Source organism: Haliotis asinina, chromosome 7 (genome assembly GCF_037392515.1).
Source record: "Haliotis asinina isolate JCU_RB_2024 chromosome 7, JCU_Hal_asi_v2, whole genome shotgun sequence".
Taxonomy (NCBI): domain Eukaryota; kingdom Metazoa; phylum Mollusca; class Gastropoda; order Lepetellida; family Haliotidae; genus Haliotis; species Haliotis asinina.
In genome coordinates, this window is record NC_090286.1 from 5,252,582 (window position 1) to 5,383,275 (window position 130,694).

General features: G+C 38.0%; 4 protein-coding genes and 1 non-coding gene across 8 annotated transcripts; 1 reads left to right on the forward strand and 4 right to left on the reverse strand.

Moving 5' to 3' along the window:
- Positions 1-24,703: 24,703 nt before the first annotated feature.
- On the reverse strand, positions 24,704-50,160 carry LOC137291287 (NPC intracellular cholesterol transporter 1-like). Of its 4 annotated transcripts, XR_010957253.1 has the most exons (21): positions 49,764-50,160; positions 44,393-44,639; positions 44,037-44,107; positions 43,676-43,804; positions 43,416-43,542; positions 43,152-43,249; positions 42,367-42,487; positions 41,293-41,416; positions 40,304-40,476; positions 39,348-39,596; positions 38,350-38,527; positions 36,720-36,851; positions 35,838-35,858; positions 34,386-34,507; positions 34,004-34,183; positions 32,925-33,050; positions 32,342-32,486; positions 31,357-31,478; positions 30,705-30,884; positions 24,820-27,775; positions 24,704-24,786 (listed from the first exon to the last, which is right to left on the reverse strand). XR_010957253.1 is itself a non-coding variant. In XM_067822588.1 (20 exons), exons 1-20 carry the CDS (start codon positions 49,901-49,903, stop codon positions 27,755-27,757), a joined length of 2,706 nt encoding a protein of 901 aa, XP_067678689.1. In that variant the 5' UTR covers positions 49,904-50,160; the 3' UTR covers positions 24,741-27,754. The 4 variants fall into 4 exon arrangements, 2 of the variants coding, with proteins under 2 accessions (XP_067678689.1, XP_067678688.1); XM_067822588.1 differs by having other exon boundaries at positions 24,741-27,775; XM_067822587.1 differs by lacking the exons at positions 24,704-24,786; positions 24,820-27,775 and having other exon boundaries at positions 30,180-30,884.
- Positions 50,161-54,917: 4,757 nt separating this feature from the next.
- LOC137291207 (P-selectin glycoprotein ligand 1-like) lies at positions 54,918-59,020 on the reverse strand. Its single transcript, XM_067822495.1, has 2 exons — positions 58,933-59,020; positions 54,918-55,471 (listed from the first exon to the last, which is right to left on the reverse strand). The coding sequence occupies exons 1-2, from the start codon at positions 59,018-59,020 to the stop codon at positions 54,918-54,920; spliced, it is 642 nt and encodes a 213-aa protein (XP_067678596.1).
- A 1,112-nt stretch (positions 59,021-60,132) lies between these two features.
- LOC137291872 (transportin-1-like) lies at positions 60,133-97,545 on the reverse strand. The gene is made up of 22 exons (XM_067823415.1): positions 97,099-97,545; positions 95,992-96,067; positions 94,659-94,915; positions 81,445-81,578; positions 80,642-80,723; positions 77,621-77,743; positions 76,743-76,922; positions 76,151-76,255; positions 75,759-75,819; positions 74,500-74,825; positions 73,562-73,711; positions 72,692-72,766; positions 71,630-71,716; positions 71,206-71,313; positions 69,520-69,675; positions 69,038-69,125; positions 68,223-68,321; positions 67,537-67,632; positions 65,080-65,155; positions 64,102-64,276; positions 62,970-63,093; positions 60,133-62,451 (listed from the first exon to the last, which is right to left on the reverse strand). Exons 1-21 carry the CDS (start codon positions 97,195-97,197, stop codon positions 62,986-62,988), a joined length of 2,661 nt encoding a protein of 886 aa, XP_067679516.1. The 5' UTR covers positions 97,198-97,545; the 3' UTR covers positions 60,133-62,451; positions 62,970-62,985.
- LOC137292395 (small nucleolar RNA SNORD41) lies at positions 68,400-68,468 on the reverse strand. The gene has a single exon (XR_010957443.1). It is a non-coding gene; the product is annotated as a small nucleolar RNA SNORD41 (small nucleolar RNA).
- Positions 97,546-97,754: 209 nt separating the features above from the next.
- On the forward strand, positions 97,755-112,097 carry LOC137291613 (F-box/WD repeat-containing protein 9-like). Its single transcript, XM_067823005.1, has 9 exons — positions 97,755-97,933; positions 101,288-101,545; positions 102,471-102,610; positions 102,930-103,058; positions 104,068-104,180; positions 105,023-105,257; positions 105,787-105,900; positions 107,665-107,823; positions 108,192-112,097. Exons 1-9 carry the CDS (start codon positions 97,909-97,911, stop codon positions 108,267-108,269), a joined length of 1,251 nt encoding a protein of 416 aa, XP_067679106.1. The 5' UTR covers positions 97,755-97,908; the 3' UTR covers positions 108,270-112,097.
- Positions 112,098-130,694: the final 18,597 nt, after the last annotated feature.

Sequence of the window (130,694 nt, forward strand, 5' to 3'; positions counted from 1 at the left end):
CCATGTACTGTTCATCCATGTATTGTTCATCCATGTACTGTTCATCCATGTATTGTTCATCCATGTACTGTTCATCCATGTATTGTTCATCCATGTACTGTTCGTCCATGTACTGTTCATCCATGTATTGTTCATCCATGTACTGTTCATCCATGTACTGTTCATCCTCTCAAATACAGGAAGGACGAGAAGTTCATCCAAGTACTGTTCATCCATGTATTGTTCATCCATGTATTGTTCATCCATGTACTGTTCATCCATGTATTGTTCATCCATGTACTGTTCATCCATGTACTGTTCATCCATGTACTGTTCATCTATGTACTGTTCATCCATGTATTGTTCATCCATGTACTGTTCATCCATGCATTGTTCATCCATGTACTGTTCATCCATGTACTGTTCATCCATGTACTGTTCATCTATGTACTGTTCATCCATGTATTGTTCATCCATGTACTGTTCATCCATGCATTGTTCATCCATGTATTGTCCATCCATGTACTGTTCATCCATGTACTGTTCATCTATGTACTGTTCATCCATGTATTGTTCATCCATGTATTGTTGATCCTCCCAAATACAGGAAGGTCGAGAAGTTTATTAACAGCAACTGACAAAGTTGACTCATTTTTAATGGAGCTGATAGCTATGGTCAAATAATTGCCACATTTTTGGTATTGAACTCTTAGGAAATGTCATAAGTATCAACAACCAATCACATTGTCAAAGCTTTATGTAGCCGTCTGCAAGGAGATCCCTGACCCTCCTCCTCAGTGACTATATCTGACGTATGTTATTCTTGATGGAGGGCTTGTTCCAATACATCAAGATTTTGTAACTGGAGGATTTCTCTCTCATATTCGAGATGCATAATGTCCCAAACTTGTTCTGTGGGATTGAAATCTGGACTCCTGGCGGGCAATGGTTGAGTTGCACCCGCTCACCAACGAGATGACCAACGGCATGATGTGGCATGGCATTGTCGTCCATGAAGACTGACCTTGTGCTCAGAGGATGGAAATAGACATGATGCACAACAACTGTGTCAAGGATGTCAGTGATGTGTCACGTCAGATGTGTCACGTCTGATGTGTCACGTCTGATGTGTCACGTCAGATGTGTCACGTCAGATGTGTCACGTCTGATGTGTCACGTCTGATGTGTCACGTCTGATGTGTCACGTCTGATGTGTCACGTCAGATGTGTCACGTCTGATGTGTCACGTCAGATGTGTCACGTCTGATGTGTCACGTCAGATGTGTCACGTCAGATGTGTCACGTCAGATGTGTCACGTCAGATGTGTCACGTCAGATGTGTCACGTCTGATGTGTCACGTCTGATGTGTCACGTCAGATGTGTCACGTCTGATGTGTCACGTCAGATGTGTCACGTCAGATGTGTCACGTCAGATGTGTCACGTCAGATGTGTCACGTCTGATGTGTCACGTCTGATGTGTCACGTCAGATGTGTCATGGATGTGTATTAGCAGTATCATGCGCAGTATTAGCAGTATCATGCGCCAAACACGAGCTTGACCACTGGTCAGGAATAGAAGAATTCGACATTCGTCCAACCAGTGAACCTTTCTCCATAACCTCAAAATACAATGACATCGTGCTTGACGTTCGTTTGATAGGCGTTGGGGATGATAATTATCTAATCTTGCAATAACCCCACATGGCATGCCCGCATTCCACACACCAATAACCTGCCATCTTTGAGCGGTTGTCAGCTGAGGAGGTCACACATTTGCTTATCAACAATAAAATCAGTTGCTCGAAGTAATCGAGCTGTAAGAACAGATTACTAGAATTTGATATTTGATTAACCAATGACACATGTATTTCACGTTATTTTTACCTGTGATCGTAACCCGTGCATGTCTAGAAGCAATGTATGATTAAAATAATCAAACAAACAAATTAAAATGGTTATATAGGGGTTAAACAACATAGGCGTTGCGAATTATTTTTCCATGTGTATATTTAAAGAAAAACCGACGTCCAAATTTTTAACATGTCACCCAAGCTAATCCTAATAGTTGAGACTCCGTTATTTAATTGGGTGTAAGTGAGTTAACTGATCGTGTTATTTGACTGTTGTTTTTATACCCACGTGTCCAGGTATTCTGAATTCTACTCCTTGTGCAGTTGTCCCACTCGCAGATTTCAAATGAATGTCGTCTACGAGCATGTTTTGTATTTCCTGTGCCAAATATTTGGGAGTATGTGGTAACGTTTAAGTTTTGACAAATGGCCTGACCCTCTGAAGAGCGATATGTGGACTGGTCACCTCACCTGCTGTAACAAATGTCCAGTGTATATAACAAGTAATACTTCCCCCAAAGTTTCATGCACACAAAGATTGAAAAAAAAAATCAAACAAAAAATTGAATTTGAATGCTGCAAATTTCAGGCGAAAGCTTTGAGGTCTTAACAGTCCATGTGCTATTTCTTAAAAATTTATTATCTAACTTCCTTTGAAAAATAAGAAAGTCTGCAATTGTTTACGGTAAAAGAATGGTTTGTGAGGTATTTCTAAGACTTGACTGTAATTTTTAAGTTCGGGGAGAGATGACGTCCAGTGTATACGTTATAACTTCTCATCGGTTTTAAGGAGTCACATCAGACATATATTCTATATAATCATTAAGATCGGGCATCACTTTGCCTAAAATATAGTTTGGGACAGTTACTGAATAACTGGTAATCTGTAATTGGTTGTTCATGGATACACTTGGACATATGACCTGACACTATGACTAAGAGTTAGTGTATTATTTCAAACCGTTGTCACGACACCTGTCCAATCGTAGATAATAACGGGAACTACTGTCAAAATTACTTCACATGGGAATTTCACATTTATGGTCTAGTAGACGTATTATCGGGAGTGTCCCAGACACTTCATATGAACATACATCGCGCGCATTGCGACTATTTCAATCACTCAAAACATAAGGGCTGTAGAAGGGGAACGCCGTCTCATATGAATAGCAAACATTAGCCCTCGCCTACTATCCACTTCCGCTCCCGACATGAACAATTTCCGCGACGAATACAACGATAGAGTTCTTGCTTATTTCACATCGCTAAAATTGGCCATTCAGGTGGACAGGCTTTTAGGGAGTCATGTGACATTCTCCATTTCGGGCGACGAGACGTGCCTGCCGCACGCTTTGAATTGGTGAATTATAGCAGATCAGAATTAAAGACGTTCAGTTTATCTGATAAGGCTGTCTTCATTAGATCATTTCTGGGTAATTATAGACGACGTATGTTGTAGACGTATGTCTAGGATACGTCAGTAGACGGCAAAACTCGCGTGTATTGGTACATATTTGCGTAGAACTAGACTTGCACAAGTCTCTGATATATACAAAATGACAGACATGTCTCTTTAAAGAATAGAATTACAATACATCTATGGGCTTAGCGCAGCCTTAGATGAAGGCTAACGTACAATCTGTAATACCACTACGGCCTGAGGAGCCTGACTGTTTTTTTCAGCATATCTTGGGGTTGGGCGGAGGCTGAAATATTTAGGTCGCACAATGGTAGCATAATGGTAGCATCTATATAGCGTCTATTGGAGAAGGGCGCAGTGAGGGTTCTATCGAGGTATCACAGCTGAAGTTAAAAGCAACTCACAGCGGTGAACGCGTCCAGGTCTGTCAATCACATAAGGACAGTTTTGTACAGAGGCTCAGATAATGCCCACATGCTATAAGAAGCCGCTAGTGATGATGAGGTGATATTGACGATCAGACAATGAGTATCAGGGTGACATTTAGGATAGTGTCGTTACCGCGAAGAAGAGGATGTGTAGCAATGGCCACGTGCCTCCATCTTAAACGTAATGACTTTTGTTGTAATGGGAGTTAACTTCGGGTTTACATTCTTTGACGACACACGGATACATATGTGAAAGGTTAAATGAAAGACGTAAGGAAATGTGAAATGTGCAATTATAAGAAAGATCACTGGACCGTCTGGTCCACAGTTGATTATCCACATAATCCTGTCATGCAGCTGCGATATTTTTGAGTGCGGCGTTAAACAACAAACAAGCAAACAAATATGATTTGAGTAAATAGTATCCACGCAGCTATGACATAAACTATTTGCTTGTGCACACGCCACACATCCTCTATTATCTCCAATAAACATCCTGGACCTAGATTTTCGAAGCTCTGTTAGAGTTAAATAGTCGCAAGCACAAACTTACGACAGTCGTAGCGCTCTGGGCCCCGTTTCACAAAACTCTCGTAAGCCTAAGATCTCGTAACTTTTCTCGTAGCATTTGCACCTCCTATGTTACAGTATGCCAGGTACAAATGCTACGAGAAACGTTACGAAATCTTAGGCTTACGAGAGTTTTGTGAAACAGGCCCCTGGTCCAAGATTTTCGAAGCTGGCTTGGCGCTACGATAGTTGTCTGAGCCATAGATCAACATTAACTTACGATTATCGTAGATCTAAGGGAGCTTCGAAAATCTAGGCCATAGCATTCTGGTATATCTAAGGGAGGTAACTCTGCAAAGTGGCATGTGTCTACATTTACCACTGGAATACTCGTGTCCGTTCAACTATTTCTCATTCAGTACAAAACAGACTTCGTCAGAACTGTTGTCAATCCCAGATCACAAATAACACCCAATTCTGTCTATCCCCATAAAGAAATATCCTCGTTATCAACGCGGCCATTTTCACAAGCCCGAGGGGGTCATCTTGACCTGGAGCAGTTTAATGTGTTGTTCTCATGACAATTATCTGTCATATCAATTACTGGAATACAAAACCATGAAACAGATTCCAGAGGCCGAGGGTGGAACTACTTCAATTGCTCCCTGTATAGTTATACGAGCTTTATCTTGATGTTAACATCAGAGAGGCTAATTCCTGGTATCACGTGGCCAGCGTTACAATGGCGTCAGAGAGTTGCGTGTCATGAGACATATCTGCGTATGATAACTTGTATTGCCCTTCTAGAAGAGAGTCGAGATCTTTAATAACTGTGTGATATTTACCATCTACAGCTGGAACTGACGATAATGTAACTGAGTGTAAATCGATGGAGAACTTGCCAAGGAAATGCGCAGAGAGTGCACCGAGGAATCTCATCTGAAAGGAAGGAAACATGTTGTTTATGGTATAAATCGTGGCAGGTTTCTCGAGATCTAACGACTGTACACTTGGATCATTCATAAGCCCGATGTGGTGGTTTGGTGGTGCGGGGTTTCACTTGTCACACGGGAAGTCCGGGTTCGATAATTCACTTTGTAAGTGTGAAACCTGTCTCCAGCGTCCCAAACTGTGATATACATTGTGGCGAATGCATCCTAAAATCTGGCTTGTCGGCACGCATTCGCTGACACATTCACCCTCAAACTCACCCACATTTGTAGATCCGATGACCAGCTACTTATTACAGGGAGATCTAGGCAGGTGGGGGTGGGGGTTTGAAGGGGTGGATGCGTGCGTGCGTGCGTGCGTTCTGTTGGGTGAGTGAATTTAGATTTGTGCCCTTTGTAGCAATATTCCAGCAATATCATGGCGGGGGACACAAGAAATGGGCTTCACACATTAATCCCTTTGGAGACTCAAACCCAGGTCTTCGAGCGAACGCTTAATCACTTGGCTACCTCCACCGTCCCAGCGATTCTGATACAATCTCCCGGGCACATCATCTGTCTGACTGTACATGTTCGCTTCCCGTCCCGATGACGTTGTTGCTTGCTCATGCTTTCAGCAACTGGCATTCTGTTCACATTCTATTTGCAGGCCGTGACGAAATCCGGAATGTTGTAAATGTCACATTACATACCGTTCCGTGTAGTATTTCACCAGAGTAATCATTCACTCTCCCCAAGAGAGTTCACAATTTGGTGACCTTCACTTCATCAGCAGCATCACAACATACACCATCACAACAACGATGCCTGCATGCAAGCATCACAAATTATATCGCGCCGAGAATATTATCCTCGTGGAGTTCATGCCCTATGTCACGATATCGTGCCCCAAACACCGTTCGAGAGAATATTTTTTGTCGTTTATAACAACACGCGATAAGGCTGGTTTATTTGTCCTGTAATTTAAATGTCGTTACTTTCAGGCAGACTGACGTGTACCTGTCAGGAAGGAATGAAAGTCTGTGTGTCTGGAATTAAACATGGGAGTTTTATTTCATATGGACACGAAACATCTATGTTAAATCTCCTGGGGAATTTCCCCAATCTTCCGTCTGATCAAACGTGGGGTATCACGTTATATTCGCTCTATTATGAAGTTTTCCTTTGCGAAAACATCATTAATTATGCAGAGCATTAGATTTCCATTCTATCACGATAATAAGCCAATAAGAAATTGTTTTCAGTATTCGATGGTAGCGAACAGAATGGACATACAATATCTGGATAATCGAGCGTGGGCTGAATTATAACATCTATACACATGGAAAAAAGTATCGCAACACCCCATGCGTTCTATAGCATCACTATGTAACCATCAACCATAGCAAAGCAACAAATCCTACCCTCAATGAAACTTATGACCTGGATAATCTGCCTCATGATTAAATAGCAAATACATGATGGCAAATATAACGGCACTAGAACCTGCACCGAAAGGTCGCTCTCACTGCAAGAAAGAAGTTGTTCATCCATGTATTGTTCATCCATGCACTGCTCATCCATGTACTGTTCATCCATGTACTGTTCATCCATGTATTGTGCATCCATGTACTGTTCATCCATGTATTGTTCATCCATGTATTGTTCATCCATGTACTGTTCATCCAAGTACTGTTCATCCATCTATTGTTCATCCATGTACTGTTCATCCATGTATTGTTCATCCATGTACTGTTCATCCATGTATTGTTCATCCATGTACTGTTCATCCATGTACTGTTCATCCATGTATTGTTCATCCATGTATTGTTCATCCATGTACTGTTCATCCATGTACTGTTCATCCATGTACTGTTCATCCATGTATTGTTCATCCATGTACTGTTCATCCATGTACTGTTCATCCATGTATTGTTCATCCATGTACTGTTCATCCATGTACTGTTCATCCATGTACTGTTCATCCATGTATTGTTCATCCATGTACTGTTCATCCATGTATTGTTCATCCATGTACTGTTCATCCATGTATTGTTCATCCATGTACTGTTCATCCATGTACTGTTCATCCATGTACTGTTCATCCATGTATTGTTCATCCATGTACTGTTCATCCATGTATTGTTCATCCATGTACTGTTCATCCATGTATTGTTCATCCATGTACTGTTCGTCCATGTACTGTTCATCCATGTATTGTTCATCCATGTACTGTTCATCCATGTACTGTTCATCCTCTCAAATACAGGAAGGACGAGAAGTTCATCCAAGTACTGTTCATCCATGTATTGTTCATCCATGTATTGTTCATCCATGTACTGTTCATCCATGTATTGTTCATCCATGTACTGTTCATCCATGTACTGTTCATCCATGTACTGTTCATCTATGTACTGTTCATCCATGTATTGTTCATCCATGTACTGTTCATCCATGCATTGTTCATCCATGTACTGTTCATCCATGTATTGTTCATCCATGTACTGTTCATCCATGTATTGTTCATCCATGTACTGTTCATCCATGCATTGTTCATCCATGTATTGTCCATCCATGTACTGTTCATCCATGTACTGTTCATCTATGTACTGTTCATCCATGTATTGTTCATCCATGTATTGTTGATCCTCCCAAATACAGGAAGGTCGAGAAGTTTATTAACAGCAACTGACAAAGTTGACTCATTTTTAATGGAGCTGATAGCTATGGTCAAATAATTGCCACATTTTTGGTATTGAACTCTTAGGAAATGTCATAAGTATCAACAACCAATCACATTGTCAAAGCTTTATGTAGCCGTCTGCAAGGAGATCCCTGACCCTCCTCCTCAGTGACTATATCTGACGTATGTTATTCTTGATGGAGGGCTTGTTCCAATACATCAAGATTTTGTAACTGGAGGATTTCTCTCTCATATTCGAGATGCATAATGTCCCAAACTTGTTCTGTGGGATTGAAATCTGGACTCCTGGCGGGCAATGGTTGAGTTGCACCCGCTCACCAACGAGATGACCAACGGCATGATGTGGCATGGCATTGTCGTCCATGAAGACTGACCTTGTGCTCAGAGGATGGAAATAGACATGATGCACAACAACTGTGTCAAGGATGTCAGTGATGTGTCACGTCAGATGTGTCACGTCTGATGTGTCACGTCTGATGTGTCACGTCAGATGTGTCACGTCAGATGTGTCACGTCTGATGTGTCACGTCTGATGTGTCACGTCTGATGTGTCACGTCTGATGTGTCACGTCAGATGTGTCACGTCTGATGTGTCACGTCAGATGTGTCACGTCTGATGTGTCACGTCAGATGTGTCACGTCAGATGTGTCACGTCTGATGTGTCACGTCAGATGTGTCACGTCAGATGTGTCACGTCTGATGTGTCACGTCTGATGTGTCACGTCAGATGTGTCACGTCTGATGTGTCACGTCAGATGTGTCACGTCAGATGTGTCACGTCAGATGTGTCACGTCAGATGTGTCACGTCTGATGTGTCACGTCTGATGTGTCACGTCAGATGTGTCATGGATGTGTATTAGCAGTATCATGCGCAGTATTAGCAGTATCATGCGCCAAACACGAGCTTGACCACTGGTCAGGAATAGAAGAATTCGACATTCGTCCAACCAGTGAACCTTTCTCCATAACCTCAAAATACAATGACATCGTGCTTGACGTTCGTTTGATAGGCGTTGGGGATGATAATTATCTAATCTTGCAATAACCCCACATGGCATGCCCGCATTCCACACACCAATAACCTGCCATCTTTGAGCGGTTGTCAGCTGAGGAGGTCACACATTTGCTTATCAACAATAAAATCAGTTGCTCGAAGTAATCGAGCTGTAAGAACAGATTACTAGAATTTGATATTTGATTAACCAATGACACATGTATTTCACGTTATTTTTACCTGTGATCGTAACCCGTGCATGTCTAGAAGCAATGTATGATTAAAATAATCAAACAAACAAATTAAAATGGTTATATAGGGGGTTAAACAACATAGGCGTTGCGAATTATTTTTCCATGTGTATATTTAAAGAAAAACCGACGTCCAAATTTTTAACATGTCACCCAAGCTAATCCTAATAGTTGAGACTCCGTTATTTAATTGGGTGTAAGTGAGTTAACTGATCGTGTTATTTGACTGTTGTTTTTATACCCACGTGTCCAGGTATTCTGAATTCTACTCCTTGTGCAGTTGTCCCACTCGCAGATTTCAAATGAATGTCGTCTACGAGCATGTTTTGTATTTCCTGTGCCAAATATTTGGGAGTATGTGGTAACGTTTAAGTTTTGACAAATGGCCTGACACTCTGAAGAGCGATATGTGGACTGGTCACCTCACCTGCTGTAACAAATGTCCAGTGTATATAACAAGTAATACTTCCCCCAAAGTTTCATGCACACAAAGATTGAAAAAAAAAATCAAACAAAAAATTGAATTTGAATGCTGCAAATTTCAGGCGAAAGCTTTGAGGTCTTAACAGTCCATGTGCTATTTCTTAAAAATTTATTATCTAACTTCCTTTGAAAAATAAGAAAGTCTGCAATTGTTTACGGTAAAAGAATGGTTTGTGAGGTATTTCTAAGACTTGACTGTAATTTTTAAGTTCGGGGAGAGATGACGTCCAGTGTATACGTTATAACTTCTCATCGGTTTTAAGGAGTCACATCAGACATATATTCTATATAATCATTAAGATCGGGCATCACTTTGCCTAAAATATAGTTTGGGACAGTTACTGAATAACTGGTAATCTGTAATTGGTTGTTCATGGATACACTTGGACATATGACCTGACACTATGACTAAGAGTTAGTGTATTATTTCAAACCGTTGTCACGACACCTGTCCAATCGTAGATAATAACGGGAACTACTGTCAAAATTACTTCACATGGGAATTTCACATTTATGGTCTAGTAGACGTATTATCGGGAGTGTCCCAGACACTTCATATGAACATACATCGCGCGCATTGCGACTATTTCAATCACTCAAAACATAAGGGCTGTAGAAGGGGAACGCCGTCTCATATGAATAGCAAACATTAGCCCTCGCCTACTATCCACTTCCGCTCCCGACATGAACAATTTCCGCGACGAATACAACGATAGAGTTCTTGCTTATTTCACATCGCTAAAATTGGCCATTCAGGTGGACAGGCTTTTAGGGAGTCATGTGACATTCTCCATTTCGGGCGACGAGACGTGCCTGCCGCACGCTTTGAATTGGTGAATTATAGCAGATCAGAATTAAAGACGTTCAGTTTATCTGATAAGGCTGTCTTCATTAGATCATTTCTGGGTAATTATAGACGACGTATGTTGTAGACGTATGTCTAGGATACGTCAGTAGACGGCAAAACTCGCGTGTATTGGTACATATTTGCGTAGAACTAGACTTGCACAAGTCTCTGATATATACAAAATGACAGACATGTCTCTTTAAAGAATAGAATTACAATACATCTATGGGCTTAGCGCAGCCTTAGATGAAGGCTAACGTACAATCTGTAATACCACTACGGCCTGAGGAGCCTGACTGTTTTTTTCAGCATATCTTGGGGTTGGGCGGAGGCTGAAATATTTAGGTCGCACAAGTACACAAATTCAAGAGATTTATATCAACAGATACAGACCAATGAAACCATTATTTCAAGACTGGATTTGACAAAGACATACACACGTTATCAAGACATTTGCGAACACACGTTAGTATCTGAAAAGAGTTGTCGAAACACTGCCAACATGCATCAGGTCCAGACAATAACTTCGATACACAGGTAATATATCACCAATGAAAGACCTTTTGTTGTTGTGTACTTCGGTTTCAGGTTGCATCAACTCTCTGTGACCCGGGATTTACCATGATTAGGGGGGAATAAAGACCACTGGAATAGTGAGTGCGTTTTGCTTTACGCCACACACAGCAATATTCCACCTATATGGACTAAATCTGACTAAAATAATCCAGCCTGGACTAAACAATCCAGTGATCAACCGCATAAACATCGATATCACTCATCGATCCACATGTGTCAACCAAGTCAACGAGAGCCTGACCACCCAATCCCACTTCCCACAGAGGTTACTCCTGTCACATCTTCCTATGTAACTTCTGTTCTAATACGGCCCTTTCATGGTGCGAGTGTTCAAGACTCGTGATTGGAGGTATTCAGATTTAGTTGTGCAATCAGAGACGTTGTTTCAAGAGTGATCGTTCGCAAGATCTCAGTAATTTCCGAATGCATCGGGAAAACGTGTCACTGTCAGTTTTCGTTTCTACAAACACATCCTGGCGATTGATCCCTGCGTTCTCTAGTACCAGTTTCATTCGGAACTACTCGTTTCTTTCCGTGACCTGTAAGAAGACGCCATTCGGCTTGCCGGAATGACACGAGTAGTTACGAATGTTGCTAGTTTCTGATTTCCAGTTAAACATGAAATACCGAATCTTTCCTTCGCATGTTGATGAACCGGGAAATATGGCCGTATTAGAACTGAGGTTACGTAGGAGGGTATGACAGGAGTAACCTCCGAGGGAAGAGACGGGACATGCATGGTATCTTTACGCAACACCACCAAGAACAGGTTGAACACGTGACATCACCAAGAACAGCGATCTCTAACAGTTCTGTTCTTACACACTACGCACGTTTCATCCATTCGGCATAGCAACCGGAATCCAATTATTGTGATTTTAAGGATTAACAGTCTTAGACCAGCATTTGCTGATTGGTGATTAGACTGAGACACAATAGTACAACTAAAATTCAGTTTAAAACAGCCTCATTCATTCAGCAGTTCGCCTGGTAGAAAACGGAGATTATCCATACCATATCTTGATACGTAATGGCTGGCGGTAGGGAGATGCGTGCAAACCTTGATTGCAAACACCTGGTGTCATCAAGTGTGATCCATTAGTACACGGTTTCATTTTTCCCTTCACGTGCAAAGGAGTTTGTTTCGGTCGATAAATGAAAGTGTAATCTATAACTGATTATCCTCTTTGGTTGGCGTCTTCTCTAAAGTTATATGCCCTATGTATATGTGTGTGTGTGTGTTTTGTCACAAGTGACAACTCACACCATCAAGTTTCAGGTTCGAATCTCCAGGAACGTACATCTTTCAGACTTATTTTCCTCTACTGTTTTCGGACTGTGTGCTCGAACACAGGCAAACTGTAGCGCAAATAGGGTTGCGCAAATGAGAGAAAAATGACTGTATCCCGTCTTCTTGCGTATCGGGAGACCGGTCATTTTTCTCTCGGTTGCGTACCCTATTTGCGCTACAGGTTGCCTGTGATTCGAACGGTCAAGTGAACTGAATTCATGATCGATTCATCCCCATCAATGGTAAAACACCAGTCCATGAGTTCGCATTTACCTATAAGCGTGTTTGTGAATGCGATTGTGGTATCTCGAGCTGTGGCCAAATGGTGTTATCAGTCTGTGTCAGTTCATCGCCTCAAATGAAGTTATCAGCTTCCTTTCAATTAGGATACTGGACAGGCCTTTATCATCTCCCCTGATTGATCCCCCTCACCTCCCGCTGCCACGAAAATTGGGGTGACGAGACCAGAGAATGAACGCTCAGCGTTTTATTTCTGACATTCAAATTGCCAATTTATACCAGTGTTAAACCATTGTGTTCCGCCGCAGGTCATGTTGTGAATCACAGAGCTCTGTCATCTGACGTTCACCAGCATGTGACGCAACAGAGCGTAGGAAGACAGTTTGACTTTTACATTTGATAAATAAATCCGATAGACGGACTCCTATGGTAAAATCAAATACAAAGTTATGTGTATATATCTCCAGCCATAGAGAAATGATAATACCGTGCACGCCAAGCTTCTATATGACTCAGAAATATATTTTGGGTGTTTTAGCCAGGCATCGTGTTCGTATGTTCGGCAGCTCAGGGGATTCGAAGACTCATTTTACGGTTCCAATTAGCGTCTTTTCTGTCCATTGGCATTGCCCATACGTCCACTGATATTGTCAAGAGGCAGGGGGTAACAGGTAAGGAACAGGATGAAAGCGCTCTAGTAGCGTGGGTAAAGAGATAGCACAAGACTGGGGCAATAAGGATTCAATAAATTTACTCCCTAATTACCATCTTGTCATTAATTATAACATCTTGTGTCATCACCAGGTGATATTACCATCTTGTCACTAACATCTTGTGTCATCACTAGGTGACACTGCCACCTTGTCATTAGTTATAACATCTTGTGTCATCACTAGGTGATATTATCATCTTGTCACTAACATCTTGTGTCATCACTAGGTGATATTACCATCTTGTCACTAACATCTTGTGTCATCACTTGGTGATATTACAATCTTGTCACTAACATCTTGTGTCATCACCAGGTGATATTACAATCTTGTCACTAACATCTTGTGTCATCACCAGGTGATATTACAATCTTGTCACTAACATCCTGTGTCATCACTTGGTGATATTACCATTTTGTCACTAACATCTTGTGCCATCACTTGGTGATATTACCATCTTGTCACTAACATCTTGTGTCATCACTTGGTGATATTACAATCTTGTCACTAACATCTTGTGTCATCACTTGGTGATATTACAATCTTGTCACTAACATCTTGTGTCATCACCAGGTGATATTACCTTCTTGTCACTAACATCCTGTGTCATCATCAGGTGATATTACCATCTTGTCACTAACATCTTGTGCCATCACTGGGTGATATTACCATCTTGTCACTAACATCTTGTGTCATCACCAGGTGATATTACCTTCTTGTCACTAACAACTTGTGTCATCACTAGGTGACACTGCCACCTTGTCATTAGTTATAACATCTTGTGTCATCACTAGGTGATGTTACCATCTTGTCATTAATTATAACATCTTGTGTCATCACCAGGTGATATTACCATCTTGTCACTAACATCTTGTGTCATCACTAGGTGATATTACCATCTTGTCACTAACACCTTGTGTCATCACTATGTGATATTACCATCTTGTCACTAATATCTTGTAACATCAATGCCTCCTATCAATGAGTGCATCTAATCAAACAGTGCCTCGAGATCGGCTCTGCCAATGCCTCCTATCAATTAATGCATTTAATCAATCAATCCCTCTGATCTGTTAATGCCTCCTATCAATTAATGGTTTCAGTCAGCTAATACACCTAGTCTATTTATGACTGATTCAATATTGAATAATGCCTCTGTTTTAACAGCGCCAGTGGCCAACCCACTTATAAAAAGACGTAAAACCATTTTCACGGTGTTTCATGGTGTACGATCAGTTCAGGAATCCTCCCTCCTCTTCGCACACTTTCATCTGTTCTGGGTGATGTCACATGTTCAACCTGTTCTAGCTGACGTCACGTGGTCAACCTGTTCTTGGTGATGACACGAGTTCAACCCGGTCTCGATGATATCACGTGATCAACCTGATCCTGGCGATATGCTTGTCGTAAGAGACGACTAACGGGGTCGGGTTGTCATGCTCGCTGACTCGGTTGACACATGTCATCGTAGGTCGAAGCTCATGCTCTTGATCACCGGATTGTCTGGTTCAGACTCGATTATTCACAGACGGCCGTCATATACCTAGACTAAAACCGAGTGTGACGTTAAACAACCAAACCAAATCCTTGTGGATCCCATTTGTTCAATCTTTTCGTGTAAAAATTGGGAACATTTTCATATATGTGTGAGTTAAGCCAATGACTAATGTAAAGCTGATGATATTGTCATGGCTGACATAGATTCTGGGAAACATGCTAACGGTTCAGTCAGAGTCTTATCGTACGTGAAATCTCTCCGGTTGAACGCAGAGAGATCTCATGTGCACATGAAACGGGCATGCATTATACACGAGAAGGGCCTGTGAGTCCCGGTGGAGTCGTGAGATGACAGCGGTACCGCTAATGGCTGGAGCTTCCTGTTTTCGTCATAAAGGTCTTAACTTTCGACCACATGCCTTTGACCTTCACACCAGGGCTTTCCCACAAATCGTTAAAATCCCTAATCTGACGGATTAACGAAGTGATGGGAGTGACCCATTCCACGGAATATACAGTACATGGTTAAAGACTGCAAGCAGCGTCTTTCTCAGTCTCAGGAATGCTTTAGCTTATCTCAGTAATGGTCGTGAAAGTCATCAGTTTCCGTGGTAACGAGATGGTCAAGTTGTCAGAGAGCTGGCCTGGTGTCAGGGTGGGAGAGTTTGATTAAGTGTGTTTAGCACTAGTTATTAGCTCTACTCATTCCTATAACAACCTGCAAAAGGCAGTCGTCATAGGACGCATTAAAACATCCTGTAAACATACACTGGATCAGGGTCGTTTTTTGCTCTGATTTCATGAAGAAATGGGTGAGTGAGTGAGTTTAGTTTTACGCCGTACACAGCAATATTCCAGGTATATGGCGGCGGTCTGTTAAAAATCAAGCCCTATGTGTGTATAACAGAAAAAAATCAGACATTTCCTCATGTTTTTTTCCTTTTTAAGCTACATAGCGATGGGTGTTTTACAATAAACAAACCCACACAAATTTATTGTTTAAACAGAACTTCAGCTGTGTTACCTGACAAGCCTTCAAGCAAGGTTTAAACTCAACACGAGTGTATGTTTATGCATCTGGTCTGTACTTCAAACACTATAAGCGTATGTTAATGGTATGTTATCTGTAAAGAAAAACAAATGTCTGAGTAAGCAGACTATGGCTGGTGAGATATACATGTCGTCAGCTTTACAAACGGCGTTGGCGGGATGTCATTCACTTTCACCATGGCTCTCCACATTTGCAGTGGTTTGTTTCTCTCCCTGGCTTGACGTTTGCATGCATTCACAAGAATTGCAACTGACATCCAAACCACAGAATTACACTGTTGTTTCGTTATCTTTGTCACGAATGTTCCAAAAGAAATAGATCTGAGATAGCCAGTTAGGTTCGGGGTTCATTTCCCTTGATAAATCCATGAAGGTTACCTCGGGCGTTCTTTGTCGCATGGCTTCGGTGTTTCAGAATGCCAGAGTATTATCTTGGGTTTTTTAACAAATAAAACTTCTGGAATGACCAACTGTCCTCGCAAGTTACATTTATTCAAGAGGGATATGTTGAATGTTTCTCTGGGAGCAGGAAGCCTTTCAACTCACATCCCCCAAATCACATCCCGAAAGTGAAATCTTTCCGTTTCCCCAGAATGGAACAGAAAAACCTGAGTAAAATTGGGTATTCTGCCAGAGTAGCTATGAAATTAATTACACTTGACCTCCGCTATATCTGCGACACACGCCATGTTTTGGACTTGCAGTTTCTATTGATCACGGAGGGCCAGTCTTTCCTATCATAAATTCTCCCTACTTTCAGAACCTCGTGTCATTACTTAGAGGGCGCCGACTGTCTCAGTTTATCAAGCGGACGTGCACAGAAAGTGAAAGTTGTACAAGTGAGTACTTTGATAATCACAAGCAAATTGCAGAGTGGAATAAATAAATCGTTTTCAGATTTAGTTTCTTGGTGTACGTCGTGATTGTGGATAGGTCTGTTATCATCTTTGACAATCCAGAGTATAATGCATGTATCTCCAGTCTGGTAAGATAAATTAAATGGTGAAATCATTTATTGGCTGATCGAGGATCGAGTGAGTTATGTATAGTGTCATCTAGTCAGCGATTTATTGTAATACAAAGAAAAAGAAAAAGAAAACGGGCGCCTTTTATTGTACGGACATGTTGAGAGAGGGAGGGGCAGGTAGAGAGAGGTGTAGGGTGGGGTGGAGGGGAGACAGGGGAGACAGAGTGGCGAGAAAGGGAAAGAGGTAGTTAGAGAGCGAGGAGAGAGAGGGAAAGGAGAAAGACGAGGAAGGATCGGAGAGGGGGTCTTGATTGAGACACACGCACAGAGAGAGAGAGAGAGAAAGAGAAAGAAAAAAGAGAGAGTATTCGTTGTATTCTGTGGGTGCGCCAGTAAAACACTTGCTGTATCATTATTAACTTCTTGCACTTAATCCTGCATCTCGCATTATTGTCTCTCTTCCATGCCTTGCAGTCTGTTGTGACACATACACTACTTAGACAACCGTCGCAGATACCATTCAGACAACTCACAGCTGGTCTGTCCACAATAGGCAATGATTTCAACACAACTTTAAAGGTGTACATTGAAATGAACAACATCGGGACCCTAAAATAATATACATATACCATAGGCGGCTGACGTCATGGCTTTTCTGGAACCATGAGCTGGTTTGAAAGACTGACTGTGCACAGGTGGACCTTGATTAATGTTGCACTGCTCATCACACGATACAGACGGGAATGTGAATAACGTGCGCAACATTACTAAACACAATAAGGCCTCATAAATGGGGTAATTGTTTGTGCGGCTTGCTCTCTGGGTTGCCGATATAATTATGAACACCACAGTTTAAGGAGTTGTTACAATGAACTCCTTCCCTATATCATTAGTTGACGACGCGCGAATGTTCTCCGCCATTTTGAATTCGCCTTTTCATATGCATAAGTTATGAGTGAGTGAGTTTAGCTTCACGCCGCACTCAGCAATATTCCACCTATATCGCGGCAATCTGTAAATAATCGAGTCTGGACCAGACAATCCAGTGATCAACAGCACGAGCATCGATCTGCGCAATTGGGAACCGATGGCATGCGGCAACCAAATCAGCGAGCCTGACCAGCTAATTCCGTTAGTCACCTCAAGCATGGTCTGCTCACTGCCAATTCTAACCTGCATCTTAATTTTATAAAGATGAACATTGAGGAAAGAACTTGCAAGGTGACGGTGTTTGTGAAGGTAACTTCGATCGTTGTTCGAGTCGAAAACGAGCAACAAACGGCATTTAAGTTTGCCTAACGACGGTGTTTACCTTTCCTCGAATAAATGATGAGTCATCTCCAATTATAACCTCCTTGAGTGTAGACTTACGTCTGTGGGATCTTGCTGTAGGTCATCGAGTACACCAGCGTCTTCATCAGCCATCTTGTTTTCACTGTAGCGGCAATTACCATTACTACTTCAAAGGTTCCACGAAGCGGCCCCCGCCGGCCGAGCATGTTCCTATGATAGATTCGTGTGATGTCCCCACACTGCCCCTGGATCTACCACGCCCTAAGTTGCTCAATAGTCCAATATTACAGATCATACCAAGCCTTTGAAGAATAGCCAGACACCATATGACATTCAAATAATATATCAAGAAAACAAATCAAGACATTTAATTGAATAAAGAATATTCATGACTTGGCTTTTTACTCAGATGAGTTGACTAGCCTCTGTGTGCGTTTGCCTCAGATATGGCAAGATGGGGCAGGCTACAATCAATTTTGTCCCTACTGATCAACAGAAAGAGATTACAATACAAGTGGATGTTGAATATGGAAAATATTCTTGCCAGATACGTTTTAATGTATTCATGAACGAGGGGTTTTTAAAACTATTTTACACAATGGACGTGAAAACACATTGTATTCCAAGAACAGAACATCAAGCAGACGATACCAGATGTAAACAAAATAAGAAGGAGATAACTAAGACACGATCACTTATTGATAAAAATAAACAATTAAAAATATTTAATTGAAAATAATAGTAATTCCCGGGACATCGAAATTAAATTCTAATTATTCACAAACCTAATGTTTCGTCTGGTTGACATTTTTTGTCACACACTGCTTGAATGGGGTTATAATGATAATTAAAACTATAGAGAAGGCAACAGAAATGTCACTTGCGCTCCATTAGTTCGGCATCATGACGTCACTACCGGTACATAGCATTTAGTCATACATCACCTGTTTCAAATACCCAAACGTATCTCATAATGATCTTTAGAATACGTGTATAATAAAATCTAATACATTGTATTTCTAAATTACTTCTAAACACGCATCACCATACTGTCAAACTTAGCTCTGATATCTGTTTAAGAGTATGGTCACATTTTTTCGAGAGGCTTTCAGCAAGTATAAAGCTTTATGGGCATCGGATAGACCGGAGCACACACAAGGTGGACACTCTGGCAATATTATTAGTTGTTCATTAGTCACGAGGGGACATGGGTTGATGTGCCCTCGATGTTTGTTTATATTCTCTGAGCTCGAAACATCGAGGGTACATTACCCCATGGGCCCCCTGTGACGAGTGAACAACATATTTATCTTACTGAACACCTCGATGTTAATTGTGAACTGTTTGGAGTATGGGTATCGGATCATACACTTCAAACGATTCAAATCTTGCTGTGTCTTAGTAAAGTCGCCGCGGTGTAATTCTCATGCTAAATCACAGGGACTACATTTGAACGTCTTGTCAAAATTTACTTATTGGAATCAGGGATACTCTACAACTCTATATAAGCTCCCTGTTGGAATGCAAGGCAAATCTTAACATATAGGTAGACTTGGCAGACGTCACAAGAAAAACAGATTTAAAGCGATCTCCAATCCATCGATTTGCATTCGCAAAACATCGGTACTTTTCGTGCATCATGAATGATTAAATGTTGTTAGAGGTAAAAAAAAAAAGTACTACCATGAAGAACCGAATAAGTTGTCACTGGCAGCGGGGTGCATTGAAATGTATCTCGCTTTAACTGGGGTACATTGAACATAATAGAAGAGTGCTTAGCCAATCAGAAAACGGTATTTATGTGTGAGGTAAGATAAATGCTATTGTATTAGGTCTACTAGTCGATTGTTTTGCCTATTCCCTGGATGCTTCCGAGTGTTCTGGACGTCCTCGGGCAACAAATAAACACTGGCCTTTTTACGCACATTAGTGGTGAGAGTTTCGCCAAGACCTGTTGTCACTATTTTCAGTGATCTCTTGATATCTTTTTGCCGCCATTCAATCTTTTACGCCATTGAAATCTGTTACAGAGAATAAACAAGAATGGACTATTTTCTGGTTGGTGCTGTAAATTTGCAACACCTGGTTACCCAGCCATCTGCAACAGTTGCTTGAAATTTAGCATGATTCACCTACAATTTCAAAATCATGAACACTTCCGTAATCTATATAGCAATTTTGAGAAACAACAAACAATCCACCCCCACCCCCACCCCCAAGAAAAAAGAAAAAAAAAAACCAAAAGCAAACAAACCAAAAACCAACCTAAAAACACCCAAAAACAAACACTTGTACACATGACTTTGAATAATGTGGATTTATAGGTGTTTAATAAAACTTCAAATCGCCATTACTTCCACCAGGCCCAACTGTGAGTGAGTTTAATTTTATGCCAGACTCAGCAATATTCCCGTCTGGACCAGACACTTCAGTGATAAACAACATGAACATCAATAGCAATTTGGATACGATGACATGTGCCAAACAAGTCAGCAAGGGTGAGCATCAATAGCTATTTGGATACGATGACATGTGCCAAACAAGTCAGCGAGGGTGAGCATCAATAGCAATTTGGATACGATGACAAGTGCCAAACAAGTCAGCGAGGGTGAGCATCAATAGCAATTTGGATACGATGACATGTGTCAAACAAGTCAGCGAGGGTGAGCATCAATAGCAATTTGGATACGATGACATGTGTCAAACAAGTCAGCAAGGGTGAGCATCAACAGCAATTTGGATACGTTGACATGTGTCAAACAGGTCAGCGAGGGTGAGCACCAACAGCAATTTGGATACGATGACATGTGTCAACCAAGTCAGCAAGGGTGAGCATCAATAGCAATTTGGATACGATGACATGTGCCAAACAAGTCAGCAAGGGTGAGCATCAATAGCTATTTGGATACCATGACATGTGTCAAACAAGTCAGCAAGGGTGAGCATCAACAGCAATTTGGATACGTTGACATGTGTCAAACAGGTCAGCGAGGGTGAGCACCAACAGCAATTTGGATACGATGACATGTGTCAACCAAGTCAGCAAGGGTGAGCATCAATAGCAATTTGGATACGATGACATGTGCCAAACAAGTCAGCAAGGGTGAGCATCAATAGCTATTTGGATACCATGACATGTGTCAAACAAGTCAGCAAGGGTGAGCATCAACAGCAATTTGGATACGTTGACATGTGTCAAACAGGTCAGCGAGGGTGAGCACCAACAGCAATTTGGATACGATGACATGTGTCAACCAAGTCAGCAAGGGTGAGCATCAATAGCAATTTGGATACGATGACATGTGCCAAACAAGTCAGCAAGGGTGAGCATCAATAGCTATTTGGATACGATGACATGTGCCAAACAAGTCAGCAAGGGTGAGCATCAATAGCAATTTGGATACGATGACATGTGCCAAACAAGTCAGCGAGGGTGAGCATCAATAGCTATTTGGATACGATGACATGTGCCAAACAAGTCAGCAAGGGTGAGCATCAATAGCAATTTGGATACGATGACATGTGCCAAACAAGTCAGCAAGGGTGAGCATCAATAGCAATTTGGATACGATGACATGTGTCAAACAAGTCAGCGAGGGTGAGCACCTGATCCTGTTAGTTGCCTCTTACGACAAACATGAACTGCTGAAGGGCATTTCTAACCCTGATCTTCACAGGTATCCAAGGTGATAGAGACTAAAGTGAGTACAGATCTTGCTATTTAATGTTCAAAATAGAAGCAAGATGAAAACAAAACACTTGTAACACCAATCACTACAGAAGAGAGACTATAACTTAACAGTGTTTATTCAGTTTGATTGGTCACTGTCCACTATTTTTCCACAATACTGCAATATCACAGACATGACAAATGATGTACTGTTACATCACCTGTTCACGCCATTCATTTCATTTTCCAGCACCATTTCTGAAAATACCTTAAATAAAGATTCTCAGTCAACCATTTCAGGTCATAACCACAAATTCTTTCAGATCTGTGCTCCTCTGGGGTCAGACATTGTATGACTTTGACCATTTTCCCACACATTTTGTTGATTTCAACCTGTTATTTATAACTGAATTTAAACAACAAATCTTTATTTGTATATAATACCTGGAGCCAGTCAGAGGTCAGTGTTGGTCATTATTTTGTGACCTTTGACCTTCGTGATAATTATCAAATAGTTTCTGATTATTGCACTTGAGACATACTCACCAGTCACATGTCTACAGATCATCCTTTCAGCAAACATCAGCCAAGTGATCTTGACCTATTTGACCACTAATGGTGATCAAACCGATTTTATTTGTCTTCAGCCAGATACAGTTTAAGTAATCTTAGTCTCAGTGTATTTCGTTACACTCCACCACTGAGTCTAACAAAACGTAGTAGAAGGTCGCGTCAGGTAACCTTTGAGCGACCAATGACCATCCAATCAAATGCAAGATGGTTAAGTAGATTTAACCAATCAGACATCGGCTACTGTTTAGGGATTGGAGGGACTTTCAAAATATTCAGGTCACTGGCACAGAACTGTCCACAAACATGTCCGCATATAACACAGTTATTTGACCTGCAGTATATACGCTTTGGGGTTTCTGTTGACATTGTTACCATTAGCTAATATTTCCGCAAGATGACATCCTTGAATACTGCCAAAAACACTACTTTCAGCGACTGTTTACTCACCCTAGTCATGGTTGTACGTATGCAGTGTGCATCACCTGGAGGCGAGCGTATGGTAAATAGCATTTGGAATCATTTGGGTACAAACCTTTTCGAGACAAAAAGTTCAAAAGGTATGTGCGAATGTGCACTTTCGCAATTTGGTAAGCTGTGTTCTAATCTCAAAGGTTATCTGACGCGACCTCCCATAAGGTTTTGTTAGACTCAGTAGTGGAGTGTGACGAAAAGTACTGAGGATAAGTTTACTTAGACTGCAGCCAGATACTTTTCAAAAGTGATCAAATACAACATCTTGTCAGTGTCATTATGTGGACACTACAACCATAAAAGTGGAATGAACATGCCACATCACACCATATAACTCGGCTGGATGCTGACCAGATGAGGTAATCATATTATGATCGTACAGAAAACATAATTATCTCCAAACATAGAAACATATGGATTTAGTGAGCTATGACATAGAGCACACAATAACACACACAGAAATATATAAATAAATCAACCAAGTCAATGCAGCATAAGTAATGCTTATAAAACATCAGTATTAATTAGTACAGCAATAAATATGTTGTCAATATAGAGAACCGATTTATGTATGTTGTAAGTAAATAATCAGCATAGAGAATATACTGATGTACAATATCAGTAAATTATCTATAGAGAGAATAAACTGATATACATTATCAGTAAAGTATCAATAGTGAGAAAAGACTGATGTACATTATCAGTAAAGTGTGAACATAGAGAATAGATCAATCTACATTATCAGTAAAGTGTCAATACAGACAAAACACTTATGTACATTATCAATCAACTGTCAATATTGAGAATATTTTATTTACATTATCAGTGAAGTGTCAATATTGTGAATTGATTGATGCATAACCCTTCATGAAGTTTCAGTCAGTGAATTCATGAACTCTAAACATAAAAAAATATACATTCAACATAATTTATCATGTTTATACAAAAAGTAAATTTTTGAATCACATATGCAATGAAATATATTTTAACAAAACAATCAATTAAATACATGTGCATACAATATCAATACGATTTCACCCACTCAGAGAGATTTGAACCTTTTCACACAAAACGTTGGTCAGGTGTACCAGTAAAGGTTGAAACTGAGGTAAACATGTCCTGGAACTCTCCCTGTAAGGGAGGAAGTACAACGTTACTGTATTTGGTTCATTGTTGTACTGATCAGCACAATTAATAGATATTTGCTCATTTAAAAAAAAAACACAAAAAACACACTCTTTTGACATGAGGTATTATCAATATCTATTTCATGTTATTTCTGAACTTCAAACTGTCCATCAAAGACTTAATATCTAAACAACTGTGAAGATTTGGCCAGGAATTGAGTATTTCTTGATGACATTCCTGACTCCTGACCTTGAAGGTCAGACATGAAGGTCAGAGGAGTTGAAAGGTTGATGACGTCAAGCATGGTGACAATTTCACAATCATATCCAAACATCTTTCACTGAATGCTGCATGTAGCCAAGGTCCGTCTGCTCTCATCTTAAGGTCAAATGTAGCATGTCTGTTTGTGAACTATGTACAAAATCTGGTCTGTTAATTTGTCCTTGCCTGTCTTTGTGAGGTAGATTTCTGGTGGTTCCAGGCAAATCTTGCATAGCTGACACCCCTCCACCATTGAAGACTGCTCCTGATTATCTCCAGCACAACTGATGAGGCCAAAGGCAGACTCATCCAGACACTCTTCCTCTCCTGTGGACTGATCCAGACAGCCTATCACTGCAGTGAACTCATCTAGACACCCCTTTACTGCAGTGACTCCACCTGACACCCAATCACTACAGTGGAATCATCCAGACACCCCTTCACTAAGGTAAACTCATGCATTCATGAAAGACATTTCTCAATCTGTGTAGCATGGTGCCACAGTGTTGTGAAGCAGTTGACTGCACTGGTGTGGTTGTCCACGCTGCCTCCTATCATGAAACTTGTCATGATATTGAGAGAGGTGATATCTGCCTGGTAATGGAGGCGAATAGTCTGGCCATGGTATGTACACATTCCTTGTCATGTGCATTGTACTCCCTGGACGTCGGAAGGTGGGGAGTCTCTCAACACCCATCTGTTGAAACATAAATAAAAACATATAAGACCTTGGTCCCCAAAGCAAATGTTATCACCATCTTTGTTTTGGTATTGCTGTTGGTTAGTATAAATATGAACATCCTCCACCAGAGATAATTATATGACAAATATTTATTTTCATGTGAAAAATGAAACAATTATGAAGAAAAGTATTTAATTCTTAACAAAAGCTTTATTCAGTTTTACTAGACATGATGCTTCATCATCATCTTAGCTGTTATTGATAAAATGTTTTTAATATCCTACAAATACTTTTTACTATCTCGTAACCATGTTAACTCACACTAGCTACTGAAGTCTACAAAGACCCAAGAGTCCTGCAAGAGACAGACAAGCTTGTGTTAGCATGCAGAGGATTAGTACAGACACAAGCCATGCTGATATTTCAGTAAGAACTGGTTACATTTACGCTCTGTTGTACAAACATCATGATGATGATGATGATGATGATGATGTTTTGTTGTTGAAAAGTTGACAATGTGCAATGTGACATTTTTTTGCAACTTTACCTTGAAGCACGAACTATTCCGGACATATGACAGCTGCCAGAAAAAAGAATCGAGTCCGGACTAGACAAACCAAATGTTCATAATATGAGCAATGAACCAGGCCACCACAGGCTGCTGGAGACCAATTATAGTTACTACAGGCTTAGGTAACATTGTCCCAAGTAATGCTAGCATTATAAGACCTATACTACATGCACAGGTAAAAATAAACCTCTGCCAGCCAAGCCACTGAAGATATTTGTTTACTCTGAGGAATATCAACTGTTATCAGAAGACTCTATGGAAAACTGCACTGTTTCAGAAATTCTAGAAACATATGTATTCATGAAATATTCAATTATTTTTGTAAAAATCAGTAAATTGCAACTGCCATGGACTCCACTAGCATATGTAGTCATTTTCTTCATTCATTTGCATTGTGTCAAAGAGTCTACTCCAGCCATGTTTTCAGTGAATGCACAAAGAAAATGAAGATGGCATTAACAGACATTTGACATGTGCTGGATAAGTTGTTGAAAAAGAGAAACAACTAGACACCTAGGTAACACCACAACAATTAAGGAGAAGCAACCAGGTATCACCACACCACAAGGAAGGCATGTAGGTCATTAATTAATTAATTATATATCTTAACTGTTTTAGGTGAGACTTTATCATGAAGTCAGCTGAACAGTCATATTCTGTCTGCAAATGTTGATTTCATTTCCAATGTCTTGTGCATAGGTAAAGAATGAATCAAAAACATGGCTCTGCTGTAGAAAACACCTCAGCACTAGGATCTATGTAAGCTGTTTTAACCATGGGAGTTCAGGTCAACTTGATCATCTTAGTGCAAAGTTTGCATAGTATAAAAATACTCAGGACTAGGCCTGTGGGTATTAAGGCTGCCATCATGATGAGTTGAGTAAATCTACAGTGATGTAGGCTATAGAAATGCAGCACTTGTGGAATGGATGACTGTGAAAAGTAATCACGATCAAGGCCAAAGAGTAATTGTCACTCAGTGAAATGGATGCCCTAGAATACCAACCCACACGTGTACTAACAAAAACAAGGACAAAAACATCACCATGCACTAGTCATAAAGAGTGCTCATGGGAGAAAAAGCAGGATGTGTTGGACAATACAAAAACATGTGATAACATCATCACATCTGTGTGAGATGTTAAATATTGTAGGAAACATGCACACTGCACACGACACACGACCTTGACCTTGCTAGTTCACATCCTGTTGAAGCAGGAGCAGGAAGAAAGCAATACATAGAGAGCAGCTCAAAACTTCAAGGCTGGATAACAAATATGTCTTAATTTTTAAGACATATCCAATCCATTCCAAGTTTAAACATTGTGAAATGTTAACATCAAAGAGGATCCTGCTGAGCAATGATTCATAAATGTTGTGATATGACTGAGGATTGGTTCTTTCACTCAGTTGTTTCAATGAAATTATCAAAGTGATGCAATTCATTGTCATAGCAAAATTGTGACAAATACAACAGTTTTTTATCAACTTGATCAGAAATTCCCCCAAAACGTTGTTGATTTGAGTCTCAATGAAGACTTGTCACACCATCGCCAGTTAGATTTTTATTGGACATCAAGCATTTGACCTGCTGCCTTGGAGGTTAGACAAGCAATAAGTAAGTGAGTCAGTTTGGTCTCATGCTCAGTGTTCCAGCTTAATAACAGGAACTGGTAACCCTGACAGCCAGATAAAGCAGTGGCTGATAGCACAAACAACAATCCAGGATGTCTGATGAGACGAGATATAATCTAATCACACAGACACCACCCAATCCACACATGGCTACCACCCTGTCCTTGCCTAGCTAGTTCCCTTGACCAGTATTGAATATGGAGGGACTAAAGTAAGTGTCCTAGATTATTGTCTTCCGATGTGAGGGAAAAAAATAACTCAACATATGTTACAACTATAAAGATCTTGTACGAGGTGACCTCCGTTCAATCCATTCTAATTTTAGCTACCCCCAAACTTGCCTTATACACTTAATATACAGTATGCATTTGCTTAAGAAAAAAGTTCAAAACTTTCAAGGTTTATTCCAAAAGTGTTCTCCTCAAGACTAGTAATAAACAGTTCAGACTGGTGTCTTCCTACAGGAGTATTTGAAAATAGGACTCCCCAGAAATAAGTTGCCGACTTTCAGTGTTAATGCCAAAACGTTTTCCCTATAATATATATTTCAGACTTCTGATGTCTGAGTATTTGAAAACATGATACACCTAACTCATACCTTTGAATCGTGATTTCAAGGTCAAATAACAAATGCAGATAAGTGTTGGGAGTAAATTTGAAAATCAATCAGTTTTCATTTTGACTTTCTGATTTCTGCAAAGCCATGGATGGAAGGTTGGGGGTGACATGAAACAAACAACTTACACCGGTTCAAGAAGAGGCTAAAAACAGAAATATAAGTGAGAGTATTAATAGTTTCATTTCATTGTTGTGTGCAGCTTAACAACACACTCAGCAATATTCCAGCTAGGTCTGTAAATAATCAAGACCGGACCAGATAATCCAGTGATATTATGATCAATGATTATGGAATTGGGTGAGTGAGATTATTCAATGCCACTTTTAGTGATAAACCATCAATATCCCTTTGGGGACACCTCAAATGGGCTTCACACATTGTACCCATGTGGGGAATCGATCCCGGGCCTTTGGCGTGAGGAGTGAACGCTTTAGCCACTGGGATACCCTTCCACCCTATGCATTTTGGGAAAAATGTTGAAATGCATCAACCAAGTCAGCTAATCCTGACAGTCTCCTCTTGTGACAAACATGGGTTGTTGGTGAACAATTCTAGCCTGCATCTTCATAGGGAATATTTCACGGACACCTCTGCTGTTAGCTGATTATACTGACAATAATCTAACTGTTTCCAATCATCATATAATATGTCAAACAAGAGTCATCAGAGGATGACATATCCCCCTGGCCCCCACATATTTGGAAGGTCAAATCATTTGAAGGTTACTTGATGTTTTTTTAGACTAAGTTTGAATCCTTTCCATGGAAATCATGAAAAATATAAATGCCATAAAAATATAAACAGCAAAAGGCACCACTTCAAGATCTGCCTCATATATCTGCCAAGATCTGTAGAAAGATATCAAATGGTTTTCCAGTTGCGCTCTGGAAACGAAACCCATCCCTCCAAGTTGAGACTAAGTCTGAAACGTTTCCATGGAAACCGAGAAAATAATAAATCACAAAAACCTGTACATAGCAAAAGGCACAACTTTGGGGTCTGCCACACATATCTAACAAGTTTTAATGACAGATATTAAAGAAGTTTTTGAGTTTTGAGTCCGAAACGTTTCCATGGAAACCGAGAAAATAAGAAATTACAAAAAACCTGTACGTAGCAAAAGGCACCACTTTAGGTTCTGATATATATCTACCAAGTTTTGCTCAAAGATATTGAATGGCTTTTGAGTTCTACTCCGGAAATGAAGCCCACCCCACCATTAGACTAACACCAAAATGTTCCATTGAAAAACAAAAAAAATATATATGCCAAAAATCTGTAAATAGCGAAAGACACAGCCATAGTCTGAGATTACTATATCTATCAAGTTTTGTCTAAAAATATTGAACGGTTTTGGAGTTATGCTCTGGAAACAACCTGATTACGGATGGATGGACGGACGGACAGGTGAGGTGTCGACTATATCCCCCCCCGCATTACATGCCGTGGGGATGAACCCCCCACAAAAAAAGGTGGCACTGAATGAGAGGTTGAAATGCTGCACATCGAAAATTGTGGGTCATCACATGAATGAACTTCTACAGAACATCTGCTGAAAGAGAATGTTATTGATTAAGATTCAGATCCACTGTGGACACTATGGTAGAATCATGCTTGAATGTTTTATGAGACACTAAATATGGATGTGCAACTTTTTATCTTTACACACGTTTCTTGGCTAATGCTTGCCCCTTCATCAGGGGAATTACAGTCAATACTTACAGAGGTATGTATATAAATACACACACTGAAGAGCAAAAGAATTGCAAGTTTCGAAAAAATGCACTCCTGTTTATGTCTTCTATTTAAAAGAAATCAGCTACTCCACCAGGCATTGGCATTGAGAAGGAGTGAGTGAGTGAGTGAGTTAGTTTAGTTTTACGCTGCACTCAGCACTATTCCCGCTATATGGCAGCTGTCTGTAAATACATGAGTCTGGACCAGACAATCCAGTGATCAACAACATGTGCATCGATCTGCACAATTGGGAACACATGACATGTGTCAACCAATTCAGCAAGCCTGACCACTCGATCCCGTTAGTAGCCTCTTATGACAAGCATAGTCGCCTTTTGTGGCAAGCATGGGTTGCTGAAGGCCTATTCTACCACGGGACCTTCACTGGTGGCATTGAGAAGGAAGGCACCCTGGTATCAGGTAGGGTTTAGACCGTTTACGCTGGATGGCCTCCATTAATTTCTGTTTACGACAATTGCTAGTGTTGATCGCTAAGATTTGTGTGTGTTGCTGGTTATTTGTTTTGGTGGTGTGTTGTTTAATACTCTAATCAGCAATATTCCAGATACCGGTATATGGCAGCAGTCTGAAAATAACCGAGGGTGAACCAAACAATCCAATGATCAACAGCATGAGCATCGACATACACAACTGAGATACGATGATGTGGCAACCAAGTCAGCAAGCCTGACCACCTGATCATGTCAGTTGCCACTTAAAACACGCATGAGTTGCCGAAGAGACCAGTTCTAGTTGTATCTTAATGGGCTGGCAGACGACGTTGAAAAAGACTGGAATTTGAATTTCTTTTCAATTTTTGCATCAATTTTCGTCTTATGCCTCATTAGAATGATCTTTTCAATGTCTTGGTTTTGATTTCTATAAAGCCATAAAGCTTAGCCTCACATCTTAACATGATGAATGGTTCCTTGTGCAATAGGCTATGAAATGCATTTCAATACAATATACCATCATTTCTTTCACAATTTACCACAGTTTTTATTTACTATTTACCACATTTTTTATTGCAATTTACTGCAGTGTATTACATTTTACTGCATTAATACAAGTAATGTCACAACTGGGACACCAGAAATGGGCTTCACACTTTGTACCAATCAGAGGCATCTAACCAAGGTTGTCAGTGTAACAAGTGGATGCTACGACCCTTAGGCTACACCCCCATTACAGTTCCTTAGATGATACAGTCCTACTTGGATAACTGTGGTATTTCTAGAGCAAATACATGCACCAATATTGCAAACAGTTTTAAAATATCTACAATACCTAAAATAATAGTTCACTTCTGTTGCAAGGATGACTAAACCTCCTACCTGAACATGACCATTGGGACTATTAGTTGTGGAGTTCTCGTCCTTCACTACTGTGATGTGATTGGTCGATTCATCTGTTTTATAGCTGGACTCGTAAGGCTGTGGACCAACCCAGCTTAGGATAACAGGGAGGTAGGCCAATCCATGGAACAGCCCGAATATCACAACAGTCATGAACACCTGGCCAACATACATCACCATGCATCACCTCATGCTGCATTCAAGCTCGACAGAAATGAATATGAAAACTATCCTGAATAATAACATCAATATTTTGTTGAAGACCATGTCACAAGATGTTAACCTCTCCAGATCCAAATCTTATATATTGCAAATATGAAAAACATTCTTGCATGATTTAAAAGTATTTTATATCTTTAAAAGTCCAAGAGAGTGATATATTTCCAAAATTACCCAATGAAAATTCACCAGCCAGTTGGGCCAGTGACTGTGAAGATTAACTGACCTGACTGGATTTTTACCAGCCACTGACTAGCAGGCTAGGGGCTGTTTTGAACACTGAGCATGAAAATGAGCATAAACACGTTTGTCATGCAAAGAGTTTAACAGACTGTTGAAACTGTGTCTGGGTCTATGACAGAGGTACCGCAAGGAACCTTGGGTAGGAGAGTTGATAAGAAGCTGCCATTACCCGGAAGAACAGGGCAAATCCATAACTAGAGCTGTTTGCCAAGAGGACGAAGGCCAGGAAGGTACTGAAGCCACCGTTGAATACCGCGGGACCGATTGTCTTCAGTGTCAGTATTGACCGATCTGAATCAAAATTTAACATGTAAACATGTAAATTTGTATGACAAAATTGATATTTTATACATATCTTGACTCATGCCATATTGCTCATCTCCCTTTCCTGTTGAATGGGTAAGTGAAAACTTGAATCTCTTTCAGTGTCCTGAAGCGAACATATAATCACTCACTCTGGAGTTACCTCCCTTATTCCAGTCAAAAAAGATCCACCTGACCAAAGGCATGTCTGTCCTCACTCTCAATCGCCCAAGTGGGTAGTTCTTCAGGGTCCCTTTGAAGGGAGATAGCAATATAGCAACATAGCTTGAATCATGATAAGGAAATACATACATCATTCCCCTGAATGACAAGTTATCACCACTTGCGAAAGAATCTAGCCAGTCTTGTAGTTTGGCCAAAAGACCTCCATGACAACTGCCTGCACCGATATCTCAAAGCTAAATTTTTACTCCGAACCGAAGTTGATCCTCCATGCTTGTTAAATCCCAATGGACACATGGAATAGCCAGTCAGTTAGTAAATGGCTACACAGAGTATCAAATGACAGTTCTAATGCTGATCTTCTCAATACCCTTTTTAAAAAAAAACCTATCATGCATGAATGATGTTATGCAATATTTCAGCAATATCATGGGGTGGGACATCTGACACAGGCTTTACATGATACCATATGGAGAACTGAACATTCAACATGATGAGCAGACTCTTTAACCAGTAGACCTCCTCACCACTCATTAAGAATTATCTTGTCTTTGAATGTTCCACGGATTTTTGAAGTGACATGATCATATTTTCACATATTACATTGTCTTGGTGTGATGGGACCTGAATTTTAATGGCCCGTAAAGCTCACTGCCTGTGTGACTCACAGTTCCGGTCTCCATGCACTGTCATGAAGGTATGACCTATATGTGCAGAGTAGTCAACAGCGATGCCCACGGACAGGATGAGGAGGACGCTGCTGGCAGTGTCGATTGTCACACCCCACAACTCCAGTGCTCCAGCAACATCAATCTGCGACATCAACAACGGAATAGGAAATATTCGCCATCTTGCAATATAGCAGGAATATAAGACCATAAAACAGGAATAACGCAAAATTGTAGAAATGTGTTATCCGAAATATCGAATCCCTGGCATGTAATAATTAAGAGTCACTGAATGTATACGACTTGTTACATAATTGTTGCTACATGTGTCTGTAATATAAAATCAATCCCAAAATACTCTTGAAGCAGAAATGACAAAATGATTAGAACTCGTTTGATCAGGGCCTCTTTATCACTCATCAAAACCATGGAGAGTCATATGACTTCATATTGACTGCTCTGAGAGTTGCCAAGACATCCCGTGCATATTACCAAAAGTTAAATAAATGTCTTTCATTTCCTCTAACAGATCTGACAGATGTAGTGTGGAGCTTATTGCATGCCTTGACAATTCATGACTCACCAGAGTGAAAACAACACAGGAGAAGACAAGCACTGATGTCCAGATGTTTGCAATTAACAACAGCGTCACCAACAGCACACAGCCACCGGCCAGACCCAGGTTCCGGTACAGCTCCGACAACAGCACCTACATGTCAATAACCCAAACTGCTCTGACATAACAGAACACCTACAGCTCTGTTACAACAGAACACCTATAGCTTTGTCACAACAGAACATCTACAGCTCTGTCACAACAGAATGTCCAGAACATTACTTGCAAAGAGTACTTGGATGGTGTGACAATAACACAATAACACCCAAAATTAAGAGCAAGTCAGTTGAGTTTAGAGAGACAAAAAGAGGACTGTATATCTCGTAAACTGGTTCCAAAAATGCTGATATTATATGTGTAAGTCGCAGATTTATGAATATGATTTTCTGTCTGATAGCCAAGATTATTGGTTTTATCAAAGATGTTGTCATTTAAACCTTATTACTTCAACAAGCTTTTCCTCCTTTCACATACCTGACATACTGCAACTGACATACTGTAACTGTCATACTGTAACTGTCATACTGTAACTGACATACTGTAACTGACATATTGCAACTGACATACCATAACTGACACACTGTAACTGACACACTATAACTGACATACTGCAACTGACACACTGCAACTGACACACACACTATAACTGACATACTGTAACTGACATACTTGACATACTGTAACTGACATACTGCAACTGACATACTATAACTGACGTACTGCAACTGACATACTATAACTGACATACTGTAACTGACATACTGCAACTGACATACTATAACTGACATACTATAACTGACATACTGTAAATGACATACTATAACTGACATACTGTAAATGACATACTATAACTGTCATACTGCAACTGACATACTGTAATTGACATACTATAACTGTCATACTACAACTGACATACTGTACTTGACATACTGTAACTGACATACTGCAACTGACATACTATAACTGACATACTGTAATTGACATACTATAACTGACATACTGCAACTGACATACTGTAATTGACATACTGTAACTGACGTACAAACCTTGTTAGTCTCGTATGTCAGGTAACTCTGAGAGTAGGCAAACGCCTGATATTTGGGCAGATCTTCATCCGAGTATTGTGGGAAGCGGATGTCATCGATTATGCGTCGTAAATCTTCCATCGCTGCTATTTCATCTGCTGAGTCTGGCTGTAAGGTGTGCCGCAGTGTCATGTAGGAGGCCTGGAACAGGAACATGACACACAGGAACATTACAAACAAGGACATGACATTCAGGAAAATGAGTGAGTGAGGGAGTTCAGCTACAAGGGCAGATTTAACTCTATGCTGCTTTTAGTAATATTCTTTGATGTTCAGGAAGCACGATGTTTAGGAATGTGACAGACATGGCCATGACATACATTTATAACAATTTTCAGCTCACCTCTATACTTATTGGTGGCAGTGTTGAATTCATCTTGACATATCTGGCAAGCTGGATTCCTGGGCCTGTCAGGAATGTGTACATTGAGTTGTAGAACTCCGCCTCAGATGTCGGGACTATACCTGTAACACCATTGAAAGAGACATCACAGCTTACTGGGACCTTCTTGTAGATAGTAATAGACAGGAAGTAGACAGTGAATACAAAATGCCTTTTAAACAGTGATCAAATGCAAAAACTGTTTTATTGGAGATAAATAGATTCTAGTACTTTGGGGTGCTTCAAAGGTTGTCTGTTATGACAGAATTTACACAATAAGGTCCATGAGCTGGATAATATGCATTGTAACCCAGAAATCTATACTAACCCCTTAGGCAGATTCATCCAAAACTTATCACCTTAGTGTAGCAGAAAATGCACATGTGTTATGTTCAGGGCAAGCGAGAAGTTGTGTTGCAAACACCACTTAGAAGACTATAGAAGTAATATCACAGAGTGCACTCTAAATGTAGGGAAAGTCTCCAACCCATGAGCAAGGGCATGGTCTTGACAAACCTGTGGTCAACCCACATTCACAGGTTCCTGACATACCCAAGGGACACAACTCTGTTGTGTTGCCCAAGGTGCTGGCATGCAGATGAGATGTTGCAACTTTAAAGTTTGTCTACATAGTTTTGAAAGCAAGTTACTGTGACATATATGCAAAATTAACATGAAGACAAGCTGCAGGCAACTAAAGATGACAGCTGTTAATGTTTCAAATATTACCATACATAGCAAAGAAAAATCAAAACAACATGCATTTGACAGAAAAAAATGTTCAAACAAGTCAACTTCAAACCAGACTCTTGTAATAAGAACTTGTTATGCAAACATGCACCATAAAATTGTATTCCTCTGAACAAATCAGAAAACAAGGCAGTCAACTTGTAGTCTCATGCTGGCTCAGCCAATGTTTGATTGTTTGCTGTTGAATGATGTTTAATGACACACTCAGCACTATTCTGGCTATATGGCAACAGTCTGTATTTAACTGAGGAAAAAGTAATTGAGAAAATCTAGTGATCAATCTACACAACTGGGACATGATGACATGTGTCAACCAAGTCATTGGTCACAGAAAACCAAGTCTAACCCTGATCCACACAGGTCAAGTCAATGCTTGAATGCAAATTAAAAATTGAACAATAGCTTTGGAGCTGACCACAGTGCAGTAAAACCTCATTGACCTCTCTGGTTCTCTCAAACAAGCCGATCAGTTTTCACTTTTAACCACTATCGAAAAGAATTTCACAGACACAAAAAGAAACTAAGACTGAACCACATAACACTCAGTGGCTTACAAGAAGGAAGTCTGTGGTGCTAAATGCTGTCATGGCATGCAAGGTTAGTACAGAATATACTGACAGATATGAAGAGATTAGAATATACACAATCTCATTGTACACTTACTAGTAGTAGTACCGCCAGTATCTGTAAGCAGGTTAAGACAACAATAAAGAGCTGCAATGTCACGTTATCACTGTGTTATCTTCAGTATGGTAAGACAATGTAAGGCATGACTATAAACCTGTAAACTTACTTCCATAAACTGTAATAAAACTGAAGAAAGTATTTAATGAAAGAAATACAATTGATGAGAAAAATGTTCAAATTGTCCTACTATTCATGAAAATTACATGTAATGACATTAGAATGTTTATCGGATAAATTGCAACAGAAATGTAAAGGGTCTTGAATACTGTTATCTTCATGTTTATTTACGAAACACCCTGACAGGCACAGGTGGTCTTTACTAATGACCTTATGGACTGCAAGACACCTTCAGCTATCAGTGCACATTTGTACAAAGCAATCACAGCACTCAGGTCATATTAAATCTGGGTTAATTGAAGCACTTTTTTGCAAGCAGATCCAGATTGATATCTATGTCATATAAACGTTTTGAGTCCTTAAGTTTTAAATAAAAAAGAATTGAATCATCTTGCCTTGGGAAAATAAACCAGTGAATGATGGCATGAAAACAAAGTGTCACTTAACACAGTGAAAGAATCTGTTACAAGCTGGGAATCGTTTCTGCTCTGCAATCCTCCACATTACTGTTCTTTGTTTTTACCAAATGAGAAGTGAGTCAGTTGGATTTTACTACACTTTAACAAAATTCCAGAAACATCATGACAAGATACACCAGAAATGGGCTTCACACAACATACATGGATGTGACTGGAGAAAAAATGGATACAATTTTATGCCGTGGAGAATCAAATCAGAGTGATGATTGAACTGACTAAACATTAGGCTTACCAAATGCCCTTTATGAACGTATGTACCCACCATTTCTTCTCCTCCAGTCCTGGAAGACTTGGAACCAGCTGGTGACCGTGCCATTCTGGGTGTATTGACTCTCGCTCACGAACTTGTACGCAGCATCAAGAGACTGAGAGTGTTCGTAGTAGTTGAATCCTCCTGGAAAACCACCAGCACCACCACCACCATCATCATCATCACTATATGATTGTTTGAGAATATATATACGAGGGTTGGCTGAAAAGTTCTAAGCCTCACTGTGAAAAAAAGTTACATAGTCCACGTTTGTAATTTATTTTTCTACATAGTCCCCTTCCAAGTTCACACACTTTTGCCAGCGATGCAGCAAGGCCTGAATCCCCGTCAGGAAGAAATCTTCTTCAGCTACCCTAAAAGAATCAGTCACAGCGGAAATGACGTCATCATTACTTGCAAAATGGCGACCGGCGAGTTCCTTTTTCATTTTGGGGAACAGGTGGAAGTCAGAAGGAGCCAAATCAGGTGAATAAGGAGGATGGTCAATGAGTTCAAAGCCACAATCGCGGATTGTTGACATGGCCACCACCGATTTGTGAACAGGCGCATTGTCTTGGTGGAAGAGGACACCTTTAGCGATCATCCCTCGTCGTTTGGCTTTGATTGCTTCTCGCAACTGGTTCAGTAGATCAGCATAGTATCTGCCGTTGATAGTTTGACCTTTTTCAAAATAATCAATGAGCAGAATACCCCTGGAATCCCAAAAGACTGATGCCATCACCATTCCAGCTGAAGGAACAGACTTGGCTTTCTTCGGAGCTGGTGAATCAGGATGCTTCCACTGTTTTGACTGTAGTTTTGTTTCTGGTTGAAAGTGATGTATCCAGGTCTCATCCATGGTTACAAATCGTGCCACAAAATCATCGGGATCTGCTTCAAAACGACGCAAATTATCAAGGGACATCTGGAACCTGACACGTTTCTGTTCTGCTGTCAAGAGCTTTAGCACCCATCTTGCAGAAACTTTCGTCATTCCTAATTCGTTGGTGATAATATGCTCAACCCTCTCATGAGAGATGCCCACTACACTAGCAATATGTCGAGTAGTCAATCGTCGATCATCCATCAACATATCGAGCACTTGCGTCTTGTTTTCTGGAGTGGTTGCTGTTGAAGGCCTTCCTGAGCGTGGGTCATCATCAAGGCTTTGTCTGCCACGCTTAAATTCTGCAGCCCACTTCTTTACCGTGGAAAATGAAGGAGCATCATCCCCTAGAGTGGAGACCATGTCAGCATGTATCTGTGTTGGGGACATCCCTTTCTTTTGCAAGTACTTGATGACTGCCCTGTATTCAGTTTTGTCCATTTCTGATGATTTCAGAGGGTAGGTTTACCAAAAGAGCTGTAGTTGAGATAAAAGTATTAGTACGTTTGTAGTTCTTGTGTCTATGATTCACTAAATGATTGTCCTCATTGGTGGCAAACACCTGTCTCCACCTGGTGGGGAAAAGCCACTCAGACTGAGAACTTTTCAGCCAACCCTCGTACATCCCCAGATGTATCCAGCAAACTTTTTTCTTACTGAGCCTCATTAACAAATCAATTAAAGTCAGTAATAAAACTAACTTTTTTTCCACAAAGCACACCTCAAGAAGGACAATATTTGATACCATGCACTTACCAAAGTATACAGCTGTGTCTATTCCTTCATCAGGGAAATATCTTTCTTTGGCCTTGACAAAAGCATAAGCATAGGAATCGCTTGGAATGTAGTTGACGAGGTCGAAGTCTTGTCTCAGGAGTATGAACCTCCACATGAACACACCTAGGAGGCCGAGAGTCGTCACAATCACTAGGATCTGAAATGTGATGGAAATACGGCACTTGTTTAATGCCAATGGCACAAGCACCACTATTCTACCTAATGAGAGTCATTCAGATAATCCTGCATAAAATTAATGTGAAAAATACATTTTCTATTAACAAATAACAGATTATAGCTGAAATAAACAGGAGTTTCTAGTTACATCAGGATGAAACATGTTCATAAGTACTGTGTCCAGTGTGCTCAACTGCTTGACAACAGCAGTAGTGTACATAACATTTTTTTTAGACGGTTTTAAATTAGCAGCATTAGAGTTATCTGCCCCTTCTACACAAAACTATGGCAGGCTGCTGGTATACTCATTTGACAAATTTCAGGATGAAAGAGTTTCCAACAGGTTGCCTGAAAACCATGGGTCTCAATGTAATTTACTGAATCTTCATTGTACATTCTTCGACATTCATTGATTTCCTAAATTAGTTCTTTGCATTTCAATTAAAAAACACCTCATAACAGGATAAAATAGAAGGTATATGAGGTACAGTGGTTTTGTTACTGCAAGATTTTTCTCTGGATATTTTGCAAACCAGGTGGGTTAAACTGCCATGGAATCATGTGTTGTGTCATGCATCATGATGTCATAACATTCCGGAATGACATGTCTGTGAAACTTCAGTGAGACCTCAATGAGACTTCATGAACAGAACTCCATTAGGGAAAGTAGCTTGTGGATTCTGTACTTCACAATGTCCATAAACACTGGGTGTATTGAGATGAAGAAAAGCATCTTCACTTCACAGACTTCATACCTGCAGGTGTTGCATTTGATAATGAAGTTAATAAGGCATTCTCACTTTCACAGGTAGTTTCATCAGCGCTCTGCCGTAGTACTTCTCCATGAATTTGGGCATGAAGGATGTCTGGCTGCAGTTGTTGGGTGTGTAGTCCTTGTGTTTGTAGCAGCAGATACAAGCATTCCGATGTGATTCTCGGCGCTTTTGGTCCAGTGATAAACACGCAACAAAAAACGTTGACTGCAGAACGTAGAGAGCCAGGATGCCCAATGCTGCATAGATACAGAAGGCACTGAGCGCTGGGATGACCTGAGGAACAATACAGCAGTTGTCAGATATTAGTTGTCTAATATGTGCAGACATTATAGTTCTCTCATACATCTCCTTGAAAACTTCCCTAAGTGGTTACCTACAAACTGTGATCCCAACATCATTTCTTTGCACAAAATCCTGTGAAGTATCTGGGGGTCAAAACCTTCAAGTACAATACTTCTCCTTCGTTTTTTTACAAAGATTAACTTCTTTGAGTGGTATCTAGAGGTTGGTGTGATGAACCATGGGGAAAGTTCTCTGTATTATAATGTAAGCAATGCTTCAGTGTAGATCCTTCATAACAGTGTTAGCATTTACACCAGAATGTTTCTTGTACTAATAATACAGAGGTTGTATATCCATAGAACTTTCCCCATTGTCCTTTACAAATATTATTTTCGTGTAAATTCCAAATAAGATCTCAGAAAACAGCAAACTTCACTATCAAAAAGCTGAAGAGTTGATTTGAAAGATAAATATTTAGATTATTGGTAATAATATTTTGAACAATACTTTGGTCTTCAGATTTCATCTATCCATGATGCATTAGATATGGATATAGTAATGAGCCTAATTGTGTTTGTATGTCATAATGTGCTTGTGTGGGTTTACATGTGTCTGCATAGTGTGTATGTAGCTGCTCGTACTTGTCCAGACTAACGTTTGGTTATAGTTCTAACAAACATACTCCAAGGCCAACTTACAGTTGATGCACCAATGCCGAATGCTACGATGTCTGTGATTGATGTGACAGTGACAGACACGCCAGCGTGCTTCATCATCACCGCAACTCTCTGTGGCAAGGGAAGTAACTGCTCCTCCGGTGTGAGATTCTTCCAAGCCTCCACGATGACGAACATGTCATCCACACCTATACCTGTGGGTGTCAGTCAAACATTCTTCATCTGCACAGATCATTTCGTGATAGAGCTTATGTGTCACAAATACCATTTCTGAAATATAACCTGACCATGTAAATCTGTGACACAATCTGCACATACACACATCTCCATGATGCAGCCTTAACATTTTGAACGGAAAGGGAAATTGTCATTTACAGGAACACATTCTATTCAAGTTATATTCAGCAAAATAGCTGCTAGCGTGTGGCAAGTAGTCTTCTAGAGTGCCAATAATTTTGGGAACAACCTATCCTGCTTGTCTTGTAAGGCTGTTTGTAACATATAAAGTTAAAAAATTCAACACAACTACAGTGAGAACAAGGATAAAAACAGTATCAGTGTTTAAAAAGTAAGTGAGTAAGTATAGTTTTATGCAAGTTTTAGCAATTTTTCTAAAATACTACTGCAAGTGACCCCTGAAATGAACCTCACATGAGGTGGGGAAACTGAACCCAGACCTTTTGCATGACCACTAAATGCTTTAACCGCTAGGCTACTTCACTGACCAGTGTAAAAAACAGCAACTGTAACAAAATGTTGGCTCAGCTTTCATAAATTTTGGTCCCACAACTGTAGATTTATTAAATGGAAGTGGTGGGGTAGCCTTGTGGTAAAAGTGTCTGTTCATCATGCTGAAGACCCAGGTTCAATTCCTCACATGGGTGCAATGTGTGAAGCTCATTTCTGATGTCCACTGCCATGAAGTTGCTGGAATATTGCTAACAGTGGCATAAAACTACACTCACATTAAATGTCTATACAACACATAACACTCACGAACAAGCACATACCAAGCAGAAGAAATGGCATGATCGACTGTATAGGGCCATATATCACATCAAAGACTGTAGCTATTCCATAGGCAAATAGTATTGCTAAACCGACACTGAACAAGCCAATGAGAGAGAGGTATATCTGAAACAATGGCAAGGCATCTTTACTATTGTAATAATGAAGACTTAGGGAAACATGTGAGATATGAACAGCGTTCAAAATACCTGCCTGCCCTGACCGGGATGGGTTAATGCAACACTGACCATATTCTCAAGATTCACCTGCCTGAAAGGTCGGGTTAAAATTTAGACATGTATACGAAGATATTCAGCATATTTCAGGATAATAACTCATTATTAATTCACATACAAATCTGAAATAATTAGTTATTTCTTTTCTTGCACTGGCATCAGTTTTTTTCAATACTTTACATGTTTACAATTAGCATTATTTGTGGGCAGGTAAGTTTTGGTCAAGGCTGGCAAGTTTTACATCTAACCAGCTTTTTGGAAGTTTCATACCTTGTATTAAATAATCAGAAATTACTTCTTTACCAAATCTGTAAGCTAGCTTTAATGATACAGTGGAAACAAAGATTTCTTTAAATGGCACTTAGATGTTGGTACATTGAACAAGGGGCATAATTCTATGGACTGACAACTTCTCTATCACAATGTCTGTGATGTTTTAGTGTAGCCATCAACATTATTATCAGGCAAGTTAGCACATTAACAGTGTCATCGGCACCAAAACACAACATTTATGACAACAAGAGGTCAATGTCTAGCCATAGAATTATCTCCCTTGTCAAGATATGTTTATCCTCTGAAGGGTTGCAAATGTTGAGGTCAATGTCTAGCCATAGAATTATTTCCCTTGTCAAGATATGTTTATCTTCTGAAGGGTTGCAGATGTTTACCACAATGTGTATGGTCCAGCAAGGCAAACCAAGATTCAAACCAAGGATAAGTGACTTTTGTTAAGACAAGGAGATGTAACATTAAACAGTATACCTTTGACAACTGACAACTATGCAACTCATGAGGGCCTTTGTGAAAAAAGTGAACAGATTTACAAAGTGCAAGACAAACCCTTTGCTCCACCATGTTGAACTTGCCAAGAGACAGCATGACGAACACAAAGACAATGCTGAATCCAGCAGACAGAAGTGTTGTGTCCTTATTAATGGCGCCGTAACCTTCATCGTCAAAACTACAACATAAATGGTTGCATACACTACCCTTCAATGGACCTAAAACCCTAATATTTTGACCATGCACCATTACACACTGATCAGTTTTCGGATACAAATCATGAACTGAAAATCTAAAATGAACGACAAAGTCATTAATATGGCCCAAATGCAAAATACTCTCCATGAACATGTCTACGATTATGTCAAATGTTTTGGCATGTATATAGCAAAGTGGAAGGTAAGTCCTGAAAGGTTTTCAAGTTCTGTAAAGGCCTAATTCAGCTAAAGCAAAACTTGTTGCCATGGAAATGCCAAAAATATTTTATTCAGAATTCCCAAACTACCAAACGGCACAAGCACACAACCACATCTGTCTGTGTGCCAGGTTTGGTGAAGAAATATTGAATGGTTTTAAAGTTCCATTCCTAAAGAAAGAAATGTGTGTGGACACATGCACAGAGTCCATTTTAAACCCCCTGCAAAACCCACTGTTGGGAATAATTTGCTTGATGATACACCAGGTATAATTACTGGTAGCATATACAAACCCATTTCACAATGTGTGAAGCATTCACATACACCCATTTGATTATGTGTCAGGTGTATCATTACCAGTGAAGTGTACACTACACCCTGCACTGGTATTTGTGAGAAGGATACAGACCCAGTTTATATCGTTACCTGCGAGAAGCGTAGACATACACCTCTAGGGTCTGCACAATGCCCTGACGAGCCAGGTTGATCACCTCCAACTCCCATGCCTTCACTGCCTCTAGGATCTGCAATGTAGAGTCACAGTGAAGGTGCATCACAGAATTACATCTCCCATCCCTGATGACCCAAACACCCAAACAAACACAACCCATCTGCTCGAACATGCATGCCGCCCAAACATTCAGGCACACACATGCCACCTCCATACTCCCAGTCTCATCCTACGTTTACCTCATCATCCTTCCTGAGGACCCAGGTGATCTGAGTGGCAGTGGCATCCTCAATGTCCCCTCCCTGTCCTCTATGTACGGTCCCTCCGAGCATGTTGGACACATCAAAATCTGTGCCATACACTGGGCTGAAACAGTGTTACAGCATCTGTGTACAATATTCAAGGATGTTTCCTAAAACTTAAGGTAAAATATACACTGGTAACAGAATGTTTTTTTCACCATTACTCAAGAACTTTTGACAAAAGACTGAAAATGTACCTTTTCTTGATGTTATTGATGGTCTGTAGGATCTGGCCTCGAGTCAGAGAACGGATGACAGTTTCATTGTATGACCAAATTTCCAATAAGCTTGTCACACGGCAGTGGTAGCCAGCTGCTGTTCGAACACTGAAATTGTCATCATTGGCAAACCATGTGTAAAACCTTTAAGGATAAAATATTAAAATCTTGTCAACATGTTTTATTCCTGCACATTAAATAATTTTTGCATTTATTTTCCATTACTAAGAGCATGTAAACTTCCTGGAAAATAATAATAGAAACACATGTCTCATGTTTATTTCTATCTGTCAGCAAAAATCTGTAAAATCACAAATGAGTTTTGACCAATGAAACACACCTGTAGCAGACATCTTGGTACCGCTTCCCTTCAACACTGATGTTGTTACATTTGCTATAGAAATCCAGCAGCTGAAATGAAAGTTGGTAGTCAACAGACATGTGAAATCAAAAAGATGGTATCAGTTAAAAGTTCCAATTGTCAGCAAAAAGACAAGGCAATATTTAAATGGTTATCAGCTAAAAATAGCCAAGCACAAGAAACCAAAACTTCACCATACTGTTATATAGCCATGATTAAATGATGCTTTTACTATCTAAGATTTCCATGCTTAAAATAATCTTATTAAATTCAGATCTTGTATTATAAAATTCCAACCCCTAAAAACTCAATTCCATGAATCAACAGGTACTTACAGCATTAAGGAATGGCTGTGTGAGCACATCTTTTCCTGTGACTATCATCGTCACATAGCGAGTTTCAGACGGAAAGTGTTTGTCCACCCATTTCTTCTCATTGACGATACGTGAACTCTGAGGTACCCACAATGCAACTTGTTCCTCCGTTTGTCTGAATGTTTTCAGCCCGAGACCACACAATCCGCATGTTGTGAGACAGAAGACAATCGTAATCCAGGGATGTTCGCCCACAAACAGACCGACCCTAGAATAAACACAACATAGTATATGATTCATACATAATGGCTATTGGTGGGAATATTCAAATTTCCATCACATCCACAAACCCATTTTCATCAATATTTGATGAACTCAAGGTAGAGTTTTTACTAGAGATGTCACGATGCATCGATAATGTATATCACAATACCCATGTCACATTTTGATACGTATCATGATTCCTAATTTTTGCGGCATAATTGTATCAATTTACTTACATTTGAACAATAATATTTCATATTTTATAATCGACCAAGAAAAGATTAGCATGTGGTCAATATTATTCTCATCTTTGTGTGTGAAAAATCATTTACAATTCTCATAACATCTAAAAACATGATACAACCGGAAATGTAAATGATATGTAAACATATTTAAACCAATCATGTCAAAACTAAATACTGTATCAATGCAGTTTTGAATGTATTAATATTAATATTTAGAAAAAGAATCCATGCTCCATTTGTTCCAATGAGTATTTTTGGGAGTAAACCTTTTAAGGAAAGTACAGATTCTGGCACACTAGTAAACTTGAGTGCCATCAGAGTGAGGGTTGCAACCCATGGATGGGACCTCACCTTAAGTACTAGAATCTATACCTTATTTTCTATGTGTAGTCAAAAATATATTATATGTTACATTTGACCACTTTCTAACTGGTAACCTGTATAAAAAATAATTTAAATATTGCACACAAAATGGAACCAAAATCTTGTGCTTCTTAATAACCTACACATGTACTAAAAGTACATTACATACCCCTGGTCCAAAAAGCATTAAAAAACCTTTGACTACTTTGGGTGTCATCATTACTTGGAACATGTATGTAGTGTCAGTTGCTTTGGTTGAGAGGTGTCTGACGAGAATATCACAGTGAGAGGAAATGCATATTGAAATAAGCTGGGAGTATTGTCTAAGTGAAGATGTTAACGGTGCTAGATAGGCAGGGACAGGAGCTAACTTTCAGCTGTGTGGACTAAATCAAATACATCACAACCCTGGGTTAAAAAAACACAAAACTTTTCACTTGAAGATATGCTTAAGTTCAATATATTACCAGTGTCAGCTATTTCCTGAATGTCGGACATTTTCCAAAATACTATTTGGGAATGATGGATGTGTAAAAAGAAACTAGCTAGGAGAAAAACATTTGAGGTGAGGTGAGGTGAGGTGAGGTGAGGTGAGGTGAGGTGAGGTGAGGTGAGGTGAGGTGAGGTGAGGTGAGGTGAGGTGAGGTGAAGGGAGGTGAGGTGAGGTGAGGTGATGTGAGGTGAAGGGAGGTAAGGTGAAGGGAGGTGAGGTGAAGGGAGGGGAGGGAAGGAGCAAGCAAGCATGGTTTAATGACTCTTTTAGCAATATTCCAGCAATATGATGGCAGTGTAAACCAGAAATGTGCTTTACACATGGTACCCATGTGGGGAATCGAACCCCCAGCTTTGGTGTGGCAAGCAAACACTTTCATTAGCCGGCTACCCAACAGCCTTACAGAAGGTAAAGAAGCTCACAATAACAATACAACAGTACATGCCCCCAACTGTTATCACTGGTGACAGTCACTTGTTGATAATACAACACAACTGTCAGTCTGGTCAGACGCATACATTATTTCCTCCTCCACCACAGCGTGGTATCTGATCTGGGACAATGTTTCCTGGTGTGGCTCAAGCTGTCCCCCCTCCAATGCCAGCAACTGTCATCACCAGCCTGATAACACTCTCCAACGTGTGGTACTACCGTAATTCAAATAATCAGATAACACACAGTAGTTCTCAGGTAGTGGCGGTCACTTGTGCCTCTGCACAATGTTCAATCAAGGTTGAGTGAGTGAGTGAGTGAGTGAGTGAGTGAGTGAGTGAGTGAGTGAGTGAGTGAGTGAGTGAGTTTTAAATTCACCATAGACGTGTTTAAAGTATATAAAGCCTGTCAATGAAGGACAGTAAAAACAACTAGAGCATTGCAGATATGAATATAAAACTAGTATGTAAATATGTAACAGATTAACCTAGGAGACAATACAATATACAGTGGCCTTGGAAACAGGGCCAGTAAAAGTACTCTAGTCACAAAAAAACAGCACCAAAATGCAATGAATATTTTTACCATTGTGAATATATAACATTATTTAGCTCCTATGAATATGCATGTTGTATGAATAAGAAATGGATTCAAATGGAGTTTAGTTTCATTGCGTTGATGTGAGCCATTGGGTTCAGTTTATTCAGTCAATTCCTCTGTCCATAACACACCACCAGGGTACAGTCTACTAAACACCATCTGGGTACAGTGCATAACACACCACCAGGGTACAGTCTATTAAACACCACCAGGGTACAGTCTATTAAACACCACCAGGGTACAGTCTATTAAACAACATCTGGGTACAGTCTATAACACACCACCAGGGTACAGTCTATTAAACACCACCAGGGTACAGCCTATTAAACATCATCTGGGTACAGTGCATAACACACCACCAGGGTACAGTGTATAACACACCACCAGGGTACAGTCTATTAAACACCACCAGGGTACAGTCTATTAAACAACATCTGGGTACAGTCTATAACACACCACCAGGGTACAGTCTATTAAACACCATCAGGGTACAGTCTATTAAACAACATCTGGGTACAGTCTATAACAAACCACCAGGGTACAGTCTATAACACACCACCAGGGTACAGTCTATTAAACACCACCAGGGTACAGTCTATTAAACACCACCACGGTACAGTCTATTAAACACCACCACGGTACAGTCTATTAAACACCATTTGAGTAACAGTCCATAACACACCACCAGGGCACTGTCTTTTAAACACCACCAGGATACAGTCTATTAAACACCACCAGGGTACAGTCTATTAAACAACATCTGGGTACAGTCTATAACACACCACCAGGGTACAGTCTATTAAACACCATTTGAGTAACAGTCCATAACACACCACCAGGGTACAGTCTTTTAAACACCACCTGGATACAGTCTATAACACGCCATTTAGGTACAGTCTATAACGCACCATCTGGGTACAGTCTATAACACACTATCTGGGTATAGTTGATAAAACACCACCAAGGTACAGTTTATAACACATCATCTGGGTACAGTCTATAACACACCACCAGGGTACAGTCTATTAAACACCACCAGGGTACAGTTTATAACACACCATCTGGGTACACACCACCAGGGTACAGTTTGTAACACATCATCTGGGTACAGTCTATAACAAACCACCAGGGTACACTCCATAAAACATCATCTGGGTACAGTCTATAACACACCACCAATCATACAGTCTATAACACACCACCTGGATACAGTCTATAACACACCACCAGGGTACAGTCTATACAACCACCAGGGTACAGTCTATAGCACATCATCTGGGTACAGTTTATAACACATCATCTGGGTACAGTCTATAACACACCACCAGGGTACAGTCTATAGCACACCACAAGGGTATGGTATATAGAACACAATCTGGGTACAATCTATTACACACCATCTGGGTATAGTCTACAACACACCATCTTGGTACAGTCTGTAAACACACCATCTGAGTACAGTTGATAAAACACCATCTTGGTATAGTTGATAAAATACCATCTGTTCAATATTCTCACTCCTATCTTATTCTCTAGTATTATTAAACATTATGCATGTTTGTTTATCACAGAATCGAAACAAAAAGATCTGTAGCAAGGAGAACAAAAAAACAGGAGGATGTTGTCAGTTTATAACCCATCTGCACCCAACAAGCTGTCAACACAGCCATGTGGGCCACACGTTGTACATTCCAGCTGATAAGGTGAAGATGAATCCACTCTCAGAGATTACACTATCGTCCCTTGTCACTGTGTCCACACATGCTGGTTGTCTGGACACAGAGCCCATCTCAGCTGTTCATGATACAGCAAGCATGTGCTAGTTTCAGCTATAAATTCAAGTAGATTCCTGACCATTGTTTCATTCTTGTTGATTTGTTAAAAACTATTTCTGAATTACAAATCAACCTCATTTTATAATAATAGTGCTTATGATGCCTTTCCTACACATATAACAGTATGAATAATAATAACAATCATTATTTGACATTTGTATTTATACTTCATATTGCAACTGGGTACGTCTGAAATCTTTATACCTAGCGTAATCTGTTTGTTACCATTACAGAAAAACTGTAATATGCTGCATGCATTATATTTTCAGCAAATCAATCGGTTCAGCATGACATCAATGACCTCATGTTGGTGTAGCTTTTTATGAAGTTAGTTCCCATAACACAAGCTATATATTTGGGACCTGTTTTGAAACATTTTATGACCTTTATATCTTGAAAACATAAGTTTTGCATTAGAAAAGACTTAATTCTGAAAAGAATGCTTATGTATATTCATGTTTATTGTGTTTCTTTCACGTAAAAAAATAATATAACAGAAGTGGCCTGGAATCATTGAAGCGTTCGTGCATCAGTGTCACCAACAGTCTGTCCCAAGGCATAACACTTGCCTCTTAAACAGCTTTTCACATGTACACAAGAAACCTGTGCCTGAAGTTAGAATGAAATCTCAACAGTTACTCATGATTGGCCCTGATGCCTACACAAAAGAAAGTATCACCATGTTATGGTACCATTTTCACTTAAAGTCAAGATGTAATTGGTGCCTGTGTCAAACCAGGGACCATATATGGTCTCTGGTCAAACTCAGATGTGAGTGAGTGAGTGAGTGAGTGAGTGAGTGAGTGAGTGAGTGAGTGAGTGAGTGAGTGAGTGAGTGAGTGAGTGAGTGAGTGAGTGAGTGAGAGGGTGGGTGGGTGGGTGGGTGAGTGAGTGAGTGAGTGAGTGGGTGAGAGAGTGAGTGAGTGAGTGAGTGAGTGAGTGAGTGTACCAAACATGTATGACCTGAGTAAGGTGCTTGATTGGACAGGAGTATTGACACAAGAATGGCCTCTGCTAGTTAGGCTAAACTTAGATGGATGCTCTCCCATTAAAACAAACAAGGCAAAGAAGCAGGAACTGAAAGCTAGAGTAACCCTGTAAACTGCATTGCTGTAATATAAGTTTGTGGAAGTCAAAGTTCAAGAAAGTTTCTCACTCACCTGTAAAATGCAGATTCCAGGGCCCAAATGATACCATTACTAGCCCGTTTTAAGCATGATGGTTTCTTCTGAGGAGTCGGCGTCCTTGATGGAGTATCATCAATGGTGAAACGAGCTGGAGATCGAGCAGTATCCGCCATATCTTCGCAGGAAGAAAATACACCCAGTGACTTTGTTTGATTTCAGGAATCAATGACAGCTAAGCCTAATGATTTTAATAACCTCTTGCTCGCACTGGGAAAGGTCAGGCTGTCATTATCACTATCGTGTATGAATGAATTAATGATGAAATAGTGATTGCACTTCTTGAGACTATCCAGATGACAGCCATTGCCGACTGTGTCAGGTAACACACTGCCTTCCCAACTCAGTCATCACTGAACGGTGAACCGACAGATAATCATTTCTTCGTACACCTCTCAGTAGTTCCAAGGGAGATGACTCTTCTACACAACCAGTCTTTGCATACCACTAATATTTTAGAAATCCTGTTCCCCGGCGTTCAACCGCCGGCCTGTGGGCCCGGTGCCGGTTGTTATTGTATAACATCACCCACGATCCATCATGTTGCGATAACTTACAGTTTCACTTCGACTCTTTCGCGTAGGAATGTAAACACCAGTTTAACAAATAAAACCTCCTTCGTGTGCCAAAGGCCACAAGCTTCGCTTGATTTTGTAGAGATAAGATAAGATAAAATAAGACAGGATGTAACTTTATTATCCTGAAGGAATTCATTTTATAGAAAACGGCCTCATAGTGAATATATACAAAATTAACAAAAATATAGGCCCCTACATAATAATTACAAGCACAAATAAATGCCGATGATAATTAATACAAAGGTACAGAGGTTATATTAGTGGTTGTCGCATGGCTATTCCCACACATTTGATGAATGAACATAACATAAACATGAAAATAATCAAATGTTCCTCGGGTACATTTTTTTCGAAAGTGACAAGGGCGTTAGGACCTTTTTTCAATTTTTGATAGAAAAGAGTGACGAGTGAGGAACACATTTTTATTATTTTCTCTCAGAAGTACAACTTGGAAAGTTTAACACGTGGTTATGAGTTGTAGATTCAGTCACACTCATTCTAATAGTGGGCAAATAGGTGATCGGGAAGCGGCTTAGACAAAACAATTTTTTTTTAATTGACGAAAAAAAAATGTTACGTGCACAAATACAAGTGACGCGCCGATGCTCGAGAAACATTTCACTTTTTTACTTATCCTAATCTAAAGCAGCGTCCAGATGGAAGTGCTTCAAACTGGTGGGGTAAAGTATATTTTAGTTGCCTTTTTGACAATGTGGCGCTGATAAATAAAGGATAAAGGGAACATACTCGAAAGACACTCAAGTAATTTTGCTGGCAGAATTAACCATTTTGAAAAGTTTGTTTTTGTTGCGAGCAGACAGGCCACCATACCAACATAAAAAATGTTGGTCACCACTCTTTGTATGAAGGTTTGATAAAAAACGGCCATTATGGTTTTGTCAATACAAACGTTTTTAAGCAGCCAAGAAAATATAGTCGCTGTTGGCCTTTTTTTTTGTAAATGTGATCGACGTGTTTTGAAAAAGAACGTTTTGAATCCAAATTAACATTGACATATTTGCAGTGGTCCATCCTTTCAATTTCTAAATTATCAATTACAAGAACTCGAATGGTTTCCTTTTCTCTCCACCATTTCCTAGTTTTCTTTACATTCAGAAAAAAATGTCTTTACACCAAGATAAAAATATTTTGACGCCTTGATGGAAATTATTTTCAGAGTCAGAAATTAAGCCAGTAACAGCGGTGTCAACTGCGAATTTCACAGTAAACACGTCATTTAATGACAAGTAACAGTCAAAATGAAGAGTAAGGGTGAAAGAGCACAGCCCTGTGGAGCTCCTGTAGAGGTTGAGAGAAAAGACACTGACATACTGAGTTCTACCTACCTTGAACTCTTTAACCCATTTGATGATGTTGCTATTTACACCTAGATTAAGCAGTTCACTCATCAACTGGTGTGATTGGAAGCTTAAGGTATTGAAGGCGAAAAAATTGATACAGAGGATTCTTACATAGTTGTTACAAGTCGCCAAATGAGAGTAAATAATTTGCATTTGGGTTAACGTTGCGTCCTCCGTCCCACACCCGGGTCTATATGCAAACTGTAAAGATCTAGCAAATGACTGACATTATCAATTAACATTTTGTGATAATCCGTTCAAACGACTTCATCGCTATCGATGAGAAAAGCAAACTGGGCGATAGTCATTACTTACGGCGCGATTATTCCTTTTCCAGGAAGAGGAATGATACTGGAAGTTTTCCAGAGGGTGCAGATTACAGCTGAACTAACCAAGCATCAAGAGCATTTCGAAATATGACACATAGTTGCTCTCCACATTCTTTCAAAACAATATCAGTAAGTTGTAGGATTTGTTTCTTTGAGTTGTTTAAATGACAACAAAACATCACTTTTCGATGTTACTAAGTCATCAGATGAGGTCAAAGGTGAATGTGTGTTATCATTATCGTTGGTAAAATCATGATAGTCAGAATTGGCATAAAACGAATTCAATTCATTAGCAAAGACAAGATTATCTTGAACATCAATGCAAAGTTTGAAACTGTGTACAATATAGTCTATTTTGTTTTTATTGGTTTGACTTAGACAAAGTGGACCTGCAGACTTCATCCAGGGCCTGTAGATTTTAAAGCTTGCAGGTAGCAGCAGGCCTGGTGCCCACTGTTAAATTAGGTTGTAGTATTGCAAACACCGCTTCCCCTGGAATGTCATTGTTCGGAAATACTGAGGTGATGCGACCTTTGGTTATGAATACAATGGAACATTTGCCTATTTTACGTTAATATCGGCGGCCATTTTGTAAACAGAAAAAGATACACAAAATAGACAGCAGATCTGCTCTCCTGTCATTTAAACGGGAAATTGTTCATCATATTTCCGGGAGAGTGATAATATACTTTCACACTGGCGAATGTACGGTTATTAAAATTTTAAAAACAAATTTACAGTGAGTGAATATGGTGTTTCACCAGCTTAAGCAATATTTAAGACGGCAGAAATAAATCGAACATCATTTTTCATTGGCAGTGGGCGTTGTGGATCAATTTTCGAACACGTTTCAAACGATCTTAGTGAGTGAGTTGAGTTTCACGCCGTTCTCAGCAATATTCCTATATGTTATACGGCGGTGTAAATACGGTGTAAATAATAGAGTCTGGACCAGATAATCCAGTGATCAACACCATGAGCATCGATCTGCGCATTTGGCAACCGATCCATCTGAGATCACGTCTAAGATAAACAGAATATTAACCCCAGCCTATATAAATGGTCTATATTACCTCTTTTGATTTTAACCTTTTATTCAACATTTTTCAAAAACTTTCTGAAGAAGATATAGATGATCCGTGTAATGTAAACACTGGGGAGATAAATAACTCTTTAGAAACAAAGGGGAATTATTTAAAGAAGTCAAACCTTAAGGAACTATTTTGTGCGTTTATGCTATGGACGGAGAATCTTTTTCAAGGATGTCAATTGCGGTTTTTCGACAATATAATCTTATCAGGTCTCATTTTAAGACGAGCGAGTGATTTACGCCGCCCTCAGCACAATTCCAGTAATTACGCCACTCAATGCATGGGTTTCAGACAACGGGGAATCCAACCTGGATCTTCTTTTTCTTGACGAGCAAACGACTGAACCATTAGTCTACCACTACGCCCTTCTCTTGGGATAAGAGGTGGGATTTCTGTTTCATCGCACTTAGCAAAAAAAAAATATATAATATGTTTTAGAGCAAAAGTATAACAAGTGAAATCATCGACATTTTGCTTTCCTGTAACAAGTCATTGTCCAACGAGGACATCTTTGGAAATATATCCTTTCTTCAACGTGAAGATAGGTGATAGAGTAGGTCTTCAGTAACCCTTGCTTGCCACAAATGGCGACTATGCTTGTCGTAAGAGGCGACTAACGGGATCGGGAGGTCAGGTTAGGTGACATGGTTGACACGTCATCGGTTCCCAGTTAAGTAGATCGATGCTTATGCTGTTGATCACTTGATTGTCTGGTCCAGACTCGATTGTTTACAGACCACTGCCATATACACCCCCTGGAACCACTGTCCTGCAGAGCAGTGAGGGGGTGACTGTCCGCCTGCATTTGCAGTGATCGCGTGCTTGTTTTGGTGGTGAATGTATTATCGGTGTTAAAAATCTGGTCACCATTTGTGACACATGAACAGTATGGTTGAAATATTAGCATTTCACGAATGGACTGGATGTGTTTTTTATAAATAGAAAGTGTCAAGTTGCTAGGTTAAACATGAAAGAAGCAATCGCCGATTATTGGCAGAACATATCTTTTCACGTAGACAAATACTAAGTATATTTCCTAATGGTTTGATTTTGCAGCATTTCTATGAGCCGATATTGTTAATGATACATATATGTGACGTCTTGAATGCATAATATTCATTTTATCTATCTAAATGGGATCGTGAAGTGATCGGGGTCCAATGACTGTACGCCCACTGTGCATGCTTGCAGTGATCGTATTTTTTCTTGCAGTGGTCGGTGTCATACAATCTTTTCAAACATGCGCATGGACCATGCAGAAGTGAAGATGACTGAAATACATTGTTTGAATCTTAGCTTTACTGGCATAGAATCAGAAATTGAAGTCCCAACTATTGTGCGAGAAAGGATTCAGACAGCACAGCACAGGTTAATGAAAACATAACGGCACAGCTCAAGTTAATGAAAAAATTACAAGTGCTTCACGAACACCTGGCTTTCTCATTCTGTGCACTCCTCCCTCGTAACAAACAGTGAAATGTGTGAGTATTTTAATGATAGATTGTTAAACAACTTTTATCAGTTTTAGGACAAAAAATCCTCACATGTTGGCAATCCTCATTCATTCTGCTCGGTCTGAAACTGACTGAAAATATACTTTGTTGCATCGGAAAACATACTTATTTCATATTTTCGATAAATTTTAAGAAAAAGTGTACAGAAATTTCCAACCACTGCAAATTCCGAATTTCCGATCACTGAATTATGTGTTCACTGTACTCCCGCGATCACTTCACTGAATATCAGGTTTACATTTTGCAAAATAACTTCTTCAGTTTTGATCTAAATGACTTCCTCTTTTCACCGAGGGTACTACTGGTGATACATGTTCCTCAGAGGGTACTACTGGTGATACCTGTTCCTCAGAGGGTACTACTGGTGATACCTGTTCCTCAGAGGGTACTGCTGGTGATACCTGTTCCTCAGAGGGTACTGCTGGTGATACCTGTTCCTCAGAGGGTACTGCTGGTGATACCTGTTCCTCAGAGGGTACTGCTGGTGATACCTGTTCCTCAGAGGGTACTGCTGGTGATACCTGTTCCTCAGAGGGTACTACTGGTGATACCTGTTCCTCAGAGGGTACTACTGGTGATACCTGTTCCTCAGAGGGTACTACTGGTGATACCTGTTCCTCAGAGGGTACTACTGGTGATACCTGTTCCTCAGAGGGTACTACTGGTGATACCTGTTCCTCAGAGGGTACTACTGGTGATACCTGTTCCTCAGAGGGTACTGCTGGTGATACCTGTTCCTCAGAGGGTACTGCTGGCGATACCTGTTCCTCAGAGGGTACTACTGGCGATACCTGTTCCTCAGAGGGTACTACTGGTGATACCTATTAACTCTGTTTGTCATTCATAGGAAAAATGGAAAAATATTTGAAATAAAATCAGTATTTGTCTACTTGAAAAGACATGATCTGCCGATAATCGACGATTGCTTTCTTCATGTTTAACCTAGAAACTTGAAAATTTCTATATATCACCATCAGGACCTGTGCATTCGTGAAACGTTAATATTTAAACGATATTGTTCGTGTTTCGCAAATGGCGAATAGATTTTTAACACCGATCTCACATTCGCCACCAAAACATCGCTGCAAATGCAGGCGGACAGTCACCCCATCACTGCACCTCTGCAGGACAGTGGTTCAAGGGGGTGATATAGCTGGGAGATTGCTGAGAGCGACGTAAAACTAAAGTCACTCTTGCTGAATTTCAAAAATTGCACTTAATGGGCAAGGTTCTTTGCGTTAGACTATCGACGCGGCCGCGCATACAGTCTCATCAGTAACATCAGATTAATCCAATCCTTGTCATATAGGATTTGGTTTATCCGTCCATTTCCTAATTGGGTAACTGGGTAATCTGTCTCAGTCCTTGAATCGTACTACTTCCACATCTGCCAAGCCCTTTCGGCCCTTCTGCCAAATTCGTACATGAAACAAGTCTAAATCCCCTTTCAAATTAAAAGGAACTGTTCGTTTCAGTCAACAGTATATATTCAGACACAAAACGTTAGTCTGTTATTTGTCCACGTGCGGTGGTACCAGTCGAGTCTTCACGGGACAATCCGGTGATTGACATCATGAGCATTAATCTAGGTCACTGGGATACGGTGACACCTATTAGCCAAGTGGGCGATTATATCCCAGAACTTCCACATCCACGTACTACCACACACTGTTAAAACAACAACTCATCACCCCTTTTTAGATAATGGGATAGCCTAGGAAACGGAAGTGCACTGAACTGAAACAAAATATACTGATAAATCACCTGACTTGGCAGGGCTAGAGATTTTAGATGAGAAAAGAGCATTTAGTTAATGAAACTGCATTTTACAAAATACAAATACGTGCATGTTTCATGTTGGCAGAAACAGTTCAACGTTGAAATGTTGTTTATTACGTTCATAATATTCTGAATATACTTAACATTCATTTTGAAACCTTAACATACACTTAACGTACAGGTTTATTAAAAATACAACATGGCTAAAGAGTTTTGAAAATTCATATTTATTGCTTAAAAGGGACCAACAAGCCAAACAATTCCTTTCAATTCTTATTTGCAAATATAAGGTAATATGTAGCCAGTAAAATTCAAAATTTGAATATGAATTGTATCATGCTTACTTGGAGCGCTACTACCAAATATACTTGCACTATCAAATCCATGTATCAACACATATATCAATTCAATTTCAATTACATGTAAATAAAAAAAATTGATAATGTAACGTTGAAAAACAGATAAAGACTCCCGTGTCCTACGCCAGACGACGCAGGTGCATCAAGACAGAAGTACAGCGGTGACGGGACCGCCCACTTCTTCCAACACATCAAGGTGAAATTACGGGTGAAATTCTGGACACCATAGGACATACGTTCTATATAAATGTTCTATACAGTCTGTTATAAGTAACCCGAAAAGATATGTTTTTTTTGTTGTTGATATTCCTGCTTTAATAAAATATATAATTTATCACTAAGTGATTATATTCAATACTGATTAATGGATTAAACCATTACAGGCTGAGGTAATCTGTATACTAAGTGCATGTAGTCAACCAGTGGAAGTTTGGGGAGGATACCCAAGTCGGCGAGCCTGACCACCCGATCCCGTTGGTCGCATTGTTCGACAAGCCTGGATTACTCAAATTCGTACCAACACCTTCACGCGTATTACAAAACAACGGAATATATCCTTCGTGCGACCTCAAAGACCATGTTCTGATGATACATCGGGGAATAACATTCTATTCTATCTTTAACTTCGAAGAAACAGATCGCTCGTTAAGGTATTGTAAGAAAACCTTTAGTCCTGGAATACCTAGTTCATGAACACCAGAATTGGACTGTCTCTAAATATCGATCAGCCAGCTGTACAGAGGTCGCTTTTCTGTTGCCATAGAAACAGGTAGAAGCGACTATTAAATGCTATTGTAGAGTCCATGGATACACTTACGTAACGAGATTGAAAACAAACACGGCTTAATTACGTGTTATTTAGCCCTACTTAAAGAAAACAAAGAAAAGGGTAAACAGATCAAAAAGTGTCCTACGAATCGTGCTTCCTTCATAAGACTGATTTTACAAAATGGATATGTAGGAGAAAAGAAATTTGACATCTTCAGATCACTGCGACTTTGTCATCTGTATTTGCGCTCACTGGGTATCGATTCACTTCTGATGTATGGCTAGATATTGACGGCCCAGTCAACGTGCATATTATAAAACCAAAAGTTGTTTCAGCAGACAATGTTTTGCATGATGTTCCCTGAAAAGCGCCATTCGAAGAGCCATGTGACGCATACAGTTATGGTGCCTTCGTGTCCCTTGAATTACTGGGCTACATCTCCCCAGTTTCAGTAAGTTTTCTCCTAACCCATAATCCTCTATGACCCCCATGACTAACGACATATTGATAAATCTGGAATCAGTGCTAACAAACATTACCCCTCAACCTCGCATCATCGTGGATTGCATCTGTTTCACGATAAGGTAAATTTGGAACCCAAGAACCATCATTCATCGATTCGCCCGACCATCAAGGAAACCAGTGTCAACATAAGCTATTACTTGTTGAGTTTCATAGTCGTTAGGATAATTCTTTGGTGAATATTTGTGGTACAGGGAACCCTGTTTGGATCTTTGGGACGCATACGGATCCCTTATATGTTCTTGATATTAATTGTAAAACGTCCCCCGGTCCCAAATGAAGGTTTTTGACCCATCACAAAAAGGCCATCTTGTCCGACCCACTATCCTGGTCCAGGTTTATTTGTCATATCAATTATCAACACCCTGAGAGAAACCGTTCTTTTATAGTGTTTCCTTGTAGTAAATACACATCCCCTTACTGACTTATCACGTGCGCATACCAGAGATGTTAGACAGAACACACTTCATACTAACGCCGAACCATTTTTCAGGCGCATAAATCAGAGTCTTCATATTACACACCACCATCTGTTGCAGCTTGTTCAGGATGTTCACATCTGTGGAAAGGCGATGCTCATTTTAAATGTAATGCCATTCTAAAATACTGCTTCACGAAAAAGAAAATACGTAGACTTGGTGTTTTGAATATCTGAATGGCATCACTATTGTGAAAGTGGTATGTTTTGAATCAAGTTATATTACATCTGTGCAACTGTCATGTCCAGGCTGGGTTTTTCACACACCACGCCGGCCCTGCAACTGGTATATTGCAAGATGTGGCGTGAATAACCAAAGAAAACTTGAACAATATTCCAGCCATAACAGAAATGGCCAAACATACATTGGGGAATCCATCCCAGGGACTGGGCTAGTCCACCACCACCACCACCTGTTACAGATGAAAAATTGTCCCACTGAACTGGAGGCATTTTTAAAGTTGTAACGAGAAGGAACCAAGTTTCATTGTAGGTACTAACACCATTATCACGAGTTACTTGATAACGGTGTCAGTACCTACGCCAAAATGTCGCACACATAGCAACAAAGCTGAGTATCCATACACCTTGCTTTGCCTTCGAGATGACAATTGTTTCACATTATCCTTCAGACTGTGTGTGGAGAGTTTGCTTCATGCAGTAAGAATATATTTACTCCCTTACGGGTATTGACATTCTGTCCTATCCTGATTGTGTAGCTTGACATGCATCCCTAGACTACATGGTCCATACTTACTTACATACCACAGTCATAGGGCTGTTAAGGGCGAATTCTATTTCAATCTTGTTATGGGCTGCCTCAAGTGTCACCCATCAGATTCTTACAGTAAGCAGGACGCAACACTTCTGTGTCTTGTTCACAGCTGTAGACTTAATGTCAATTTGATTCAAGCGATAATAAATACAGGCATTTAAGGTAATAAAGCTACATTGGGCAATAACCTCGTTACAGAATAGGAATAATCTCCATCACTGCAGCATGACAGCCAGCACTAAGATTAATTCAGAGCTCCATTCAGTTCAGTATGCACAAATAACACTTCAGTGGACCTACTTTATCATGAATTTTGAGTGGGTAGTGAAGAAATGAAAATATATTTTCAAGCATAGCGCTGTACAAACCAAATTGAGAAGTGCTTTCATATTATCAGTGTATGAATTAAGCCAAACGCCCATCCAGACATGAGAGCGGGTAATGCTAAAATGTTACCAGCCCAAAATGGATTTAACCAGACTAGACACTAAGAATTCACTTAGTTGTATGAAACATCTAAACTTTGCACCAGAGCATTGGCTAGCTGTAAATTAGACTATCAGAAATCTAGCCTGGACAGGCCTTATTTCATACACTGACATTATGCAAAGTACGGTAGTGGAGTTATTGGAGACCCCATTGGTACACCATACATGCACCTACACCTGGAACATTATCTCATGAAAGGAATTCTGAGCAACCTCTTCAGTACATACCTTCAGAGAATTATTATAAACGTCTTCTGATTCAAACATTGAGAACTCACAATCACTACACAACAAACACCAGATTTGTTTCCAACGAATTTTAATGGCATTAAATTTTGTAGCATGCAAGTTAAAATTAGTACACCACAGTTTATACAGATAACAATATACATTTGACATTTGGTTCCTATTCCAAAGTGTTAAAATGTTCATGAGAACACACGTAAACAGTATTATGTTGATGTCAGTCTAACCCCTAAAGGTGGTCTCAGAGGAATGCTGCAACCGCTTGTCTGTCGGTTCGTCTGTCAGTCGTTAACTATTTATGTACATACAGTATTGCCTCGAATTATAATACCTTAAAATTAATCTAGTACAGCCCAGCTGATGGCAGCATAAACACGCACAAAATAAATAAAATAAAAATCTCCATAGTCTGAAAAATAATAAAAAATAATGATAAATATAACCATATCACTCATTCACCACTTACACATCAAAAAATACCCCAAAAATAAATCACAGACAATAATTGTTCAGATCACACGAGAGATAAAAGCAATGGCTCTCCCGGTCGATATTGTCATCAATCATTGTGGAGAGTATTCTTGGTCTTATCAATTTGTTTTGTTAACTTGGCAAATGCATTTCCCTTTTGAAACCAAAATCTTAATTTCATAAAAAATCAGATTTTAATATTCACAAAAATTCCACACGTCATAATTCTAAAGTTGGGATTTCCTTTGTACTGGAATGTATGCAAGTGCCAAAGCTAACTCTCTCCTCATAGTCCAATCATGGCTTGGGCTAGATATGTAAAACCATTTTCTGTTATGAGCATACAGAGCTCATGTCATGCAACCTTTGCACATGCAGTTCATCTGCGTGCTGACATGTTGAGATCAGGTGAGGTCCAACCCATGACAGGATCTTTTGTGTCATGCCAAGACGAGGATTGTGTGGCCCTCAGTGATGGAGGGTATCAAACCTGCTTGGTCTCTGCTGGACTCTCATTTAGCAAGCTTCTGCTACTCCTTGACCTGTTATACTTTCATGTATTTGGTCTTTCATGGAGCAGGATGTTAGCTTCTGTCTTGGTACATTGCACCTTCTTTTTCTGCATTGATCTCAGAATACTATGTCTCTTCCATATCCATGGTAACTGTTCTGAGCCTCTGCTGAGGGATGATGGGATTGTGTCGAAGGTCTAATAGGCAACGGTTTGCTTCACATAGGATAAAGACTGGTAACTGTTTGCTTCTCACTGAAAGGCAACTTGGTCAACGAGAACTTGTAGAAAGTACTAAAACTTCCATTTCAAAAAATGAATTTTGAAATATTGTGTATTCTTGATGTAGAAAAATATATTAACAACTGAAATCCAACATTGACATCAAATTTAACTTGGTCTGTATCAAGATCTTTTTCACATCTGATTCACAATAAATCAATGAAGGTAATTTCAGCTGTGGACCAAAGTCTGATCCTCGTGATCTACAAACAATAAAAACATCGGAAATAGTCAAGAACTTCCAATAAATTTGCTTTTTGACACTAACAGAAACATGAATAGCAAATAGTCACTGTTCTTGGTTCTTAAAAAAAATTCCTATCCATTTTTGGGTGTGTGTTTTCATAAATAACCCCCTCTACCCCAAAAAATGTATCCCCAAAAATATGAATAATAATAAATAATCCATTAATAAAGGGGGATTTAAAGCTGTTCATTCTGAAACAATCAGACAATTTGTCATTTTAAGGGATTTATCTTTTGTTGGGGTAACATATTGTATAGGAAAACTTTTCTGAAACCACCTTAACCCCTCCTAATGATGAACAAACTTCAAGTAGAATACATAACCAGACTTATGAATAAATTTCCATGCATGCATGCCATGTCATGGCTTGGCTTGGCTTGACAACTAACAACATGCAATAGATTGAATTGTGCACAAGTCACATCAACCATGTATAACATTTGGTTGGGACGTTCACCATACAGCGGGGTGGTTACAACATTCAAGAGAATCATGCTTGTCTAGAAAAGCTGTAGTTGATTGGATTAAGCTATTCCCCTTGCTATCTTGTATCAATAATGAGTTGTTTGTCAAGTAGTACCTAGTTTACATGCAAGAAAGATGTTCTAACATTCCTGTCAAACACAGAGGACACATTGACGATGTACGATGTACGATGATCCCTCCCGTAACGCGTCCCACCCGCAGATCAGTTAGGTGCTGCACTGACAGCTCGGTTTTGTGGTCACATGACGGTCATGTGACCTTGGCGCTGCTGCATGTGCTGCAGGGCCCCCCCTCGAGCTGGCCCTCCCCTTGCCAACCCCCGCGGCCCCTTGGTGCTCACCGCGATTTGTGAGCACCTTCCCGGTTTGCCCCCTTTACCTGAAAAAGAAACAAACACATTTTTAAAAATCTTCTCATTTGAAGAAACTGCCAAATAGACTTAACAGTTGTTTAATATTGTTTTCAGTCAACCCATACAAGATCTGCCTCTCAATAATGAGTTCAAGACAAGTGATTGATATTTAAGAAATATTCTACACATAACCGAGTCACCTTGCCTAAACCTCCAGTTTCATTTAGAAGCCTAATACAAACAGAATGTGACGGACTGATACCTACCCAGAAGCCCCACTTTGGTTTTATCATGTATAATCAAACTATGATTTTCGTTTCTGAACCTGTATGACAAAAGGCCAAATTTATTCCTTTTTTAATTTTCACACGATTCCCCATTTCTCTGCACTATGGGTCCCTGAATATTGTAAACATTTATTCACTTATAACTGATAATGACTAAACATAAATAAACATAAATAATGAGATATCTGCATTGCCTAGTATGGTACAATAATGGTCGAGGTCAGGTGCATCTTTTGTAGTGATGTGTTTTAACTTACTGATGATAGCAGCTGTTCAGACCCCGTAGTTGACAGCTAGGCGTTCGCGAAGAGGCTGGGGGAACTGGTCAGAGAACTTGGACCAGTTTTCTTCCCCGACTTGATTCTTGAAACCATGTAGGATCTGAAACACAGATTGTCTTATTTCACACCAATAGCTCTTTCACCAAACAAATAACTTCAGCTGAATTTTATAACCATCTAATACTGAACTAGTTTTAAATAATAAATTTGACATTGTAATTGGTTTATGGTCTTGTCAGATTTTTGTGTGAGGAAGCTAATGCAGTTCTTACACCTTTGCAGGCAAACAAAGAATCATACTCAGGGCAAATTTTGGATTCAAATATTTGACTGTGGTAGCCTGGAAATCTAAAGTAACACTATTTTGGGACTGTTTGCATATTGTTTGACACAGTGAGTGAAAAATCAAGTCTGTAACCAGTAACCAATGAAATTAAAATACAACAGCACCTTCAGCAGATCAGACAGCCTGATTCCTTTCACAACAAACATAGGTGTGTAAGACCAATGCCAGTGTATGAGATAGCGTCTGCCCAGCGGCTCGCTACTTGCTAGTTACATGTCAGGCTTACAATTTTATTTCATACTCAGCCCTGTGTGCCATTACATTTCCAAAGGTATATATTTAACCATGTCATTGAATATGGGAAATATTTCAAAAATAATTTACAATTGTGGTAACTAGATGATGTCTGTATAGTTCATGATCAATCAAACAGTAATTTCCACAGATCAACCTACCCATTTATCTAACACTGATCTAGAGAATGCTTTTAGCCAATGAATAACGTCATTCTTTTCTGATGGCAGTGACACTGAATGAAATAACAGTGACCACCAAATTATGGCTATATCATATTTGCTTTTGCACATGTTTCAGTTTACCTCACTACAAGAAATTCATTAATTACTTTCTTTTAACACCGTATCTCAATTTCCCATACTTTATACAGGGCTGGTTACATGGTAACAGGGCTGGCAACATTTTTTAGTTATCAGCCCCGTGGGCTGTCTTTTTGTAGGAGTTTCATGCACTACCAATGAATTCCCTGACATCTAGGTGATTTTCACCAAGAATTCCCATTGGGGCTGAAAAGTCAATTCTTACTTTGTAGAACATTTCCTTCAGGTCAGGCTTGGGGTGAACCCAAGATGCCACAGCATCGCAGAAGAAGATAAAGTCCTGTACAACTCCAGCCGGGTTTGCCCCGATCATCAGACAGATACCACGGAACGCTGAGTCCTTCTCTTCGTTGTCTCGAATGTTGCGCAATGATGTGCACCTGATTAAACACACATGCTGTGTAAGTAGGGGACAGAATTCTCTGTAAATTCACATGAGTTAACAAAGAAAAAAAAACAACTCTTGCCCAAACTAGTTATTTAGCACGTAGACTTATTAAGGTTTGTAGAATGCACGTTGACAATATCTCATTATGAACATATGGAAACAAGACATAAATGCATTTAACACAGATACCAGTCACAAAAGCATGTTTTAATCTATATAATAAAATCAAATGCATGAGACGTGCAAGCAACAGACATTTAAGTCCATACGGTATCTGGCATACAGAATTGAAAACATTACAATGATGACATCAAACAAGTTATCTATTCACAATAGTTTCCATTTTAGCATTTGCTTCCAATCTGCAGACTTGCGTGATCAGTATATGGTTATTTATAAAGATAACATTCAACTATGTCCCTACATGTGCAAACTAGGTTGAGAAAGAATCTCTGAAACCAGGAACTAGGAACTAAAGCAGCCAAAAATAGACACAATAAATTCAAGTCAACATCAGAGCTCTAAAGAATTTTGAAATTTCAAAAGAAAAACAATTTCAAGACAAGTTACGAAGATAATTTCATTATATGCACCAATGTCAAAAGTTTAATTTGGTAAGCATACCCTCTCAAGATTGTTAGTTTGGATCAATTAAGCATTTGACAAAAAAGTTACACACTGGTGACCGATCATAAAACCTTCCACCTGGTTTCAGAGAAACACATACATGATCCTCTCCCAATTGTTAAAAATAAAATGAAAAGTGAAAAAAGAGAAATAAAGAAAGTTACACACCACTGCCTGATAAACTGTTGTAACATAGGGGCGACTTCTTGCGGACATACTAAACCAAGGCGACCAATTGTTATGGCTATGTAACCGTGGTCACAAGACGAGAAGACGGGGAGCAAATATAAAGGGAAGAAAACAGAGAAAGACAACAAATCAACAAAACGTACATTTAATAATAATAATAATGATAATCAAATCAAAACTTTGCAGTTATGTACAAAATATATGGTTGAGAATAAATGCAAAGTAAAGCTCAAACAGTGAATAGTCAAAATTGATTTTGTTTAGATTTGTAAGTAGATGAGATGAAAGACGTAGCACAACACGCCACAGACAACAACGAAGGGAGGGAAAACAACACAGTAGAGGTCAACACCGTCGAACTCAGTATCAATTTGAGAGTTGGTACGTTCTCACAGCTTAAGGTATACAAGTATACACTGCAACCTTCTAGCATAACACCTATCAAATTTGAAAAAAGGTTTCAAATTCCTTCCACCAATTTACTTGGGAACGACCTTAATTTGATTCACGATAACGGATACTGGGCTGTGACCAAACAGTCAGAAGGCAGAAGGTTTCTGGCCATGTTGTTTTCCCCTTAAATATCGTCTAATACTTTTAAAATAATCTTTTATTTACGGTTAAAAATCACATTGTGAAAATACCAATCATGTTGAAAAATCTAAAATAACAGTAGAGATAAATAGTGATGTTAAAACATGTGATCTATAACAACTTAATCATTATTTATTCAAATATCAATGACATAGCTTAAACACTGTCAATGAGAAAATGTATTTACCAGTGCAGTAACGATAACATGATAAGACGGCACGATACTTGTGACACCACCATTGTTAGTAATAACATCTAGCCTGTGGTTTCATTCCAGTAACACTGTACCACAACCCATGCAATGAGAGACCAGTGATTGCACAAGCTGTGGCCAAACACCATCAAATATAGGACAGTGCATCACAACATTGTCAAATGCAGAGAGGTAATGGCGGTCAAACTTTACAATCTACATTGTATGTACATGAAAATTAATATACCGATACTGCAATATTGAGTTACAAATAAATACTAATTACTTCTCAGGAAAAAGGAATATTTCAACACAAGCAATTGAACATACACCTGAAATATGACATGTTCTATTATAACGTCTAATTACTGCAACATAGGAACAAATTTACCAGTTATCACATGATTGAGTGCAAAGTTGGACTGAAACCAAAGGCTAAACCAGACACCTAAATTTAACTTGAGGGTCCCTAAAACTACTTGTTACACTGTATAATGTACTTAAAAATTCCTATTCATACTTCCATGCATGTTAAGTGAATACTTGATTTGTGTACCAATATTACGTTTCATATGCATTTAAGTGTTTACAATAATCATAACATGCAAAGGTTTCCCTTGATTGTACGTTCTTCATGTTATATATTGAATGAAAACGTTTGTTTGAACACTGTGTGAACAATTTTTAAGTTGTAGTATGTTGCTTAGAAGAAAGCCAGCAGTGCCGTTCTTCAAAATGTATGTAGCTGCCATCTGCAGAGTTAGATTAAGGTTTATTGTCACGTTGAACAGTATTCCAGTTACATAATGGCCAGTCATCTTTATGAGGGAGGCAACCACAGAATGAGGCAAGTCTAAGACATGTACCACTTCGATAAAGTTAGAGTACTGAGGCAGCTCTGAGTAAAAGAGAAGCAAGATCAAGGGTATTGATGCACGATCATAGTTTTCTTGCACTCATTAAGTAGGCAAATCCTGCTCCTTATTTATGCAAGATTGGTAAGACCCTAATGCATTGGATGCTGATGAATTCAGATTCTAATAAGATTAAATTTTGTTTTCTGTATTTGTTTGTACTTTAAATTATGAATTGTGCCCACACTCCATCAATGAAGATCCATTACTTCTGTCAACATTCAGAGAAACCTTACAGTAAAATTTGTGTCATGAGGAAGATGAGAGAAGTCAAATATTTTTGTCTTGAAAATTTGGTCATGAAGAAGACACAGGAACTGATTTTCAAATGTCAATTTGAAATGTGTATTCGCAAGATCATGTAAGTATAAAACACCTCTAGCAAAAGCCCTCATGAAAAAAAAAACACTTTCAGCAAAAGCTGATATATCCGAAATGAAAAATATTTTCCAAACTTTGCCCTAATGTGACATTCAGCCAAACATGATGCAGGTCTTATAATCCATAGCTCCATTTTCATGAAAAAAATTGAAATCGATTTTCAAATGGTCAAGATTGAACCACCATGGTAAATATTTAACAAAATTGCAAGCCTGAAGCCAAATTAGGGCAAGATCTTTGATACAGTGGTTGACTGTAATGAGAATGAATCTACCTAATGTCTTAGCCCAGACCCGTCAATGGTGATGACACAAGTGTAAGACAAAGCCATTGAAGCAGCCATACACTACTTACCCGTGTTCTCCAGGAGAGTTTTAGGAGTGTTAGGGCGGTTGATGATGTCCACTAGATGACCAAGGGCCAGCTGTACATAGGGCTGCATGTCCGCACCTGTATACAGATATCAGTGCGAGTGACAGACAAGACTTCCGTAATATCATCACAAATGATATCGGATGTGTCTTGAATGCTGTCAAGTCATCAAAACCACTAACTACAAAATTCATATCAAGACTAAGAAAAGCAACGGAGAACTGGAGATCTATTTCATAACCAAGGCATTCATTTTGTTGGATAACCTTAAAGCAGGACCTTTCTACAAACTAAACCTTAACCCATGTGACCTCATACAGAAAAGCCTATGTTTGATTTATATTTTGTGACTGAACAAATCTACATGACCTCCATGCTTCCTAAAAATGATCCAGGGCCATTCACTGAACATAACTGTGAGAATATTTTAATACGCATATCAAAATTCATCGTGTCATTGCATGCAAATTAAGCATTATCTCGTCGCTAAGACATGCTGGAACACCTGGTTTATTTGGCTGCCTATATTATCACTAGTGAAGATTGCTGGTAACCCGACTGAAAACCAGGGCTCATTCAATGTGCAGGTTTTACTTTAAAATCATCAGTTACACTGCAAATATGTATCTGCTCAGTCGAGTAATTAACAGCAACAGAGGAACACATACCCATCTTTATAGAAATCTCGCCAATGGCCCATGTAGCGTTGTTGCAGACAGATATGAATTCTGGGTTCAGGTTGTTTCCTAAGATTGGCATGAAGTCTCCTGAAATGCAGAAAAATATAACCAACATCAGTCCGCTTTCTAATTATTTTCCAAACTCTCCTTGTAAGTGCAGTTTGCTCAGATCAGACAGTACGATTACATATGAATCATATGTTGTCATGCGTCATGTGTTGTCATCATGTCTCAGCAAGTACGCACAAAAAGGTGGAAATAGATGATTAACTTGACGAAAGATCTTATTTCACAGAATGTGATTGAGTTTAGTTTCAGCAATATTGCAGCTATATGGCGATGGTCTGTAAATAACCAGCATGAAAATCGATCTGCGCAACTGGGAAGCAATGACATGTGTCGACTAAGTCAGCGAGTCTGACCACCTGATCTCATTAATCACCTCTTACGACAAGGACAGTCGCTTTTTATGGCATGCATGATTTGCTGAAGGTCTATTCTACCTCAGACCTTCACGGGTCTCAGAGAATGTCAGCTGAATGTGGGGGACAGGTAGAAGTGATGCTATTTTAAGTCATCATTTGGTCAAACCTAGAGCCATGTAAAATGGTGTTGAAAAACCCAGGAACAAACTCTGGGAGTCTGGCACATATAAGGTATGCAAACTGGCACAGCAACTGTGACTCATAAGTCAGAACAGATGATTGAGCGCCTGATGACTAGTCAACTAACAAACACATTTTGAATTTGTAACTATTTTTTCGAATATTTGTTATCGATAAGTGACAATATATATTTCTCACCTATGCATGGTCGGACATGCTGGAAACAAGCTTTGGTCAAGTCTCCAAGTAGGGCGAAAGAGCTTTGTCGAACCTCCGGCATAGGATCCTGCAATGTCATGGACACAGTTGAGAAAGTTTACCAGAGGGAAAACAGGAGCTGCAAGCCACCATTACTTACACTCTCACAATGAAGAGACATAATGCTAAAAAAATGCAAGAAGATGGTTCTCCATTTTGGGCATCTATAAGAAAATCTTCTTCACTTGTGTTAAGAAGCATTCTCTACAATCAATAACATGACATAATTCAAAACTGAAGTTGCAATAAATAAAAAACCCCAAGTGCCCCTTTTTGTTCACTTCAAACATTTTCTGTCGCTTTTATATCAGTTAAAATGTGAAGAAAATTCAGGTCCAAGTTCAACTTGTAGCCAATGGAGACTATCATCACTAGGTCAATTAAATTCACAGACTTTCAAACGTTCATAATCGACTGCATACCTGCATACACTGGAAGAGAAGCTTGAGAATATTGCTGTTGGCCACAAGACTTTCTATGTGGTGCTCCAGACCTTCAGCCAGACCACTGAGCAGATCCAAGGCAACGATCATGAAATCCTTGTCTGGGGGATCATAGTGATCAGGTGTGCTCATGTTCTGAAGCAAGACAGTTATACAACAATATATACAATCATGTACAATTATGTACACATTAAAACTGCACTATCATACAACACAAAACTGCTTGTTTTGTTCACAAGTCATACTCCAATGAATAATCAAATCAGGTTCAGATTAATCAGGAGCTGATATTACAAGCAGCATCCCAAAGTGGAAGGGGCAAGAAGGACATGTAAAGGAATTCAAAATTTAACAAGATATCTGCGTTACTTTCACCACAGTGGCTTTTAGTTTTCAGCCAATGACTGACATCACTAATTCTGTCTGGCGTACATATGTCACTGTGAGCACACTGATCAATGTCTGAGGACAGTCGTACTGCTCATAGCAATTTGACCTTAATTCCTATGTCGTTGGCAGTGTGGTGTGGTGTGGTGTGGTGTGGTGTGGTGTGGTGTGGTGTGGTGTGGTGTGGTGTGGTGTGGTGTGGTGTGACAAGATCAGACAGTACGATAAATCCAATCATAATTATCATAATAAAAAATGTCATCACATCTTGTCATGCGAGTGAATGAGCGAGTATGGCTTTATATTGCTTGTATCAGTATTCAAACAATATCATGGCTGAGGGACACCAGAAATGGGCTTCACACACTGTACTTATTAAGGTTGTTACAATACACTCACATATTCGGTGAATCAAACACATAGCCTTTCATGAATACGTTTTGTTATTTGTCTAAACCAGAACCAAATATAAATAAATACTTAATTTTTTTATATCTGAGCATGTTTTACTTAAGCCCTTATTAAAGTGAGATATTCAAGAATGGAACTGCAGCAGTGCTAGTCATGTTAGTTTGCAAGGGCTGTACATGGTACTGTAGACTGTAACTATCAGTGTATTACATACGAAATTTGAGTGTCATGTCAGATCACTTGTTATTACTGCGACAAATTAACAGTCAACATGGGGGTTCCATATAGTGCATGAGTCACAGTACTACAATATTGTATCTGTGAATAATTATTTGTATTCATTACCCAATGTTCCAGTGTATTTGTTGCAGCCCTAGTAATTATGTGGGACATTGAACCCAGTTCTTTGTAATGATGATCGAGTACCGACAAGGCTACCCCGTCATCCCTACATCTTGTCAAATATTCATCTGTTCACTACCTAACAGAGGATGAGAATTACACTAAGGTCAGACCAATTTTATTTCTTGTTTTATGGATCTTCCTGCCGTATTTGTTCAAGAATGAGAAAAAAATAAATAAATAAATTTCCCCCACTCAAAAAATAAAATCCTAATGTTTTTATTGGCTAAAATTGCAAACTCACAAGAAAATACTTTTTAGGTTGTTTTTTTACCCACATTCATTTCAAAATAAAATTGTTTGACAAAAGTAACATATTTTGAGTATTTAGAAGTATTTAGAACATTACTTTGATTGGAAATTTTATTTCTATTTTTTCCCCCCGCCTGCCTTCAGGTTTTCCGAGGACAAAAATAAGTAAAACAAGAAATAGAATTGGTCTGACCTAAGAGTAAAATAACTTACATAGTTTTGGTTGAGTGTCTGTTCGACCAGCGACACACATCTTCTGTACACAGGTTCACAGTAGGGCAAGAAACCAGACTGTAGAGCAGTAGCCACACTTGATAAGCACTGGAATACACAGAACAAACACCTAACTGCCTCCACATCTTACAACAACAGCTACGCCTTGCACTATGCAATGAAATGCCACCAAATATCCAGCAAACAAAAAAAAAATGATTGCGACATATTTCAAATTTTGGATTTAGGCACTATGCAAAGAGGAACCTCTTTATTATTAGACATTATTACAAACACAAAATCAACAATCTTAAAATTCACATAGCTTTGTCATACAAATGTTGTAAAATACTTTTCTTTTAAGAACTTTTTAATTCCTTTACAAAATATTTTCCAAATTTCTAAGAATAAGCTATAATAATACCTCCAGCAAGGGGAAGAGATCCTTGTCTTCATCCTTTAACATGTTCCACTTCTGTATAAGAGGTGGCATCAACAAGTTGACATATTCCTGCAAGAAAGTTGACACATTACATTCTCTCAACCTACCATTTAATGAACAAGAAAGATGGCATGTCCAAGATGAAAGAATTTGTACTACAAAAAGATCACTCCAGAAGAATGTGTTATCAGGAAAAAGAACTGTTTACGTGTGTTCTCCCCTTTTCATGTGGTCAAGATGGAGACGCCATGGCAGTGTCAGAGAACAACTGTCTTCACAAAGATCAGTAAGAGAGAGTTCATGGTTATCATCATTACTGCCAGTAACTCTACAGGGTTAATCAATACATCAGGCTCACTTCTCTATACCATATTCACTTTAACGGTTTATGGTTTACATGGCCAGTTGACCCATAATTCAGTACATCAATATTTACATGTAAATATACATATGCATAAAATTCTCCTCGTATATGAAACACATTGTATCAGTATTTTCTTAACATGACCTTATGATCATTAGAATTCATTAAATATCTTATACCAATAATATTTCTGGTATAACAGGGGGAGGGGGTAAATACATATACAACAAACATATTTCAATACCAGCACAATGAAATCCAAGACATATGTACTTCTTAAAATCCATGAACAAAATCTATTGGCAATTGACAGATGGCACCATCTTGAATCTTGTTCAAACAGAAGGTTTATTATTTCTTTTCTGAAAAATCTAATCTGGCTTTAGAACTCACCAGTCAATTGCAGAAAAGTGTGAGCTGCACTGGTTTGTTAATTAGATCAGTTAGCTACACAAATTTCCTTCTCGAGTTATCATGTGTGGTAATGAGACAAATTTGTGTCATCAGAAATCAAATGATGATAACTGTAACAGGGAATGGTCGGGACTGTCAGGTACTTCAAGTGATGCATAATATTCGAGATGCTGGCATTTGACTCAAGGGGAATTGACTGTAAACATAATACAAAAATCTCGTGACTGAATTAATTATTGTTCTTCCAAGAGTATGGGTGTACTCACTGGTTTGTTTAGGTGATGTCCGACAGAGTCTGCAAGAGTTCCAATGGCATCATAGAGTATGAGGAGGTTCTTATGCTGAAAACAGGAATGATTACACTGCTGTAAAGCCAACATATTCCTGTAAAGTCAGACAAACAGTAACAAAGGCCTACACTTTCTACTTTCCACTTCACTTACTGGAGTAATGTAAGATTCTGAACTGTTTGTCTTTTACCTGCAAACTGGAAGAACTCAACACATTTGTAAAGTTCTCACCCCTACCCCAAATGGGAAGGCATTTAACACTGCAATTTATTATATTTGTGCAAAACCGTCCATCCCTCTTTTTAATTCTGTTTACAGTATAATGTAAGCTACCTACAAAGCTGGTTATCATTGCCCAAACTTCATCCAGAGGCTTTGAAAAATTTGTAAACCAAGAACACTGAGCCATATGTACAGGGCACAATGACTAGCAAACAGCCAAGTCACAGAGTTTGACAATTAAACCTAATTTAGCTACCTAGTATTGAGGCAACACATTTTAAGCTGCAAGTCTCAAGTCATAGTCTCACAGACCTTTTGGGCTTGGTAAGCTCATTTCTAAACAGTCCAGTGATGAACTTTACAGACAATGTTGCTATAGCAGTTTGTATGAGAGAAGACTCATATGGTCTTGGAACAGACTACAAAGTCCACTAACACTACTCCAGTAATAGCAAAAGCAAAGTTATGTCTTTTCTAATATCTATGGTTATCACCAAATATCCAATAACTGTATTATGGCTAACTGAAAAGCATGACAACAGCATGGGTTAGCGGGATACTTGGATTGACTGCCCATGATATGAAATGAAATTTGTGAACCCTCTTCATGGCCATTCCTATTACCTGATACTTGGAAAATGCAAAGACCAGTGTTTCCAGGATAAATCCAAGATAGGGAACCAGTTCTGTACATGCTTCCTCCTCGAGTGTGGCGAATGCTGAACATGCTGCTTCCTGTACTCGCTTGTTGGCATCCAACACTCGCTTCAGCAGCTGCAGCGGGACACAACACATCATCACCCACCCTTCACTATATCATTCATAGCTGCTATATTGTGTTACTTAACTCAGCCATTCCATTCTGAGCAATATTACAACTAACCTGGAGAAGACAATTCAGCAACCAATATTGTTGGCACCAGTTAACAATGTGTTACAGCTAATTGCAGTATGACAGGAGTCATTTGGTTGCCTCCTCTGATCAATGAGGTTTGCTGGGAATCTATTTCAATCCGAAATCCTAGAAGCTTTTATCAATCCCGTATGAACTACAAAGATAGTAACATAGCATGTTGGGATAGTGTGTTCTGTGTGGGAGATCTATAAACATAAAATGTGCATTCACAATGTGATGTAAGGACAATTATTTAATCAATGAATAACATGCTTGTCGTTTTCTTGCAATCAATATTATACCACACTAAATGTCACAGATGTTTTAACAAATTATTTCTGTGTGTGACGTAACAGCACAGGAATTTATCTTAACATTTAAACATCAGGAACTCTGAACCCAGTAAGTCTTCATGTGTCAGAAAACAACCAAAATAATGCAGCAAACAATACATTTTTATCCCACATCACTTGTCCTATGTGTAGTCAAAAGGTTTTGCCAATGTATTGTTGAAGCAAAAGAATAGTTTCACTTAACATGTTGAAAGAAGATCAAAAGAACTTGTTTCCTCAAAAGCATCAAAATATTTTAAACAAAACCAAAAGATCAGTAACCATTTCATGCTTCCACAGAATTATTATAATTATACATCCAGTTACCAACATACCTCTTCCATTAATGGCTTTAGAAAGTTTTCATGTGGCTGACCCACAACCCAATGAGCGTATCTGCTGAGCGTCCAGCATGTGATGGATCGAACTAGCGCCTTCTTGTCTGAGAGACACCGTATGAGGTATGGGATAAGTTCAGGCAGATGTGGAATCATGCCATTCATACAGCCCTCTGCAATAGCTCCCAGCACAAGAATGCCGGACTCCTTGATCTCCCAATCTGTGTGGAACAGGGTCTCCTTCAGAATTGGAAGGAGAACTGGAAGAATCTCTTCATGGAACACATTAGCCAGAACATCTAGAGCAGCTGCAGAGCACTTTCCTGGAAGAATGAAATAATAAAGGTATAAAATAGGCCTGATGTTTATTTGTAGTTGCAATAACTCGCATTGATGTGGACATAACTGTTGGTCCAGGAGTGAGTGAGCTTAGTTTTATGTCACACTCAATAAACATTTAGCCGTATGGTGGTGGTATGTAAATAATCCAGTATTGGGCCAAACAATCTGGTGATCAACAGTACAAGATTCGATCTGCTCCAATGGAAACTGATGACATGTTTCAACCAAGTAAGAAAGCCTGACCAACAAATCCCGTTAGTCACCCCTTATGACAAGCACTGAAGATAAACATTCGAACCTGGGCCTTCATGGGTTTGTTGGTCCAAGAAGAGACACTGATCAGTCAGAATATATGTTCTCAGAGTCAAACCTTATCAGATGTGGTTTATGAAAAGGGTTTCTATCTTCTTGAACCACCTTCACTTTCGCAAAAGATGTTGCTACCTGTCATACAATATGGCCAAACCAAACCAGTTACAGCCTACATTATGAACAAAGATTTACAAGCAGATGCTTAGTGGCATGTTAATCAAATAAGTCACTGTCCCTGCAGTCCCTTCTACACCTCAAGTAGAATGGACTGCTGGGTGCCAATTGTAAGCTACTGTAAACACAAATATGTGGAGGAAGGTGACAAATGAAATCAAATGTAATTGAGTTGCAGCTTTAGAGTTGTAAAGGATAAATTCATTTCCTTGTGGGGCCATTGTAACAACAATTGCTGAAATGCTTGGGGAACTGAACAGTGAACTATACCATTCTGAACTCACTCATATAACTACAGTGAAACCAAGCTGAGGTCATAATACGATTACAGAATTATGCATCATTCTGCACAATCATTACTTAGTTTCATAATCATTCCTCAAGCAGAGTTTCAGTAGACATTTGTTGAAAGCACAAGGAACACTCACGAAGATTCCAGTCTGACAAGCTGTCATCATCATCATAGCCATCGTCTGATCCCTCTCCGTCCTAAAATAAGACGTCTCGAAACTGATTCACTCAAATTCAAATAGAAGAGTTGAAACATTCCTTTTACAATTTTGCACTGAACAAAAGAAATAAACAATGAAATGCAACTCAAATCAAAGAAAGGTATGTGTTCATTATCTGACTGTTGATTTTTGAATCTGATTGCCGATACTGAGTGTATGACCAGTGTTGTGGCAGTTGCGGTAAATTTAACAGCATCACAAAATATTGAGCCGTTTGACAAATTTACACACCAAAAAAAAAATTTACCTGATTTATCAACATACACTGATCTGTATATACATGCAAGGGAATTGCTAGTGATATCTACCTCATCTCCTTCCTGATGTTTCTGACTGTGTGTCTTGGACTTGTGGAAGCGGGGTTTGATGTCAGACTCCTTGTCCGGGATCATCTCATCCTCTTCCACATCTCCCTGACAAATATATCACATCATTACATGTCTTTACCCTTGTTGCTTTGTTTAATAATCCAGCTAAATACTAGCCACATGACTGCAAACAGGTCAATAACTGAATCTAGTAATTGATGGGAGATATCCATGGAGTTACATGGAGTGAACCATTTAAGCTGAAGTCATTAGCCAGATACAAACGGTCCTGGAACATATTCTCACCTCGTTCAACAAAGTGTTTTTTGTTTTGTTTTTGGCTTTTTCTTAAATTCAAGATTATGAATGAGATAATACTCTTCCAATGTTTTAAACTTTCATCACAGGTTCCAATACACTACTTTAAAAAAAATCTTATGCAGTGTTTGATAGTTATTCATAACCATAATGTTACGAGTGTAAGTAACAAGGAGTTCCTGATCCTTGGACTCAAATATTCCAAGTATCAAAAATCATCAGAAGATAAAGTTTAACTCTTTAGTGTATGATCTTCCTCTAAACAGAATATCACCTTCAGCAGTATAATATCAATCTCTGAATACTTCATTCCCTTTACGAGGACAGGGACCAGCTTTTCGATGTGTGGCGCCAGAACATCCTTACAGATTGGCTGTTCTGCCAGGGACAGCCAAAACTCACAAGCCTCCAGGGCGACGGTATCATCATCATCTTGGGTCCGCATCATCATGTACTACAACAGTCAACATCAAACTCCATTAGATACTGATCTGCATTGTATCCTGCTGTTCAAGACCAGACAAGACAGTTATTTTTTCTCGTCAGCAAGGTAGCAGATTTATGTTGTCTTACCAATATTCCAGCAATATCAGTGCAGTGACAATGGGCCTCATACATTAACACAATTGTTACACACCAACATTCCAGCAATGTGACTGGAGGGACACCAGAAATGGGTTTCCCACAGTAACACCACTGTTAAACACCTATATTCCAGCAGTGTGACAGATGTCACACAAGTTTACAACCTCTCAATCAATTACAAACAAAAGTGCTATTAACACTTGTTAGTTCAATTTACAAATACAAAAATTCCAGTCACAGGACATTTTCATAATTTTGGTGAAACTACCTTAAAAAAATATGAAAGGCAATGACACCATGAAAATGAACCTGAAGCTAGATTTTAATCACTATCACAAATTCTTTCTCCTTTTGGACCCTTCAAATGTTCAACAAATGTTCTCTAAACAATTAATAATATAAGCACAAAAAAATATAACATACCATAGTTCATTTTCACACAAATCTCTGTAAAGTACATTTATCGATAAGCAACTGACATAAACAAACCTTACTTCAAGCTAATATGAAATGTGGTGTAAGTGCGTGAAGGCAAAATACGGGTTGTATCTTGGGGAGTGTACTCACCTCGATAATATTGTTGATGTGGGGCATGAGTCTGTCCATCCTCACCTCCACCAGCATGACCAGCGCCCGACACACATTCTTCCTCACCTCCTGATCCTCATCCGTTGCCAAGAAAAACAGGTTCTACAACATGACATCAAAAAACATTTCATTAAAATGTGATAACTTTGGGATAACAACATTTTACACAACCTGACAAAGTTAGAGTTAGCTAAGCCTTACTGTTCAGTTCAACCTAATGATGGGCTTAGAACAATAGAACATGCAATTCTGATAGACATAATGAGTCTGACAATGAACTTGTTTTCAAGAAAGACCACCATACCCTGCATTACTGAAATGTTGGAGAAGCTGAACATGAACCATGCCATTTTGAATTTGGGAAACCAAAACTGAGGTCACGTAATAATAAGATTACAGAATTATGCATCATTCTGCAAAATCATCATTGTGTTTCATAATCACACCTCAAGCAAAGTTTCTGCATAGATTAGGTGAAATAATATGACATAACGACATCAAACGGAACAAAGTCACATGGCACCAGCCTGGAAACCACATACACGTTTTGGACATGGCATGTCCTCCCATACTCTTCAGGGCATAACAGACAGTGCCATGAAAAAAGTCACTCTGGCAATTTCTCAGCCATATCCTAACTAAAACAGTAAATACTTCATGATTTTATTTTCAAAACATCTGTTGCCAAAGGACAGTAAAACAATTACCTCATCACAGTTATAGATTTAAAACTAGCATTTAACGTGAAATTATATACTATTTACGCCAAGAACATAAAAATGGGATATAGATCGCCATCAGATACTGCCATGCCCAAAGTCTTATAAATGACTGTAAACTGTAGACAACCTCCACACACTGGTTGGGAACCTATTCTGAACCAGAATTCCACATCAAATACAAACTGAGTTACAATACTGTTTCAAATCAAATGACATAAGTAAGAGAATATGAAACAAAGATTTACACCTGCCCAAAGAAACAGCTATGGATTTGACACTGCTGTGTATGTTTGAGGAATGATGACATGTTTACATGGTACGTTTCTCACTGTCCTTGAAGAAACTGGCTAGAGACAGTATGGCAGTGTCAGGGAACAACTGTCTTCACAAAGATCAGTAAGAGAGTTCATGGTTATCATCACTACTGCCAGTAGCATGTCTCAGCTGGTTCCATATTGGGGATACCTTTTCTTTGCCTTGACATTTGAATGAGACCAAACAACAACCAAGCAAAGAACATGAACATCACCTAATGACATTGTACTGGTTGACGCTGATCCAATAAGTGCCATTCCACTAGAGCACTGTGACATGCAGTCAACCATCCCATCCTTATTTCAGAATTTCATTAGGACAAGAAATGTCAGAAACAGGCACAACCCATGCTATACTGATTTGCTGTTGTAAATGCTGCCTAACCAATACTACAGCTGTATATGGACAGTAAATAATCACATCTACCAGAAAGACAATTATCCTAGCCTCTAATCTTGACTACCTGGTCCAAACCGTACCATTGACCAATGAGGACCAATTCTAACACTTTACTCACATGGGTCTTATTTCAGTGAGAACGCTCTGATGCCTCTTTCAGAAAGGGACACCTGACACACTAGAACACTTCAACCACAAAGCTTCAAACAACTGTCATTTCACCTAATCATCAATATAGATTTGTATTGCTTTGCGTGTTTAGCATCCTTTAAGTGCTGACATTGTCAGAACTGCATCAATATCTGCGCCAACCGCAACTGTTCCGTATCTCCTTCCTAATGGGAATATCTTGTCCTCGGATCATGAATATTCAATGAAATCAATTTACAGACAACAACAATTTCTTTCTTTCAATATCCCTTAGTTCATAAATAATAGAGGAAAATCAATTCCATGATTCAGATAGATTTTGTTTAACATGCCGTAACAGCTCATCGTTAAGGGTACAAGGTCAAGTGCAAAGCAACTTGTAGCATCAGTTGATAGATGACAATTATATATGTTTTGCATATGTTTAGTAAATACTGCAAAAGTACACTGTATCCTGACCATCAGCTGATTATACAGTCACCACAACAATAGTGGAGGATATCAGCAACACCTCATGCAGTTGAGACAACTCAATGTGTATTCAATGTTTAACACTGCTCTCAGTAATATTTCATCGATATAAGGGCTTATAAATTATTGAATCTGAGCCAGACAATCCATTCAAACATGGGCAATGATCCATACAATCTAACCCATTGATTCATAGAGTTGCTCTGGCAACCAGCATTGGTTGCTTAGGACCAATTCTAATCTAAACTCCCAAGGGTGTTCAAGAGAGTGACACCCAATCAATCAGGTCACTGAATGTACTGTGGCTATGCTGTATTGGCCCCCAGAAACCTTTGAAAAGTTCAGGTTATCCAGCTAATTGACATGTCTGACAGTGGACACTATTTCTCATGCTTGGTTTGGGTACTCCAGATTTCCTAAATACAAGATGCCACCGCACATTGCCGCCTTAACCTTTCAAAATGCACTTGCTCACTATGACTTATATTACTTACAAGAATATGGACACACATTAAAACATCGCGCACATGAATCAAAACACAACCGCATTAATGAATAAACATTAAGCTGATTACCCTTGACAGGAGATGCAATCACGAACAGCACGGCTGATGACTAAATATATCAAAAAGCAAAAATCAAGGACGGAACTGATTCCTTTAATTTCACTGCCATTATCAGACAAAAGCGAAGAAAAAATAATACAATGTGATAAAAAGAAGTTGATTATGACAGTTCTAAAGTCCAAGTTTCTTGAAATAATATTTAAAAACAAAGTACATGTGTTATCAATTACATTATGATCTTACAACTTTCAAATCAAAGTCAAACGGCCGAATTACAAAGTGATGTGGCTGCACATTTTGAGGTGACACTTTTAGCTTGACCGATACCCCGACCGCTGGGAAACTAAGAAAAGTTTTCGGTTAAATTAAATCCTTACCTCAATAAAGGTGTCAATATGAATCATCAGAGCTTGTGTCCGACCAATGATGAACTGGTTCACACAAGCTATGGCATGTGACCTGGAAACATAAACTGCAACATGTCACTCCCAAATGTCAACTTACCCTCATCTGACATATTGATTTACCTGATGTACTACTCACTTGATGGACTACTTGTGACTGTATTTTACCAAATCAATACACCACCACAAAACTATAGGCTTCAATAAGAGTGGGTACAATGGAAGTTAATCTGATGGCAGAAAACTAGGTGCGAGCTATCTATATTTTCATTAATAACATTTAAAAAATATTCACTACTATTTATGTGCTTTCTACTAACTGAAAATGCTTTGTATCAAATTTGTTCATCAATGTTTACCAAAAAGCTTTTGAAAATACATTACAGTCAACATATCGGGACATCCGCAGTAATGCAGACAACACTTCCACAAAAAACATCAGTGAGCTTGGATGTCCAAGTGCTTGCAAAATTATGGTAAAAGGGCCTCTTCTATTTAGCAAGCCTTGTTAAAATATGTAGCCTGTGGAGAACCCCTTCCCACTAATTCATAAACAGGTGTCCCAATTTAGGTCCCATTTACGACTATAAATGGGGGGTGTGTGCCGAGGACAAATTCTACCCTGTAACCCGGAAGTATATGAGTTTATGAGGTAGCCTAATACGTGGCCCTGTTGGATCAGGTATGTGTTCTGGGCTCCGAATACGTTGAATACAGTATTACTCATCTGTATGAACATAATGATTAATGCAACTGAAAAAATTCACAGTACAAACCTGATCTTCGGGCTCTGGTGACGGAAGAACTGCAGGAACTTGGGAATAAGGACATTGAGTGGCCTGCTGACCACATCACTGTCCAGTGACTCTGCGGAGTCCTCACAAATCTTTTGCAATGCACCGAAAGCTCCCTGTAACACATAACAAATAATGGAATTGACACAGGGTAAAAGAATGTTCAGAGTTGGACACTGCATTATGTATAGAAAACAATACTTATTTGCCGAGTCTGCTATCTTCTTGAAAGCTTTTTTATACCATCATCCAAGCAATGATGAAAATAATTCAGAACCCATCTTGTCTGTAAGTTGTGTCTTTCTTTTACAAATATTATCCAAGTCCAATAATAAAATCTTGTTTCTCACAAACATTTTGTTTACTGTGGCAGACCTTATCTTGAAGTTTTCAGAGTTAGTTGTGCAGTTAGACAGTAATATCCAAGTATAGATAACTACACAGAATTGTACAACAAACATGTTTCAAATATCTTTAGTCACTATGAACAAGCATCCATTTTGTCTTTTATACAAATTAATACAGGATACAAGTGCTTGGACAACTGTGATGAATTGATAGGCATAAATGGACATCTGTTGAAAACCTTAAGCCTTTAACATGTTTAGGTTTCATGACCTCCGACATTAAGGATTCATGGCTACGACATAACAGAGGAAGATATTACACAAGAACTATCATTATTTTCCTCAAATCCAATACCAGTCAACTCTACACTACACTACATTGCCTGAGCATACCATGGTATTAATATGGTGAGTTGTAGTTCTCATTTGGGATGTTTTACGAATTTTTCCCATAGCGTTCGGGTCTGACTGTTGGCCCATTTAGTGAGGCAAATTTTACACAACCTTGTTGTACACATACGTGTCAGATTCAAGTGAGGTAAAATATTGCTCAAAGACGTGACTGAAACCTATTCAGGTGGAACAGACTTCATACATAAACCTCATGAACACTCATAATTTATGGCAAGGTGGGTGTGTGTATGCGTGCATGTGTGTGCATGAGTGAGTGAGTTTAGTTTACTTTTACGCCACACTAAGCAATATATCAGCTATATGGCAGTGGTCTGTAAATAATCAAGTCTGGACCAGACAATCCATTGATAAACAACATGAGCATTGTTATGCGCAAGTGGGAACCGATGATGTGTCAACCAAGTCAGTGACTGCCCGATCCTGTTAGTCGCTTCTTACGACAAGCTTTGTCCCCTGTTATGGCAAGCATGGGTTGTTGAAAGGCTATTCTACCCGGGAACTCCATGGGTCTTTTTGTTTGTTTGTTTTTGGGTTTTTTTTAATCCAGTGATTAACATCATGATGAGCATCGATATGCGCAATTGGGAATTGATGACATGTCAACCAAGTCAGACCATCCGAACATGTTAGTCGCCTCATACGACAAGCATAGTCGCCTTTTATGGCAAGCATGGGTTGCTGAAGGCCTCATTGATTTTGTAATTTTGTACATAATGTGGTGCAATTTTTGTACATTAATTTTAATGGTTGGGGAGTAATTCGAATTGTACATGCCTTTCCACAATAATCATCACCAACAACAACCCAAGCCGTAAAATACAAATGGTCCCTAATTACAACACATCTTACAGGTTGTTCAAATCACACTTGCTGGGAGTGGTACTTGACTTTGAATTAATTCATGTCCAGAAGTGACTTGGAACACATACACACAAGACGTGTTTCTGTTACTACCTACTGAATAAAATAAGGTGGAGAGTAATCACCCATTTCCCTTTCAACTGGCATGGAAATTACATATTTATACAGCTCAACTATCTAATGTGTTGTTACATTTTCGTTTTTGTGTTAAACATTTCAAATCCTCATGCATGTTTAGCATAGAAATATTGCCATAAAAGCAATAAATGGTGCTCTGAATCTTTTAAGCTATGAGACTTTCAAAGCTCACCACAGATAAAGCACAATTTGATTTAAGCAGACCAATACAGCTGCTGACATTTGAGCATATTCTTTGGCAAAATACCTCAAATCAAATTACTTGGCAAGACATTTGAAACAAGACTGGATATATTTCTTCTAAATCTAGCAAGTTGATCAATTATTCAAGCCTGTAAGTGGGTTGACTCTGGAGAAGCGGCTTGCATCAAGAAAATCAATACCAAAACACTTTGCTCCTGAAGGTTGCAGATATTCGGACACCAACAACAACTGAGGCAATTTCATCATTCCCCGTTTATGTTTCAAAACTCAATTCAACAGAAAAACAGCTCCATGTCATTTTTTCCAAAGATCTAAGTGTTTTCACATGTTTTTTTTTCAGGGAGATACAATGTAAAATTAATATTGATGATGTATCATATGTCGTATGGACACAGCACTGTTATCAATAATGCATCATGTACAGTAAAGCCTAAACACAGAGAACAGTTGCTCCTTGTATCACATGTCATTCTGTTTTCAGGAACATGTTCATGAATCAGTTTGAATGAACTCTTACCAGCTGTAGACAACAAAATATGTATCATATAAGCTTATTTGATGTTTCAAATCACAAATCAACACAATCCAGAGACCAACAGCATGAGCATCAATCTGTGCAATTGGGAGCTGATAATGTGTCAACCACGTCGGCGAACCTGTCCATCTGATCCTGTAAGTCGCCTCTTACGTAAGGACAAGAACAGCAAGAATTTTTGTGGCAAGAATGTGTTGCTGAAGGCCTATTCAACCTCTGATGTTTATTAGTCACAAATACAGATGAATTCCTGAACAATCAAAATAACTGGGTGAATAAACATTAATTACCCTTGACTGGAGATGCAAGCATGAACAGCAAGGTTGAGAACTAAATGTATCAAAGTGCAAAAATCAAGGATTGCACTGATTCCTTTAATTTCACAAAAAAAGTAAAGAAAAAGTAATAAAAACTCATAAACAGTGCACATTCACTGACTATTCATTATTTAGCTATTGTATGGTACATTTCCTCATTTGTTTTGCTAACAACCAGACATTGCTAGACCCTCAGCAGATACAGAAATTCAACACTTCACCCAGGAAAGCCACAAAGAGTAATTGCTTTTAACTTAGACAATGTGGAGCTGCCACAAAGGGTTTTGGACATAACACTGCAGCTTTTGTTTCCGCAATAACTCGGTTTGCATTGATCACCTTGCTCTGTGTCAACCCAGTTTATATTGATCTTGTGTTTTCCCACCATTACATTTGTTACAATCACTGGTTACAAGGAATGTGGATACTGTGCAAGAGCTCTGTGGCCTGAGGAGCCAGATATTTGCATGAACAAATCCAACACCAACAACTAGCAACTTTAACGCTCTTAAACATGTTTAGAGAAGAAACCAAGTACCATGTTGTCAGCAAATTTACAGTTTTATCAGGTATCAAGCTTGGGCAGAAATATTACAGCATCATCAACAGGTATCAAGCTCGGACAGCACATTTACATCATCAACAGGTAGTAAGCTGAGTCATCAACATTTCAAAATCAGGTATTCTATCTTGGGCAGTAATTTTCTGGGATGGCAATAGGTGAAAGTGATTTCGGCTGAAAATCAGCTGGGGCTATGGAAGGGAAAACAATGTACTGAAGTTACAGTGAAATTCTGAAATTTAACAGCCAAAGAGAGCAGTCTAAGTAAACTTATCCTCAGTACTTTTTAACAAAATACACTGAGACTAAGTTTACTAAGACTGCCAAGGACAGACACAAAAATTTACAGGATACAAACTTCTGCATCCCATACACATAAAAATTGAGAATGGACAACAAAATAAATAAGCCCATCCAAAGGGACACAGAAAAAGTCGTAATACTTTTTGTACAAATTCCACTCAAGTAATGATATGTTATCAGAGTTAGCTACAAGATGGGTTGTGACATCATTTGCAATTTAATTACAATAATTTATGTGATGATCATAACACACAACTGTATCAATGAAAATCTTTGAATGTCTGGGACCCCCATTTTGTTGCCCAGGACCCCTGAAAATTAAGAATATGAATCCCAGGGACCCTCAAATACAAAACTCAGGTAAATTCCTACACACAGCTGTGGGTCTCTGATGTTGATAAGCGACACCTCAACCTAATGAATATTTTCTTGCCAGATTTAGATGAATTTCAGGATTGACTGATTTGCACTTAAGTCCTCAGATTTCAGCAGAAAACTGACATCCCTGAAATTTACATCATCAACAGGTTATCTACCTTGGACAGCAAATTTAAAGCATTATCAACAGCCATTACAGGCATCAAGATGGACAGCAAATTTAAAGCATCATCAACAGAAAGTCGCATAAACCATCCACATAAATTTACATCATCACCCACAGATTGATTATCTTGCTTCATTTTCACCAATTCAGAATCTTTGCAAATTTACTACATCAACGGTGGCCTTAATTTGTAGAAAATAGGATCTCATGTACTGTCTGTGTCAGTCATTGTCAAACACCTCACCTTTCAATATATTGCAATATCAACTAATGAAAATTAACACTGACCAGAAAAACACATGGATAACTGATGCAAAGTTTAACTGTCACACACCAACACATATTGAAGTAAACACTGCAACACTCTTTGAAAATACACAGCCTTTCCAATTAACGTTGTTAAAAACTAACTACGACAGTAAGACTTTTTTAAAAAACCAATTAACCCACTCTTTTCATAATCTCCCAGTGATAGTCCTTAGCCTCACACCAAAGATTTTACTTTTTATTGGTAGCAGGCACCCCGAAGTAACTGAAGGAATTGAGGCAAGTTTGAAGGAATTGCATCTCAAGTATAAACGAACGCAGCCCACTCGTGAAACAATTGCAGCGATATCGGTAGTTTAGCGGTAATAACATTAACACAACGCCCCTATCGGAAACAAGATTGGCCATCTTCGGATATTTCTCGGCTCAGTTCCGTGATTTGTCGGTCGCGTCCTGAAACTCACACATAAAACATGGCGTCACTGGAAGAAGCACCCGTCTCGGTGAGTTTTGTTTTTAGTTTCTACTGTTTTCATTTTCATAATTATCCATCTTTGACCACCTGTGTTGAATGGGTTTAGGTATGAGGTGTTGTCGGAGCTATAGATTATTTTTTTTAGGAAAAGATCGTCACTGCAAAGGTCATGCCCCCAGAGGTTGTTTACGTCTGAGCATCGGAAGCATCCGGAGGCATGATTGACGACGCATGATGAATCTTACCACCAGCTTGCTAGTATGTTCCACGGTCCCTGAACCATATTATTATTCCTACTGCCTAGCCCCCTCTGCAGTGCAAAAACCCTAAATATAGCAAGTCTAGATTCCTCCAGGTTCATCCCTTCTCTCCCTGGGGCTACTTTTCATTGTATAATAGGTTTGTTTGTTACTATCAAAATTATATATATTCAGAGGTTTTAAGCATTAGTCTAACAGCATGCAACATGAGGTTCTTTTTCATAATGGCTACATCATCACATTTGGATCTCAAGTCTGTGAATCAGTCACTGAATAGGTCTGTCCTCTAGTGAGCAGATCTATCATCAAGTGAAGGCATAAGTGTATCAGAAAGTGCTCTTATAGCAAATATCGGCTCCAAGTCAGCATACTTTCCCAATTCAGACTTTTCATATCAGAAATACTGATGATTGCATGGAGAAGAAGACAAAACTAATCAATATCTTCTGAAACAGAGAACACTTGTTACTATGTTAGGAATAGATGTAAATCAAAGGAATTGTACCACAACTCCATGGAAACTAAAAGCCCCAAATCAAAGTCAGCTAAAGTCAACCAATCTATGAACAGGCACCGGTTCACCACTATATCCATGAATATGCAGAGATTAATGATGAATCAATGAATAAATATCTACTCCAGCAATGGGCAGTACTAGCTTCAGCTTAAATTAAAAGTGGTTGCCATGGACACATTTTCAGAACTCTTAAACAATGAAAAGGCACTAGTTCACAACAAAACCAATCATATTCAGAAATAACATCTTGCATGTTCTGATGGACTGAGGCAAAGTCACAAGGATGCATGGTGTTTACTACAATATCCCTGCAGACATTGAAAAAGGCAGGGGCTATGTGCCATTTTGCACATTAGAACAAAAAAATGGCCCAATACAATATTGAAATTTGCTATTGATACAAGGGTGTTGGCCCATTCTAAATTCAGAAAATAGCTAATAATCCTGAAAATGGCCCATTGTCAAAGATCTCTTTCCCAACCCCTGACCTGAAAAAAAATTTCCCATCCAGATTACTAAGATTGGTAACAATGATAAACCTGTGGTCCACATGGGTCTTGCATCCACTTAGTGGATTTATCCTGTTATTCTTTTTGAGCATACAGTCATCCCTCGCCATAACGCGTGTCTTTGGCTCAACAGAGGCACCCCCCAAGCTGTTATTAGACATCCGCATTATAGTATCTGTTACATAATGTGGAACTAAGGCCAAGCAAAATCATGTGAATATACGTCTTTGCTGTTATTCAACTAAACTGGAAATAGCGATCAGCTGTGCACAGATGTTTTGGTCCAATGTACCAGTGATTCAGGTAAAAACGATCAGATAATATTACATCAAAGAACTTCTATTCCATTATCAGAATATTTTACATATTGAGCAGTCACTGTAACAGATTATTTTACATTGCTATCTGGCTAGTATATCTGGCTAGTATATGATGCAAATTTTCTGCAACCATGTTTAACATAACACTGAACACAGGACGTTTGACAGTTTGATAAGTCATTGCTAACTTCCTGCGGTACTTGCAACTTTGACCGTGAAAAAAAAGAAAGAAAAATGTTGGCCATTTAATTGTTGAAAATGACTTCAACGCGGGTCTTGGAGTCCAGGGATTACAAGACTGTAATCTGTTCGTGATTGTTAAGAATAACGTGAAATTGGTGTTATTGCGGAAGGCGCAAAAAACGAACCCTAACATTATGGAATGCAGCAATGCCATTCTCTCACAGTATTTCCGTCAACAGTTTATTGAATGAAATTGGGATTGAATTTAATCAAATAGAATGTGGTTTCTGACACCATACGCTTTGGTATGACTGTGCTTTACCGTGCTAGAGCGTGGTGTGTTGCATCACAGCAAACACTGTACGTACTCGTCGTAACTCGAATGATAGCATGTCTTGTCTTTCATAAGTTACTACGACGATGTTGTATGATTATTATTGACAAAACCCTGTATGTTTTATGCATCTGAAACACAATGGATACATATGATAAACACTGTCAGTTGCCATCCGCACTGAATTTCACTAGTTTACGTAATTTATAAGAGTGCAACAGCGGATTTGTTGATGAGCTATTTTCGATTTTGTGAAGAGGCGTGATGAGTTTAACTTTTTTATGGGAGCCACGGATTACCCTGCACTTTCACCCAATCCGCTGTATCGCGACGAGCATTATTGTGATGGATGACTGTATCTTTGAAAATATGTCAACTATTCAAAAGTAAAATCCTTTCAAAATATAGCCTTTTGTCAAAAGCTAGGACGACAAAATGTGGGCATGGGGTGGGTGTAACAATCAAGAATATCATAACATGCTAAGTGATGGAGAACAGATACCGTGATATGGTGGGCAAAGAAAAAACGAATGGCATTTAGACATCTTAATGTTTACAGCAACTTCCTAAAGGATATCCTTTAATCATTCACAAATTAGTATTAGGAGATGTTAAACAATAAACATGACCAAGATAATGAACTGATCTGAAAACCTGATATCAATGGTACTTGACTGCTTTAGGCTATAGGAGTGGAAAATGAGACAGGACAATGAATAATCAATACATCTGTCAGAATCAGACAGGGTGAAGAACAGATTAGCATCTCACCACCAACCAGGGATAAGCATCAGTCCTGTATTCTATCAGCATCCCCAGTCTGTTCAGCTACTGATGCCAAGGCCTAAAGCAAGACAACTAATGAAACAAGCTTATGAGGTTCAGGTCTTCATTAACTTTTTGTCACACCAATAAGACCTTTTGCGTTGCTGGGTAACAAATGGACTAAACCCTTCTTTGGAACAATCAAAGCCAGCATATGTCAACTGACCACACAAAAAGACTTTAAAAAAAACCCCTATCTAATCTAATCTAATGAGGGATTAAAAGGAGCATTAAATCATCTGTGCTATTTTGGGGTAAACCCTTGACCCAAAGCAACTAAACCGTCTGGAATGGGCTGGTGGGCTGGAATAGTTTCAAATTTTCTACCATGTATCCCATCCCCTATTTCCCTACCCAACCCGAATTCCTTTTATGTTAATTACTGATATCTAATTTGTAAGAAATGGCAATATATCATTCACCTTGGAGGCTAAAATTTCAGGGTTGTTTTTCAATATCTTTAAGATGTATCATATTCAAAAGAAGTGACTTTAATTTTGTCTAAATCTTCAAAGAAAATGCAACCTTTTAATCATGAAAGAATAACATACACTGTTTAATCTGTCAGTCACATGATCCTGATAATGAGACAGGTACCTGTGTCAAACTCATTACCCAGCTGTGTTGGATATTCGTGTTTTCCGTCCCAGTCTTAAACTCCTGCACTTTATGTCAAACACAAATTTGAATAAATGTTAGCGTAAGTAGGGCATTATTACATGAAATGTGACATCATTGACAAGGTGACATGAAAGTTCCAAATATAACAGGTTGCAACTTTGACAATGTTTGTTACAAACGCTAAAATGCAGGCGATTTTTGTCATAGCTACTAAGGACGTGTACACATACCCTTGAAGTACCCGCAGTTTGATGTCATACATGAGAAAGCATGACAATAAATACACCAGGTACCGAGTTCACAGATACAATCTCTACTGAGAGGCAGGATTAGCATGACTCAAATCTTAAAATTATTTACAGGAATCTTGTGCATGTAGACATGAATACTGATTTTGATTTTTCAATAACAGTTCACACTTGCATGCTTCTGCACATTTTACATAGCTTCCTCAAACATTGAGGAGCACTTTCACAACATACCTTCCTAACTACGTCTTGATTTGTTGTAAATCAAATTTGTTATTCACATATGCTGAGTATGCAAATAACACTGGTAACCTTTTCAGAAGTTGATTTGATTGCAAAAATGATCTAATGATGGGCACATAAGGTTCCAAAAGGATGCATTGTTTGACTTGACAAAATCAATAAAATTAGCATTTAGCATCTCTTCACATAATGAGTCAAAATGAAGTACTAGAACACATGAATTAATGACATCATTGTTGCAGTCTGTTCTGACATTTATATGGATGAATCCAATTCAAGACCGAGAGTAACCTCAGTATGGCAAGCTGGGTTACACACAAGCCTTAACATGCTAAGATCAAGCTACCACCACAAAAATTGATTTCTGGGTTAGTTTATAGAAATTCTCCCCTAGGTTCAATTACCACTGCTGGCATTCAAGTATGCAATATCCCACTCAAACTGATCAGCTTCTGTGGAGGAGACATGGACAATGCTAAGTTAGTAGACTAGAATAGCTGAACAGCTAACCCAAGCCACGGAGAGGGACAACACCAGCAAATCAATATAATCCCTTCAGCCAATTCCAAACGTAATTCTCTAGGGACTCTTCATTCTTGGGATCAAGCAAAGGATTTTGTCAGCTACAATTTATCATGGTTATCAGAATCGGCTTTCTTTTGCACTGATGTAGCAAAAAACAGGTGCTGGAACTGGTGATTAGTCTGCTTACGTCCACCTAATAATTTATTACTATGAAAGATATTCCCCCCCATTAATTCTTCTGCATAATGCATAAAAGACTTCACACTAATCTGATTTCGTGAGAAAAAAAGAAAATAAAGCTCAACAAATTGGCTGCTTACATTACAGAAACAACCTAAGAAAATCTAAATACTATTGATCGAGAATAATTGCCATGCTGTGACTGAATTGAAATGAAGGCAAGTATAAAGTTAAGATTAAGTAACACCCAAGACCAGTGATTGTCCTAAACCAAAGCTCTCACCAGAGAGCCAATAACTGTTTTCACCCAACAGCTTCACCAAGACTTTGGAATAATGAGTGAGTGTGTAAGAGTGCGCTTTATACTACTTTCAGCAATATTCCATCAACATCACAGTGGAAAAACCAGAAATAGGCTTCACACATTGTACCCATGTGGGGAATTGAACCTGGGTCTTCTGTGAAACAATGAAAAGCTTTAACCTCAAGAAGACAAGGTCATCAATATTTCCTGCAATGGCAAAATATCCTTCATGAACATGTCTACAAATTATGATTATGCCAAATGTTTTGGTGTGTATATAGAAAAGTGGAAGGAGAGCCATGAAATGTTTTTAAAGTTTTGTTCCTAAAAGGAGCACAACCACCAATTTCAGTCTAAGTCAAACATGTTGCCAGGGAAACTCCAAAAGTATTTTAATCAGAATTCCAAAACTATCAAAAGGCACCAGTACACCACTAGACCTAGCTATATGCCAAGTTTGGTGAAAAAATTGTGAACAGTTTCAGAGTTTTGGAGGAAAAGAGCATTGTCACTGATTTCTAAGTCAAACTTGTTGCCGTGAAAGCACCGAAAATATTTTATACAGAATTCCATAACTACCAAAAGGCAGAGAGTTCTGCTCCGGAAAATATATTGTGCAGAGACAGATGGAGGGCATTTTAATACACCAACAAAACGCGTAGTAGGGAAACCAAGGCTACCCAATCAATATTTTGAAGTTTAGTAAGTGGTTGACAGCTAAAGGTCCATGACTGTCACAAACACCCATCAGAACTCAAGTATATTTGACTTTTCATGGCTGTGGTAGGAGTGAGTGAGTGAGTGAGTTTAGTTTTATGCCGCACTCACCAATATTCCAGGTATATGACAGCGGTCTGTAAATAATCGAGTCTGGACCAGACAATCCAATGATCAACAACACGAGCACTGATCTATGCCACAAGGAACTGATGACATGTCAACCAAGTCAGTGAGTCTGACCACCTGATCCCGTCAGTCGCCTCTTACGACAAGCTAGTTGCTTTTTATGACAAGCATAGTTGTGGTAGTAAGCACAATGAATCAAGTAGTAATTAGCATATGTTGACAGACACTGAATACCAATATATCGATCTTAATCAGTCTCCATTCTGTAGCAAGTATATGTCTACATTGTCAATTGGCAACCATTGTTCATATTCTGCACGGCACGGCACTGCACTAGAGCAACACATGCTTAACTGACTCGATATAATCATCACAAAAGTGCAGCAGATGGGCACAGGGTTTCAAATACAATTTCAGATCAGGAAGATAACATTCACTCAGAACACGAACTTATCAACATTGCTCCACTTTCCAAATTGTGAACATTGGGAAAATGCATACCAAGCTGTGCCTAGAATTACACACTCACATCACATTACTTTACGTTTTTGTAGTTTTCCAGGTATATGACATACCATTATCAATGGAGAAGACAATTCATATTACACTGAGAGGTGGTTTTCCTTGTGAAAATATTAATCTGTACTGATAAAGTAGATATCGAGGCACTTTCAGCAGATAAAAGAAGTCCTTAACACCAGACTTCTCACTAAGGCTGTTACTATTCACTTGCATATTTGGTGAATCAAACCACACTCCTTCATTAATTCACTTCATAATTTATGGTCACCAGAACTGAATATTAACGAATATTTAATGGTCACCAGAACTGAATATTAACAAATATTTAAGATGGGGGGGGAGGGGGGGGGGGGGGGGGGAGAGAAAGAGAGAGAGAGAGAGAGAGAGAGGAGAGAGAGTGTGTTTTACTTGAACCCTTATGTCTGTTTCCAAAGTGAGATATGCAAGAATAACCTTGCAGTAGCGCAAGGCATGTTAGCCAAGGCCGCACACAGCACTGTTGACTGTAACTAGTACATACCAAATTTGAGTGGCATGAGATAAATGGTTACTCTTGGGACAACTAAACACTGTTCCATATTGTGCATCAATCATTTAACCATAATATTGTATTTGTGAATAATTATTCATATTCATCACCCAATATTAATGACATATCATATTCGCCATGTAGTGCATTATCACTCCATGAGAACAGACTTTAACTTATGAACTTGTACCATACTCATTTCCAAACAAACCATAAGTTTTAAGCATACAAGAAAAAAGAGTAACATACAAGGAAATATTACAGATATGCAGTTGACATGGCTGTGCCCATGACTGACTCACTAGAAGTTATTTCAATATGTATTGGACAGGATTTAACATGCTTAACTGCACAACACCAAACCTTATTAATATGATTACTTTACTGATTAGGAATGCAGGCAAATCAATAATCACTTCAATATCCAGCTCAATCATACAATTGTTCACCTGATTGCTCCACAGCACCTTCCTAATTATCAAAGCCTTTCAACAAAGCTCCATCTTGTTTTTCTTGCTAAATAATGATAGGCTACTTTGTTCCTTCAAATTACAAGTGAATCATATTGGTTTTCTTGGAATGTTCATATTTCAGGCTTCATTTCACATTAGATAAAAACATTTTATGATACTCAAGTCACTGAACACTTCTTATAACAGAAACAATTACAGGGTTCATACAGAATTTCAAGCCCAAAATTGAAGGCTTTTTCAAGGCTATACGGGCAAAAGTAAGACCAATTAGACATGAAATTACCTAGGTAAACCTACTGAAAATAATAACAAACACAACTTCTGAATACTGTTTTAGTCTGACTAGAAAGTGTCCCAATGAATTGTTAAATATATCAAGGGAGTTAATAAATACTACAGAGCAAGATGTTCATGAATAGCCCATAACAAACACCCTAGCTCTCGACTGACGTTAGTTAAGTTCCTAAAATTATAGATCATTTTGATGTGACTACTGCCAGGTTGGTCTGGAGAGTAGTGATGTCTTGGTCAGAAAACTACACCATTAGCAGATTTTTTTAGGCATTACTAGTACTTTATAAACATTTGGGTTTTGTCTAAGGTTTCTTACAGCTAAACTGGTTTTATAACGATTCCCAATGTTTTAGTCTTTCAGGACTCATATTTAGTCACATTAATGTTAAAATATTACTAATTCACTATTTCAAAAACCCTGGTGTGGAATCAAGGACTGACAAAAAGAACTGTTAATTTTAAAATAATGAACAAAAATAAAAATAGAACCACTTACCTCACAAACATTGTAGTCTTCAGAATCCAAGCATTGGCAAAGCGTTGGTAACAAATCCTGCCAATTGCGCAGTTCCCCCTTTGCTACAATTGTTGTGACAAGAATTCCAATGGTAGCTCTTATGAGTGGGGAAGGATCTCCAATGCTGTTCAGGCATTCTTGTTTTATGAAGGTGGTTACCTCTGGAGGAAACTTCTCAAAATGGGCACGAACATTGTTCTTTAAAATCAGACCACTCAAAGATCTGGTTGGATCATCTGAATAAGAAATAGTAAGCATGTTTATGTCTCGAAGTCCGATTTTCAAAGATATTTTAACTGACATTATGCATTGGCAAAGACATAAAACTCCCAAGGCACCATGAACATACTCAGTAAATTCATTTTCAAATTGTCTCTCTCTCTGTATTCAATCCACGATTCATAAGCTGGGTTTAAAACTGATTTCAGCAAGTTACAGACAACTTAAGAGCAATAACTCAGCAATTAGTGCTTCATTACAAGCAGATCTACAACCTAGTAAGATCATTTTGAAATGTATAAACATGGGAATGGTACCAAAAGAAAAAAAATGTGATGCTAATCTTTCACTTGCAACACCTGGAGTCTCAGGCAAGCTGATGATAGTCATTCATAGTAACCAGTCAAAATCATAGTCTTAAATGAGTTGGAAATATTGCTTTGAAAAGTATTCCAGTTAAATATCACTATGGCAGCTTCGAGAGGGAAGACAGCACAAAGTGATACTTGGTCTCACATGTTAGCCATTTCACTAAATCACATAAACACAAGTCAGATAACTGCAAACCAAGAAACACATTCTGGGACTTGAACCCGAAGTGATCTCTTCAGGTCACCATTCTCCATAGTGACACCTTTGACAACTGAGTCACATGTTTCTGAAACTATGTTGCAAAAAATAGGGCTGGGACGATACACCATGTCACGATTTGATAAGTATCGCAATATTTTACCTGCAACACAATATGTATCACGATACATACACCTTGTAAGAATGACACAGCACTAAAATTTTAAATGATTTATTTCAAGGAATTTGTGTACACCATAAACACTATTGTTATAAATAAAGACGTAACTCTATCATACTTGCATATTTTCTCTAAATAAGTACTTTAACATGTTTAAGACAATTTAGGTTTTTAAAAAAATCTTGTATGGTTTCGTATCGCTTCACCAGTCGCTAATATGATAGTTGTATTAAACATTAATGTATCGTGATAAATTGGTGCATCGGTGAATCTTCCTAGCTTTAGCAAAAACATTTGGAAAGGTAAAAGAAAATATTCAGGAATCAAGACCTAATCACTTACCTTCAGATTTCAACTTGGTGAGAACAAAAATTAGGTAATTGTTGAAGTCTGGATACCTATTAAGCTCTTCCAATTTCTGCATACTGGTTAAGGTTTCACAATTCACTTTTGGTACACCTCATCTTTCTAAAGGACAAAACTCAAGGCCAATTGTGCTGGACTTGATTGCTAAGTGAATTTATGAAGAGACATGGTTACAGTCATGATGGAATTCAAACTTCCTCAGCATAAAAGTTCCTCAGCATACAGACACCACATACATGGTAAATGCTTAGAGGTAAATACCAATACTATGGCGCATCAAGCAACACCAGGACTGTGACAGTCATCAGTTATGTAGTACAGTCTGAGACTTGATATCTAGTCAGCATGTTACGTGATGCATAAATGAATAGAACAGGGCCGGAATAACCAAAATACTGCATCCTGAGACACATGCAAAAAAAGCGTATATATAGTGCATAAAAAGTAGTTATCTGTGTCTTATCATCACATTTTCAGGTGGTGCTTGGAATATTTGATTGGCACATTATGATAATCTGCAGTTATCACCAAACTATTCACTTCTCTGCAACTAAAATTCAATGTACTCCAAAGAGAATATGATGCTTATCAACAAAGACTTTGAAATGCCCTATGAACTATATCCAATGGTTTGTCAAGAATAACTCAGCATTAGAAGCTTTTCATGTTCAAGTTATGATAATGGCCGCTGGTTTTGCTGATCATTTAGTTTCAACTACTGACAAAGAGGTGTCAGTACTGGTCTTACAACCCCATCTCTTATGCTGTTTCCTGATTACCTTTCGAATTCTTTCACGAAACGAAGTACACAGGTTTATACACTTCGAAATTATCAATAGAAAATACCATACCAACTATACATGGTGTATCATACTTCTTCAACTAACAATCCACCTTGAACTAGTTAATACTGTAATTAAGAGGATCGTTTCATTCGCCCGCTGTCAAAAATATAACCGGCGTAAATGACGAAACACGTGTTTTAGTAGTTAAATCTACAACATGAAACTGGAATTGAGCGTCTTACACAAACACGGTGTAAAATATCCAGGAACATAAAAAGAAACGGGTGTTAAAGGATACTTGTTGAACGGCGCGTTGTGTGGCTGTATCTGGAGACTGCGATTCCTTCAACAGCTGTAATATTTGCCGAAGACCACTCTCCTCCGGCTGCCACGCCATCTTGGAATATCCGAACGCGGCGGAGGGATATGAAATGACCAAATGGATCCGTCACACGGCAGTTACCTCCCTTTCTCAATGACCAATACCATAATGTCAGCGTGATCAAACTCAACTTATTCCGGCGTGGTTACTGCGCGCACTCTCTCTCAGAAGTACACTGGCTTTTTCTACTGTGTTGAGTTGGGGTAACTCCAAGAATGACGACACATTATATAGACAAATATAGCGTCCACACAATTCCCAGTTTACAGACTGAAAAATATATTCCGCGCAGCAAATTTATGCCTATTTCTAGAAATCAGACATACACTCATTGGATAGATGATGAATTATCTCCCTTTGAATAATTTATTTGGAGGCAAATATTTCTATTGCTAAAGTCGACTTCATTTTGCTCTGTCATTGTCAATACATTGTATTAAAGGCTTTATTAAATAAATGATAGGGTTTTGATTTCAATAAGATTTTTATACAACTTGGTACATTTCAGGGTCATTTCCGATTTCTCTCAGTTACCCAATGAAATGTAACCTTATATTTACTGTCGGCGAGGACGGATGTTGTCATTCTTCAAAATAGAGTGCAATGACCACGAGAGTTAACAATATAACTGAGTCATGAGGCCTGATTGTGTTTAGTCTTTTTTTTAAATGCAAACCCAAAACGTAAGTCGAATGAGAAAGACCTTAAAACCCACATTTGGAAGAAATGAATTTCATCTCATCATCTAATGGTAAGAAAAACAACAGAATAATACTACTTGTTGCCAAGAAAGTTACCAAAAAATGCACTTTCTTAGTTTCTCTACATTTTCACTCTGATGCATGTACTTTGGATTCATCGTGTTGTTAAGCTTTTGTACCTCTCAGTGCGAAAGATGTCAGATTGTGAAAATGCTTTATAATTCACTTTAGCTTCTGGATAAAACCGGAAAGACTTCTACCCGAATCCACCAACCCAACCACCAACCCCCCCCAGCCCCCCCCCCCCCCCGATCAACCTTAAATTTCGTTGTAATCAAATCATATCACCTGAATAAATATTGTATCTGGACGTACTGAAAGACATATCCAACTTCTAAAAATGCCACTTAAAACATTTTGCCCCATCCGCAAAAATTGCCCATGGGTCCTTATGAAGTTTTTTTGAGGCAAGGGTCTATCTTATGAAGTGCCTTAAAGGGGCACTGATGCGGAGCAATTTCCGTGGACTGGTGGTTTCTTTTGTTGTTGTTTTTCTCCTGTGAGTACCCGTGTGTATACATAATCTCACTGGTCACTCAGGACAGCACACCTGGCAACTAACTGTATGATGTCCGCCATTAGTTAGGCAATAATGAGCAACAATCAGTCAATCAAGGCAGTGGCGGTTAATTCTTTGTAGGAAGGATGTTGCTTTTACACTCGTACTTTACGACAGGGTGTAGTCAGTATATATTACGTAAATCTACACTCGTAAACACTGCCTTTTTGACAAATCCGCTGTGGAAGTAATTAATCAATCAGTGTGTTATTGGTTAATCCTTTGAACGATGTTTCGTTTTGTAACTCAGCTGATAAACCCTCTTGCATCACTTACATGCACATATTACGTAACATGCAATACATTTGCCACTACAGACCTTAATTTATAATGTTGAGTATTTACTCCAGAGAGGAGAAGTGCCAAATGGGAACCTATGTCGAGTAATTTTAGTGGTGTTACCACTGTTTGTATCCGTTATAAATTCATTAACTAACCATCAAGTGAATGATGACAAATAACATGTGTACTGCTAGACACATATTAGATGATCCTGCGCACTAAACGCATTTGTGACAAGAGAGGCGGTACAATGAATTGGGCGAGTACACTTGGCTGCTACAGGTAGCTTATACATTAGCAATACGTGCTAAACGTGACATGAAATCAACACCGCTACTGATTAACACCTGTCTCGCTACTGTGTAACACCATTCTTGCTACTGTTTTACGCCTGTCTCAATATTGTTACACAGATTTCAGTTGTAGTAAAAAATGTCCAAGTTAGGAAAACATGGGCAAATAGTTCATTCTCAGGCAAGGGAGATAGCATACAATGTTATCATGTATATGGACAAAAATTGTGCAACCAAAGCAGATTCTCTTTTACAAAGTAGCCTTGCTACTGGACTCTCAACCGCAACTTTAAAGCGCATTAAGGCAGAAAGTGGTAGGAGTGCGAGTGGACTTACATTTATCAGTCCCACCAAGTTGAGCAAACCCACAACTTGCAGTTACAAACTTGATGATTTCGATCGGTGTGCAGTCCGTCAATTTGTACAAAGTTTATATGGCGTAAAAAAACAACTACCCACTCTGGATACGATGTATGATATGGCAAAGTGCCAGATGAACTACAAGGGTTCTAAGGAAAGTTTTCGAAAAAATCTCCCAAGACATGGGGTTTAGGTGGCGATAATGCACAGGGAAAATGAACTTCTCGATATTTATCAGGCAACCTGTCTCCCTCTTGTTTCAAGTGGATCGTTCTGTGGGGCGTTCCCAAGTATGCAAATTGGGGTCATTTGTCAGGTTGTGGATCATCTTATATGTGTTTACCAGTAGGTTTATACCATCAAACGCGAGTTACAGCAAGGAAGATGTAATCTCTATGTCGCATGCAGCCTGAAAACACTTATGGGCTGAAGCTGTTTTGAGGATACCAACGGAACTTCGTTGTTACATAAGAAATGCACGTAGGTATTTGTTGTGTATTTGGGTAAATGGGTATAATCAGTTTTTTTTACGTAATTTCTCGACCAATGACAAAGGCGTTATTAGTTTATGAATTCAGATAAATCAACTGTAGGTTTTTTATTATCATAGATGATAAACCAGGGTCGTAGCTACCAAAATTTACATATGATGTTTGCTATGACAGCTGGGCCAACCCTCAAAACTATCTAAATATAAAGCTTTGCAATCTTTCGGACATATGTGAAACAAATGACTTGCTACATGTATGCAGACATCATATTTTCACATGACATGATTAAATATTGAGGTAAAAACACAGAAATATGATCAAATTGGATCAGTCACTATGCCATCCAGGCATCAGAAAAAAACTACACTGCTGGGATATTTTGTTACAATAAGAAAAGGATTACGATGGATATTTTTAAATAACGGTATGTGATGGGCATCCGGCCTCCTCAGTTTTTAGGGTGAAGAAAATCTGCTAATGTGGACAGGAGCCCAGTCCCTTTGTCCGTGACGGTCGAGGGAGCATTATTCGCTCTGCATCAGTGCCCCTTTAAGGCATGGGGCTATCTAGTGAAGGTGCCTCGGGTCAGGAGTCTGTCTCATAAGGGTACCAAAAGGGCATGGGTGTATCTTACGAAGATGACTGGGGGCACAGGGTCTATTATGACTGTGCCTTGAGGCATTATAGGGTTGTCTTATGAATGTGTCTGAAGGCATGGGTCTGTCTTAGGAGGGTCCCTAGGGTCATGAAGCTGTTTTAGGAAGGTGGCTGAAGGCATTTTTCTGTCTTATGAATGTGCCTAGAGGCATTTGACTTTCTTATGGTGGTACTTGGAGGCACAGGACTTTCTGTAAATGGTGACTGGATTCATGGGGATTCCTGAAAGGTTATTTGAAGAATTAGAACTCTCAGAGTCAAATTCACAATAAAGACCTCATGCCTGCTCAAAATGAAGTTTGTTCTTGGTATCTCCACAAAAAAAAACAAAACAGTTAACTGTAGTAGTATTCTTTACATCATCTTATGTATTTCAGTCATATCAAATGAATGGTAGTCATCATAATCCCAACACCTTTTTCCTTCAAGTAAAGAATTATGATATGACATGCTGTGGCACTGATACATGCTTCCTGAGAATGCCATCAATGGCCAGTTACTTTCCTTTATGGATCAGATCGAAAATGTCCCCAGAACCCCTTTGCTTGTCACAAGTGGCAACTGAACGACTTTGTTATTTGCATGGCACATAATGCACCACTGTTTTATTGGGATCAGACTTGATTGTTCATAGATTATCATTTTATACTGGAACAATGTTGCCCTGAAACATCCTTCACTCACTTCTTTCCTTCCACACAGTGCCTGTGTGTGGTGTTGTTGATGAGGACACACACATGACATCTATGGATACTGATCCTGCTGACCTCAGCAGCCACAACTTGACCCTGGATCAACTTCCTCCGGAGCTGCTCATCAGGATATGTGATTTCCTGGATGTACAGGTCATTTACAAGCTGCAGCATGTGTGCAGAGTCTTTGAGGAACTGTTGTCAGGCGATACCTATTTCAAATCAAGAATCAGTCGACAGTGGCCAAAGATTTACCCTGCCATTCCAGGTATATTGCATGTTTTGCTTTATAAGAGGGTTGGGGTAGCCTAGTGGTTAAAGTGTTTGCCGATCATCCTGAAGAGCCAGGTTTGATTCCTCACCTGGGTACTTCGCGTTTAGCCATACTCAGTCAGTCTCACAATGGGCTTCACACATTTCACTCATTAAGGAACCTTTCAGCTTGATGACACATGCTTGAACGCAAGATGATCCCACTGTCCCGGCATGAATGATAAACAATACTAAAATATGAACATTTACTTTAATGTGATTTAATTTGTTTTCGTAATTTGCATTTATTTTTCTGTTCAGTACATTGGGTGCGGGGCTACTTGTAATTCGTCTCTAGAAGCACTCAGTCTTCTTACTTGATCCATGTATACCTGACATGGTATTTGCAGCTCAATGTTTCTCAGCCACTATTCACAATTTAAATTTGACCCTCATGTGGAACTGTACATCACTGGATTGAAATACAAATACCTAATACATGCGTCCCATAACAATCAGAAGATTAACAATTTAGATGTTCAAAAGATATCCCCATAACAGACTATTTGGCAGTGTATGTAATGCATTTCAAATTGAAGATGAGAATCATGTTGTTTTTTAATGTAAATACTGCGAATGTTGGCATTAAAAATATTTGGTACAATTTTGAAAGGTGTGTAGATGTCCAGTAACCTTAGAATTTGTCTACAAATGAAGCAACAGTCAGATAATTTATTGGTTTATTTGTGCATAATGTAATCTAAACAAGATCTGGGTCCAATTGACCACTGTACATTAATTCATGATATAACTGCATGACTGTTGGTGACCACTAGGCTGATATATATATTTCTGTCTGAAATATGTCAGAAATAACACTGAAACGATCTAAACAGCTTTTTGAAAGCCATAGATTTAGTTAGATAAATTATCCTCTACAGTTGACAACTTGAACTGGCAGGAGGCATGTGCAGAAAGGGAGGTAACTCACTCAGCATGGACCAACCAGGAAGCTCACCTGGAACATTTCACCTATAACGAGTGTCTGTTTGCTGCTGTTGATACTGTCCACCTCATGAAGGTGAGCTTTTTCTCATTGCTCAACTCAAAATATTGCATCATAGTCAAGATGATAGATTGCTTCATGCAAGTGATGATTCTGGGGTTTTGCAAAATACTCTCAAAGTTTCGGTTTGTCAGTGGTTAATTGTGTTCTTGGTAGCATTAAAATGCTCATCTCTAAATGGTAAACGATTTCTTAGCATGTCCACTGATATGATGTCCGTGGCATTCAAATGTTAGGTGGCAAGTTCCAAGTTCCAAAGTGACCTGTGGAATATTAAAGAAAAAACTATGTTGATATTTGTGAATATGATGGTTCTACTTTGTCATATTCACAGGATGGACAGATTCTGGCTGCTGGATCACGTGATCGCTACTTGACCATCCTTGACCTTGATAAATACGACTCCATGAAAAATGATTCCAAGCAGGACATGGAGATCTTCAGTGACAACAAGGTCCATAAGGTAACGTCATTCATGTGTATTAGGTACGTAATTCATACTGGCCAGGTATTTAAATTTTTAAGTAGAGCATCATCTTGCATACGTACAGTCTGTCCTCTTGAAATGTCATACAGTCAAGCCATACAGTTGAGCCTGGTAGTGATACTGTAGGAAAGCTTTTCAGCAAGCTGCTCACAGAGGAAATATTTTGAACCAAGAAGCACTGAAAGTGTTGAACATTGTGACAGAGATTGATGTAAAAGGAATGAGAGAGAGATGGCCTAAGTAAAGGCCATTGCCGATGCTCTGTATTTTTCAAGTGCCTCAATTCATTTGCTGACACTTTCAATCATCAGAAATGGACTTTAATTCTTGAGGCAAATTCCACCGGTGAAGAATCGGGTTATAAAGGGTCAGTAACTTCCTCAAAATGGAAGTGTGAGAATTGGTTGTTTCAATCACATACTTAGTGTACCACTCTGACGAGTGTAGATTGGAATGACTAAAATGATAGGAATGGCTAAAAGCCATAAAAGAGCCTATTAGAAAGCGGTCAGATGTAACATGTCATTTTGGGAATTGAACTTTACCAAGTTTTGGTGGCTGAGTGGGTTTGATAACAAGCTTTGTGTATTGGCAACCATATGCCTCACTCCTAAGACTGTGGTCAAATCTTAGATGGGGATTCAGTCCAATAATGTACTGGAACCTGCACTTCACCAAGACAGTTTAATCCCAAATAAATTCTAATCCAACATAAATACCAAGTAATCATAACTATAGCATACAGTACATCTAACTAAAAGGTCTAGCCCTTAAATCCGAATGAACATTCTTAGCCCTAACTTTGATCATAACCAATTGTTAAGAATGGAAATTGTAATGCTATAAACTTTTTGAGAATAGCTTTTCAGGAACTTAACCTCCATCTTAATCCTGCCAGCATTTTAGAATTGTCCCCTTGATGACAAGTTTGTTAGCTCATGGGTTAGACTTGATGAAGTACTCAACTGTTTGATGTTGTGGACAGGGATGGATCTGGTCCATGGATTCACGTGACAACATACTGGCCACTGGATCCTGGGACACCTTCATCAGACTATGGGACCTGGAAGCAGGGGTAGTTCCAGCTGATGTGTTCAAGTAAGCCTGGGAGCTAGGGTGGCCAAGTGTTTGCTTGTCATACAAACGATCTGGGTCTGAAGGTCTGGGTTCAGTTAGCCACGTAGATACAAAGTGAAAAGCACATTTCTGTGATATTGATGGAATAAGGGTAAAATCTGCATAAAATCTGACTCGCTCATGACCGAACAAACAACAAATTATGGACCCTGTTGCCAGATAGTAATGATAAGGGTGCTTAGGAACAGGTTTTGAGACTTATTATTTACTATTATGATTTGGTTTTGAAATGAAATGAGTACAAAAATGTTTTCCCATTGCTTCCATGGAATTCACTTGAAATGAATTATATGCAGAATGTTTTTGGCTTAATGCCAATAAATTGCACCACCATGACGCCCAAATATACTCAAGACACTACCCGTGAAGATCCGAGTTAGAACTGATCTTCAGTAGCCTGTGCTTGTTGTATCAGACGACTAATGGGATCAGGTGGTCAGGCTTGCTGACTTGTCTCCCAAATTGTGGATCACTGATATACTATTAATGGTTAAAATTTCCAATTGTGTAGATGGATGTTAATGTTGTTGATCACTGACTTGTCTGGTCTAGATCCGATTATTACAGACCACCACCTTATTGCTTGAAAATTGTTGTGTGTGGAATAGGACTACACTCACTCACTCACTCACTCACTCACTCACTCACTCACTCACTCACTCAGTCTCTTGACACTTTCCTGTACAGAGGTGCATCCCTTTCAATTCATTTCTTGTTCTGTTAACACCATGACTCATGCTCATGGGCTTAAATGAGGAGATTAGCGGGAAATGGGTTTTCACTTATTTTCTCTCCATCATCAGGTGCAAGACAGCAGTCCTGGATCTACATCTAGAACAAGATCTGATTATTGTTGGGGGTTACGACAAGAACTTGCACCTGATCGACCGTCGTAGTGGCACCATCACCAAGAAAAACTATCACCGAAAACCAGTGCTGTGTGTTGCTGTTGATGACCAGTTTATCATCACAGGGAGTGAAGACAAAACAATTTGCATTTACGACCGGAGAGCTGATAAGAATTACAAGAGACTTGAGGTACAATGTCCAGTGATGTCTGAAGTTGAATATGTATATCCTTATTATTTGGAATTCAAAGTGGGTTTCTTAAACTGTGCCTGAAGGCTTTTCAGATGTTATGTCATGCCTTTGAAATTTATATGTGCCAACAGAAAAAATTGGTGTGAAAACTACGTAAGTGAGCTGTTATTTGTGTTAGTTTAATGTTGACTCAGTTGTAATTGTGGACAACATGGTGTCATAGGTAAATCAGCCATAACATCTACCAATGACATCCCTTATGAAACTGGTTGTGAATTCGACACATTGCGGTTGACGAAAAGAGGAAACATTTGAGATATCTGTGTATTGTGTGAGTCATAACACTGATGACACTTTGCTTGCCTGTTAACATACTGTCCATCACCCTATCCCTGGTTGTAGGCCACCTAGCACTGTGGAGAGTTGTGTCTCATGGCATTGATAGTATTAGTCAGGAATCAGACTCCACTGTATGGAGATTAAGTATTGCTACAGGGAGGCAACTCACAATGTCCTCTTCTTTCAGCTGGATACCTATCCTCTGGACATGAGTTACGGCAACAACCAGCTGTGGTTCGGAGACAAGCAGGGCTTTCTGCATCTCTTGGACACCTCAAATGGAGCATTTGATGTTGTTGAGGTAAACAATCACTTTCTGGTTTGAAACTGAACTTCTAATACTTGTATTGCCTTGTTCACTATGCACTGTGTATGGTGATACATGATTTCAGAATTACAATGTGCTTCTGTGTTTTTTTATCCCCCCCGCCGGCATGTGATGCAGGGGGATATAGCAGTCCAAGTAAACTTATCCTTAGTACTTTTCGTTACACTGCACTACTGAGTGTAACAAAACCTTGTGGGAGGTCGTGTTAGGTAACCTTTGAGATTGACCAATCAGAACACAGCTTACCAAATCGCGAAAGTGGACATTCGCACATACCATTTGAACTTATTATCTTGAAAAGGTTTGTACCCGAATGATTCCGAATGCTATTTAGCGTACACTTGCTTCCGGGTGATGCACATGGCATACGTACAACCATGACAACGGTGAGTAAACAGTCGCTGAAAATAGTGTTTTTGGCAATATTCAAGGATGTCATCTTGTGGAAATATTAGCTAATGGTAAACATGTCAACATAAACCCCAAAGCGTATACACTGCAGGTCAAATAATTGTGTTATATGTGGATTTTTGTTTGTGGAGAGATCTGTGTCAGTGACCTCAATATTTTGAAAGTCCCTCCGTTCCCTAAATAGTAGCTGTTGTCTGATTGGTTAAATCTATTTAACCGTCTTGCGTTTGATTGGACAGTCATTGGTCGCTCAAAGGTTACCTGACGCGACCTTCTACTAGGTTTTGTTAGACTTAGTGGTGGAACGAAATACACTGAGACTAAGTTTACATAGACTGGGGGATATAGTCGACACCTCGTCTGTCTGTCCGTCCGTCTGTCCATCCGTCAGTCTGTAATTATTTTGTTTCCAGAGCATAACTCTAAAAACGTTCAATATTTTTAGACCAAAATTGATAGATACAGTTATCTGAACCTGTGGTTGTGCCTTTTGCTATTTACAGATTTTTGGCATTTTTACTTTTTTTGTTTTTCCTTGGAATGTTTTGGTCTTAGTCAAATGGCGGGGTGGGTTCATTTCTCTAGCATAGCTCAAAAAAACATTCAATATATTTCTGCAAAACTTGTGCCTTTTGTTATTTACAGGTTTTTTTATTTATTATTTTCCTGGTTTCCATGGAAACATTTCAGACTTAGTCTCATAAAGGAGGGATGGGCTTAGTTTCTGCAGCAGAACTCACAAAACGTGGTGGTTTATGATTTCCATGAAAACAATTTGGACTTAGTCTCAAAAAGGAGGGATGGGAAATGTTTCCGGAGCACAACTCGAAAACCATTTCATATCTTTCAACAGATCTTGATAGATATATGAGACATATTGAAGTGGTGCCTTTTACTGTTTACAGATTTATGGCATGTATATTTTTCTTGATTTCTATAGAAACAATTCAATCTTAGTCTAAAAAATAGTAGTAAAAAAAAATTAAGTAACTGTCAGATGATTTGTCCTTTCAAGTATGTGGGGGCTGGCGGATATGTCATCTTATGATGACTGTTGTTCATTTAGATGCAATAGTAATAGCATTCTCTCCCCGCAGAGATTATTCCTGTCATATCTTCCTCTCTACCTCTGTTCTAACATGGCCCTTTAATGGTGCAAATGTTCTGCATTCGTTGCAATCAGATTTAGTTGTCAATCAGCAACGTTTCAAAAGTGATCAATTGCAAAAGTCTAATTTCCGTGTGCTTCGGGAGAACTAGAACCTCTTCTTGTACGATGTAGACTGTCTTTGTTTCTTGTTAAGGTCTGTATTGTTTTGCTTCCAGAAATATGATGTAGGTCATAAGGGCAAGCTGACTGGGGTCATTCACAACCTGGGTGCTGTGTACACCAGCTCCACTGACCACACAGTTAAAGTCCTGGAACCAAGTAGGGACCCTGGAGTTATAACAACACTCAACAGCCACTTTGATGGAGTAACAGGGGTATGAGCCTTGCTTTACTTGTCTCTGATTAAGGTTTGGGAGAACAGGACAAAGACACCAAATAGTCATTTTGGAGCCAGGCACTGGATATATAAAGTTATCTATGAAATTATCGCATGAGAAAAATATGCCACGTGGGTCACTATGGAGTGTGGTTTCCAATTAAAAGAAACCTGTTATCAGTAAAATAACTTGCATTGTTTGCATGAACAGCAACTAGCTTGACATGCCTGTAGGTTTCTTTGGAAATGATTTCATTAGAATACTTTCATAAGTATTTTTATCTCGATTAGACCACCATCATATTCTAATTGATAGAACGTCTGCTGTGGTGTGTTACGTTAACTCATCAGTTTCTGTCATTTCAGATTTCCTACCAGAACAGGGTTCTGGCCAGTGCAAGCTGTGATGTTTCTATTGGTATATGGAGACCTAGGCGACACTAGACAGCAGGACCGCCACAGGTTTCTGAGGTGTTAGGATACCTCGCAAAACGTCACCGCCTTTGTATACATTGAAAACCTAATTCCTTAAATTTAATGGTTGAGGGAGTGAACTGTTGTGAATGTTTTCATCAGCTCCCATCTGTATAGTTTTACACTGATATATTCTTCACCTCCATCAGTATACTAGAAGAAGTATAAGAAAATGTCAGATGAAAAACCTTCCTTAATGGGTTGATATTGCTCTCTAACTTCTTTTTGCTGTTTGGAAGTGTTTATGTAATTGTACATATGTTCTCTCTATCCTACTCTTTACATGTAAAAAGTAAGGGATCATGACAGATCAATGTCAGTGTCAGATCTAAAGTTGCTTTCACTTGACAAGCTAAAATTTGACATCACATATTGTCAAACTCAAGTTTGAAAGTATGAACATTCCATCATCTTGCCACCAACACCAATTTCAGAGTTGTCAAACTGTTGTCAAGAAATAGGATCGGTTTCTGTTCTCACCAACTTTTCCATCAGACTTTCAGTGTTGTCAAATTCTAGTTTGACATGAGAAGTGTTGTCAAACTCGTGTCATTCAGAAACGACCAGTCCCAGTCAACAAAAATGTGGGACTCAAATGACATGAAAGTTTGACAACTTGTGTTTCATGTGTGAAAGCGCAAGTTTGACAACTTTTAAAATATCAACAACATGTGATGTCAGACTTTAAAAAGTGAAGGTTTGGTTTGCACACATTGTACACCTCTAGCCAGACATTGGAGTTGGATGTTCCAGATTCTGACACTTTCAAGGTGGTGTCTTGGTCTGTTGTTGTCAAGTTTAGAAGGCTGTCTGTCAACACTTTTCAAAGTGCACTGAATGGTCAAAGCTTGTTTTCAATTACACAACATTAATAGAATTCCATCTACAGCAATGAACTCAGACCTGCCCCCACCCCGGAGCATTTCTGGGACATGTGTGGATCATCATTATAAAGTGCTGAACACTCAAGGTGAACTTGACCAGCCTGCAGAAGAGTGTGGCAGATGTCTTCAAATCCAACAAAACTTTGAACAGTTCACTTAGATGTAACTGCTGTCCAAAAAGATACAGCTTACATTTTATACTAATCCAACACATGTAAGTGTTTCCCTTCATGTTAACTCATTGTTTTGTTTTTCTCTTTGTCAAAACCACTAAGTAACCGATGCAAGTGTGACAGGTAACGTTTCTATACTCACCTTTTTCATTGTGTGGTGTAGATGTGGTTAAGGTGTGTTGTGATTTCAACCATATGAGCGGTAATAAGACAGGAATGTTGAGGTGTGTGAATATTTGGATTGCTTTCCCTGCATCATGAACACATGCATGAAAAACTCCCATGTACAGTAGAGGTACATAGTTTACTCCACTGGGCCTCTGTTAAGTATGGATATAAGGACAACATCAATAACAGGATAGCAGTATGCTAAAACAATCATTTTAATTCTGTGACCAAGGTCTTATCATAGTGTCAATTCAAACTATGATAATCTCAGGGGGGAGATAACTCCAACGAGAGGGGAGATAACTCCAACGAGAGGTCATGGAGATACAATTGGATCGACAAATTGTTGACAAGTATTTTGACCTAGTCCCCCTAAGAATATTTTTGTTTGAGATTTTCAAATATTTCTTACATGGTGTTTTGATATCCAAACATAAAATGTGACCTGGTGTTAGAATATTTTCAGAAATGGAACGGACTGTGATTATGGAGATCAGTGTGACTCTGTGTACAGTTCTGTTTTTAGGGTGTCTTAAATGAACAGATGCAACAATGACTGATTTTTTTTTATCAGTCTTAACATATATATTTTATATTAGAATTGAAGATGTTTCAGGCTTGATAAATGTGAACTGTGTCCTTATGTATATTGCAATGGGCATAATAGATGTGTACAGTGGAACCTGTCTAAACAGCCACTCATTGGGCCTGAAGAAATAGTCCGGTTTAGACATCTGCTGGATTGTAGTGCTGATGATAAATGTACAAGCAACGGGTAGGACTGAGATTTTATGCTGGTGTTGAAAACTTGTCGGATTGGACAGATGCTGGTTTTACAGCTTCCACTGTACATGTTTTGCAAGCATTTAAAATGAAAGTGTTCACATGTCAGGATTTCACAAGTGTACCTGTGATAGTCTAGACAGAACTATTTTTACATTGTTTTTTAAGTTGGAAAGCTGATAAATCACATCACATGATTGATCAGATGGTCACCAACTTTTGTGTCATCTATATAAGTTTATAATGTTTTATGTACAAGGATCCAAACTGCCCTGTTCACAGTGCTGTAATTTTGGCCTAAACTAAAGTTTCCCTGTCCATCATTTTGCACAGTTCCTCACTCATCCACCCACGGTTTCTAATACAAGAGCAGGCCTCAAGATGAGGTGTTTGTGTTACAGTGAGAAGTGGTGTTTCACCCAACGAAGTGCCCAGAGAATTATTCAGCGAAAATATATGAAGCACCTGTCAAAAAAATTCAGTTTTGGACCAATTTATACTTAACAGATAGGTGCACAAAGAACATCATCTAGAAAAACAGTAGGCAGTCTTCCACTCTTTGTGAGAGTTTTAGCTGCTGAGTGAGATAGACTGCTGACTCCCTGAATCGATAATATGTACTACATATAGGAAGTGTGATCAACAGGATAATATGTTACGCTTGACTATTTTATAACAGACAGTGTATCGCAGTTCAGATGTGTAAGGCTATGCAAAGATAGTCTGTTGGAATCAATATTGTTGTTCATTTAGATTAAAGGTCAAGAAAGTGGCCTTCACAGAGTGATAATGTAAACCTGACTTATTTCAGTGATCTTAGAGATATGTAAATGGTGGTATTAACGTTAGATGTGGCTTAATCCATCAGATGGTCAGTGACCTGATAGACCCGAAAGGACCAACATTCCAAATGTGTTTGGGAGAAACTTATCAGATACAAACAACTGACCTCTGGCTACAGGTTTGCGGAAACCCGACTCGGTTGACCAAGTAATTAAAATTAGCCAGGTCATTTTGGTTCAGGACCCCCTTTGCACAAATCGACCAAAGTGCTGAAATCAGGTCATTCTAGTCCGTTTAGCTCAAAAGCGGACCAACGAGTTGCAATCCAACTCCATGAATTGCAGTCTAACTCGAAAGTTAGCAAATCGAAAATACACAATTAAGCGCTGATCATAATCAAAACATCATACTGTCCTGAAAATAAAAACGTTGTTTAACAATCAATGTGAAAATATTGACACAGTTCACTATTTGTTAGAGGGAGGAGTGCTGAGAGTGCGGCAGCCAGGTGTGAGAAGGATGGAGACAGCACTGCACAAGTTATAATGAATAAATTTCTCGGCACTTTTGCACATGCTTCTCGAACATCTGTCTGTCCCTTTCACTACTCTTCTCCCACGTAACAAATAGTGAACTGTGTCAATATTTTAGTAGTATTGAGTATTATATATTTATTTGTTTTCGAGTTCGATTGCATTTCATTGGACCGCTTTTGAGCCAAACTGACCATAGTTAGGCTACAGATTCGTTCTGTGTACATCATCCATTTTTCCGTGAACAGTCATCAGATTGCCATATATTGAAGTACCTGGGCCTACCGATATTTTTGTTAGAGTGAAATGATTTGTAACGCATTTTGCATAAACTGAGCGTGTGATGCTTAGATTTTGTTCTTCTCATTATAAGATACATGGCAAAATATTTAAGAGCTCATGATGCTTTAGTTTTCTTTGATTGTTAATGTTACATCACCACATGGTGCCAGATTAAAAACGTAGTTTTCAAAACAGTTGTAATGTGTTGTTTTTTTTCTTACGAGATGCTTGTTATGTTTGCGATTTTGTGGAGCACTTGCGATTTGAGATACGAGTTTATGTGAACGGTTTCAATGGTATTTCAGATTGTTTCTACTCAACCTTACCTGAACTAATCACAGACTGATACGATTGGTAACCTTTGCAACGAAGCATGAGAATGTGGAGAAAGCTGACGGAAGCATATCCGTTTGCACTCACGGTGCAATATTTTCATGGATGTCGAATGTAAGAATCATTCTGTTGCAGATCGGATTTTCACATGTATGGTTCAACCAGGGAGTAGGCAATGTAATGCTAACAATCTTTCAGCAACGACTTACACATATGAAGGACATCAAGTCTGGCACAAGGGTATCACTACTTCAAAATACGCAACCAGTATTTACAGTTCAAGTACGGCCTCCACCTGGAACAATATATCACAGAACTAAATGGTAAAGAGCTAATTTGTGCACTCTGCAAATTTCGGATTGCCCACAATGACTTTAAAATTAACATCTCTTGTCACCAGGATTTGCCTATTAATGCGCTGTACTGTAATTCTACAATTCTACACAAACTGAAGACGGAAAAAAGTACCAACACTTCCAAGATCCGAAGAATTTATATTGCAGCAGACGTGCCCATTTATTTTAATGTGGTGTGGGACGGTTGGATAGCCTTGTGGTTAAAAAAGCCGGAGGCTTAACTTAAAACAGGGGTGAGACTTTTCCGCGCATCAGTGGAATTCCGTGTATTTGATGGCACTGGTGTCGTTCATGGTATATATTATTATTGTCTCAATTAACAAAGAGGCCTAGCCCATTTTCCTCTTTTTTTCACTCATACCCATTCTCATTCCTGGTAAAACCGCTTATTTTGTGTGCGTCAAGAACTGAATCCACATCTAGTAAGTTCTTAGTCCAGCATATAACTAGACGACTTCGCACTATACCAAGGTGTAGGCCTTGGCTGGAATACGGGTTTATTCATATGAACTAGTAAGTTCTTAGTCCAGCATATAACTAGACGACTTCGCACTATACCAAGGTGTAGGCCTTGGCTGGAATACGGGTTTATTCATATGAACTAGTAAGTTCTTAGATAATGCAGTAGGCAAAAACAAAGGTTTATTCATATGAACTAGTAAGTTCTTAGATAATGCAGTAGGCAAAAACAAAGGTTTATTCATATGAACTAGTAAGTTCTTAGATAAAGCAGTGGGCAAAAACAAAGGTTTATTCATATGAACTAGTAAGTTCTTAGATAATGCAGTAGGCAAAAACAAAGGTTTATTCATATGAACTAGTAAGTTCTTAGATAAAGCAGTGGGCAAAAACAAAGGTTTATTCATATGAACTAGTAAGTTCTTAGATAATGCAGTAGGCAAAAACAAAGGTTTATTCATATGAACTAGTAAGTTCTTAGATAAAGCAGTGGGCAAAAACAAAGGTTTATTCATATGAACTAGTAAGTTCTTAGATAATGCAGTAGGCAAAAACAAAGGTTTATTCATATGAACTAGTAAGTTCTTAGATAAAGCAGTAGGCAAAAACAAAGGTTTATTCATATGAACTAGTAAGTTCTTAGTACAGCATATAACTAGACGACTTCGCACTATACCAAGGTGTAGGCCTTGGCTGGAATACGGGTTTATTCATATGAACTAGTACGTTCTTAGATAATGCAGTGGGCAAAAACAAAGGTTTATTCATATGAACTAGTAAGTTCTTAGATAATGCAGTAGGCAAAAACAAAGGTTTATTCATATGAACTAGTAAGTTCTTAGATAAAGCAGTGGACAAAAACAAAGGTTTATTCATATGAACTAGTAAGTTCTTAGATAATGCAGTAGGCAAAAACAAAGGTTTATTCATATGAACTAGTAAGTTCTTAGATAAAGCAGTAGGCAAAAACAAAGGTTTATTCATATGAACTAGTAAGTTCTTAGATAATGCAGTAGGCAAAAACAAAGGTTTATTCATATGAACTAGTAAGTTCTTAGATAATGCAGTAGGCAAAAACAAAGGTTTATTCATATGAACTAGTAAGTTCTTAGATAAAGCAGTAGGCAAAAACAAAGGTTTATTCATATGAACTAGTGAGTTCTTAGATAATGCAGTAGGCAAAAACAAAGGTTTATTCATATGAACTAGTAAGTTCTTAGATAAAGCAGTGGGCAAAAACAAAGGTTTATTCATATGAACTAGTAAGTTCTTAGATAAAGCAGTGGGCAAAAACAAAGGTTTATTCATATGAACTAGTAAGTTCTTAGATAATGCAGTAGGCAAAAACAAAGGTTTATTCATATGAACTAGTAAGTTCTTAGATAAAGCAGTGGGCAAAAACAAAGGTTTATTCATATGAACTAGTAAGTTCTTAGATAATGCAGTAGGCAAAAACAAAGGTTTATTCATATGAACTAGTAAGTTCTTAGATAAAGCAGTAGGCAAAAACAAAGGTTTATTCATATGAACTAGTAAGTTCTTAGATAATGCAGTAGGCAAAAACAAAGGTTTATTCATATGAACTAGTAAGTTCTTAGATAATGCAGTAGGCAAAAACAAAGGTTTATTCATATGAACTAGTAAGTTCTTAGATAAAGCAGTAGGCAAAAACAAAGGTTTATTCATATGAACTAGTAAGTTCTTAGATAATGCAGTAGGCAAAAACAAAGGTTTATTCATATGAACTAGTAAGTTCTTAGATAAAGCAGTGGGCAAAAACAAAGGTTTATTCATATGAACTAGTAAGTTCTTAGTACAGCATATAACTAGACGACTTCTCACTATACCAAGGTGTAGGCCTTGGCTGGAATACGGGTTTATTCATATGAACTAGTACGTTCTTAGATAATGCAGTAGGCAAAAACAAAGGTTTATTCATATGAACTAGTAAGTTCTTAGATAAAGCAGTGGGCAAAAACAAAGGTTTATTCATATGAACTAGTAAGTTCTTAGATAATGCAGTAGGCAAAAACAAAGGTTTATTCATATGAACTAGTAAGTTCTTAGATAATGCAGTAGGCAAAAACAAAGGTTTATTCATATGAACTAGTAAGTTCTTAGATAAAGCAGTAGGCAAAAACAAAGGTTTATTCATATGAACTAGTAAGTTCTTAGATAATGCAGTAGGCAAAAACAAAGGTTTATTCATATGAACTAGTAAGTTCTTAGATAAAGCAGTGGGCAAAAACAAAGGTTTATTCATATGAACTAGTAAGTTCTTAGATAAAGCAGTGGGCAAAAACAAAGGTTTATTCATATGAACTAGTAAGTTCTTAGATAATGCAGTAGGCAAAAACAAAGGTTTATTCATATGAACTAGTAAGTTCTTAGATAAAGCAGTGGGCAAAAACAAAGGTTTATTCATATGAACTAGTAAGTTCTTAGATAATGCAGTAGGCAAAAACAAAGGTTTATTCATATGAACTAGTAAGTTCTTAGATAAAGCAGTAGGCAAAAACAAAGGTTTATTCATATGAACTAGTAAGTTCTTAGATAATGCAGTAGGCAAAAACAAAGGTTTATTCATATGAACTAGTAAGTTCTTAGATAATGCAGTAGGCAAAAACAAAGGTTTATTCATATGAACTAGTAAGTTCTTAGATAAAGCAGTAGGCAAAAACAAAGGTTTATTCATATGAACTAGTAAGTTCTTAGATAATGCAGTAGGCAAAAACAAAGGTTTATTCATATGAACTAGTAAGTTCTTAGATAAAGCAGTGGGCAAAAACAAAGGTTTATTCATATGAACTAGTAAGTTCTTAGTACAGCATATAACTAGACGACTTCTCACTATACCAAGGTGTAGGCCTTGGCTGGAATACGGGTTTATTCATATGAACTAGTACGTTCTTAGATAATGCAGTAGGCAAAAACAAAGGTTTATTCATATGAACTAGTAAGTTCTTAGATAAAGCAGTGGGCAAAAACAAAGGTTTATTCATATGAACTAGTAAGTTCTTAGATAATGCAGTAGGCAAAAACAAAGGTTTATTCATATGAACTAGTAAGTTCTTAGATAATGCAGTAGGCAAAAACAAAGGTTTATTCATATGAACTAGTAAGTTCTTAGATAAAGCAGTGGGCAAAAACAAAGGTTTATTCATATGAACTAGTAAGTTCTTAGTACAGCATATAACTAGACGACTTCTCACTATACCAAGGTGTAGGCCTTGGCTGGAATACGGGTTTATTCATATGAACTAGTACGTTCTTAGATAATGCAGTAGGCAAAAACAAAGGTTTATTCATATGAACTAGTAAGTTCTTAGATAAAGCAGTGGGCAAAAACAAAGGTTTATTCATATGAACTAGTAAGTTCTTAGATAATGCAGTAGGCAAAAACAAAGGTTTATTCATATGAACTAGTAAGTTCTTAGATAATGCAGTAGGCAAAAACAAAGGTTTATTCATATGAACTAGTAAGTTCTTAGATAAAGCAGTAGGCAAAAACAAAGGTTTATTCATATGAACTAGTAAGTTCTTAGATAATGCAGTAGGCAAAAACAAAGGTTTATTCATATGAACTAGTAAGTTCTTAGATAAAGCAGTGGGCAAAAACAAAGGTTTATTCATATGAACTAGTAAGTTCTTAGATAAAGCAGTGGGCAAAAACAAAGGTTTATTCATATGAACTAGTAAGTTCTTAGATAATGCAGTAGGCAAAAACAAAGGTTTATTCATATGAACTAGTAAGTTCTTAGATAAAGCAGTGGGCAAAAACAAAGGTTTATTCATATGAACTAGTAAGTTCTTAGATAATGCAGTAGGCAAAAACAAAGGTTTATTCATATGAACTAGTAAGTTCTTAGATAAAGCAGTAGGCAAAAACAAAGGTTTATTCATATGAACTAGTAAGTTCTTAGATAATGCAGTAGGCAAAAACAAAGGTTTATTCATATGAACTAGTAAGTTCTTAGATAATGCAGTAGGCAAAAACAAAGGTTTATTCATATGAACTAGTAAGTTCTTAGATAAAGCAGTAGGCAAAAACAAAGGTTTATTCATATGAACTAGTAAGTTCTTAGATAATGCAGTAGGCAAAAACAAAGGTTTATTCATATGAACTAGTAAGTTCTTAGATAAAGCAGTGGGCAAAAACAAAGGTTTATTCATATGAACTAGTAAGTTCTTAGTACAGCATATAACTAGACGACTTCTCACTATACCAAGGTGTAGGCCTTGGCTGGAATACGGGTTTATTCATATGAACTAGTACGTTCTTAGATAATGCAGTAGGCAAAAACAAAGGTTTATTCATATGAACTAGTAAGTTCTTAGATAAAGCAGTGGGCAAAAACAAAGGTTTATTCATATGAACTAGTAAGTTCTTAGATAATGCAGTAGGCAAAAACAAAGGTTTATTCATATGAACTAGTAAGTTCTTAGATAATGCAGTAGGCAAAAACAAAGGTTTATTCATATGAACTAGTAAGTTCTTAGATAAAGCAGTGGGCAAAAACAAAGGTTTATTCATATGAACTAGTAAGTTCTTAGATAATGCAGTAGGCAAAAACAAAGGTTTATTCATATGAACTAGTAAGTTCTTAGATAAAGCAGTAGGCAAAAACAAAGGTTTATTCATATGAACTAGTAAGTTCTTAGATAATGCAGTAGGCAAAAACAAAGGTTTATTCATATGAACTAGTAAGTTCTTAGATAATGCAGTAGGCAAAAACAAAGGTTTATTCATATGAACTAGTAAGTTCTTAGATAAAGCAGTAGGCAAAAACAAAGGTTTATTCATATGAACTAGTAAGTTCTTAGATAATGCAGTAGGCAAAAACAAAGGTTTATTCATATGAACTAGTAAGTTCTTAGATAAAGCAGTGGGCAAAAACAAAGGTTTATTCATATGAACTAGTAAGTTCTTAGTACAGCATATAACTAGACGACTTCTCACTATACCAAGGTGTAGGCCTTGGCTGGAATACGGGTTTATTCATATGAACTAGTACGTTCTTAGATAATGCAGTAGGCAAAAACAAAGGTTTATTCATATGAACTAGTAAGTTCTTAGATAAAGCAGTGGGCAAAAACAAAGGTTTATTCATATGAACTAGTAAGTTCTTAGATAATGCAGTAGGCAAAAACAAAGGTTTATTCATATGAACTAGTAAGTTCTTAGATAATGCAGTAGGCAAAAACAAAGGTTTATTCATATGAACTAGTAAGTTCTTAGATAAAGCAGTAGGCAAAAACAAAGGTTTATTCATATGAACTAGTAAGTTCTTAGATAATGCAGTAGGCAAAAACAAAGGTTTATTCATATGAACTAGTAAGTTCTTAGATAAAGCAGTGGGCAAAAACAAAGGTTTATTCATATGAACTAGTAAGTTCTTAGATAAAGCAGTGGGCAAAAACAAAGGTTTATTCATATGAACTAGTAAGTTCTTAGATAATGCAGTAGGCAAAAACAAAGGTTTATTCATATGAACTAGTAAGTTCTTAGATAAAGCAGTGGGCAAAAACAAAGGTTTATTCATATGAACTAGTAAGTTCTTAGATAATGCAGTAGGCAAAAACAAAGGTTTATTCATATGAACTAGTAAGTTCTTAGATAAAGCAGTAGGCAAAAACAAAGGTTTATTCATATGAACTAGTAAGTTCTTAGATAATGCAGTAGGCAAAAACAAAGGTTTATTCATATGAACTAGTAAGTTCTTAGATAATGCAGTAGGCAAAAACAAAGGTTTATTCATATGAACTAGTAAGTTCTTAGATAAAGCAGTAGGCAAAAACAAAGGTTTATTCATATGAACTAGTAAGTTCTTAGATAATGCAGTAGGCAAAAACAAAGGTTTATTCATATGAACTAGTAAGTTCTTAGATAAAGCAGTGGGCAAAAACAAAGGTTTATTCATATGAACTAGTAAGTTCTTAGTACAGCATATAACTAGACGACTTCTCACTATACCAAGGTGTAGGCCTTGGCTGGAATACGGGTTTATTCATATGAACTAGTACGTTCTTAGATAATGCAGTAGGCAAAAACAAAGGTTTATTCATATGAACTAGTAAGTTCTTAGATAAAGCAGTGGGCAAAAACAAAGGTTTATTCATATGAACTAGTAAGTTCTTAGATAATGCAGTAGGCAAAAACAAAGGTTTATTCATATGAACTAGTAAGTTCTTAGATAAAGCAGTAGGCAAAAACAAAGGTTTATTCATATGAACTAGTAAGTTCTTAGATAAAGCAGTGGGCAAAAACAAAGGTTTATTCATATGAACTAGTAAGTTCTTAGATAATGCAGTAGGCAAAAACAAAGGTTTATTCATATGAACTAGTAAGTTCTTAGATAAAGCAGTGGGCAAAAACAAAGGTTTATTCATATGAACTAGTAAGTTCTTAGATAATGCAGTAGGCAAAAACAAAGGTTTATTCATATGAACTAGTAAGTTCTTAGATAATGCAGTAGGCAAAAACAAAGGTTTATTCATATGAACTAGTAAGTTCTTAGATAATGCAGTAGGCAAAAACAAAGGTTTATTCATATGAACTAGTAAGTTCTTAGATAATGCAGTAGGCAAAAACAAAGGTTTATTCATATGAACTAGTAAGTTCTTAGATAATGCAGTAGGCAAAAACAAAGGTTTATTCATATGAACTAGTAAGTTCTTAGATAAAGCAGTAGGCAAAAACAAAGGTTTATTCATATGAACTAGTAAGTTCTTAGATAAAGCAGTGGGCAAAAACAAAGGTTTATTCATATGAACTAGTAAGTTCTTAGATAATGCAGTAGGCAAAAACAAAGGTTTATTCATATGAACTAGTAAGTTCTTAGATAAAGCAGTGGGCAAAAACAAAGGTTTATTCATATGAACTAGTAAGTTCTTAGATAATGCAGTAGGCAAAAACAAAGGTTTATTCATATGAACTAGTAAGTTCTTAGATAATGCAGTAGGCAAAAACAAAGGTTTATTCATATGAACTAGTAAGTTCTTAGATAAAGCAGTAGGCAAAAACAAAGGTTTATTCATATGAACTAGTAAGTTCTTAGATAATGCAGTAGGCAAAAACAAAGGTTTATTCATATGAACTAGTAAGTTCTTAGATAAAGCAGTGGGCAAAAACAAAGGTTTATTCATATGAACTAGTAAGTTCTTAGATAATGCAGTAGGCAAAAACAAAGGTTTATTCATATGAACTAGTAAGTTCTTAGATAAAGCAGTGGGCAAAAACAAAGGTTTATTCATATGAACTAGTAAGTTCTTAGATAAAGCAGTGGGCAAAAACAAAGGTTTATTCATATGAACTAGTAAGTTCTTAGATAATGCAGTAGGCAAAAACAAAGGTTTATTCATATGAACTAGTAAGTTCTTAGATAAAGCAGTGGGCAAAAACAAAGGTTTATTCATATGAACTAGTAAGTTCTTAGATAATGCAGTAGGCAAAAACAAAGGTTTATTCATATGAACTAGTAAGTTCTTAGATAATGCAGTAGGCAAAAACAAAGGTTTATTCATATGAACTAGTAAGTTCTTAGATAAAGCAGTGGGCAAAAACAAAGGTTTATTCATATGAACTAGTAAGTTCTTAGATAAAGCAGTAGGCAAAAACAAAGGTTTATTCATATGAACTAGTAAGTTCTTAGATAATGCAGTAGGCAAAAACAAAGGTTTATTCATATGAACTAGTAAGTTCTTAGATAAAGCAGTAGGCAAAAACAAAGGTTTATTCATATGAACTAGTAAGTTCTTAGATAATGCAGTAGGCAAAAACAAAGGTTTATTCATATGAACTAGTAAGTTCTTAGATAATGCAGTAGGCAAAAACAAAGGTTTATTCATATGAACTAGTAAGTTCTTAGATAATGCAGTAGGCAAAAACAAAGGTTTATTCATATGAACTAGTAAGTTCTTAGATAAAGCAGTAGGCAAAAACAAAGGTTTATTCATATGAACTAGTAAGTTCTTAGATAAAGCAGTAGGCAAAAACAAAGGTTTATTCATATGAACTAGTAAGTTCTTAGATAAAGCAGTGGGCAAAAACAAAGGTTTATTCATATGAACTAGTAAGTTCTTAGATAATGCAGTAGGCAAAAACAAAGGTTTATTCATATGAACTAGTAAGTTCTTAGATAAAGCAGTGGGCAAAAACAAAGGTTTATTCATATGAACTAGTAAGTTCTTAGATAATGCAGTAGGCAAAAACAAAGGTTTATTCATATGAACTAGTAAGTTCTTAGATAATGCAGTAGGCAAAAACAAAGGTTTATTCATATGAACTAGTAAGTTCTTAGATAATGCAGTAGGCAAAAACAAAGGTTTATTCATATGAACTAGTAAGTTCTTAGATAAAGCAGTAGGCAAAAACAAAGGTTTATTCATATGAACTAGTAAGTTCTTAGATAAAGCAGTAGGCAAAAACAAAGGTTTATTCATATGAACTAGTAAGTTCTTAGATAAAGCAGTAGGCAAAAACAAAGGTTTATTCATATGAACTAGTAAGTTCTTAGATAAAGCAGTGGGCAAAAACAAAGGTTTATTCATATGAACTAGTAAGTTCTTAGATAAAGCAGTGGGCAAAAACAAAGGTTTATTCATATGAACTAGTAAGTTCTTAGATAAAGCAGTAGGCAAAAACAAAGGTTTATTCATATGAACTAGTAAGTTCTTAGATAAAGCAGTAGGCAAAAACAAAGGTTTATTCATATGAACTAGTAAGTTCTTAGATAATGCAGTAGGCAAAAACAAAGGTTTATTCATATGAACTAGTAAGTTCTTAGATAAAGCAGTGGGCAAAAACAAAGGTTTATTCATATGAACTAGTAAGTTCTTAGATAATGCAGTAGGCAAAAACAAAGGTTTATTCATATGAACTAGTAAGTTCTTAGATAATGCAGTAGGCAAAAACAAAGGTTTATTCATATGAACTAGTAAGTTCTTAGATAATGCAGTAGGCAAAAACAAAGGTTTATTCATATGAACTAGTAAGTTCTTAGATAAAGCAGTGGGCAAAAACAAAGGTTTATTCATATGAACTAGTAAGTTCTTAGATAATGCAGTAGGCAAAAACAAAGGTTTATTCATATGAACTAGTAAGTTCTTAGATAAAGCAGTAGGCAAAAACAAAGGTTTATTCATATGAACTAGTAAGTTCTTAGATAAAGCAGTAGGCAAAAACAAAGGTTTATTCGTATGAACTAGTAAGTTCTTAGATAATGCAGTAGGCAAAAACAAAGGTTTATTCATATGAACTAGTAAGTTCTTAGATAAAGCAGTGGGCAAAAACAAAGGTTTATTCATATGAACTAGTAAGTTCTTAGATAAAGCAGTAGGCAAAAACAAAGGTTTATTCATATGAACTAGTAAGTTCTTAGATAATGCAGTAGGCAAAAACAAAGGTTTATTCATATGAACTAGTAAGTTCTTAGATAAAGCAGTAGGCAAAAACAAAGGTTTATTCATATGAACTAGTAAGTTCTTAGATAATGCAGTAGGCAAAAACAAAGGTTTATTCATATGAACTAGTAAGTTCTTAGATAAAGCAGTAGGCAAAAACAAAGGTTTATTCATATGAACTAGTAAGTTCTTAGATAATGCAGTAGGCAAAAACAAAGGTTTATTCATATGAACTAGTAAGTTCTTAGATAAAGCAGTGGGCAAAAACAAAGGTTTATTCATATGAACTAGTAAGTTCTTAGTACAGCATATAACTAGACGACTTCTCACTATACCAAGGTGTAGGCCTTGGCTGGAATACGGGTTTATTCATATGAACTAGTACGTTCTTAGATAATGCAGTAGGCAAAAACAAAGGTTTATTCATATGAACTAGTAAGTTCTTAGATAAAGCAGTGGGCAAAAACAAAGGTTTATTCATATGAACTAGTAAGTTCTTAGATAATGCAGTAGGCAAAAACAAAGGTTTATTCATATGAACTAGTAAGTTCTTAGATAATGCAGTAGGCAAAAACAAAGGTTTATTCATATGAACTAGTAAGTTCTTAGATAAAGCAGTGGGCAAAAACAAAGGTTTATTCATATGAACTAGTAAGTTCTTAGATAATGCAGTAGGCAAAAACAAAGGTTTATTCATATGAACTAGTAAGTTCTTAGATAAAGCAGTAGGCAAAAACAAAGGTTTATTCATATGAACTAGTAAGTTCTTAGATAATGCAGTAGGCAAAAACAAAGGTTTATTCATATGAACTAGTAAGTTCTTAGATAATGCAGTAGGCAAAAACAAAGGTTTATTCATATGAACTAGTAAGTTCTTAGATAAAGCAGTAGGCAAAAACAAAGGTTTATTCATATGAACTAGTAAGTTCTTAGATAATGCAGTAGGCAAAAACAAAGGTTTATTCATATGAACTAGTAAGTTCTTAGATAAAGCAGTGGGCAAAAACAAAGGTTTATTCATATGAACTAGTAAGTTCTTAGTACAGCATATAACTAGACGACTTCTCACTATACCAAGGTGTAGGCCTTGGCTGGAATACGGGTTTATTCATATGAACTAGTACGTTCTTAGATAATGCAGTAGGCAAAAACAAAGGTTTATTCATATGAACTAGTAAGTTCTTAGATAAAGCAGTGGGCAAAAACAAAGGTTTATTCATATGAACTAGTAAGTTCTTAGATAATGCAGTAGGCAAAAACAAAGGTTTATTCATATGAACTAGTAAGTTCTTAGATAATGCAGTAGGCAAAAACAAAGGTTTATTCATATGAACTAGTAAGTTCTTAGATAAAGCAGTAGGCAAAAACAAAGGTTTATTCATATGAACTAGTAAGTTCTTAGATAATGCAGTAGGCAAAAACAAAGGTTTATTCATATGAACTAGTAAGTTCTTAGATAAAGCAGTGGGCAAAAACAAAGGTTTATTCATATGAACTAGTAAGTTCTTAGATAAAGCAGTGGGCAAAAACAAAGGTTTATTCATATGAACTAGTAAGTTCTTAGATAATGCAGTAGGCAAAAACAAAGGTTTATTCATATGAACTAGTAAGTTCTTAGATAAAGCAGTGGGCAAAAACAAAGGTTTATTCATATGAACTAGTAAGTTCTTAGATAATGCAGTAGGCAAAAACAAAGGTTTATTCATATGAACTAGTAAGTTCTTAGATAAAGCAGTAGGCAAAAACAAAGGTTTATTCATATGAACTAGTAAGTTCTTAGATAATGCAGTAGGCAAAAACAAAGGTTTATTCATATGAACTAGTAAGTTCTTAGATAATGCAGTAGGCAAAAACAAAGGTTTATTCATATGAACTAGTAAGTTCTTAGATAAAGCAGTAGGCAAAAACAAAGGTTTATTCATATGAACTAGTAAGTTCTTAGATAATGCAGTAGGCAAAAACAAAGGTTTATTCATATGAACTAGTAAGTTCTTAGATAAAGCAGTGGGCAAAAACAAAGGTTTATTCATATGAACTAGTAAGTTCTTAGTACAGCATATAACTAGACGACTTCTCACTATACCAAGGTGTAGGCCTTGGCTGGAATACGGGTTTATTCATATGAACTAGTACGTTCTTAGATAATGCAGTAGGCAAAAACAAAGGTTTATTCATATGAACTAGTAAGTTCTTAGATAAAGCAGTGGGCAAAAACAAAGGTTTATTCATATGAACTAGTAAGTTCTTAGATAATGCAGTAGGCAAAAACAAAGGTTTATTCATATGAACTAGTAAGTTCTTAGATAAAGCAGTAGGCAAAAACAAAGGTTTATTCATATGAACTAGTAAGTTCTTAGATAAAGCAGTGGGCAAAAACAAAGGTTTATTCATATGAACTAGTAAGTTCTTAGATAATGCAGTAGGCAAAAACAAAGGTTTATTCATATGAACTAGTAAGTTCTTAGATAATGCAGTAGGCAAAAACAAAGGTTTATTCATATGAACTAGTAAGTTCTTAGATAAAGCAGTAGGCAAAAACAAAGGTTTATTCATATGAACTAGTAAGTTCTTAGATAATGCAGTAGGCAAAAACAAAGGTTTATTCATATGAACTAGTAAGTTCTTAGATAATGCAGTAGGCAAAAACAAAGGTTTATTCATATGAACTAGTAAGTTCTTAGATAAAGCAGTAGGCAAAAACAAAGGTTTATTCATATGAACTAGTAAGTTCTTAGATAAAGCAGTGGGCAAAAACAAAGGTTTATTCATATGAACTAGTAAGTTCTTAGATAATGCAGTAGGCAAAAACAAAGGTTTATTCATATGAACTAGTAAGTTCTTAGATAAAGCAGTGGGCAAAAACAAAGGTTTATTCATATGAACTAGTAAGTTCTTAGATAATGCAGTAGGCAAAAACAAAGGTTTATTCATATGAACTAGTAAGTTCTTAGATAATGCAGTAGGCAAAAACAAAGGTTTATTCATATGAACTAGTAAGTTCTTAGATAAAGCAGTAGGCAAAAACAAAGGTTTATTCATATGAACTAGTAAGTTCTTAGATAATGCAGTAGGCAAAAACAAAGGTTTATTCATATGAACTAGTAAGTTCTTAGATAAAGCAGTGGGCAAAAACAAAGGTTTATTCATATGAACTAGTAAGTTCTTAGATAATGCAGTAGGCAAAAACAAAGGTTTATTCATATGAACTAGTAAGTTCTTAGATAAAGCAGTGGGCAAAAACAAAGGTTTATTCATATGAACTAGTAAGTTCTTAGATAAAGCAGTAGGCAAAAACAAAGGTTTATTCATATGAACTAGTAAGTTCTTAGATAATGCAGTAGGCAAAAACAAAGGTTTATTCATATGAACTAGTAAGTTCTTAGATAAAGCAGTGGGCAAAAACAAAGGTTTATTCATATGAACTAGTAAGTTCTTAGATAATGCAGTAGGCAAAAACAAAGGTTTATTCATATGAACTAGTAAGTTCTTAGATAATGCAGTAGGCAAAAACAAAGGTTTATTCATATGAACTAGTAAGTTCTTAGATAAAGCAGTGGGCAAAAACAAAGGTTTATTCATATGAACTAGTAAGTTCTTAGATAAAGCAGTAGGCAAAAACAAAGGTTTATTCATATGAACTAGTAAGTTCTTAGATAATGCAGTAGGCAAAAACAAAGGTTTATTCATATGAACTAGTAAGTTCTTAGATAAAGCAGTAGGCAAAAACAAAGGTTTATTCATATGAACTAGTAAGTTCTTAGATAATGCAGTAGGCAAAAACAAAGGTTTATTCATATGAACTAGTAAGTTCTTAGATAATGCAGTAGGCAAAAACAAAGGTTTATTCATATGAACTAGTAAGTTCTTAGATAATGCAGTAGGCAAAAACAAAGGTTTATTCATATGAACTAGTAAGTTCTTAGATAAAGCAGTAGGCAAAAACAAAGGTTTATTCATATGAACTAGTAAGTTCTTAGATAAAGCAGTAGGCAAAAACAAAGGTTTATTCATATGAACTAGTAAGTTCTTAGATAAAGCAGTGGGCAAAAACAAAGGTTTATTCATATGAACTAGTAAGTTCTTAGATAATGCAGTAGGCAAAAACAAAGGTTTATTCATATGAACTAGTAAGTTCTTAGATAAAGCAGTGGGCAAAAACAAAGGTTTATTCATATGAACTAGTAAGTTCTTAGATAATGCAGTAGGCAAAAACAAAGGTTTATTCATATGAACTAGTAAGTTCTTAGATAATGCAGTAGGCAAAAACAAAGGTTTATTCATATGAACTAGTAAGTTCTTAGATAATGCAGTAGGCAAAAACAAAGGTTTATTCATATGAACTAGTAAGTTCTTAGATAAAGCAGTAGGCAAAAACAAAGGTTTATTCATATGAACTAGTAAGTTCTTAGATAAAGCAGTAGGCAAAAACAAAGGTTTATTCATATGAACTAGTAAGTTCTTAGATAAAGCAGTAGGCAAAAACAAAGGTTTATTCATATGAACTAGTAAGTTCTTAGATAAAGCAGTGGGCAAAAACAAAGGTTTATTCATATGAACTAGTAAGTTCTTAGATAAAGCAGTGGGCAAAAACAAAGGTTTATTCATATGAACTAGTAAGTTCTTAGATAAAGCAGTAGGCAAAAACAAAGGTTTATTCATATGAACTAGTAAGTTCTTAGATAAAGCAGTAGGCAAAAACAAAGGTTTATTCATATGAACTAGTAAGTTCTTAGATAATGCAGTAGGCAAAAACAAAGGTTTATTCATATGAACTAGTAAGTTCTTAGATAAAGCAGTGGGCAAAAACAAAGGTTTATTCATATGAACTAGTAAGTTCTTAGATAATGCAGTAGGCAAAAACAAAGGTTTATTCATATGAACTAGTAAGTTCTTAGATAATGCAGTAGGCAAAAACAAAGGTTTATTCATATGAACTAGTAAGTTCTTAGATAATGCAGTAGGCAAAAACAAAGGTTTATTCATATGAACTAGTAAGTTCTTAGATAAAGCAGTGGGCAAAAACAAAGGTTTATTCATATGAACTAGTAAGTTCTTAGATAATGCAGTAGGCAAAAACAAAGGTTTATTCATATGAACTAGTAAGTTCTTAGATAAAGCAGTAGGCAAAAACAAAGGTTTATTCATATGAACTAGTAAGTTCTTAGATAAAGCAGTAGGCAAAAACAAAGGTTTATTCGTATGAACTAGTAAGTTCTTAGATAATGCAGTAGGCAAAAACAAAGGTTTATTCATATGAACTAGTAAGTTCTTAGATAAAGCAGTGGGCAAAAACAAAGGTTTATTCATATGAACTAGTAAGTTCTTAGATAAAGCAGTAGGCAAAAACAAAGGTTTATTCATATGAACTAGTAAGTTCTTAGATAATGCAGTAGGCAAAAACAAAGGTTTATTCATATGAACTAGTAAGTTCTTAGATAAAGCAGTAGGCAAAAACAAAGGTTTATTCATATGAACTAGTAAGTTCTTAGATAATGCAGTAGGCAAAAACAAAGGTTTATTCATATGAACTAGTGAGTTCTTAGATAAAGCAGTGGGCAAAAACAAAGGTTTATTCATATGAACTAGTAAGTTCTTAGATAATGCAGTAGGCAAAAACAAAGGTTTATTCATATGAACTAGTAAGTTCTTAGATAAAGCAGTAGGCAAAAACAAAGGTTTATTCATATGAACTAGTAAGTTCTTAGATAATGCAGTAGGCAAAAACAAAGGTTTATTCATATGAACTAGTAAGTTCTTAGATAAAGCAGTAGGCAAAAACAAAGGTTTATTCATATGAACTAGTAAGTTCTTAGATAATGCAGTAGGCAAAAACAAAGGTTTATTCATATGAACTAGTAAGTTCTTAGATAATGCAGTGGGCAAAAACAAAGGTTTATTCATATGAACTAGTAAGTTCTTAGATAAAGCAGTAGGCAAAAACAAAGGTTTATTCATATGAACTAGTAAGTTCTTAGATAAAGCAGTGGGCAAAAACAAAGGTTTATTCATATGAACTAGTAAGTTCTTAGATAATGCAGTAGGCAAAAACAAAGGTTTATTCATATGAACTAGTAAGTTCTTAGATAAAGCAGTGGGCAAAAACAAAGGTTTATTCATATGAACTAGTAAGTTCTTAGATAATGCAGTAGGCAAAAACAAAGGTTTATTCATATGAACTAGTAAGTTCTTAGATAAAGCAGTGGGCAAAAACAAAGGTTTATTCATATGAACTAGTAAGTTCTTAGATAATGCAGTAGGCAAAAACAAAGGTTTATTCATATGAACTAGTAAGTTCTTAGATAAAGCAGTAGGCAAAAACAAAGGTTTATTCATATGAACTAGTAAGTTCTTAGATAAAGCAGTGGGCAAAAACAAAGGTTTATTCATATGAACTAGTAAGTTCTTAGATAATGCAGTAGGCAAAAACAAAGGTTTATTCATATGAACTAGTAAGTTCTTAGATAAAGCAGTAGGCAAAAACAAAGGTTTATTCATATGAACTAGTAAGTTCTTAGATAATGCAGTAGGCAAAAACAAAGGTTTATTCATATGAACTAGTAAGTTCTTAGATAATGCAGTAGGCAAAAACAAAGGTTTATTCATATGAACTAGTAAGTTCTTAGATAATGCAGTAGGCAAAAACAAAGGTTTATTCATATGAACTAGTAAGTTCTTAGATAAAGCAGTGGGCAAAAACAAAGGTTTATTCATATGAACTAGTAAGTTCTTAGATAATGCAGTAGGCAAAAACAAAGGTTTATTCATATGAACTAGTAAGTTCTTAGATAAAGCAGTGGGCAAAAACAAAGGTTTATTCATATGAACTAGTAAGTTCTTAGATAATGCAGTAGGCAAAAACAAAGGTTTATTCATATGAACTAGTAAGTTCTTAGATAAAGCAGTGGGCAAAAACAAAGGTTTATTCATATGAACTAGTAAGTTCTTAGATAATGCAGTAGGCAAAAACAAAGGTTTATTCATATGAACTAGTAAGTTCTTAGATAAAGCAGTAGGCAAAAACAAAGGTTTATTCATATGAACTAGTAAGTTCTTAGATAATGCAGTAGGCAAAAACAAAGGTTTATTCATATGAACTAGTAAGTTCTTAGATAAAGCAGTAGGCAAAAACAAAGGTTTATTCATATGAACTAGTAAGTTCTTAGATAATGCAGTAGGCAAAAACAAAGGTTTATTCATATGAACTAGTAAGTTCTTAGATAAAGCAGTGGGCAAAAACAAAGGTTTATTCATATGAACTAGTAAGTTCTTAGATAATGCAGTAGGCAAAAACAAAGGTTTATTCATATGAACTAGTAAGTTCTTAGATAAAGCAGTGGGCAAAAACAAAGGTTTATTCATATGAACTAGTAAGTTCTTAGATAAAGCAGTGGGCAAAAACAAAGGTTTATTCATATGAACTAGTAAGTTCTTAGATAATGCAGTAGGCAAAAACAAAGGTTTATTCATATGAACTAGTAAGTTCTTAGATAAAGCAGTAGGCAAAAACAAAGGTTTATTCATATGAACTAGTAAGTTCTTAGATAATGCAGTAGGCAAAAACAAAGGTTTATTCATATGAACTAGTAAGTTCTTAGATAATGCAGTAGGCAAAAACAAAGGACACGGGTGCTAGTAATGACTTCTGCAAATTTTATTAATGAGAATCGTCTCTTTTAAACCCTACAGTCATTTATTAGGTGAAAGAGAACAACTGTTTAAATCCCCCTTGTGTTTGTCATATACTGGTAATAAGAAAGCAGCCATTGCAGTTGTTCCGCATGAGTTTTCACCGGTTTCCGTCAGATCCAGTCTTCCGAGAAAAATCAGGCTGCAGTTTGTTTGCAAACACCCGGCATCATAACACGTCATGTGTGCAAGTACCACACCTGCCTGTCTGTGTAATGTCTGGTATGTGTTTAGTTCAAACTGCATGTAGTCAGTGATTAAGGTTGTGTATTGCATGTGCGAATTTTGTTAACACCGAAATTAGTATTCTAACACCTTCTATGAAAATCTGCCAAAACGCAAGATGTGAAAAAAATAAGAAAAAGTATGGAACCAGTGTATTTCTATATCTGCAGCCCAAGATGCTTCTAATCACAAGAAACATCTTTTGGTCTCAAACCTAGACCGCAGAAATGATCCTTGCAAGCGTCGCCACTGTGCATTCGCTATGTGCGCATGCGCTATCGCAACACAACTGTTGAGACCACTTTGAGGTGAAGTTAATGAATCGTTT

Excerpts from the sequence above, each read along its gene's own strand:
- LOC137291207 (XM_067822495.1), bottom strand. The coding sequence starts at position 59,020 with ATGCCTCCAGTTCAGTGGGACAATTTTTCATCTGTAACAGGTGGTGGT. Across the intron at positions 55,472-58,932 it reads CCTGGGATGGATTCCCCAAT|TAGTACCCTCTGAGGAACAG; the intron begins GTATGTTTGGCC and ends AGGTATCACCAG.
- LOC137291613 (XM_067823005.1), top strand. The coding sequence starts at position 97,909 with ATGAATTTCATCTCATCATCTAATG. Across the intron at positions 101,546-102,470 it reads GATTTACCCTGCCATTCCAG|TTGACAACTTGAACTGGCAG; the intron begins GTATATTGCATG and ends TATCCTCTACAG. Across the intron at positions 104,181-105,022 it reads GTTCCAGCTGATGTGTTCAA|GTGCAAGACAGCAGTCCTGG; the intron begins GTAAGCCTGGGA and ends CTCCATCATCAG.
- LOC137291287 (XM_067822587.1), bottom strand. The coding sequence starts at position 49,903 with ATGGCGGATACTGCTCGATCTCCAGCTCGTTTCACCATTGATGATACT. Across the intron at positions 43,805-44,036 it reads TACCAAGATGTCTGCTACAG|TGTTCGAACAGCAGCTGGCT; the intron begins GTGTGTTTCATT and ends TGACAATTTCAG. Across the intron at positions 34,508-35,837 it reads TACTGGCGGTACTACTACTA|GTATAGTCCCGACATCTGAG; the intron begins GTAAGTGTACAA and ends ATGGTGTTACAG.
- LOC137291872 (XM_067823415.1), bottom strand. The coding sequence starts at position 97,197 with ATGGCGTGGCAGCCGGAGGAGAGTGGTCTTCGGCAAATATTACAGCTG. Across the intron at positions 75,820-76,150 it reads AACATCAGGAAGGAGATGAG|GACGGAGAGGGATCAGACGA; the intron begins GTAGATATCACT and ends GTCTTATTTTAG. Across the intron at positions 65,156-67,536 it reads AACTCTCCTGGAGAACACGG|CCATAACAATTGGTCGCCTT; the intron begins GTAAGTAGTGTA and ends ACGGTTACATAG.